General features: G+C 43.0%; 1 long non-coding RNA gene across 2 annotated transcripts; it reads left to right on the plus strand.

The window, feature by feature from the left end:
• LOC102160870 lies at positions 24,863 to 120,605 on the plus strand. 2 transcript variants are annotated; one of them, XR_002345105.1, is made up of 5 exons: positions 24,863 to 25,132; positions 117,699 to 117,803; positions 119,087 to 119,203; positions 119,494 to 119,719; positions 120,151 to 120,605. It is a non-coding gene; the product is annotated as an uncharacterized LOC102160870 (long non-coding RNA). The 2 variants fall into 2 exon arrangements; XR_002345104.1 differs by having other exon boundaries at positions 119,494 to 120,605.

The following is a 130,415-nucleotide window of genomic DNA, read 5'->3' on the forward strand; positions in this document are numbered from 1 at the left end:
CTCATAATAGGAGAAATATCAACCTCAGGTGAGTTGCTGAGTCAGCAGTTAAGATTTTTTTGCTGCCAAATGTGGTGGAGAAGGAACTCCCCCAGTACCCCCATGCCCACCTCAGGGATGCCTGACTGGGAGATAAACCCTGCATGCATGGTGGCTGCAGGGCTGGTCAGAGCAGCAGGATAAGTACAGGGGTTCCTGAACTGTGCAATTTTACCCTCTGTCCTCAGAGACACTTAGCAATGTCTGGTGAGTAGGTGAGCAGCAAGCAGAGGCCAGGGATGCTGCTAAACACACTGCAATGCACGGGCCAGCCTCCACCACCAAGAATGATCCAGCTCAGAATGTCAGCAGTGCCAAGGGTGAGAAATCTATATATACTGGCCTCCAGGGTTAGCCCATCCATCTTTTGACTAAAAAGGGAGGGTGGGTGGTCCTTTCCTCTAGCTTGGTCAAATTTAAGGTCCTTTTGTTGTCCACTGTTGGTGAGCGACATGGAGCCCTAGCCTCAGGAGTCAGGAATGGAGGGCCTCATTAGCTCCCCAAATTTCATTGGCTCAGAGTGCCCCTTATCCCCACACCCTCTCCTCTGTTGTGGAGAAGGATCTGTAAAGTTGCTGGATTTGGTGCTAGCAGGTGCAGTCTTGGTTTCACACTGTGATATTTGGGGTAGAAACGGACAAATTAGGCCAATTTGTAGTGAGGCTGCTGCATGGAGCACTCTTGATTCACCCCTCCAGGGTGAATTGATAAGTAGCTGAGGTTTGATGAAGACACCTCACACCTGCTCCAAGGCCTGGACCTTTCAGAGTTTACTCTTGAGAAGGGTTAGCCCCAGATACCCCTCTCCCCCAGACTCTCAGCTCGCTGCCAATCCTGCACTGGGAGATCTAGGGGTGTTTGAGGTGTGGCGTCCACTACAGACCAAACTTCAGGTCAAAGGGGCTCAGCGTGGGGCCAAAAGATCCATCAGTAGGTTAATGGCAGGTATGTCTTGGATGGAATCAAGGGATTTTCTGCATTTAGAAATTATTTGCAATAAGCTTGCATTTCTGTGATCAAAAACCTATTAAAGTGGGAGTTCCAATTGTGGCTCAGTGGAAATGAATCTGACTAGTATTCATGAGGATGCAGGTTCAATCCCTGGCCTCACTCAGTGGGTTAAGGATCCAGTGTTGCCATGAGCTGTGGTGTAGGTTGCAGACACAGCTCTGATCTGGTGTTGCTGTGGCTGTGGCATAGGCTAGCAGCTACAGCTCTGATTCGACCCCTAGCCTGGAAACTCCCATATGCCACGGGTGTAGCCCTAAAAAGACAAAAAAAGAAACCAACAAAAACCCCCCAAAAAACAACCCTATTAAAGTGGAAGCTCAGTGGGGACATGAAGCTTTGAAAAGGGTCTTGCCTTACTCTGAACCAACCTGTGTGCCTAAATGCACATGAAGTTGGGGGCTTGGTCAGCAGCAGTGACCTCCTAAAATGATTGCCCACTTACATAGACTGTGTGCTCCTGGCTTGGAGACTTGAGTTCTGTGACTCTTGGGTTCCTCATATGTGGTGGAAAAGGGCAGATACATTTCACAAATGTCCAAAATTACCTTTGGAGAATTGCACCACTGGGCATAGACACATGCTGGAGAAAGGATGGTGCTGATGTCTGCCCCTCACAGCTAAATCTCAAAAATTCAAAGCAAAGCAAATATATTTTTCTTCACTTCCAAAGATATTGGCCAGCACTTGGCCTTGGTCCAGAGTGCAAGACTTCAGTTTTTGACTGGAGTCCTTATATTACTTCGGACTTGGTCAAAGTGGGCACTTGGGTAGAGGACAGGGCTATGCAAGGTTACATACTCTCTTCCTTTGCAGCCACAACCCTCATGTTCTTTTCCAAGGTCTACTCTCTCCTACTTTTCCAGTAACGCAGCTGCTTCCTCATCTTCTATAACCTGGGATCTCCCAGCTGTCCTCAGTTTTTCATCTTCTCATAGCTGGTTCAAAGCCTGCCAGGGGTTATTTTTCAGATCAACTCCAAGTAACTTGCCCATGGGGATTAGTTCAGAGCCTGTGGGTCTCGAAGGGATTTATGTAAGGATCCAGCAGTCTTCTGGAACCTGCGGCCGCTGTAACTGGAACCAGATGTTTGCAGCAGGTGAGCCACAGGTGGGACATCTGGGTCTCATCATGTGTGAGTCAGGGTAGGTTACTCCACTTCTCTGCCTCCAACCTTCCTCTGTGACATGGAGGGAACAATGATAACGCCCCTCACAAGATTGTCATGAAGATTAGTGTGCGAATGCACTGAGCCCCTCACACCAGGAAGCACCCACGTGTATACCATTACTATAGCTTTCTGGCTTCGTTTTTCTCACCACCTCCTCCTTTAGTGGGAAGGCAGGGAGGGTCATGTGAGGGAGGGAGAAGATAGGAAAAAGGAGGCAGAGGGGGGTCCAAGTGCTAAGGGTTTTTGCCACTCATGCATGGGAGGTTCTTGGGTCAGAGCTTGGGGTTTTATACCAGGGTGCATGAGCAAGGGGCTGTGGCCAGGAACAGAGCATTTAGTGATCATAGGTCTGGACAGAGCCAGAAGACACCATGGTTCTGCTACCTCCTTGTAAAGGCTCAAGGCAATATTTTACTCCTTTTGGGTCCCTCAGAAATGGGGAGGTACCATTCAAAGGGGACAAAGTTTGTTATGGCAAATGAATAAGTTGTGGAGATCTGTACATTATGGTGCCCATAGTTAACAATACTGGGCTGTGTACATAAAATTGACTAAGAGAATGGATCCTAAGTGTGTTCTTACCATACACACAAATGGTGATGATAATAGTAGTAATAAATAAATGAACAAATAAATAGGAGGAAACTTTTGGGAGTGATAGATATATTTATGATGTAGATTGTGGTAATGTGTGTAAACCGATCTCCAAACTCATCAGGTTGCATACATTAATTATGTACAGCTTTCTGTATGTCGATCATACCTTCATAAAGTGGTTTTTTTAAAAAATAAAATAGCGAATGTAATCACCCAAAGCACTGAACACATTGTCTGTCATAGTAAATATGCAAATAAATGTAATTATGGGTTAACCTTAGCTCAGGAATGGGAATTGGTCGCACAGGTACTTGGCAGGTGGTGTCTCTGGCCATCTTGGCTCAGCACAAGGGCTGGCCCAAACAGGGAGACCAGCTCCAGGTGGCATGCTCCTGACAGTCAGAGAAGTGGGCTGCTTGCAGACACTTGTTTTGGTTACTCGCCCTTCCCTAGACTTTAAGTCCTATAGGAAGCTGAGTTTGCAGTTTTCTGAAGACACTTTGCAGTGTGCAGACCTGTTTTGCCTCTGTTCCCCATCCTTGTGTCTGGGGATAAAGGTGGGAAAACAGCATTCTATGAAAGCAATAATAATAAACATCAGGCATGCTCACCCTAAGGTGCCTCGGACTTCAAAGAAACAGCAAACTACACACCTCATCTTATACACAGCCCTGTTTAAGGACACAGCTATATACATAAAAGGAAGTTGTACTGAAATAAATCTCATTACTGAATTTTTGTTTGCGGAAGACATCCTGGTATAAAAGTCCCTAAGAAAATGTGTTTTTTAGAAGACCAAAAATGGAGAGGTAAATGCAAAGTATGTTTCATGGATAAAGACTTAAAAAAAATCACTGATGGTGAAATAAGCAGACTGTACAGCTAAGATTCTGGCTTCATCACCATCACTACCCTGAGGGGCCTGTTGGAAGGATTCCAGAGAGCTGGCTAGCTGGATGCAGCTTATAGCCTTGGGTGCTCTGATTGGGAGGATGCTGGGCATCCCTGGTGCTCTGGGTTCTGCAAGGCCTGAAGTGGGTGAGGAGGCATTTAGGTGGGATGTAAGCGAGGGCACAGTTTTTCCCAGAGCTGTCTTGGTGGCCTGTGGTAGAGGGGGAGCAGAAGGCCAGAGCAGGCCTGGGTGAACCCGAGGTGCTAAATGTCTTCAGCTGGGGTAGCAGTTGCCTTTTCCTGGTGCCCAGTTGTCTGCTCATCATTTTCTGCAGCTCCTCAAGGAAACAGCCATGTCCTCCTAGAACCTCCTCAGCCCTACCCCTTGTCTGGTCAAAGCTGTACACCCCCAGTCCTCCTGCCGACTTAGCTGTTCCCCTGAATGTCCCCTGTCACGCTGCATTGTCATTTTATGTCTCTCTGGCTATCCTTTCCCTCTAGACATAGTTTTCCTTTGGGACTGCTTGGCTGGCCAAGAGGTAGATGAATGGATCCTGGACCTGTTGAGTTGGAGTAGGAGAGCAGGGCAAACTTTTTTCTCTCCTTGTGTCCCCAGCCTCAGTGAGTGCAGAGCTTGGGATAAGTTGGGTGTGGGATTTGTAAGTCCTTCCAGATGAAAGTTCTTCAATGAGAGTAGATTCTGCCTGATATTATCTAATTACATAACATGGCCATTACTGTGTGGCAGAAGCATTTAGTCTTGTATAGTAAATGCTTGCAAATAGGTACACACAAAAATATTAAATTACCAAGGAACTTCCAAAATAACTGGATAGTTCCTAGTGAAAAACCTTTTTTGGGAGTTCCCACTGTGGCTCAGCAGTTAACAAACCGGACTAGCATCCATGAGGACATGGGTTTCATCCAGTGAACCCCTGGCCTCACTCTGTGGGTTAATGATCTGGCATTGCTGTGAGCTGTGGTGTAAATCACAGATGCAGCTTGGATCCTGTGTTGCTGTGGTTCTGGCATGGGTTGGCAGCTACAGCTCCGATTGGACCGCTAGCCTGAAAACCTCCATATGCCGCTGCTGCGGCCCTAAAAGAGACAAAAAGACCCCCCCCCCAAATCATTTTTTTGTCTTTAACTACAAAGTTGTTCTAATGGTGATTATGTAAAATTAGAGGGCAAAGCAAAGACACAGAGGAATTACTCCAAGAAAAGCAGTTCCAGACAAAGCAAAGACACACAGGAATTACTCCAAGAAAAGCAGTTCCAGAAAAAAAATCATAGCTGGTAAATCAAATTTGTATATAGACTTGAATCACCTGTGTTCTCACAGTTGTACCTCATGTGATCATGCAATACCTGGGAGTTATATCCAGATATACTAGCTACCCATTTTTTATGGGCTCTTGTGGGAGCAGGAATCTGAATCTTCTCTCTCTCTCTCTCTTTTTTTTTTTACTTTTTAGGGCTGCACATGTGGCATATGGAAGTTCCCAGGCTAGGAGCTGAATCAGAGCAGGCCACAGCCACAGCAATGCAGCATCTGAGCTGTGTCTGTGACCTACGCTACAGCTCATGGCAATGACAGATCCTTACCCACTGAGTGAGGCTAGGAATCAAACTGATGTCCTCATGGATACTAGTTGGCTTTGTTTCTGCTGAGCCACAATGGGAACTCCCCCGAGTCCTCTCTTGACAGAGGAGGACTGAGCCTGCTCAAGCCTCCTTGAACCAGACAGAGATCTGATGGTCAGTTCTGCAGCCAAGCTGCAGTCCAGTGGATGAGGGGAAGGAGTGCCTAGGGTGATGGGTAAAGAAAGGCTGTGCTCCATTCTGAAAGTCATTTCTTGATGCTGTGGGAAATGTAGGCAACATATCCAAATGTGTCTTTTATCTCCCACAAAATACTTAAAGTGATTTTTTTGTAGGTATATTGTATTTTGAGTGATGTAACTATAAGTACTTATTTAAAAGAGCCATTGCTGCCAATGTATCATTAAACATATTTATTAAATGTAGTAATTTGTCACCAAGACTTTAATCTGCAGAGATGGAAGTTAAGTGAAAAAAAAAAAAGGTATAGGGCTCTTTTATGATTGAACATCTGTTACAGACATACGTTTCCTAAGAAAACATTCTCTAAAATATGTTCTGGTCTGGACAATAAGAAAGAATTACTGTAATATTTGAATCAGTTGCTACTACATTTGCAATGCTTTCTAACGTATTTTCTGGAGGAGAATGAGACAATTTCAGTTGAAATAAGCAAATGGCATAGGAAAGCTTTTCCACTTCATCATCTTATGATTTCCTTTAAATGTTCTTCTTTCCACCTTTTAATCTTCACCTATTCCAAAAGGACCTTTTTGCCTTTTTTATCGGTCTTCTTTTTAGGGCTGTACCCTCGGCACAGGAAAGTTGCCAGGCTAGGGGTTGGATCAGGGCTGTAGCTGCTGGCCTACACCACAGCCATAGCAATGCCAGATCCAAGCCACGTCTGTGAAATACACTGCAGCTCACATCAATGCCAGATCCTTAGTCAGGCCAGGGATTGAACTTACGTCCTCATGGATACTAGTCGGGTTCATTAGTGCTGAGCCACAACAGGAACTCCCCTTTTTGCCTTTTTAATGAGATGATGTCTGGAAACCTAATGGCAATCCTCTTACACACATACTGACTTATCTGCAGCTCTGTCAATAGACCATAAGTGCAGGACACTTAGCCAGAACTGAGTAAATGCCCTGCATTCCACAACCATGTGAGAATTGCTTTTTCCATCTGTTTGCATCCTGCAAATGACTATTTTTGAAACTCTTGGACTAGTTCCTTTTCAGAACTCTCCAACTAATGGGTGGCATCCACCCATTGGCTTGTGCTGAAGCTGTCATCCTTACCAGCCTCTGAGAGCTAAAGGAACTTGCCTCAATTTACCTCCATGTTTTTTTCCCAAAGCACCTGGTATTTGACAAAGATATTTTGCAGCTGTGCTTTGAGAGGTATGCAGTGCTCAACTGCCCCCAAATGGCTCTGATGACCACAGGAACTCACCTCTGCAAATGAGACCTGGAGGTGTCCAAAAGTTACCACTGTTTCATTACCATGCTAGGATCTCTATCCCAAGGAAGGATTTTTACTCTGCTGGGGACAATTCTTCCATGTGGAAGGAAGCTTTGAATCCCGCACATGCCCCAGCTTATCCCAGCTTCCCCTGGAAATCCTCACTCCTTTTCTAGAGCCCTGGTGAGAAGTCTGCCTCCTGTCCCTTAAAATTCTCTTACTCCCTTCTCTTTGGGGAGAAGGTGCTTTTAGAGAACTACCTCTCCAGTCTCCATTCCTTGGTCAGTGAATAACGTTCCTGCTATGCCTTACCCAACTGGGTTTCGTTTGGTTGGCATTTACAACTTCCAAGCAAAGGACTCACTGAGGGGTCACTGACCTACTGGGGATCAGTAACAGACCTGAGCATTTTCATGAGCATTTTGCCTCTCTTATCAAACTCTGTTTTGTTCCACCTCTGTAACTGAGCAGGACCCTCTGGGGTCTTCCTGGGACAGGCCCTGCCCCCGTATCCTCTGCTCTAGTTCCTTCCTGAAGTATCTAGAAAACAGTGTCTGATGCACATTTCCTGAGTTTTACAAATATGAACCTCCCACCCCACCAAATGAAAGGTATTAATTCTCTGATGACCCTGAACACACAGTCCCAGGCATTCTGAAGCCCAAGGACTGATAATGTTAACCCTGTGACACTGGTGTTTTCTCACCATTAGCCAATCAGAGAATTGTGCATGAGCTGATCACTTACCTTGTGACCCTCTCCCTCACCTGGCTTTCAAAAGTGCTTTACAAAAACCCTTTGGGGAGTTTGGGGTATTTGGGGGCATAAGCCACCCGTCTCCTTGCTTGACCCCACAATAAACATTTTATTGCTCCAAACTCCGTTTTGGTGTGTTTGGCCTCACTGCAGTGAGCACACAAAGTTGCACTAATCTCTCTTGTGTAAATCTCTTATCTACCCACTGTCACTACCGTATTTCAGACCACCAGTTTCTTTTGCCCAGACTATTCAGTAGCCTCCTAACCAATACCCCCAATCTACTCTTGCCCCCATCCATCACACACATAAAATCCATTTTCCCTACAAGCATCCCAGTGATGTTTATACTCTCCATGTGAGCCTTACATTTAGTTGTCAATTGTACCCTGAGCCTCAGTGTCTCTGCATTTGCTACTCCATGTCCTGAAAGGCTCTGGCCTCCCTCAGCCATGACAATTTGTATATGGCTATTGAAAATTACTGAAGCTGGGAGATCAGTACATAGAGGTTTACTATATTATTCTTTGATATGTTTGAAATTTTTTTAAAAATTTGAGATAGATAAACAACAACAACAACAAAACAAAGAAACCACAAATACCCTGAACCTGATCTCCTTAGTTTCCCTGAACTCTCAGGTGGCTGAACCTCCCTGTTCAACATTTTCGCAGACCCTATGCTCATTTGAAGATGTTATAATAGTCATAATCTAAGTAATTATCTTGATTATTCATCATATGTTTCCATCTATGTACCATTTCTGTCTTCTTGACCTTTATATCCTTAACATTAGCACAGAATCTTCCACATTCCAAGCACTCAAATAAATATTTGATATGAGGAAATAAATGAACTGATAATTATTAAATAGAAATAACGTGCCTGAGGTTGCAAAGCTAGTATGCGTTTAGGGTTTGAATTCACATGTGACACCAAGGTCCAGGTTTTCTCTATTATATTATGTATAACACAGTATAATTATGAGGAATTAATACTAGAAAAATAGACATTAACTCTGACACTCAACCTGACCTAACCCTAACCTAAACATTCTCTGACTCTAACATTGACCCTCATTTTGATGCTGATCCTGACATGTACACTGAACCTGAACTTTGCCCTGATCCACATTTACCATAGTCATGAACTTCATCCTAATCCTGATTCTCACCTTTGACCCAGAGCTTCACATTGGCCCTGAACATGACACTGAAACTAAACCTGAACTTGACCCATGACCATGACCTTGACCCCCAAGACAGTGACCCCAGCCATAATCATGACGCTGTCCCTAACACCAGCACTGATCATTACTCTGACCCTCACACTTGACCCTACCCTCACCCTAACACTGACCTATACCCAACTTTGATCCTCATCTCACCCAACCCTAACCCTGACCCTAACCCTTAGACTTCTTATAAGCTGAATTTCATAGATCCTAATATTGACCCTCAACTTTCCCTTTATGCTAACCTAAGACTGGCTTGAGACTTGACCTTGACTCTGACCCTAAATATACCTGACCTTGACCCTATGCTGGCCTGAATAGTAGCCCTCAAAAGACATGTCCAATTACTCATGCCAGTATCAGTGAATGGACCTTATTTGCAAGTATGGCCTTTGCAGAATTAAGGACCTCAAGATGAGATGTATTAAACACTGTTTCATTGTGGATGGAGCAGGTACTAGTTTGTTAGGTGATACATATTGAAACACAGAAGAAGGGAAAAAAAGTCTTAGAGGAAGTCCCTGTGAAGATGGAGGCAGAGATTAGAGTTAAGGTCCATAAGCCAAGGAACTCTGGGGCTGCTAGAAGTTGGAAGAAGCAAAGAAGGATAATCCCCTAGAGCTTTTGGAGAGAGTGTGCCCTTGCCAGCACCTTGCTTTCTAATTTATGACCTCCACAACTGTGAGAGAATACATTTCTGTAGCTTTAAGCTAACTAGTTTATGTTCATCTGTCAAAAAGATCTAGGAAACTAATACACACTGACTGCCCATAACAATGAATCTTAAATTTACCGTGATCTAGCCCTCACCCTAACACTCATCCTTACCCTGAAAATGAACTTCATTCTGACCTCAGTCCTGATAAGAGCCAGAAACCAACTTTTACCTTGGCCCTCACTATGACCTTGATCTTCAGACTCACTTTGAGCTAGACCTTGACCAACTTCCTGACCCTGATAATCATATTGATGCTGAATAGCACCTTCCTCATAACTTTGACACTGACTTTGACTCTCACCCTGAACTTAACCTTGACACTACTCCTGCCATTTACTTCCACTATGACCTTGACCTTAACCATGAAGATCCTGATGACCCTAAACTTCACACTGAACATCTTCTAAGCTCTGATCCTTGTCCTGACCTGATATCGCCATGATCCTGAACCTGTCCTGACCATGAGTATGAGCTTTATGCTGATCCATTGCCTGATTCTTTCCCTGACTTTGTCTTTGATTTTTCACCCTGACACTGACCCTGAAGCTGATGTTGAAACTGACACTACTGTACCCTGAATCCAACCCTGACCTTGACTATCAGTCAGACTCTAAATTGTATCTTTTACCTAAGTCTTACTCTGACTTTTTGAATAGTACATGTTGAAACAGTGTATTTAATCGTGTCAGGTGAGTATTATTCTGTATCAACATAAACTTTAAAAACATTGTGTTTATATGTGCATGGCATGGGTGCCTCTTTGCTAAGTGATATATCACGATACATTATATTTAAGACCGGTGGGAAAGAGTGTTACTATGGATAGGAATATATTCCTACTGTGGATAGGAATATATGTGTGAAACATTTAATTTCCTCTTAGCTTTATTGAGGTATATTTGATATACAAAAAAACTGTACAGGTTAATGTATGTATTTGATATACAAAAAAACCTGTACAGGTTAATGTAATGTATGTATCTACTTTAGTTATATATACTGAATCTCTGTGTTTAAGGAAGCTAAGTGTATATTATTTTACGGGATTGAAAATTGTTTTTGGTTGTATGTTTGCATGTATACTCTTTTATTCCATGTATTCATGTACAATTTTTATTAGTGAAATATGTTGAAGCACTGTTTAACACAGCTAGGTACATTTGTTACTGTTTACAGTTATACATATATGAAACTGTGTACAGTGTGCACTATACCATTTAGTATTATATGTTGAAATCTTCTTCTTTTTTTTTTTTTTTTTTTTTTTTTTTTTGTCTTTTGCCATTTGTTGGGCCGCTCCTGCGGCATATGGAGGTTCCCAGGCTAGGGGTCTAATCGGAGCTGTGACACCAGCCTATGCCAGAGCCATAGCAACGCGGGATCCGAGCCGCATCTGCGACCTACACCACAGCTCACGGCAACGCCGGATCGTTAACCCACTAAGCAAGGGCAGGGATCGAACCCGCAATCTCATGGTTCCTAGTCGGATTCGTTGACCACTGTGCCACGACAGGAACTCCTGAAATCTTCTTTTTAAGAGAGCTATATAGGAAAGTGACATCAGCAAAATGGTGGAATAGGAGTTTTCTACTGACATCCTCCCAAAAAACATCAATTTGAACAATTACCCACTGGTAAGTGTAACTTTGTGAGAGTCCAGAAGTCCAGTGAAGTTCCATAACATCTTTGGAGCAAAAAGTCTGAGAATATATGTATTGAAGACAATAAGAACAGTTTCACGTTGCCTGCTTTAACCCTTCCCCAGGGTGTCACATCTCAGTGCCAAGAGAGAACCCCCCTCCAGCCTCTGATTTATCCCTTGAGAGAAGGAGAGTATAATGAGTCAGTGCCAAATCCTGCAGTTGTTCAGGACACTTTACCTGCTTTAACCCTTCCCCAGGGTGGGAGGTTTTCTTTATTACCCTATTCAGAATACTGAAGTGATCTGCCTGGTTGAGTGGCTGGGAGAGACTGGGAGAACAGCTGCCAGGGTTTGAAACTCATCAAAGGAATGTTGATTATATTAACTGCCTTGAAGTATCCATCAGGAAGCTTGACCATGGGCCTCTGTGGTTACCTCATCTATGGACCCCTAACTGGCCCATGAGCACTCTCCATGTACCTCACCCACATATACCCCAGGGGCTAGGTCCCAGTGTGACTCTGTGGATGGAAAGTACAAGGCTTTGCAGATGATTAGTCATCACAACAGAAGGCTGGCATGACTCTGAAAACATCCATATAAATGAAGTTCATAGAACAACAAATAGATTCAACTCAAATAGGTCTTCACCCAGGAATATTATAATCAAACTGTCAAAAATCAATGGCAAAGATGGAATTCCAACTGTGATGCAAGGGGATTGGTGGCATCTCTGCAGCACCAGGACACAGGTTCTATCTCTGGCCTAGCAGAATAGTTAAAAGGATCTAGTGTTACTGCAGCTGCAGTGTATATTGTAACTGTGGCTTGTATTTGATTCCTGGCCCAGGAACTCCATATGCCATGGGGCAGCCAAAACAAACAAATAAACAAAACACAATGGCAAGGATGATCTTAAAAGCATAAAGAGAAAAGAAACTCATACAAGCAAGGGAACCTTCATAAGAACACTAGCAAATTTATCAGCATACACCTTGCTGGCCAGGAGAAAGTAGGGTGATACATTCAAAGGGCTGATGGAAAACAACAGCAACAACAACAACAACAACAACAACAACAACAACAGCTTGCCAACGAAGAATACTACACCTGGCAAAACTATCCTTCACAAATAAAGGAAAGATAAATATTTCCCCAGGCATATAAGAGCTGTAGGGATTCATCACCACTAAACCTGCCTAATACCTAATAAGAAATGCTAAAATGTTAAAATAACCGTGGGCACCAAACTGAGAAAGATGATAATTAGAAAAAAATGCTAAAATGAGTTCTTCAAGCTAAATATTTTTAAATTGATGTATAGTTAATTGAAATTTGCCTTAATGAATAAAATGAAAACAGATAAAAGCACCAAAAACTGGTAAAATTAAGTATGAAGTCAAATTCAGAATACACTTATACTGTAATAGTGATGTATAAATTATTAACTCCAATGTAAAAGCTGAAATATAAAGTATTAATAATAACCATACTTGGAGTTCCCATTGTTGTTCAGTGGGTTAAGGATCCAACTAGCACACATGAAGATGAATGTTTGATCCATGGCCTTGCTCAGTGGATTAAGAATCTGGTTTTGTTGTAGTGGTGGTGTAGACTGGCAGCTGCAGCTCTGATTCGACCCTTAGCCTGGGAAATTCCATATGCCCCAGGTGTGGCCCTAAAAAAAAGGAAAAAAAATGTAAACATTGACATCAATAATCAAAATGGTGGGGGATAGTAAAGGTGATGAACTTTTGTTTGTGAACAAAATTAAGTTGTTAGTTTACAAAAGATTGTTGTAAGATGTTTATGCAAGCCTCAAGTTAACCAGAAAATAAAACCTATGGTAGATACACAAAAGAGAAAGAAAAAAGTTTATGACTGTGGGAAAAAAATCACAAATAAAAAAATAAGAGAGTAAGAGTAAGAGAAGACAAAGGATCTACAAAACATCTAGAAGAAATTAACAAAATGGTAAGAGTAAGTTTTTAGCTACTGATAATTGCTTTAAATGTAAATGGAACACATTTTCCAATAAAAGACATATAATAGTAATGGACTTTTATTTTTAAAGACCCGATTTATGTTGCTTACAGCTTCAAGAAAACATAGCTGAAAGTGAACAAAAGGAAAGATGTTCCATGCAAATGGAAACCAAAAGGAAGCATGGGGTAGCTTAATTTAGATCAGGCAAAATAGACTTTAAGTCAAGAACTATCATAGGAAACAAAGGTCATTATGTAATGATAAAGGGGTCAATACATCAAAAGGACATAACAATTGTAAATACATATGGATCCAATATCAGAGCACCTAAATATATAAAATATACAAAACAGATGTGAAGGGAGAAATAGATAGCAATGAGATAATATTAGGGAATATCTATGCCTCACTCTCACCAATGAATAGATCATTTAGACAGAAAGCCAATAAGGAAACATAGGACTTGAACTATACTGTAGATCAAATGGACCTAACAGACATACATAAAATCTTCCATCAAAAACTGTCAAAAAACACATTCTTTTCAACTACACAAATAATATTCTCCAGAAGATAGGCTCTAAAGCAAGTCATAAGAAATTTAGAAAGATTGAAATGTTACCAAGTATCTATTTAAACAACAATGGTATGAAACTAAAAATCAATAACAGAAGGAAAACAGGAAAATTTACAAATGTATGGAAGTTAAACAACATATTTCTGTACAGCCAATTAGTCAAAAAGAATAAAAAAAGAAATTAAAAAAATCTGGAAACAAATGAAAATGGAAACACAATATACTAAAACTTATGGGTTTCAGGGAAAATAACTCTGAGGAAGTTTATAATGATAAACATCTACATTATAATTAAAGAAAGATCTCAAATAAATGACCTGACATAATGGTTCAAGGATAGGAGAAGAAGAATAAACTAAGTCCAAAGTTAGCAGAAAAAGGCAATAAAAAAAATCATTGTGGGAGTGGGGCAAAGCAGAAAACACAAAGCTGGAATTATCTCCTAAAGTTAATCTGCCAAGGAGCTAAAACAGAGAAAACAATCCAGATGGGATTAAGATGGTGGAATAGAAGGACTAGGGCTCAACTTTTCTCCTAAAAACAACTAAATTCACAACTAAAGGCTGAGCAACCTTCAACCAAATGGACCAGAAACCTTCAAAAAGATATCCTATTCCAGAAGACAAAGAGGAAGACACATCAAGAGGTAGGAGGGGCAATTTTGCGATATAAGCAACCCCATACTTCCCAGGTGGGAAGACCCACAGACAGGAAAGTAACTGGTTCACAGAGACTCACCTACAGGAGTGAGCCCCATATCAAATCCCCATGCCTGGGGATCTGGCACTGGAAGAAAGAGCCCCCGGAGCATCTGGCGTTGAAGTCCAGTGGGGCTTGTGTGCAGGAGCTCCATGGGACTGGGGGAAATGGAGACCCCATTTGCACTGGGTCCCAGGGCAAAGCAAAGTCTCCACAGGACACTGGGTCAACCCTGACTGCAGTTCTTGGAGGACCTCCTGGGGAAACAGGGGTGAATGTACCTTGTTGTGAGGGAAGGACATTGAAAGCAATGCTCTTGGGAATATTCAGCAGTGTGCCTTTCTCTGGAGGTGGCCATTTTGGGAAAATCTGGCCACAACCATCAGCACTAAGAAACCCCAGGCCAAACAATAACCCAGGTGGGATCACAGCCCCACCCCTCAGTAAACAGGCTACCTAAAGACCCCCCAGGCACACAGAACTGCCTCTAATCCCATTCAGAGACAAAGCCCCACACACCAGAGGAATTAGAATTGGCTCCACCTACCAGGGGGCAGGCATCAGCCCCTCTGATCAGGAAGCCTACAGTAAGCCCCCATACCAACTTCAGCCATAAGGGGGGCAGACACCAGAAGTAAGAGAGGCTACAACTCTATTATCTGTAAAAAGGTCACCACACCAAAAACCTATAAAAGTGAAAAGACAGAGAACTATAACTCAGATGAGGCAGAAAGAAAAAACCCCAGAAAATCAGCTAAGTGATTGGGAGATTCTCAGCCTCCAGGAAAAAGACTTTAGACTGTTGATGCTGAAGATGATTCAAAACATTGGAAATAAACTGGAGGCAAAAATGGATAATTTTACAGGAAACACTGAGCAAAGAGATACAAGATATAAAACTTAAACAAGAAGAGATGCAAAATACAATAACTGAAATAAAAAATTCACTAGAAGCAGCTAACATCAGAATACAGGAGGCAGAAGAATCAATAAGCAAGGTGGAGGACAGATTAGTGGAAATTAGGATGTGGAACAGAAAAGAGAAAAAAGATTGAAAACAAATGAAGAGAGTCTCAGAGAACTCTGGGACAATGTGAAACACACCAACATCCATATTATAGGGGTGACAGAAGGAGAAGAGAGAGAGAAGGGGACAGAAAAAATATTCCAAAAGATAATAGCTGAAAACTTCCCTAACATGGGAAAGGAACCACTCACTCAAATCCAGGAAGCACAACCAGTACCATATAAACTAAACTCAAGGAGGAACACCCTGAGACACATATTAATCACACTGACCAAAATTAAAGACAAAGAGAAAATCTTGAAAGCAGCTAGGGAAAAGAAACAAATAACGTACAAGGGAATCCTGATAAGGTTATCAGCAGATTTTTCAACAGAAACTCTGCAGGCCAGAAGGGAGTGGCATGATATACTTCAAGTGATGAAAGGAAAAAACCTCCAACCAAGATTACTCTACCCAGCAAGGCTCTCATTCAGATTTGAAGGAGAAATCAAAAGCTTCCCAGATAATCAAAAGCTAAGAGAACTCAGCAACACTAAACCAGCTTTACAACAAATACTAAAGGAACTTCTCTAGGCAGAAAAGAAAAGCCCACAACCAGACACAATAATTCCACAAATGACAAGGCTCACCAGTAAAGGTATATATACAGTAAAGTTACAAAATCCTCCATGCACAATTATGCCACCAAATCAGGAATCACGAGAAGAGGTGGGTACAAATGCAGGACGCTGGAGATGCACTTGCAATTAAGAGACCAACAACTTAAAACAATCTCATATACATATAGACTCTCACAACAAAACTTCAGAATAAATGCAAACAAAAAGTCTACAGTAGATACACAAATAAGAAAAATCAACTCAAATACAACACTAAAGACAGTAATCCAACCAGAAGAGGAGAGAACATGAGAAAAAAGGAAGAAAAAAGAGCAACAAAAACAAATCCCAAAGCAATTAATAAAATGGCAACAAGAACATACATACCAATAATTACCTTAAATGTTAATGGACTAAATGCCCCAACCAAAAGACATAGATTGGCTGAATGGATACAAAAACAAGACCCATGTACATGCTGTCTTCGAGAGACCCACTTCACTTCTAGTAACACATACAAATTGAAAGTGAGAGGATGGAAGAAAATATTTCATGCAAACGGGGATCAAAATAAAGCTGGAGTAGCAATACTCATAACAGACGAAATAGACTTTAAACTGAAGAATATTTTAAGGGACAAAAAAGGTCATTACCTAATCATCAAAGGATCAATCCAAGAAGAAGATATAACAATTTTAAATATCTACGCACCCAACACAGGTTCACCACAATATATAAGGCAACTGCTAACAACCTTAAAAAGTCAAATCAATGATATCACAATCATAGTGGGGGACTTTAACACCCCACGTACAGCAATGGACAGGTCATCCAGACAGAAAATCAATAAGAAAACACAGGCCCTGAATGAAGCATTAAAACAGATGGACTTAATAGATATTTATAGGACATTCCATCCAAAAGCAACAGAATACACATTCTTCTCAAGTGCACATGGAACATTCTCTAAGATGTTGATTGATCACATCCTGGGCTACAAATCCAACCTCAGTAACTTGAAGAAAATTGAAATCATATCAAGCATCTTTTCCGACCGCAGCACTATACGATTGGGAATCAACAGCAACAACAAAAAAACTGCATAAAACACAAACATGTGGAGACTCAACAATATGCTTCTAAACAACCAATGGATCACTGAAGAAATCAAAGAGGAAATTAAAAAATACCTAGAAACAAATGACAACAAATATACAACCTATGGGATGCCATGAAAGCCATTCTAAGAGGAAAGTTTACAGCAATACAATCCCACCTCAGGAAATAAGAAAAAGCTCAGATAAACAAGGTAACTTTACATCTAAAGCAGCTTGAGAGAGAAGACCACACAAGACCTAAAGTTAGTAGAAGGAAAGAAATCGTAAAGATCAGAGCAGCAATCAATGAAATAGAAATGAAGAAAACCACAGAAAACATCAATGAAACGAAAAGCTGATTCTTTGAAAAGATCAACAAAATTGATAAACCCTTAGCCAGACTTAACAAGAAAAAAAGAGAGAAGACTCAAATCAATAAAATTAGAAATAAAAAAGAAGTAACAACGGATATCACAGAAATACAAAGGATCATAAGAGACCACTACATATGGAAAACCTAGAAGAAATGGACAAATTCTTAGAAAGATACAGTCTTCCATGAGTAAACCAAGATGAAATAGAAAAGATGAATGGACCAATCACAAGAACTGAAATTGAAACTGTGATGAAAAAACTTCCAACAAACAAAAGTCCAGGACCAGATGGCTTCACAGGCAAATTCTACCAAATATTTAGAGAAGAGCTAACACCTCTCCTTCTGAAACTATTCCAAAAAATTTCAGAGGAAGGGATACTCCCAAACTCATTCTATGAGTCCGCCATCACCCTGATACTAAAACCAGACAAAGATACCACAAAAAAGAAAACTACAGGCCAATATCACTGATGAACATAGATGCAGAAATCCTCAACAAAACACTAGCAAACAGCATCCAACAATACATTAAAAGGATTATACATCATGATAAAGTGGGATTTATCCCAGGGATGCAAGGGTTCTTCAATATCTGCAAATCCATCAGTGTGATACACCACAGTAACAAACTGAAGAATAAAAACCATAGGATCCTCTCAATAGATGCAGAAAAAGCCTTTGACAACATCCAACACCCATTTCTGATAAAAAAAAAAAAAAACAAACCCTTCAGAAAGTGGGCATAAGAGGGAACCTACCTCAACATAATAAAGACCATATATGACAAACCCACAGTGAACATCATTTCTAATGGTTAGAAGCTGAAAGAGTTCCCACCAAGATCAGGAACAAGACAAGGATGTCCACTCTCACCACTACTATTCAACATAGTTTTGGAACTCCTAGCAACAGCAATCAGAGAAGTAAAAGAGATGAAAGGAATACAAACTGGAAAGGAAGAAGTAAAACTATCCCTCTTTGCAGATGACATGATACTATACCTAGAGAATCCAAAGACTCTACCAGAAAACTGTTAGAGTTCATCGATGAATATGGCAAAGTCTCAGTATACAAAATTAACACCCAGAAATTGACTGCCTTGCACTATTTACAATAGCCAAGACATGGAAACAACCTAAATGTCCATCTACAGAGGAATGGATCAAGAAGATGTGGTACATATACACAATGGAATATTACTCAGGCATTAAAAAGAATGAAATAATGGCATTTTTAGCAACATGGATGGACCTAGAAACTATCATGCTAAGTGAAGTCAGCCATATAAATGAGACACCAACATCCAATGCTTTCACTGACATGTGGAATCTGAAAAAAAAAAAAAGGACAGACTGAACTTCTTTGCAGAAAAGATGCTGACTCACAGACATTGAAAAACTTATGGTCTCCAGAGGAGACAGTTTGGGGGGTGGGGGTATGTGCTTGGGCTGTGGGATGGAAATCCTGTGAAATCAGATTGTTATGATCAGTATACAACTACAGATGTGGTAAATTCATTTGAGTAATTAAAAAATAAATTAATTAATTAAAAAAAGAAATTGACTGCCTTTCTATATACTAACAATGAAAGACCAGAAAGAGAAATTAGGGAAGCAATCCCGTTTACCATCACATCCAAAAGAATAAAATACCTAGGAGTAAACCTACCTAAAGAGACAAGAGACCTGTACTCTGAAAACTATAAGACACTGATGAAAGAAATCAAAGGTGACACAAATAGATGGAAAGATATACCATGCTCCTGATTGGAAGAGTTAATATTATCAAAATGACTATACTACCTAAGGCAATCTACAGATTCAATGCAATCCCTATCAAATTACCAAGAACATTTTTCACAGAACTCAAACAAAATATTTGAAAGTTTGCTTGGAAGCACAAAAGACCCAGAATAGCCAAAGAAAAATGGAGCTGGAGGAATCAGGGTCCTTCACTTCATACTATACTACAAAGCAACAATCATCAAAACCGTATGGTACTGGCACAAAGACAGACATAGAGATCAGTGGAACAGGATAGAAAGCCCAGAATTAAACCCATGCACCTACAGCCAACTAATATATAACAAAGGAGGCAAGAATATACAATGGAGAAAAGACAGCTTGTTCAATAAATAGTTCTGGGAAAACTGAACAGCCACATGGAAAAGAATGAAATTAGAACACTCCCTAACACCATACACAAAAATAAACTCCAAATGGATTAAAGACCTAGATATAAGACCAGACACTATCAAACTCTTAGAGGAACACATAGGCCAAACACTCTCTGTCTTAAATCACAGCAACATCTTCCCAGATCCACCTCTTAGAGTAATGACAGTAAAAACAAAAATAAACAAATGGGACCTAATCAAACAAAAGTTTCTGCACAGCAAAGGAAACCCTAAACAACACAAAAAGACAACCCACAGAGTGGGAGAAAAATCTTTGCAAGTGAATCAACTGACAAGAGATTCATCTCCAAAATTTATAAACACCTCCTATATCTCAATACTAAAAAAACAAACAACCCCATCTAAAAGTGGGCAGAAGATCTAAACAGACAATTCTCCAAAGAAGATATACAGATGGCCAAAAAAACACATGAAAAGATGTTCAACATCCCTCATTATTAGAGAAATGCAAATCAAAACCACTAGGAGGTATCCCCTTACACTGGACAGAATGGCCATCATCCAAAAGTCTACAAAAAATAAGTGCTGGAGAGGGTGTGGAGAAAAAGGAACCCCATTACACTGTTGGTGGGATTGTATGTTGGTGCAACCACTCTGGAAAACAGTATGGATATTCCTCAGTAAACTAAAAATAGAACTACCACTGGATCCAGCAATCCCACTCCTGGGCATCTACCCAGGGAAAACCATGTTTCGAAAAGACACTTATACCTCAATATTCATTGCAGCATTATTTGCAATAGCCAAGACATGGAAACAACCTAAATGTCCATCGACAGAGGAATGAATCAAGATGTGGTACATATACACAATGGAATATTACTCAGCCATTAAAAGGAAAGAAATAAATGGCATTTGCAGCAACATGGATGGACCTAGAAGTTATCATGCAAAGTGAAGTCAGTCAGACAATGAGACACCAACATCAAATGCTTTCACTGACATGTGGAATCTGAAAAAAGGACAGACTGAACTTCTTTGCAGAACAGATACTGACTCACAGACTTTGAAAAACTTATGGTTTCCAAAGGAGACAGTTCAGGTTATGGGGGGATGCACTGGGGTTGTGTGATAGAAATTGTATAAAATTGGATTGTGATAATCATTGTATAACTATAAATGTTAAATTCATTGAGTAATAAAAAAGCAAAAAAAATCATTGTGGAAACAACAGAAATAAAGGCTAAAGAAGCAAAGGTCAAGGAAATAGCTAGATTTTTTTAAAAAACAAAATTGACTAAATTTTAGCTAAACTGAAAAAATAAAGATCAGAATCCAATATACAGAATGAGAAAGAAAAGAGGAGACATTACAACTAATACCATAGAAATACATAGGTTCTCAAGAAACTACTGTGAACCATTATACACCAACAAATTGCGTTACAAAAAAACCTGATAAATTCCTAGAAACATGAAATGTATCAAACTGAATCATGAGGAAATTGAAAATCTGAAGAGACCATTAACAAATAAGAAGATTTAAAAATCTCCCAAAAAAGGAAAGCCAGGACCATACAGCTTCGCTGGTAAATTCTAAAAAACATTTACAGAATTAATACCAACTCTTATCAAATAGTTCCAAAAATATTAAGAGAAGGAAATATTTTCAAATTCACATTATGATGCCAGCAAAACCAGACAAGTACACTTGCAAGAAAAGAAAATTATAGGCCAATATCAGTGATGCACATAGATGCAAAAATCCTCAACAAAAATACTAGCAAACTGAATTCAATAGTATATAAGAGGAATTGTGCACAACAACTAAGTGGGATATTCCATGGATCAAATAATGGTTCAATATATACAAATCAATACCTGTGATATATCACATTAATAGAGTAAAATAAAAATCATATCATCTCAAGAGAGGCAAAAAAGCATTTGACAAAATTCATAATAAAAGTCCTTAACAAATTTGGTATTAAAGGGATGTATTTCAACATAATAAAGGCCATATATGACAAACCCAGACTTAACATTCAATAGTGAAAAATTGAAAGTTGTTTCTCTAAGATCAAGAAAGGACAGGATGTTTACTCTTGCTGCTTTTATCAACACAGTACTGGTAGTTTTAGCCAGAGCAATTAGACAAGAAAAAGAAATAAAAATCATTCAAATTGGAAAGGAAAGAGTAAAATTGTCATTGTTATAGATTGCATAATCTTACATATAGAAACCCTAAAGACTCCAACAAAATATCATGGAAATAATAAACAAGTAAAGTTGCAGGGTACAAAATCAATGTAGAAAAATCCCTTTGTATACAATAACAACAAACTATCTGAAAGAGAAATTAAGGAAATAGTCCCATTTACAAAAGCATCAAAAATAATAAAATACTTAAGAATAAATATAATGAAGGAGGTAAGAGACATGTACACTGAAAGCTGTAAGATAGTGATTTACAAAATTAAAGAAAACACAAATAAATGGAAAAATATCATATGTTCATGGAATGGAAGAATTAATATTGTTAAAATGTCCATGCTACCCAAAGCAATCCATATATTCAATGCAATCTCTATCAAATGCAAATGACATTTGACATAAATAGAAAAAACAACACTAAAATTGAAATGGAAGAACAGAAGAACCAGAATAGACAAAGGAAACCTAAGAAAGATGAAGAAGTGATCACCTTCACTAATCATCAGAGGAAGAGAAATCAAAACCAAAATAAATATAACCTCGCATCTGTAGGATACCTTTTATTCTAAAGAAACATAAAATATAAAAAATGTTGGTGAAGATGTAGAGAAAGGGAATTCTTGTGCACCGTTGGTGGGAATGTAAATTGATACAACCATTGTGGAAAATAATACTGTGGTTTTTATTTCTTTCTCTCTTTTTTTGTCTTTTTATGGGTGCTCCCATGGCATATGGAGGTTCCCTGGCTAGGGATCAAATAAGAGCTCTAGCCGCTGGCCTACACCACAACAACAGCAACACAGGATCCAAGTTGCCTCTGCGACCTACTCACAGCCCATGGCAATGCCAGATCCTTAACCCACTGACGAAGGCCAGGGATTGAACCTGTGTCCTCATAGATGATGGATTCATTTCCACTGAGCCACAATGGGAACTACATAATTGTGGTTTTTCTAAAAAACTGAAAGCAGAACTGCCATGTGCCTCAAGCTTGAGGTTGGGGGAAATGAAGAGATATTGGTCAAAGGGCATAAACTTTAATTTATGAGATGTGTAAGATCTGTGGATATAATGCATAGTGACTTATAGTTAATAATATTGTATTATATACCCGAAATTTCCAAAGACAGTGAATCTTTAGCTTTCTAACCACACATAATGTTAACTATGTGAGGTGATATACATGTTAGTTAACTTGATTCCGTAATTATTTCACAATATATATGTATTTCAAATTATCTGCTGAATAGCATTGAGAACTATGTCTAGATACTCATGTTGCAACAGAAGAAAGGGTGGGGGAAAAACTGTAATTGCAATGTATACATCTAAGGATAACCTGACCCCCTTGCTGTACAGTGGGAAAATAAAAAAAAACCCACAAAAAAACCAAATTATCACATTGCATACATTAAATATACACAATTTTATATGTCAATAAAACCTCAATAAAGCTGGGGAAAAAATAGCCTTATAATGGTTACTGAGTATAGTGATATTTAAAGGGATAACTTTTTTTGGAAATTTGTATATGGTGCATGTGGAATTTTCTTTAGCTATATTTGTTGAGTTCTTGATATAAGATAGATTGGTGCATAAGCAACAGAGGATATCAGTGTGAAATTCAGTATTTAGCAGTGTGTATTGCCAGTATTATTTTGTTGACTGATATATATTGGAATTCTATTTAATAAAAGTAGGTTGTGTGGTACAATGTACAGTGATAAATTTGTGAAACTCTGTCCTGGAAGTGTATAATGGATTTACTAAAGTCTTTACTGATATGTACTAAAATTCTGTGTTTAAGAGAGCTAAATATGTGCATTAATGATTCTAGAAAACATAGAAGGAAAACCTCATGACAGTAGATTTAGCAATGATGTCTTGGATGTGACACCAAAAGCACAGGAGGCAAAATAAACAAAGAGATAAATTAAACTACATTAAAATTTAAAGCTTCTTCCTTAGTTTCTTCCTCCCCAGTTGTGTGAAGAAGGTAATGAAGTCCATATGCCTTACCAGTTTATCACTAGGAAGAAAAAATACCCATCAGAGAGGCAGCAATAAATGTGATTCATGAGGTTATCTATTACTGGAAATTCATCATTTGAGTTCAAAAGATGTTGATGGAAAGTAAGTATAAAATTTAGACCTTCCTATTTTTATTAAAGTATATTTATTTATATTACAAATTATATGATATATATTGTAATATATACTATATAGTATATAACTTATACTAGGTGGTATATTATATACTATATAATCACAGGAAATGGGACCTGTAAGGAGGAAATTCTGTGAGATTTTCATATGATGCCTTTCTAGCCTCTTATGAGCAAACTGCTAGTCAGTCCTTGCTTCTATCACCCCCACCAGCACACTGGGAAGCTGAGGGTATGAAGAGCCAAGTGACCCACCCAGAAGCACAGATGTGGCAGATGTGGGGCCCCAGATTGAGGTCTACACCTCCCACCCACCCAGGTTGACTGCCCACTCCCTGCAGGTTCCATGTCCCTTCTCTGAGGGGACCGGCTCACAGAGCCTCCTCTTAGGGAGATTCACTTTGCAAACCTTCGCTTCACTGGGATTCATGTTACAAATCCCTTCATTTGATGGGATATATCTTACAATCCTGTTTTGGGGTGATCCAGGAGGCTTATCCCCCTGAAGTGGGTTCAGCCCCATGTCACCAGGGCAGCTTTCCTGAGTCACACTCACTTGCTCATCCATTCCCAGCTCAGACCCTCAGTCTTCCTCTCATGAGGAGAAATTTTTCTTGAAATTGTCTTCCACTCGTGAACCAGTTAAATGATTAGAAAGCAAGCCAGAGCTGCAGCCCCTTGCCTATCCTGACCATCAGGACCCACACCTGTTCCTTGGATCTAGCCCACGCAGCAAGGCCTGTTTTCTTCAACTATGAGCCTGGGGTGGGCAAGGATTGGCTGACCTGGGCAGCGTGACCCTGTTGGCCAGCCCTTCCCAGGTGTGCTGGGTTGAGTTGTGTATACATAACCCCTCCAGCAGTGAGAGCACCTGCAGCTGTACCTGATGCCATACTTCCAGCCTTGTCTGTAGCCCCTGGGCTGGGCTGGTGGGAAGGAGTGAGGGGCCGCGGCCTTGTGGGTGGCCAGGTCTGAGTGGGCCTCTTTTGGACCTTCTGCCAGATTTGCTGCGTGAACTACGTGCTAAGGAAGAGGATGTGTCACCTGCACCTGCCACTGGAAGTTCTCCCCAGGCAGAGGTGAAGAAGCAAGAAAAATGGCATTGGGGTCTGGACAGGAGAAATAACTCAGGTAGGCAAATGAAAAGCTTCCAGAAGAGCCACCAGGCCAGAACCATCCCGCATGGGCTGCAGATATCAACTTGGCAGGTGCGCTGTCACTGGCGTGGCTCCAAGCCCTCTCCACCAGCCTTTAAAGTCTGCACATATTCAGGTGGTTTACCTGGGAGGGTGGATAAGGTTCAGGAGCAGCTGGCTTGGGGGTCAGCTAATATTTACTCAGAGACCCCTCCCCATAGTCCATCAGCTTCCAGTGAGGATGTTCCTTGCAGGGTCTACTGGCTGCGTAAAAGAAAATTCCCCACCTCTGACCAACCTCAGAATTGTTTATCAGTGTTGTGATTGCCCTCATCAGGTTTTCTATTTTTTCTTTTTTTTTTTTTTTTGGCTTTTTATGGCCACACCTGCAGCATATGAATCTTCCCAGACTAGGGGTCAAATTGGAGCTGCAGCTGCCGGCCTACTCCACAGCCACAGCAATTCCAGATCTGAGCTGGATCTACACCACAGCTCAGGGCAACACCGGATCCTTAACCCACTGAGCAAGGCCAGGGATCAAACCTGCATCCTCATAGATCCTAGCTGGGTTCGTTACCACTGAGTCATGACAGGAACTCCCTCACTGGGTTTTCATCTGTGGGTTCTTAATTAGCAGTGTGAATGGTGACATTAAATGTTATCAATCAATGTTGAAATACTTACCTCACATGTACAGGTGTGAGAACCTGGGGGACTGTGGGAAGCTGGCACCCTTAGGGAAGGGCTTCAGATTTGACCCCTTAGCATTCTGGCGTCCAGAGACTGCTTTAGGATTTCTGGGGGCCCAATGCTGACTGCAAGGGTTCTGTAATTTGACCTCTATATGCCTTGAGTAAATCCTACACTTCCAGGATCCTACAGAGCCGGGTCTTTTTGAGGGATCTGAGCCACGTCTGTAACCTACACCACAGCTCATGGCAATGCCAGATCCTTTTTTTTTTTTTTTGTCTTTTTGTCTTTTTGCTATTTCTTGGGCCGTTCCCATGGCATATGGAGGTTCCCAGGCTAGGGGTTGAATCGGAGCTGTAGCCACCGACCTACGCCAGAGCCACAGCAACGTGGGATCCGAGCCGCGTCTGCAACCTTCACCACAGCTCATGGCAACGCTGGATCCTTAATCCACTGAGCAAGGGCAGGGACCGAACCCTCAACCTCATGGTTCCTAGTCGGATTCGTTAACCACTGCACCACGGTGGGAACTCCCAGAGCCGGGTCTTTGTGGCTGTTCTGTGGCTTCTCTCATGAATGACCACAAGCTAGGTGACTTAAAAGGCCAGGAATCATCCTCCCCCAGTCCTGGAGACCAGACGTCTGAGATCAAAGTGTTTCAGGGCTGAGGTCTCTCCAGAGGCTCCAGGGGAGGGCTCTTCCTGCCTCTTCCAGGTTCAGGGTGTCCAGGCATCCCAGGCTTATGGCTGCATCCCTCCTATTTCTGCCTTGTCTTCATCACATGGCTTCTCCTCTGTGTCTGTGTCTCCTCTTTTGTCTCTTATCAGGACTCTGACATTGAATTTAGGGCCACTATAACCCAAGATGCCCTCATTTCAACTTCATTTGGAAAGATGCTTTTCCCAGGTATGGTGCTGTTCATGTGTTCTGGGGGACACATCTTTTGGAGCCACCATTCAACCCATTCTCTGTGTATAAAATAACCCTAATTTAAACAGATGATGAAGGTCCCATATAGATTGGTACAGACAGCAGCCATATGAATGGGTGTCTGGGGGGAATGAGGACCCTGGAAACACCTGGGAAGGATCAAGGCCTGGCTTCATCAGAAGATGCGCTCTTCTACCACAGGCTGTGAAAACAGCCACTCTACCCTGTCCATGGAGAGGGACCTAGTGCTAAGTCCAGGAGTGGTACCTTGCAAAGCTGGCCCCTCTGAGAGTTCATCATCAATAGCATCAGGCAGAGTTCCTGTCGTGGTTCAGTGGAAGTGAATCTGACTAGTATCCATGAGAATGCAGGTTTGATCCCTGGCCTTGCTCAGTGGTTAAAGATCCAGCATTGCCATGAGCTATGGTGTGTGGATCACAGATGTGGCTTGGATCTGGCATTGTTGTAGCTGTGGTGTAGGCTGGTGGCTACAACTCTGAATCAACCCCTAGCCTGGGAACCTCCATGTGCCAAGGGTGCAGTCCTAAAAAGACAAAGAAAAAAATATCATCAGGCAACCAATAACTATAGGCTTGGAGGAATAGATTTCTGGCAGGTGATAGCACTGTCTTTTTACACTCAGCAAGACTAGAATAGGAAGGTTTGAAGAAGAGTTTGGGAGATTGCTAAGCTTGGTTGTCTAGGAAATTTCTTCTCTGAATTGAAGGCAGAGCTTATTGAGCTGAACTCCACGGATTGTTTAAAGGTGCTGCCCCCGGGAGTTCCCATAGTGGCTCAGGAGTAATGAAACCAACTAGTTTCATCCATGAGGATGTGGGTACAATCCCTGGCCTTTCTCAGTGGGTTAAGGGATCTGGTTTTGCTGTGAACTGTGGTATCTAAATTGAGAACAAAATTAGGACTTTATTAGGGTTAGGGCCATTGTTGGACATAGCACAGGGCCTTAGGGGCAGAGTCAGTGCCTTAGTTGGATATAATCAGAGCCTTAGTTAAGCACATATAAGGGACTTATTTGGGGACAGTGCATGACCTTAGTTAGACACAGGATATGGCATTCGTTAGGGAAGGAACAGGGCTTTAGGTCTGGATAGTATAGGACCTTAGGTTGGAAGAGTGAATTGCCTCTGTTAGGGACACCATCCTATTCTTACGTAGGAACAAATTCAGAGAACTGACTTTAGATAGCTGAAGTCATAGGTGGAGACAACTCAGGCCTTTAGATAGGGTTAGTGCTGAGTCTTATTTAGAGAAGGAGTCAGGTCATTAATTTGAGACAGTTCAAAGCATGAGTTAGGGTTAGTGCAGAGCCTTAGGTAGGGACATGCCAGGGTCTTATTTGAAAACAGTGCAGGGACTTAGTTTAGGATAGGATCAAGGTTTTAGTTAGAGACAACTCAGGGTTTTAGTTAGGGACATTCCAGGGTCTTGGAAAGGGATAGCACAGGGCCATAGTTAGGGAAAGAATCAGGACATTAGTTGGAGAGAGCTCAGGGAGATAATGAGGGCCAATGTAGACCCTTAGGGACAGTGTAGAACCTTCATTAGGGACAGTGCCAGGGTCTTAGGGACAGTGTAGGGGCTTAGGACAAGTGTCAGGGCCTTAGTTGGAGACTGCTTAGGGACTTAGGAACAGAGTCAGATCCTTAGTTGGAAATAACTCAGGGCCTTAGATGGAGATAATCAGGACCTTCATTAGGACAGGTAAGGGTCTTAGTTAAGAACAAATAAGTGTCTTAGGACAGTGAAGGGACTGAGTTGGGCATAGGGTCAGGGTCTTAGTTAAAACAGCAAGAGCCATAGTTAGGGTCAAAACTGGTCATTAGTTAAGGACAGTGCATGGCCTTAGGAACAGGGCTATGTCTAAGTACTTTTCCTAGGGACAGATTTAGGGCCATGGTTGGACATAGCACAGTGCTTTAGTAAGGGACATTGTTGGGATATTATTTAAGGACACATAAGGGCCTTAGGGGCAGTGTAGGACTTTAGTTAGGCTCACTGTTAGGGCATTAATAGGAGACAGCTCAGAACATGAGTTAGGGTTAGTGTAGGGACAGACAGGGCCTTATTTAGGGACAATGCAGGGCCCAAGTTTGAGAATCAAGGCATCACTGAGAAAGCTCAGGATTTTAGTTAAAAAACATCCTGGGGCATTAGTTAGGGATAGGTCAGGGCACCCCATAATTTGGGAGTCAGGATGTTGTTGTAGAGAGCTCAGTGTAATAAGGGCAGTGTAAGGCCTTAGTTAGGAATAGAGCCAGGACCTTAATTATGGAGAGCACAGGATCTTATTTGGAGATAGAATAGGGACTTAGATAGGGATGGTGTAAGGCCCTAATTAGGGATAGCCCTGGGCATTAGTTAGGAACAAGGCATGGCCTTAAAAACAGTGCAGAGTCTACTTTGATAACAGCACTAAGACTTTTCTTAGAGATGGTGTCAGGCTGGTTGGACAATAGTACAGGATATTAGTTAGGGAGAGAGTCAGATCCTTAGTTGTAGATAACTCAGGGTCTTGCTTAAGGACACAAAGTGGCCTTACCTGGGGACAGTGCATACCCTTACAGACAGATTGTGGTATTGCTGGGGAAGGAACAGGGCTTTAGGTAACACCATTACACAGCATTAGTTTGGAAGACTGAAGGGCCTCAATATCCTTACTTAGGGACAAAATCAGGGCCTTTACTAGAGAAAGCTGGAGGTCTTACTTAGAGATAGCCTAGGGCTATAGTTTGGGAGAAGGCCAGGCTTTAGTTAGTAAATGAGTTAGGACCTTTATTGGAAATACCTTATTTTTTTTAATAGCAGCTCCATTACTTTATTACTTATTATAAGATATTGTATTGAAATCTATATTCTTATTTAATACTCACAAGGATAAGTTCTACACTATTTAATATTTAAGCTTTGTGAATGATGATGCCAAAACCTAAGTGGTTAAGTAACTTACCCTAAATGACACAGCTAGTAAATCAAAGATTTTAGATTTGAACCCAGATCTACTTGACACCATAGTCCAGGCTTTTAAAACTGTGGTGCTTCTTTGTAGTGGTGGAATGCAATGAGCATTAAGGACTTGATTTGCACTCCAGATAGTTTTTTTTTTTCCTCCCCGCTGTACAGCATGGGGATCAAGTTACTATTACATGTATACATTTTCCCCCCACCCTTCGTTCTGTTGCAATATGAGTATCTAGACATAGTTCTCAAGGCTACTCAGCAGGATCTCCTTGTAAATCTATTCTAAGTTGTATCTGATAACTCCAGGCTCCGGATCCTTCCCACTTCCTCCCTCTCCCGTTGGGCAGCCACAAGTCTCTTCTCCAAGTCCATGATTTTCTTTTCTGTGGAGATGTTCATTTGTGCTGGATATTAGATTCCAGTTATAAGTGATATCATATGGTATTTGTCTTTCTGACTCATTTCACTCAGTCTCTAGTTCCATCCCAGATAGCTTTGAAGTTAATATAGACAGAAGTAAAAAATATAGAACATACTCATAAAATACATTATAGCTATTAAAATTAGTGCATCAACATGAATACATTACAAAAAAATGTTGAGTGAAAAAGTTACAAAACAACATATACAGTACAACATTATTTATATAGACTCTCAAACATGCAAAATAAAATGAGAAATTACTTAGGGATGTATATGGACATTCCCATGAGTGGGAATAAGCTATATAGCAAATGAAGTTAAAATAATTACCTCTGAGGAGTGAGGGAAAAGACTAAAGTTGAAGAAAGTTCAAAGGGGCTTTATACATCTGTGTGATATTTTGGTTCTTTAGAGAGAAAGAATCCAAGGCAAAGATTACTAAAATGATAATAAGCCTTTTAAAAGGTGTGGATACATATATTTTCTACATTTTTAAAAGTTTTTTTCCATTATAGGTGATTTACTTGTTCTGTGAATTTCTACTGTATAGCAAAGTGACCCAGTCATATATATATATATATATATATATATATATATATATATATATATATATTCTTACATTATCCTCCATCATGTTCCATCACAAGTGATTACAGTTCCTTTGCTATACAGCAGGATCTCATTGCTTATATCCACTCCAAATGCTATAGTTTGCATCTATTGACTTCAAACGACCAGTCCATCCCATTCCCTCCCCCTCCCCTTTGGCAACCACAAGTCTGTTCCAAGTCTGTGAATTTCTTTTCTGTAGAAAGGTTCATTTGTGCCATATATTAGATTCCAAATGTAAGTGATATCGTATTTGTCTGTTTCTTTTTTTTTTATTTGTTCTTTTTTTTATTGCTCAATGAATTTACTACATTTATAGTTGAACAATGATCATCACAATCCAATTTTATAGGATTTCCATCCCACAACCCCAGCGCATGCCCTACCCCCTGAACTGTCTCCTTTGGAAAACATAAGTTTTTCAAAGTCTGTGAGTCAGCATCTGTTCTGCAAAGAAGTTCATTCTGTCCTTTTTTTAGATTCCACATGTCGGTGATAGCATTTGATGTTGGTGTCTCATTGTCTGAGTTCACTTAGCATGATAATTTCTAGGTCTATCCATGTTGCTAAAAATGTTGGGATTTCATTCCTTTCAATGGCTGAGTAATATTCCATTGTGTATATGTATCGCATCTTCTTGATCCACTCCTCTGTCAATGGACATTTAGGTTGTTTCCATGTCTTGGCTATTGCAAATAGTGCTGCAATGAACATTGGAGTTCATGTGTCTTTGTGAGTTGTGGTTTTCTCTGGGTAGATGCCCAGGAGTGGGACTGCTGGATCAAATGGCAGTTGTATTTTTAGTTTTCTGAGGAATCTCCATGCTGTTTTTGGAAATACCTTAGAGCATGAATTAGTGTTAGTCTAGGGACATAGGTTTGGGACATCCCATGGCCATATTTAGGGATATTGCAGGGCCTTAGGGATATAATCAAGGCCTTAGATAATGCTCCTTGTTTTAGTTAAGGACAGCCCAGGGCCACAGTTACAAGATGTGTCAGGGATTTAGTTGGAGAGAGCTCAGAGTGATAGTTAGGGACAGTGCCAGGGCCTTAATTAGGCACACAGAAGGGGCCTTAGTTAGAGATAGAATAGTTATTAAAGTAGGGACAGTGTCAGGGCCTCTTTTAGGGATAACCCAATGCTATTGATATCAGGGATATCTTATATTCCCTGATATTAGAAAAATAGGTCCTTGGATATAGACAGCACAGTTACCTAAGTTAGACACACTATCAGGGCTTTAGTTGGCAATCCGATAGGGATGAAAGTAGGGTCAGTGTCAGGGTATCTTTTAGGGATAGCCCAGGGCCTTATTTAAAGCAGATAGAGATTTAGGCAAATTGTCAGGCCTTAGTTGAAGATAGCTTAGGAACTAAAGTAGGAACAGTTTTAGGGCCTAATTAAGGGGTAGCCCATGGCCTTAGGGATAGTGCAGGGTTTTAATACTGGAGAGAATCATGGCCATAGTTAGAGAAAGGTCAGTGTTTTAGTTAGGGACATCCCAGTGACATAGTTAGGGAAAGAGAATGGCAATTGGATAAAGCTCAGAGTGACAGGGACAGCACAGGGCCTTAGTCATAGTATTGTGGCCTTAATTGGAGACAGCTTAGGTAATTATTTAGGGACACTGTCAGGGGCTCATTAAAGGAGACCCCAGGGCCTTAGTTAGGGAAAACACAGGGCCCAAGTTAGGAAGAGCATTTGGAATTTACTTAGAGGTAGAGTCAGGGCCTTATTTATGGACTCATAATGGTCCTAATGTGGGACATGTAAGGGCCTCAGGGACAGCATTAAGACTTAGGGACAGAGTCAGGGCCATAGTTGGAAAAAGCTCAAGGTTTTAGATGGAGATAATTAAGGCCTTAGTTAAGGATACATAAAGGTCTTGGTTTGGACAGTTTAGGCTTCAATTAGTAACAATGTAGCTCCTGAGCAAGGCACATTTTCAGGTACTTAGTTATAGACAGAAAAGGCCTTTATTAGGGATATAACTGGGCCTTAGTTAAAGACAGTGCATGACTTTAGGAAGAGTTCAGGGTCTAAGTTGAGGACGGCATTAGGACTTTTCTTAGGGACAGGATTAGGGCCATAGTTGGCCATAGTGAGGGTCTTAGGGGCAGAGTCAAAGACTTAGCTGGAGATAACTTAGGGCATTAATTTAGGTCACATATGGGTCTCAGTTAAGGATGCATAAGGTTCTTAATTGTGGAAAATGCCTTAGGAATAGTGCAGAGTCTAAGTTGAGGCCAGAGTTAGGACTTTTCCTAGGAGCAGAGTCAGAGCCATATTTGGCATAATGTGGGGCCTTAGCGCCAGTGTCAAGGCTTTAGCTGGGGATGATCAGGGTTAGGGACAGTGCATGGCCTTAATTAGGGACAGAGCATGGCATTAATTAGGGAATGAACAGGGCTTTAGGTAGGGACAGCACACAACCTTAGTTTAGAAGAGAGAAGGGCCTTGATTAGGGACAATATCAGGTCCTGAGGGACAGAGTCAGGGCCTTTACTAGAGATAGCCAAAGGTCTTAGTTGGAGAGAGGGCATTACTAAGGGACAGGCCTGGCCTAAGTTAGGGAAAGAGTAAAGGGCTTAAATGGAGACAGTTCAGTGTGTGAGTTATAGTCAGTGCAAGGCTTTAGGTAGGGACATCTCAGGTCCTTATTTAGGGCCAGTGTAGGGTGTTAGTTCAAGAGAGAACCAAGGCCTTAGGGAAAGCTCTGGATTTTAGTTAGGGACAGCCCAGTTACATCATTAGTGAGAATCAGGATGATATTTGGAGAGCTCAAAGTGATAGGGACAGTGTCACTAATTACATCTAAGTATTTCTAAATAAGACCCTGAACTGTCCCTAATAAAGGCATTAAGTTCTTGGGACTCACCAGGCTTCCATCTTCAAGACAACATGGGGCAGCATCCATGCTGACAGGAGCTGGGAGCTGGTTTCCTGACAACCAAGACAATGCCAGGAGGAAAAGGTGAAGAGAGGTGAGGAGAAGCTTCCTGTGTGCAACTGACTGCTGAGGGGGGGGGTCTGTTTTCAGACGAGAAACAAAGGGCTTGATGTGGAAAACTGGGCTTTATTCAGCTTTGTGTGCAGTGTAGACAGCATATGGTACATGGTATCCAGTTTTCCCAGCACTGTTTATTGTGGGGACTATCCTTCCCTGGATTGGAAGAGTAGATATCAAAATGACTATACTACCTAAGGCAATCTACAGATTCAATGCAATCCCTATCAAATTACCAAGGACACTTTTCACAGAACTCGAACAAAATATTTTAAAGTTTGTTTGGAAGCATAAAAGACCCAAAGTAGCCAAAGACATCCTGACAAAGAAAAATGGAACTGGAGGAATCAGGGTCCTGGACTTCAGACTATACTACAAAGAAACAATCATCAAAACCACATGGTACTGGCACAAAGACAGACGTAGAGATCAGTGGAACAGGATAGAAAGCCTAGAATTAAACCCATGCACCTACAGCCAACTCATCTATGACAAAGGAGGCAAGAATATACAATGGACAAAGGACAGCTTGTTCGATAAGTGGTGCTGGGAAAACTGGACAGCCACATGGAAAAGAATGAAATGAGAACACTCCCTCACACCATACACAAAAATAAACTCCAAATGGATTAAAGACCTAGATATAAGACCAGACACTATCAAACTCTTAGAGGAACACATAGGCCAAACACTCTCTGACTTAAATGACAGCAACATCTTCCCAGATCCACCTCTTAGAGTAATGACAGTAAAAACAAAAACAAACAAATGGGACCTAATCAAACAAAAGTTTCTGCACAGCAAAGGAAACCCTAAACAACACAAAAAGACAACCCACAGAATGGGAGACAATCTTTGCAAGTGAATCAACTGACAAGGGATTCATCTCCAAAATTGATAAACACCCTCTGCAGCTCCATACCAAAAAAACAAACAACCCCATCCAAAAGTGGGCAGAAGATCTAAACAGACAATTCTCCAAAGAAGACATACAGATGGCCAAAAAACACATGAAAAGATGTTCAACATCCCTCATTATTAGAGAAACGCAAATCAAAACCGCTCTGAGGTACAACCTTACACTGGACAGAATGGCCATCATCCAAAAGTCTGCAAACAATAACTGCTGGAGAGGGTGTGGAGAAAAAGGAACCCCATAACACTGTTGGTGGGGTTGTAAATTGGTGCAACCACTCTGGAAAACAGTATGGAGATTCCTCAGAAAACTAAAAATAGGATCCAGCAATCCCACTCCTGGGCATCTACCCAGAGAAAACCACGACTCACAAAGACACATGTACTGCGATGTTCATTGCAGCACTATTTGCAATAGCCAAGACCTGGAAACAACCTAAATGTCCATCAACAGAGGAGTGGATCAAGAAGAAGTGGTCCATATACACAATGGAATATTACTCAGCCATTGAAAGGAAGAAAATACTGGCAGTTTTAGCAAGATGGTTGGACCTAGGAATTATCATGCTAAGTGAAGTCAGCCATACAATGAGCCACCAACATCATATGCTTTCACTGACATGTGGAATCTGAAAAAAGGACAGACTGGTCTTCTTTGCAGAACAGATGTTGACTCACAGACTTTGAAAAACTTTTGGTCTCTGGAGGAGACAGTTTGGGGAGTGGGGGAATATGTTTGGGTTGTGGGATGGAAATCCTATGAAATTGGATTGTGATGATCCAATTTATCACAGATGTAATAAATTCATTGAGTAATAATAATAAAAAAACCCAATATTCTTCCAATTCAGGAGCATGTAATAGCTTTCCAATTTTTAAAATCCTCTTTTATGTCCTTTATTAATGTTTTGTAGTTCTTAACATGTAAGTCTCTCACATTCTTGGTCAGGTTTATTCCTAGGTATTTAATTTTTGGGGGTGTAATTTAAAAAAGTATGTTATTTATATTCCTTTTCTAACATTTCATTTTTAGTATACAGAAATGCGACTGATTTCTGAATGTTAATCTTGTATCCTGCTACTCTGTTGAATTAGTTGATCAGTTCAAGTAGTTTTTGTGTGGAATCCTTAGGGTTGGGTTTTCTATAGGGTAGTATCATGTCATCTGCATAGAGTGACAATTTTACCTCTTCTCTTCCAATTTGGATAACTTTTATTTCTTTTGTTTGTCTGATTTATATGTATAGAACTTCCAATACTATGTTGAATAACAGAGGTGAGAGTGGGCATCCTTGTTTTGTTCCGGATTTTAGTGGGAAGGCTATCAGCTTTTCTCTGTTGAGTATTATATTGGCTGTGGGTTTGTCATTAATGGCTTCTATCATGTTGAGATATGGTCCCTCTATACTCAACTTGAAAAGAGTTTTTATCATGAATGAATGTTGGATTTTGTCAAATGCTTTTTCTGTGTCTGTTGAGATGGCCATGTGGTTTTTGACTTTTCCTTTGTTAATGCAGCGTATGACATTGATTGATTTGCAAATGTTGAACTACCTTTGTGACCATCAGATGAATTCCGCTTGGTTGTTGTGTGTGATCTTTTTTTATTTGTTGTTGGACTCATTCCCAGGGGATTGAGGGCAACAGGTGGTGCTTGGTTTCAGTGTTGCTCAGCAGTGACCTCTGAAGTCACTGAGGCCGCAGGTGGTGCCTGTTCATGGACGCCTAGTATTGGTGGTTTGTGCCCACCTCTGGAGTCCTAAGTGGCTGCTCTTGGTTTGCACCCACCACCTGTAGCCCACACAAGTGGCACCCCGCTGCCTGAGAGCCCATGAATGCATAGAGAAAGATGTTCCTATGGCAGTCCCACCCCTCCCCCTCTCAACCTCCCCAACAATGGTGCCTTTCTTTTCCTGCAGGCCTAGTCCTCCTCCTGCACTCTCTTGGCTGTGGCAGTCCACTCCCTAGCCTGTGCTGCACTGCTCCCTAGACCCCTCAGGCTGCTTTCACACAGCCACCCCTAGTCCTCTCCCAAGAACTAACCTCCAAAGCCTGAGTCTCAATGCCCAGCCTCCATCCAGTGTCTTAGACTGTGGTGTCCCAGGTAGTGGTACAGATGATCTGTGTGGCTTTCTCTTTTCTTTTCCATCCTCAGTCCAGTTGTTAAGATTTTCTCTGAGGCTTTGAGGTTCCCTCTCTGTTCCAGATGATCTCCATATCAGTTAAGTGGCCTCCCAGGGTGCAGATTCCTTTCCTCTTTCACAGCTCCCTTTCAGGAGTGCTGGCCCTCTCCTCATTATTTTTCACTTTTCTCTTTTGTTCTACCCAGTCATGTGGAGGGTTTCTTGCCCTTTTTGGAGGTCTGAGGTCTTCTGCCAGCATTTGGTAGATGTTCTGTGCAAATTATTCTATGTGTAGATGGTTTTTTTTTTTTTTGGATGTGTTTTAGGGAGAAATTGAGTGGCACATCTTACTCCTCTGTCATATTGATCATCATATTCTCTTAAACTTTTCTTCTTTTTCTTTTTTTTTGTATTTCTGCAGTATAAGTTGAGATTTCTCCTTTGTAATTTCCTATTTTGTTTATTTGGGCTCTCCATTTTCTTCTTGGTGAAACTGGCCAGAGGTGTGTCAATTTTGTTTACCCTTACAAAGAATGAACTCTTGGGTTTATTTTTTCTATTGTTTTGTAATCTCTTATTTTATTACTTTCCTCTCTGATCTTTATGATTTCCTTCTGCTAATTTTAGGTTTTTTTTTTTTCTTATTTATCTAATTCTTTTAGGCAGTAGGTCAGAATGTTGATTTGAGATTTTTCTTATTTTTTCAAAAAGGCTTTTATCACTTTGAACTTCCTTCTTAAGAACTGCTTTTGAGGCATACCACAGATTTTGTATGCTTTTTTTTTCATTTTTATTTGTTTCAAGGTAGTTTTATGTTTGTTTTGATTTATTTGTTGACCTGCTGTTTTTTAATAGCACGTTGTTAGGTCTCCATGTACTGTTTTTTTCCTCATTTCTTTTCCTGTGGTTGATTTCTTGTTTCATGCCATTGTGGTCAGAGAAGATGCTTGAGATAATTTCTATATTCTTAAACTTATTGAGGTTAGTTTTGTGCCCTAGTATGTAGTCAGTCCTAGAGAATGTTCTAAGTGCATTTGAAAAGAACGTATATTCTGATTTTTTTTGGATGTAATGTCCTAAAAATATCAATTAGGTGTAACTGTTTTATTGTGTCATTTAGGATCTCTGTTGCCTTATTGATTTTATGTCTAGAGGATCCATCCTTTGATGTGAGGGTGGCATTAAAATCTAACCCTAACCCTAATCCTACTATTATTGTATTCTCATCAAATTCTCTTTTTCTGGGAATTTCCGTGGTGGCTCAGTGGAAATGAATGTGACTAGGATCCATGAGGATGCAGGTTTGATCCCTGGCCTCACTCAGTGGGTTAATGATCTGGTGTTGCTGTGAGTTGTGGTGTAGGTTGCAGATGTGGCTCAGATCTGGCATTGTTGTGGCTATGGAATAGGCCGGGGGCTACAGCTCTGATTCGACCCCTAGCCTGGAAATCTCCATATGCCATGGGTGTGGCCCTAAAAAGACAAAAAAATTTCTCTTTCTCTCTCTCTCTCTCTCTTTTTTTTTTTTTGTATTTGAGTACTCCTATATCAGGTGCATATATGTTAATGAGTATAATATCCTCTTCTTGAGTTGATCCTTTTAACATTAAATAGTGTCTTCCTTTATGGCCTTTGTTGTAAAGTATATTTTGTCTGATGTGATTATTGCAACTTCTGCTTTCCTGTCATTACCATTTCCATGAAATATCTTTTTCCATCCCCTCACTTTCAATCTCTGTGTGTCCCTTGCCCTAAGGTAGGTCTCTTAGGCAGCATATTGTTGACTCTTTTTTTAAAAAAAAATTCAGTTTGCTACTTCCTTTTGATTGGAGCATTCAGTCCATGACATTTAAGGTAATTATTATTATTTTTTTGGTCTTTTTTGTTTTTAGGGCCACACCCATGGCATATGGAGATTTCCAGGCTAGGGGTCAAATCAGAGCTGTAGCCACTGGCCTACATGACAACTACAGCAATGCCAGATCCTAGCCACATCTATGACCTTCTTTTTGTGGTTTGATGATTTATTTTATGCTTGTGTCCTTTTCTTTTTGGCTGTTCTGAATCTATTGTCTGTTTTCAATTTGTCATTGCCCTGTTTTTCAAGTATATTAGCCCTTTTTTTTAATGGAAAATTAGTTTTAATGGAACAGCAACTTTCTATTGCTGTATTTATTTAATATATATTTTTTTATTTTCCCACTGTATAGCAAGGGGGTCAGGTTACCCTTACATGCATACATTACAATTACATTTTTTCCCCCACCCTTTCTTCTGTTGCAACATGGGTATCTAGACATAGTTCTCAATGTTATTCAGCAGGATCTCCTTGTAAATCTATTCTAAGTTGTGTCTGATAAGCCCAAGCTCCCGATCCCTCCCACTCCCTCCCCCTCCCATCAGGCAGCCACAAGTCTTTTCTCCAAGTCCATGATTTTCTTTTCTGAGGAGATGTTCATTTGTGCTGGATATTAGATTCCAGTTATAAGTGATATCATATGGTATTTGTCTTTGTCTTTCTGGCTCATTTCACTCAGGATGAGATTCTCTAGTTCCATCCATGTTGCTGCAAATGGCATGATGTCATTCTTTTTTATGGCTGAGTAGTATTCCATTGTGTATATATACCACCTCTTTCGAATCCAATCATCTGTCGATGGACATTTGGGTTGTTTCCATGTCCTGGCTATTGTGAATTGTGCTGCAGTGAACATGCGGGTGCATGTGTCTCTTTTAAGTAGAGTTTTGTCCGGATAGATGCCCAAGAGTGGGATTGCAGGGTCATATGGAAGTTCTATGTATAGATTTCTAAGGTATCTCCAAACTGTTCTCCATAGTGGCTGTACCAGTTTACATTCCCACCAGCAGTGCAGGAGGGGTCCCTTTTCTCCACAGCCCCTCCAGCACTTGTTATTTGTCGATTTATTAATGATGGCCATTCTGACTGGTGTGAGGTGGTATCTCATGGTAGTTTTGATTTGCATTTCTCTTATAATCAGCGATGTTGAGCATTTTTTCATGTGTTTGCTGGCCATCTGCATATCTTCTTTGGAGAAATGTCTATTCAGGTCTTTTGCCCATTTTTCCATTGATTGATTGGCTTTTTTGCTGTTGGGTTGTATAAGTTGTTTATATATTCTAGAGATTAATCCCTTGTCAGTTGCATCATTTGAAACTGTTTTCTCCCATTCTGTAAGTTGTCTTTTGGGTTTCCTTTGCTGTGCAAAAGCTTTTCAGTTTGATGAGGTCCCATGGGTTTATTTTTGCTCTAATTTCTATTGCTTTGGGAGACTGACCTGAGAAAATATTCATGATGTTGATGTCAGAGAGTGTTTTGCCTATGTTCTCTTCTAGGAGTTTGATGGTGTCCTGTCGTATATTTAAGTCTTTGAGCCATTTGGAGTTTATTTTTGTGCATGGTGTGAGGGTGTGTTCTAGTTTCATTGCTTTGCATGCAGCTGTCCAGGTTTCCCAGCAATGCTTGCTGAATAGACTTTCTTTTTCCCATTTTATGTTCTTGCCTCCCTTGTCAAAGATTAACTGACCATAGGTGCCAGGGTTTATTTCCAGATTCTCTATTCTGTTCCATTGGTCTGTTTGTCTGTTTTGGTACCAATACCACACTGTTTTGATGACTGTGGCTTTGTAGTATTTCTTGAAGTCTGGGAGAGTTATGCCTACTGCTTGGTTTTTGTTTCTCAGGATTGCTTTGGCGATTCTGGGTCTTTTGTTGTTCCATATAAATGTTTGGATTGTTTGTTCTAGTTCTGTGAAAAATGTCATGGGTAATTTGATAGGGATTGCAATGAATCTGTAGATTGCTTTGGGTAGTATGGCCATTTTTACAATGTTGATTTTTCCAATCCAGGAACATGGAATATCTTTCCATTTCTTTACATCTTCTTTGATTTCTTTGATTACAGTTTTATAGTTCTCAGCATATAGGTCCTTTACCTCCTGGGTCAGGTGTATTCCGAGGTATTTGATTTTGTGAGGTACAATTTTAAAAGGTATCATTTTTTTGTATTCCTTTTCTAATATTTCATTGCTGGTATACAGAAATGCAACTGACTTCTGAATGTTAATCTTATATCCTGCTACTTTGCTGAATTTATTAATCAGTTCAAGTAGTTTTGGGGTTGAGTCCTTAGGGTTTTCTATGTATAGTATCATGTCATCTGCATACAGTGACAGTTTTATCTCTTCTCTTCCTATATGGATGCCTTTTATTTCTTTTGTTTGTCTAATTGCTGTGGCTACGACTTCCAAAACTATGTTGAAGAGCAGTGGTGAGAGTGGGCATCCCTGTCTTGTTCCAGATTTGAGTGAGAAGGCTTTCAGTTTTTCCCCATTGAGGATTATATTTGTTGTGGGTTTATCATAAATGGCTTTGATTATATTCAGGAATGTTCCCTCTATACCCACTTTGGCGAGAGTTTTTATCATGAATGGATGTTGGACTTTGTCAGATGCTTTTTCTGCGTCTATTGAGATGATCGTATGATTTTTGACTTTTTTTTTGTTAATGTGGTGTATGATGTTGGTTGATTTGCATATGTTGAACCATCCTTGTGAACCTGGGATGAACCCAACCTGGTCATGGTGTATAATTTTTTTGATATGTTGTTGGATTTGGTTGGCTAAGATTTTGTTGAGAATTTTTGCATCTATATTCATCAATAACATTGGGCGATAGTTTTCTTTTTTGGTGGTATCTCTGTCTGGTTTTGGAATGAGGGTGATGGTGGCCTCATAGAATGTTTTTGGGAGTATTCCTTCTTCAACCTTTTGAAAGAGTTTAAGGAGGATGGGCACCAATTCCTCTTTATATGTTTGATAAAATTCACCTGTGAAGCCATCTGGTCCTGGACTTTTATTTGTAGGGAGTGATTTTATGACCTCTTCAATTTCATTTCTAGTGATCAGTCTGTTCAGTTGGTCTGTTTCTGCTTGATTGAGTTTTGGCAGGCTGTAAGATTCTAGAAAATTGTCCATTTCTTCCAGATTGTCAAACTTGTTGCCATATAGTTGTTCATAGTATTCTCTTATGGTTTTTTGTATTTCTGCTGTATCTGTTGTGATTTCTCCTTTTTCATTTATGATTTTGGTTATTTGGGTTCTTTCTCTCCTCTTTTTAGTGAGTCTGGCCAGGGGTTTGTCAATTTTGTTGACCTTTTCAAAGAACCAGCTCTTGGTTTTATTAATTTTCTCTATTGTTTTTTGAGTCTCTATTTTATTGATTTCTTCTTTGATCTTTATAATTTCCTTCCTTCTGCTGACTTTAGGACTTTTTTGTTCTTCTTTTTCTAATTCGTTTAGGTGGAGGGTTAAGTTGTCAATTTGGGATCTTTCTTCTTTTTTGAGAAAGGCCTGTATTGCTATAAATTTCCCTCTGAGCACTATTTCACCGCATCCCCTAGATTTTGAGAGGTTGTGTCTTCATTATCATTTGTTTCAAGGTAGTTTTTAATTTCCTTCTTGATTTCCTCATTGACCCATTGGTTTTTTAGTAGCATGTTGTTTAGTCTCCATGTAGTAGGTTTTTTCTCTTTGCTTTTCCCATGGTTGATTTCTAATTTCATGGCATTGTGGTCAGAGAAGATACTTGAGATAATTTCTATGCTCCTAAATTTATTGAGATTCGCTTTGTGTCCCAATATGTGGTCGATTCTTGAGAATGTTCCATGAGCATTTGAGAAGAATGTGTATTCTGCTTTTTTTGGATGTAGTGTCCTGAAGATATCAATGAAGTCTACCTTTTCTATTGTTTCCTTTAGGATCTCTGTTGCTTTATTGGTTTTCTGTCTAGAGGATCTGTCCATTGATGTGAGGGGGGTATTAAGGTCTCCTACTATGATTGTATTCTCATCAATATCTCCCTTTCTGTCTGTTAATATTTGTTGTATGTATCTGGGTGCTCCTATATTTGGGGCATATATGTTGATGATAGTAACATCCTCTCCTTGGATGGATCCCTTAATCAATAAATAGTGTCCTTCTTTGTCTGTCTTTATGTCTTTTGTTTTTTTTTTTTTTTTTTTTTTTTTTTGGTGATTAGATTACATCTTTTAAGCTTTATTTTTTTTTTTTTTAATTTTATTTTCCCACTGTACAGCAAGGGGGTCAGGTTATCCTTACATGTATACATTACAATTACAGTTTTTCCCCCACCATTTCTTCTGTTGCAACATGAGTATCTAGACATAGTTCTCAATGCTATTCAGCGGGATCTCCTTGTAAATCTATTCTACGTTGTGACTGATAAGCCCAAGCTCCCGATCCCTCCCACTCCCTCCCCCTCCCATCAGGCAACCACAAGTCTCTTCTCCAAGTCCATGATTTTTCTTTTCTGAGGAGATGTTCATTTGTGCTGGATATTAGATTCCAGTTATAAGTGATGTCATATGGTATTTGTCTTTGTCTTTCTGGCTCATTTCACTCAGTATGAGATTCTCTAGTTCCATCCATGTTGCTGCAAATGGCATGATGTCATCCTTTTTTATGGCTGAGTAGTATTCCATCGTGTATATATACCACATCTTCCGAATCCAATCCTCTGTCGATGGACATTTGGATTGTTTCCATGTCCTGGCTATTGTGAATAGTGCTGCAATGAACATGCGGGTGCATGTGTCTCTTTTAAGTAGAGCTTTGTCCGGATAGATGCCCAAGAGTGGGATTGCGGGGTCATATGGAAGTTCTATGTATAGATTTCTAAGGTATCTCCAAACTGTTCTCCATAGTGGCTGTACCAGTTTACATTCCCACCAACAGTGCAGGAGGGTTCCCTTTTCTCCACAGCCCCTCCAGCACTTGTTATTTGTGGATTTATTAATGATGGCCATTCTGACTGGTGTGAGGTGGTATCTCATGGTAGTTTTGATTTGCATTTCTCTTATAATCAGCGATGTTGAGCATTTTTTCATGTGTTTGTTGGCCATCTGTATATCTTCCTTGGAGAAATGTCTATTCAGGTCTTTTGCCCATTTTTCCATTGATTGATTGGTTTTTTTGCTGTTGAGTTGTATAAGTTGCTTGTATATTCTAGAGATTAAGCCCTTGTCAGTTGCATCATTTGAAACTATTTTCTCCCATTCTGTAAGTTGTCTTTTTGTTTTCTTTTGGGTTTCCTTTGCTGTGCAAAAGCTTTTCAGTTTGATGAGGTCCCATGGGTTTATTTTTGCTCTAATTTCTATTGCTTTGGGAGACTGACCTGAGAAAATATTCATGATGTTGATGTCAGAGAGTGTTTTGCCTATGTTTTCTTCTAGGAGTTTGATGGTGTCCTGTCGTATATTTAAGTCTTTCAGCCATTTGGAGTTTATTTTTGTGCATGGTGTGAGGGTGTGTTCTAGTTTCATTGCTTTGCATACAGCTGTCCAGGTTTCCCAGCAATGCTTGCTGAATAGACTTTCCTTTTCCCATTTGATGTTCTTGCCTCCCTTGTCAAAGATTAATTGACCATAGGTGTCAGGGTTTATTTCCGGATTCTCTATTCTGTTCCATTGGTCTGTCTGTCTGTTTTGATACCAGTACCACACTGTTTTGATGACTGTGGCTTTGTAGTATTTCTTGAAGTCTGGGAGAGTGATGCCTCCTGCTTGGTTTTTGTTTCTCAGGATTGCTTTGGCGATTCTCGGTCTTTTGTGGTTCCATATAAATGTTTGGATTGTTTGTTCTAGTTCTGTGAACAATGTCATGGGTAATTTGATAGGGATTGCATTGAATCTGTAGATTGCTTTGGGTAGGATGGCCATTTTCACAATATTGATTTTTCCAATCCAGGAACATGGAATATCTTTCCATTTTTTTACATCTTCTTTGATTTCTTTGATTAAGGTTTTATAGTTCTCGGCATATAGGTCCTTTACCTCTTTGGTTAGGTGTATTCCGAGGTATTTGATTTTGTGAGGTACAATTTTAAAAGGTATCATATTTTTGTATTCCTTTTCTAATGTTTCATTGCTGGTATACAGAAATGCAACTGACTTCTGAATGTTAATCTTATATCCTGCCACTTTGCTGAATTTATTAATCAGTTCAAGGAGTTTTGGGGTTGAGTCCTTAGGGTTTTCTAGGTATAGAATCATGTCATCTGCATACAGTGACAGTTTGATCTCTTCTCTTCCTATATGGATGCCTTTGATTTCTTTTGTTTGTCTAATTGCTGTGGCTAAGACTTCCAAAACGATGTTGAAGAGCAGTGGTGAGAGTGGGCATCCCTGTCTTGTTCCAGATTTGAGTGAGAAGGCTTTCAGTTTTTCCCCATTGAGGATTATATTTGCTGTGGGTTTATCATAAATGGCTTTGATTATATTCAGGAATGTTCCCTCTATACCCACTTTGGCGAGGGTCTTGATCATGAATGGATGTTGAACTTTGTCAAATGCTTTTTCTGCATCTATTGAGATGATCATATGATTTTTGACTTTTTTTTTGTTAATGTGGTGTATGACGTTGATTGATTTGCGTATGTTGAACCATCCTTGTGAACCTGGGATGAACCCAACCTGGTCATGGTGTATAATTTTTTTGATATGTTGTTGGATTCGGTTGGCTAAGATTTTGTTGAGAATTTTTGCATCTATATTCATCAATGATATTGGGCGATAGTTTTCTTTTTTGGTGGTATCTCTGCCTGGTTTTGGAATGAGGGTGATGGTGGCCTCATAGAATGTCTTTGGGAGTTTTCCTTCTTCTTCAACCTTTTGAAAGAGTTTAAGGAGGATGGGCACCAATTCCTCTTTATATGTTTGATAAAATTCACCTGTGAAGCCATCTGGTCCTGGGCTTTTATTTGTAGGGAGTGATTTTATGACCTCTTCAATTTCATTTCTGGTGATTGGTCTGTTCAGTTGGTCTGTTTCTGCTTGATTCAGTTTTGGCAGGCTGTAAGATTCTAGAAAATTGTCCATTTCTTCCAGATTGTCAAACTTATTGCCATATAGTTGTTCATAGTATTCTCTTATGGTTTTTTGTATTTCTGCTGTATCCGTTGTGATTTCTCCTTTTTCATTTATAATTTTGGTGATTTGGGTTCTTTCTCTCCTCTTTTTAGTGAGTCTGGCCAGGGGTTTGTCAATTTTGTTGACCTTTTCAAAGAACCAGCTCTTGGTTTTATTAATTTTCTCTATTGTTTTTTGAGTCTCTATTTTATTGATTTCTTCTTTGATCTTTATAATTTCCTTCCTTCTGCTGACTTTAGGACTTTTTTGTTCTTCTTTTTCTAATTCGTTTAGGTGGAGGGTTAAGTTGTCAATTTGGGATCTTTCTTCTTTTTTGAGAAAGGCCTGGATTGCTATAAATTTCCCTCTGAGCACTGCTTTCGCAGCATCCCATAGATTTTGAGAGGTTGTGTCTTCATTATCATTTGTTTCAAGATAGTTTTTAATTTCCTTCTTGATTTCCTCATTGACCCATTGGTTTTTTAGTAGCATGTTGTTTAGTCTCCATGGAGTAGGTTTTTTCTCTTTCCTTTTCCCATGGTTGATTTCTAATTTCATGGCATTGTGGTCAGAGAAGATACTTGAGATAATTTCTATGCTCCTAAATTTATTGAGATTCGCTTTATGTCCCAATATGTGGTCGATTCTTGAGAATGTTCCATGAGCATTTGAGAAGAATGTGTATTCTGATTTTTTTGGATGTAGTGTCCTGAAGATATCAATTAAGTCTAACTTTTCTATTGTTTCCTTTAGGATCTCTGTTGCTTTATTGGTTTTCTGTCTAGAGGATCTGTCCATTGATGTGAGGGGGGTATTTAGGTCTCCTACTATGATTGTATTCTCATCAATATCTCCCTTTATGTCTGTTAATATTTGTTGTGTGTATCTGGGTGCTCCTGTATTTGGGGCATATATGTTGACGATAGTAACATCCTCTCCTTGGATGGATCCCTTAATCATTAAATAGTGTCCTTCTTTGTCTTTCTTTATGTCTTTTGTTTTAAAGTCTATTTTGTCTGATATGAGCGTTGCGACTCCTGCTTTTCTGTCATGTCTATTGGCGTGAAATATTTTTCCCCACCCTTTCACTTTCAATCTATATGTATCTTTTGTCCTAAGGTGAGTTTCTTGTAGGCAGCATATTGAAGGTTTTTGCCTTTTTATCCACTCAGCCACTCTGTGTCTTTTGATTGGGGCGTTCAGTCCATTGACATTTAAGGTGATAATTGATAGATGATTATTTATTGCCATTTGAACCTTGTGTTCCAGTTGATTCTATGGTTATCCATTCTTCCTTTCTTCCTTTCTTTTTTTTTGGGGGGGGGTTGGATGGTCTCCTGTTATTATCTGCTTGAGTGTATTTTTATTTCATTTTTTGCAAATGCAATATTTGGTTTTGGCTTGTGGTTGCCCTGTTTTTTAAGTATGCTAACCCCTTCCCATAATTGTGTGTTTTAGCCTGATGGTCCTGTAAGTTCAAACACTTCATTACTATTTACTTTCTAACATCCCTTGCCCACATTTTATGGTTTTGATGACTCTGTTTTATTTTTTTCTTTTTAATTTTATTTTGTTTGAAGCATGTTCATGATTAAATCTGTATGCTGGCTTATTTGAGTGACTGCTGTCTGATTGCGGTTTCCTCAGTCCTAGTTCTTCCTCTTCTTCTTCTTCTTTTTTTTTCTTTTCTTTTTTCTTCCCTTTCCTTCCTTTCGTTTTGGTTTAGAGAAGCCCTTTCAATATTTCATTTAACCTGTGTTTTGTGTTGCTGTATTCTTTAAGTTTTTGTTTGTTGGAAAAAATTTTTATTTCCCCTTCTATTTTAAATGATATTCTTGCTGGATAGAGTATTCTAGGTTGCATATTTTTTCCTTTGAGCACTTTAAATATCTCTTGCCATTCCCTCCTGGCCTGTAGTGTTTCTGTAGAGAAATCAGCTGATATTCTTATGGGGGTTCCCTTGTAGGTAAAATTCTGTTTTTCTCTTGCTGCCTTTAGGATCCTCTCTTTATCACTAACTTTTTCCATTTTTATTATGATGTGTCTTGGTGTGGGTCTGTTTGGGTTCAGTTTGTTTGGGGCCCTCTGTGCTTCTTGTATCTTGAACCCAGTATCCTTTAGATTTGGGAAGTTTCCATTGATAATTTCTTCAAATATATTTTCCATCCCCTTATCTTTTTCTACTCCTTCTGGAATTCCTATTATGCGTAGATTGGCCTGCTTTATATTATCCCATAGGTCTCTTATATTGGTTTCCAGTTTTTTGATTCGGTTTTCTGTCTGTTGACCGGATTGAGTTATTTCCATTATTCTATCTTCCATATCACTGATTCGTTCTTCTGCATTATTCATTCTGGTTTTTACTGCCCCTAGTTCAGTTTGCATCTCTGCAAATGAATGTTCTAGTTTTTCTTGGCTCCTCCTTATATTTTCTAGTTCCTTTCTGAGGGTATCTGCATTACTGTTCATATCTTCTCTTAATTCCTTCAGTATTTTCACTATTTCTCTTTTGAACTCCAGGTCTGTCAGACTGCCGAGATCTGTTTCATTGTTGACTGTTTTAGGTGAGTTCTCCTGTTGGTTTGACTGGGGGTGGTTTCTCAGCTTCTTCATCTTGCTTGTTGTTTTCTTTCTCCTGAGGGAGTTGTACTCTCCGTGATGGGGCAGTGTTTGCCTTGTCACTGCTGTGGAATATTTCCTGAGGGCTGGCGTTGTTGGTCAATCTTTTTTGAGGCAGTGTGGCTTTTCTGGAGTGTTGGTGGGGCTAACAGTGTTTCTTTGAAGCAAAGGAGGGCTTCCTGAGGGCAGACAGGACTGGGAGGTCCACACCACGATGGTAGCAGATTTCACTTGGTCATGCAGAGCTTGCTCTTGTGTTTTTAGGCTGTGGGGTTCTTGCAGGGGGTTGGCGGTGTTGGGCAGCTGTTCCTCAGGAGTGCAGCACCCCCTGGGGGCTGGAGTAGCTGTCTGGGTCACTGAGAACCTAAGAGGCTCTTCCCTAGGGCAGTCCAACTCAGAAGGACAGCCTGAGAATGTAGGCGGATCTTTTCACAGTCCAGCTGAGCTTATTGCAGCTTTTCTGGGCTGCAGGGGCTCTTCCAGGGGGCTGGTAGTGCTGAGCAGCTATTCCGAGGGGGTGGGGCACCCCCTTGGGGCTTGGGTGGGTAGCAGGGCCACTGGAAACCCAAGAGGCTCCTCCCCAGGGCAGCCCAACTCAGAAAGACCATCTGAGATCTTTTCCCGACTCGGACAGGCTTGTTGCAGCTTTTCTGGGCTGCAGGGGGTCCTGTCTGGAGCTGGCAGTCCTATGCAGCTGGTCCACTAGGTCTCAGCACCCCATGGGGGCTTGGGCGGGTAGCAGGGCCGTTGGAGACCCAAGAGGCTCCTCCCCGGGGCAGCCTGACTCAGAAAAACCATCTGAGATCTTTTCCCGACTCGGCCAGGCTTGTTGCAGCTTTTCTGGGCTGCAGGGAGTCCTGCCTGGAGCTGGCAGTCCTATGCAGCTGATCCACTATGGCATCCCCTTGGGGCTTGGGTGGGTAGCAGGGCCACTAGAAACCCAAGAGGCTCCTCCCCAGGGCAGCCCAACTCAGAAAGACCATCTGAGATCTTTTCCCGACTCGGCCAGGCTTGTTGCAGCTTTTCTGGGCTGCAGGGGGTCCTTCCTGGAGCTGGCAGTCCTATGCAGCTGATCCACTAGAGCACCCCCTGGGTAGCCCTTTTTTATATTTGCTTACTCTAGACTGACAGTCATATGGTCTCAAACACATTGTAAAACAAAAGTATAGATTTTTTTTTTTTACTATCCTTCCACACATTTTATGATTTTGAGGTCCTTGTTTATATCTTCATGTTTATCCTTTTGCTCTTCCTTGTGTTTATCACTATTTTCACAAATAGCTTTTTTTTTTTTAATTTTAGATCTGTATACTGGCTTATTCAAGTGCTTACTTTCCAATGTGACTTTCTCTATTCTATATCTTCTTACTTCTTTTGTATTTTGAGGAGACCATCCAATATATCTTTTTGGATAGCTTTAGTATTGCTGTATTCTTTTAGCTTTTTCTTGTCTGAGTAATTCTTTATTTATCCTTTATCCCTGGCAACCCATGGTGAGGTGAAGGTGGCAGACTGTGCCTGGTTGCAGGGCCCTTGGCAGCAACCCCCTAGGAAGCCTGGAGCCCTTGGCAGTGGCAGTGGTGGGATGTGTGCATTCCCAGGGAGGTGGGTGCAATGACAATGTTCAGTTATATGGTCCTATGAAGTAGCAACCTTGGGGTGATTGGGGAAGTATGCAGTGCCTGGTCATGGGACTCTCAGTGCTGGCAAGCTGTGCCCACCTCTGGAGTCAGAGGTGGCTGCAGGGGTTTGCACCTGCCCCCATAATCCATGCAAGAGGCACCCTGCTGTCTGAGAGCCCGTTGCATAGAGAAAGAAGTTCCTATGATGGTTCTGGCCCCCTTTCCTCTCACCCTCCCCAAAACAATGGTGGTTGCTTCTCTGGTGGTCTCAGGCCTCCTCTCACACTGCCTCAGGTGTGGAACACCATTCTCTAGCCCCCGCATTGCTGTTTTCATACAGCCAAACCTAGTCTTCTCCCTGGCATTGACTTTGGAAGCCTGAGCCTTGGCACCCAAGCCCTGCCCAAGTGTCTCAGACTATAGTGTGGTGGGCTATGCTACTGATCATCTGTGCAGCTCTCTACTTTTCCTTCCTCAGACTGGTTGCTGTGCTTTGAGGCTTCAAGGCTCCTCCTCCAGCCCAGCATTTTCCCCTGCCAGTCAGGGGGACCTCCCAGGTGCTGATTCTTTCTTCTTTCACAGCTGCTTCTTGGGAGTTTTGGTCCCATCCTGAATTCTTTTTTTCTCTTATCTCTTTTTTTCCCTTTTGTTATGCACAGTCATGTGGAGATTTTCTTGCCCTTTTTGGAAGTCTGAGGTCTTCTGCCAGTATTCAGTAGATGTTCTATGAGAATCATTCTACAGATTTTTTTTGGTTAACATTTGTAGAAGAAGGTTAGCTCCGCATCATACTCTACCATTTGATCCTGGATCCTCACCTACAGTTCTTATAGTTTTGCATTTTTAATTTTGCCTATAGACAATTTTGAATAAATTTTGGTGTAAGCTATAGTTCGTGTCTATATTCTATTGATTGCATATGGCTTCCAATTAATTATAACTATTTTTGATGAAGTCATGGGACATTTGGCTCCATTTCAGTTTGAATTTGGAAGTTTAGTGGATTCTGAAGTCTTGCCATCTTGGAGCATGGGCTCCACTAAACTGAGAGGTTGTAGCCTGCACTTCCCAGCTGGCCAGAAAGTGGCACCAAGCTTCCCTCTTTTACCCTTGAAGTGCATGTGTGTTCTTCTGGCAGACTTGGCTCATGGAGGAATATGGCTCCTCATGCTGCTGATAGAACTCAGCCTCTTCAGGATCTGCCATAGTTTCAGCTTTGGGAAGAAATTCAGCCAAATCCATTCAGGCAGGAAACACATCTTTATGAACTGCCAGGAGGCACTACCATCAGAGGAAAAGGAGAGGATATAAGCTTTCTGTGTTTGGCTTAGTGCCAAGGGGGAGGGGTCCGTTTTCAGAGGACCCAGCAGAGGAAGATCTTGATGTGAAAATTTTTGGATTTTAGTTTTCTGTGGTGCTGATGGTGTCCAACATTCTTTGGTGTGTGGTGTCCAGTTTTCTGGCATCTTTTAATGAAAGAACTGTCCTTTCCCCAGCTTGTGTTCTTGGGTCCTTTGTATGAATTAACTGATAGCATACAAATGGATTTATTTCTGTGCTCTCTATTCTGTTCCTCTGGTCTCTGTGTCTGTTCTTGTGCCAATGTTTGGCGACTATAACTTTGTAATGTAGTGTAAAGTCAGGGAGGAAGATGCCTCTAGCTGTGTTCTTCTTTTTCAGGATCACATAGGCTATTCAGTGTTCTTTATTGTTTTATACAAATGGTATGGTATGGTATGGTACCAGGTATGGTATGTTCTGTTTTTGTGAAAAATGCCTTGTGAATATTGGAGGGATTGCATTGAATGTACACACTGCCTCTGTTGCCAAATTAAGTTACATGGGCCCCTCCTTAGAGGTCCACATGGCTTAACTCTGTAACAAAATTTGGTGAGCCAGCTAGGAGGTGGCCTTGGCTCTGCTTTTCCATCTGGTAACTCAGCCAGGACTTTCTCATTGACTAGAATCAACAAAACTGGCTAAATAATGGGAGTTTTCTTCAGTCCCTGACCTTTGGGACAGTGAGGGTTCCTCAATTCAGTCTGAGATAAAAAATCAGCCAAGGGTTAGTTGATGTGATCCCCAGGTAAAGACCCTTCCCCTCACTCCAGCATATCTACAGCAAGGATGCTTACTATAGCTTGGGGTAGTGTCAAGAAGACACATTACATGGGGGTGCTAACCTCATTTAAGCCAGTGAAGCTAAAGTTGGTTATTGGGGGTGTCTGGTTAAAGGAAAGGATTCTGTCCCTCTGGTTGGACTGAGACCTCTCTTGAGAGGACTAGATCTAGTGGTTGGTATTCTGAATCAAGCTGATCCTCTAGTAGTGGGTGAGATAAAGGATTGACCATCCTATTGGACAAGTTCCTGGCAAGGGGATTGAATGTGACAGTAAGTCATCTAGAGAGCAATACATGGTAAGATAATCCATTGTTTCTCTGTGTGTTTCAAAACTGCTGGCCTGTTCTTGATATGAATGAAGCTTCAAACTCTTCTACTTTCTGTGGTCTTAGGGTTGGGGTTGAATTAGTGTTATGGTTTACATGTTAGGGGTTACAAGTCAGGGTTTGGGGTTACAGGTTAGGAGTTAGAGGATTTGGATTAGGGTTCAGGTTCTAGTTTCAGACTATCTGGGATCCAGATAGCTTTTGAATAAAATTACAGGTTTAGGTTCATGTAAGACTTAATGTATGGGATACAGATCAGGCATAGGTTAAGTTTAGGGCAAGAATAGTGGATATGGTTAGTGTAGAGGTTAAAATGAGAGTGAGTACAGGGACCTAGTTCAGGATAGTGCAGGGTTAGAGTTAGGGACGTCCCAGGGCCCTATTTAAGAAAAGATCAGGGATCTAGTTAGGGACTGTGTAAGGTCTTAGAGGCAGTGCAAGCCTCCACTTAGGAACACCAGGGGCTTTTTTAGGGACAGAGTAGGAATCTAGTTAGAGATAGTTTCAGGGTCTGGTTAGGGAGAATGCATGGCTCTAGTTAAGGAAGCGTATGGTCCTAGTTGGGGAGAGTTCAGGACAATAGCTTGGGATAAAACAGGGCACTAGTTTGGGACAGATCAGAGTTCTAATTAGGTACAAACGGAGGGCCTTAGTTAGAATCAGCACAGGGCTATAGTCAGGGACAGGGTAGAGCTTTAGTTAGGGATAGAAACAGACTTTACTTAAGGATAGCACATGGGACAGTGCAGGGCCCAGATAGGGACAGTACAGGGCCCAGATAGGGACATAGAAGGATTCTAGTTAGGAGGAGAGCAGGGCCTTAGTAACAAATGGTGCAGGCCATTATTAGTGACACAGCAGGGTTCTAGTTCGGGACAGAGCAGGACTCTAGCTAGAGACAGTGCAGGGTGCTAGTTAGGGACAGAGATAGGCTCTAAATAAGGAGACCACATAGTTTTAGTAAGAGAATACAAGTGGCACTAGTTAGGAACAGGACATGGTCCTAGTTGGGGACAGAGCAGGACTCTAGTTAGGGAAAGAGCATAGCCCCAGTTAGAGTGCAGGGCCCTAGTTAGGGAAAAAGCAGGGCTCATGTTAGAGATAGTGCAGGGCTCTAGTTGGGAACAGAGCAGGTCCTTAGTTAGGAACAGAGGAGTGTTCTAGTTATGGACAGAGCAGGGCTCTAGTTAGCGACAGAGTAGAGCCTTAGTTAGTAACAGAGCAGGGTTATGGTTAGGGACAGAGAAGTGCTCTAGTTAGGGAAAGTTCAGAGCTCTGGTTAGTGTGTAAGTTAGGTAGAACACTAGATTCTAAGTAGAGACAGCAAAGGGTATTAGTTAGAGACAGTGCTGGGCTCAGTTAGGGACAATGTAGTGTTCTATTAGAGAGAGCCTAGTGCCCTAGTGAGGGAGAGTGCAGAGTTCTATTTAGTGACAGATTAGGACTCTAGTTAGGGACAGGACAGGGCTCTTGTTAGGGACAGGGTAGGCCTGTAGTTAGAGACAGTACAGGGCTCTAGTTAGAGCTAGCACAGGTTTCTAATTATGGACAGAGCAAGGCCTTAATAAGGAACAGATTAGTATTCTTGTGAGGTACAGAAAAAGGCTCTCGGTAGAGAGTACAAGGTTCTGGTTAGTTACAGCATTGGATTATACTTAGGGACAGTGCAGGGCCCTAGTTAGAGACAGTGCTTTGCTCTAGTAGGGAGAACATATGGCTTTACTTGGGCACACCATAGGGATCTAGTTTGGAAGAGTACAGGGCTCTAGTTAGGCATAACCCAGGGCCCTGGTTATGGATAGTTCAGAGCTCTAGTTAGGAACAAGTTCAGGGCCTCAGTTAGAGTCAGCACGGGGCTCTTGTTAGTGATGGAGCATGGCTGTAATTAGGGACAGGGTAGGGCTTTAATTAGGGATAGCACAGGATTTTAGTTAGGGATTGCAGAGGTCCCTAGTTAGGGACAACAAAGGCATTATTTTTGGAAAGATCAGGGATCTAGTTAGGGACAGTGTAAGGTCTTTGTTAGAGGTAGCACAGGGCTCCAGTTATGGACAGCACAGAGCTTTATTTAGGGACAGTGCAGAGCTCTAGTTAGGGATACAGAAGGGTTCTAGTTAGAGACAGTTAAGGGGACTAGTTAGGGACAGCCTGGAGCCCTAGTTAGGAACAGAGCACTGCTTTAGTTAAAGATGGTGGAGGGCCCTGGTTTGAGAGAGATCAGGGTCCTAGTTAGGCACAAAGCAGTGCAAATTCAAGACAGTATATGGCTCTAGTTAGAGACATTTCAGGGCTCTCATTAGGGACAGAGCAAGGCCTTAGGAAGAGTTGTCTTCTATTTAGAGCAGGGGTCTAGGTAGAAACAGTGCAAGGCTCTAGTTATGTAAAGTTCTAGATACTAGTTAGGGTCAGTGTAAGGCTCTGTTTAGAGACTGTTGGGTTCTAGTTAGGTACACCTTAGGAACATAGTTAGGGATAGTGCAGGGCTCTAGTAAAGGGACAGGTTAGAGCTCTAGTTAGGGACAGTGCAGTGCCTCATAGTCAGGCAAGGCTTTAGTTAACCACAGAGAAAGCCTGTAGTTAAGGATAAAACAGGGCTTTTTTTTAGGAACAGTGTAGGGCTTTTGTTAAGGATAGCAATGGGCTTTAGTTAGGGATAGTGCAGGGCCCTAGTTTAGGGCAGGGCAGGGTGAGAGTTAGAAACAGATCAGGGCCCTATTTAGGGAAAGATCAGGGCTCTAGTTAGAGACAGTGCAGGATCCTAGTTAGGGACAGCACTGGGCTCTAAGTATAGGTAGCATAGAGTTTTAGTTAGAGAAGTCACATGACACTTTGTTAGGGATAGCACAGGGCCCTAGTTAGGGTCAGTGCAGGGCTGTAGTTAGGGCAGGGCACTACTCTAGTTAGGGACAGAGCATGGCCCTACTTAGAGATGGTGAGGGCCCTAGTTTGAGACTCATCAGGGCCCTATTTACAGACAAAGCAGGGCTCAGTTGGAGAGAATGCATAACCTAGTTAGGGACAGAGCAAAGGTCTAGTTAGAAACAGTGTATGACTCTAGTTGGGGACAGATAAGGGCTCTAGTTAGGGACAGATCAGGATTCTACTTAGGAGTAGTTCAGGGTTGTAGTTAGGGAGAGAGGAGGGCTCTTGTTAGGGACAGTGTCGGGGTCTAGTTGGAGCCAGTGCAGGGCTTTAGTTATGGGCAGAGCAGGCCTTAGTTTGGAATAGACGGGTGTTCTTTTGAGGGACAGAGGAGGGCTCCAGGGTAGAAAGAGTTCAAGGCTTTAGTTAGGTATAGCCCTGGATTCTAGTTAGGAGGACAGAGCAGAGGAAGGCTCTTTTTAGGGACAATGCAGAGCTGTAGTTAGAGAAAGTGCCTGGCTCTAGTTAGGGAGAATGGGTCCTGCACTATTTAGAAATATTCTAGGTCCTTAGGGAGAACACAAGGCCCTAGTTAGGAATAGCACAGGTCCCTAGTTTGGGACAGTGCAGCGCTCTAGTTAGCAACAAGTGCAGAGCATCAGTTAGAGTCAGCACAGGGCTGCCATTAGGGACAAAGTAGGGCTTTAATTAGAGATAGCGTAGGGGCTTTAGTTAGGGATAGCAAAAGGCCCTAATTAGGGAGAGTGCAGGGCCCTCATTCAGGAGAGTGCAGGATTAGAGTTAGTGACTGCATAGGGTCCTATTTAGGGAAAGATAGAGATATTGTTAGTGAGAGCACAGGGACTTAGAGGTAGCTCAGGGCTCCAGCTAGGAAGAGCATAGGGTTTTACTTAGGAATAGTGCAGGGCTCTAGTTAGGGATATAGCAGGTTTCCAGTGAGAGGTGGTGCAGGGTCTGAATTAGGGACACAGGGCCCTAGTTGGGACATGACAGGGCACTAGTTATGGACAGAGCAGGACTCTAGCTAGGATCAGAGCACTGCTTTAGTTACAGATGGTACAGAGACTTAGTTTGGGACAGACCAGGGCTTTAGTTAGAGCCCTTAATTAGGGACCAAGCAGGGCCTGAATTCAAGATAGTACATGGCTCTAGTTAGGGACATAGCTGGGCTCTAGTTAAGGAATGAATAAGACTCTACTTAGGGACAGGCCATGGCTCTATGAGGGTTCCTGTTAGGGACAGTGTACGGCTCTAGAGACAGGCAGGGCTATAGTTAAGGACAACCTAGAGCCCTAGTTAGGGAGAGTGCAGGACCCATGTCAGGGGCAGATCAGGGTTGTAATTAGGGATAGCACAGGGCTGAAGTTAGGGACAGCTAAAGAATTGTATTTAGGGACAGAACAGGGATCTAGTTAGAGTGCAGGGCTCTAGTTAGGAACAGCACTGGGCTCCAGGAAGGAACAGTGCTGGGTCTTAGTTAGAGTCCCTTAGTTAGGGACTGAGTGGGGCCTAGATAGGTTCAATGCAGGAGTGTAGTTAGGGACAGCACATCACCCTAATTGGGGACAATGCAGGATTTTAGTTAGGGACAGAGCAGGGCCCTAATTAGGGATAGGTCTAGGCTATAGTTAGGGTCAGTGCAGGGCTCTAGTTAGGGAAACTGTGGGGCCTTATTTAGAGACAGTGTAGGGCTCTATTTAGGAACCAAACAGGGCTCTAGATAGCGAAGGTGCTGGACAGTACGTGGTTATAATTAGTGACAGTTTAGCAATCTGGTTAGGATGGAGCAGGGCCCTAGTTAGGGGCAGAGCAGTGTATTAGTTAATGATAGAGCAGGAAGTTAGTTGGGGAGGTACAGGGCTCTAGTTAGAGAGAGTGCAGGGTTCCAGTCATGGACTGAGTAGGTTCTAGACAGAGAAAATGCAGGGGTGTAGTTAGGGATAGTGCCTGGCCCTAGTTAGGGAGAGTGCTGGGCTCTAGGTAAAGAGAGCACAGTTTTAGTTAAACAATGAACATAGCCCTATTAAGAGACAGTTCAGGACCCTAGTTAGGGACAAAGTAAGTCCTGAGTTTGAGACATGCATGGCTCTATTTAGGGACATTACTGAGTTCTAGTTAGGAACAGAGTAGGCCTCTACTTAGGGACAGGGCAAGGCTTGAGTTAGAGACAGCTGAAGTCTCTTTTAGGGACAGTGCAGGGCTCTAACTAGAGACATATCAGGGCTATAGTTAAGGACAGAGCATGGCACTAGTTAGAGACAGACCAAGGCTCTAGTTAGAAAGGGCTCAAAGCCTCTATCCAGTTAGGTACAACTCTGGATTTTAGTTGGTGACAGCCCAGGGCATTAGTTAAAGACAGTTCTGGGCTCTAATTAGGGATAGTACAGGTCTCTAGTTATAGACAGGGCAGGGATATAGCTAGAGACAGCACTGGGCTCCATTTAGGCACAGGGAAGGGTTTTAGAGACAATGTACAACTAGTTAGGGACTGAGAAGGGCTCTAGATAGGGATTGTGTGGGGGTGTAGTTAGGGACGTCACATCATCCTGATTAGGGACAGTGAAGGATTCTAGTTAGTAACATATCTGGGCTGTAGTTAGGGACAGTGCAGGGCTCTAGTTAGAAGCAGATGAGGACTCCAGTTAGGGCCAATGATGGGCTCCACTAAAGGTTAGCATAAGGCCTTTGTTAGGGACAGTGTAGGGTTTATTGAGGGACTGACTAGAGTTCTAGATAGGGACAGTGCATGGTTCTAGTGAGGGACAGCACCGGGGCCTAGTTAGGCCTAGCCCAGAGCCTGTATTAGGGACAATTGGGGTCTATTAGGGACTGTGCATGGCTCTATTTAGATGGAGTATGGCTCTAGTTAGGCAGATCACTGCCTAGGTACAGCACAGGGCTCTTGTTAGAGTCAGTGCAGAGCACGAGTTAGGGACACAGCAGGGCATTGGTTAGAGGCTTTGCAGGGCTCTAGTTAGAGACAATGCAGGTCTAATTAGTGACAGTATTGGGCTTCAGTTAGGGATAGCCCAGGGTATTAGTTAGGGACTGAGCAGATCTATAGACAGGGACAGTGCAGGGGTATAGTTAGGAGCATCACAGTGTCCTAGTTAGGGACAAAGTAGGGCTTAAGTTAGAGACATGCATGGCTCTAGTTAGGAACTTAGCTGGGCTCTAAGTCTTAGGGAGAGAGTGGGCCTCTACTTAGGGATAAGGACAAGCTCTCTTTAAAAGAAGATGAGGGTTTGGGTTAGGAACAATGCATGACACTGCTTAGAGACAGGACAGGATTGTAGTTAGGGACAGAGCAGACCCTTAGGAACAGAGCAGTGTTCCATATAGGGATGTATATAGGAAGTGTGGTTGGGGACCGAGCAGAGCCCTAATAAGGGACACTGCAGGGTTCTAGTTAGGGATAGTGCAGGGCTCTATTTATGGAGATCCTAGGACCCTAATTAGGGACTAATCAGTGCTCCAGTTAGCAACAGTAAAGGCCCCTATTTGGAGATGGGTGTGGGGCCCTAGTTAGTGTTAAATAGGAGCAGTGCAGGGATCTAGAGGGGATATTGTAGAGGTGTAGTAAGGGAAAGTTCAAGGTCCTAGTTAGGGACATCACTGGGCTTTAGGTAAAGAGAGAAAATAATTTTAGCTAGAGAATGCACAGCTCTCTAGTTAGGGACAACTCAGGGCCCTAGTTAGGGATAGATCAGGGCCCTAGAGAGCAGGACTCTAGTTAGGGATAGAGCCTATCTCTAGTTAGAGATGGTGCAAGGTTCTAGTCTGGGAAAGAACAGGGCCCTAGTTAGGTACAAATCTGGGCCTGATTTTGAGGCATCTCATGGCTCTAGTTAGGACGTAGTTGGACTCTATTTAAGGACAGAGTAGGACTCCTATTAGGGACAGTGCAGCTCAGGTTAGGGACAGATCTGGGCCTTAGCGACAGTGTAGGTCTCTAGTGAGGGACTGAGTAGGGCTATGGAGAGGGACATTGTAGGAGTGTAGATACGGACAGCACATCACCCTAAGGTGGACAGCACAGGATTATAGTTAGGGACAGTACAGGCATCTCTTGAGGGAGAGCACAGGGCCCTAATTTTGGACTCATCGGGGCTCTAGGGTGAGTGAAGAGCTCTAGTTATGGAGAGGAGGGCTCTAGTTAGAAATTGTTCAGGCCTCTAGTTAGTGACAGCATTGGCCCCCAGTTAGGGACAGCCCAGGGCATTACTTACATTGTAGGGCTCTAACTAGGGACTGAGCAGGTCTATAGACAGGGTCCCTGTAAAGGTGTAGTTAGGGACAGCTCTAGGCTCCAGGTGAAGATAACACAGAATTTTAATTGGACAATGCACATGGCTCTAGTTTGTGACAGTGCAGGGCCCTAGTTGGGAACAAAGCAGGGCCTGAGTTTGAGACACACATGGCTCTAGTTAGGAACTTATCTGAGCTCTAGTTAGGGACAGAGTAGGCCTCTTCTTAGAGACAGGGAAAGACTCTAGTTAGAGACAGATTGGGGCTCCTGTTAGGGAGAGTGGAGCACTTTAGAGACAGGACAGGGTTTTACTTAGGGACAGGGATCAAGTTAGAGACAGGTTAGGGCTCTAGTCAGGGACAGAGAAAGACTCTAGTTAGAGGTAGGGCCAGACTGTAGTTAGGGACAGAGTAGGTCCTTAGGCACAGAGCAGGATTCTAAGTAGAGATGAAGGCTCTAGTTAGAGTGCAAGGTTTCCAGTTAGGTATAATGCTGGACTCTAGTTAGGGACAGTGCAGGGCATTACTTAGAGACAGTGCTGGGCTCTTGTTGGGGACAGTGAAGGGCCCTAGGTAGATAGAGCGCAGAATCCTAATTAGTGGGAGTGCAAGGCCCTAGTAATGAAGACTGCAGAACCCTAGTTGGGGAGAGATCAGGATTATAGGTATGGACAGTGCAGGGATGTATTTAGGGGCGGAGGAGGGCTCTTGTTAGGGATAGTGCAAAACTCTAGTTAGAGAACTGCAGAGTCTCTAACAGAGCAGGGCCTTAGGAACAGATTATTGTTCTTGTGAGGGACAGAATAGAGCTCTAGGTAGAGAGAGTGCAAGGCTCTAATTAGCTACAGTACTGGATTCTAGTTAGGGAGAGTGATGGGCCCTAAATCAGGACACAGCAGGATTCCAGTTAGGGATAGGGCAGGTCCTTAGTTAGAGTCATTGCTAGACCCTAGTTAGACACAGCCTATGGCTCTGGGTAGGAAGATTGCCTGGAACTAGTTAGAGTTCAGGACCCTAGTTAGAGACAGATAAGTGTTGTAATTAGTGACAGATCAGAGCTGTAGTTAAGGATAGAGAAGGGATCTAGTTAGAGACAGTGCAGTGCTCTACTTAGAGACATGCTGGGTTCCAGTTAGGGTTTGGGGTTATAGGTTAGGAGTTAGGATTTGGGTTATGGGTCAGGTTCTGGTTTCAGACTTAGGAACCCAGATAGGTTTTGGATTAAGTTATGGGTTAAGGTTCATGTAAGACCTAATGTATGGGTTACAGATCAGGTATGGTATGGTTTAGGTTAAGGGTTAAGTTTAGGGTAAGAATTGTAGATATGGTTAGTGTGTGGGTTACAGTTCATGTATGGGTTAAAATGAGAGTGAGTGCAGAGCCCTAGTTCAGGACAGTGAAGGGTTAGAGTAAGGGACAGCCAGGGCCCTATTTAGGGAAATATTAGAAATCTACTTAGGGGCAGAATAGGGTCTTAGAGGCAGGGCAAACCTCCAGTTAGGGATAGCCCAGGGCTCTATTTAGGGACAGAGTAGGGCTCTAGTTAGAGACGGTGTCTGGCTCTCGTTAGGGTGAATGCATGGCTCTAGTTAGGGACAGCCTAGGACCCTAGGTAGGGAAAGCACAGGGCCCTAGGTTGGGATAGCACAGGGAACTAGTTAGGGACAGATCAGAGCCCTAATCAGATACAAATCTTAGGCCTAGTTAGAGTCAGCACAGGGCTTTAGTTAGTGATAGTGCGGGGCTTTATTTAGAGATGGCGATGGGCTTTAGTTAGGGATGGCACAGAGCCCCAGTTAGAGTGTGCAGGACCTTAGACTGGGACAGCACAGGGCCCCAGATAGGGACAGAGCACAACTCTAGTTAGGAATAGAGCACAGCTTTAGTAACAGGTGTTACAGGCCCCTGTTAGGGATACGACAGTTTCCTAGTTAGGAACAGTGCTCGGTCTAAGTAGAGAGACACAGAGTTTTAGTAAGAGAAAGCATATGGTGATAGTTAGGGACAGCACAGGGCCCTAGCTGGGGACAGAGCAGGATTACAGTTGGGGACAGAGCACAGCCCTTGTTAGAGCCAGTGCAGAGCCCTAGTTTGGGACAGCTCAGGGCCTTAGTTAGAGACAAAGCAGGGCTCTACGTGGAGACAGCACATATCCTTAGCTAGTGACAGACAAAGGCTCTAGTTAGGAAGAGTGCAGGGTTATATTTACTGAAAGAGGAGGGCTTTTGTTAGAGACAGGGCAGGGCTCTAGTTAGGGACAGAGTAGGGTTCTAGGTAGAGACAGTACAAGGCTCTAGTTAAGGTACAATTCTGGATTCCAGTAAGGGACAGTGCAAGGCCCTAGTTAGAGACAGTGAAGACAGTGCTGTGCTCTAGTTAGGAAGAGTGGAGGGATCTAGTTGGTTATAGCTCAGGGCCCTAGGTAGGGAGAACACAGGGCTCTATAGGGATAGCACAGTGTGCTAAAAAAGGGACTGATTAGAGCCCTCTTTAGGGGCAGTGCAGAGCCTCAGAGTCAGCACAGGCCTTAAGTTAGTGACAGGGCAGGGCTCTAGTTAGAGTCAGGGCAGGGCTGTAGTTAGGGACAAGACAGGGCTCATGTTAGAGACAAGGCAGGGCTCTAGTTAGGGACAGAGAAGGGCCCTAGGACTTGAGGAGCATTATAGTTAGGGACATATCAGGGCTCTAGATAGGGACAGAGGAAGGCTGTAGTTAGTTTCAGTGCTTTATTCTAGTAAGGGACACTGCAAGGCTCTGTTAGGGATAGCATACGGTCCTGGTTAACAAGAGCGCAGGGCTCCGGTGAGGAAGGGTGCAGGGTCCTAGTTAGGGACAGATCAGGACTCTATTTAGGAACAGAGGCAGGCTCTAGTTAGAGACAGTTTAAGGGTCTAGTTGTGAACAGAGCAGGGCCTTATTTAGGAACAGATAAGTGTTTTTGTGAGGGACAGAAGAGGGTTCTAGGTAGAGACAATGCAAGGCTTTAGATAGGTACAGCACTGGATTCTAGTTAGGGAAAGTGTAGGGTCCTAGTTAGCATGGCTCTAAGAGTAGGGAGAATGCATGGCTCTAATTAGGGACCACTTAGGGCTCTAAAGTAGGGAGAGTGCTGGGCTCTAGTTAGGGACAAGTGGAGGGCCTCAATTAGAGTCAGTACACAGGTTTATTTAGTGACAGAGCAGGACTATAGTTAGGGATACAGCTGGCCTCTAGTTAGGGACAGAGTAGGGCTTTATTTAGGGATAGTGCAGGGCCATAGTTAGCAACAGTGCAGGGTTAGAGTTAGGGAGAGCACAGTGCCCTATTTAGGAAAATATCAGGGATCTAGTTAGGGACAGTGGAGTGTCTTAGTTAGAGACAGCTTCAGTTAGGGATATAGCAGCATTCTAGTTAGAGACAGTGCAGGACCCTAGTTAGGGACAGTGAAGGTCCCTATGTAGGGACATCCCAAGTCCTAGTTAGGGAGAGTGCAGAGCCCTCGTTCAGGACAACTCAGGTTTAGAATTAGGAACAGCATGGGGCCCTGATTAGGGAAAGATCAGGGGTCTAGTTAGGAAGGGTGTGAGAGGCAGCACAAGAGCTCCAGTTGGGGACAGCACAGGGCCTTATTTAGAGTCAGTGCCAGATCCTAGTTAGGGACAGCCTATGGCCCTAGGTAGGGTGAGTACAGGGCACTAATTAGAGTGCTGGAATCTAGTTTGGGGCAGATCAGGGTTGTAGTTAGGGATAGAGCAGGGCTTTAGTTAGAGACAGTGCATGGCTCTTTTAGAGACAGCACTGGGCTCCCATTAGGGACCTCTTAGGGCATTAGAGTGTAGGGCTCAACTTAGGGGCAATGTAGGGACAGATTAAGCCTCTTCTTAGGAACAGGGCAAGGCTATAGTTAGGGACAGGGCAGGGCTCAAGCTAGAGAGGTCATGGCTCTAGTTAGTGAAAGACCAGGGCCTTAGTTAGGAACAGAGGTGTGTCCTAGTTAGGGACAGATCAGGGCTCTAGAGACAGGGCAGGGCTCTAATTAGGGACAGAGTAGGGCCTTAGTTAGGAACAAAGCAGGGTTCTAGTTAGAGACAGAGCAGGGGTCTAGTCAGAAAGAGTTCAAGGTTTCTATTTAGGTACAGTGCTAGGTTCTAGTTAGGGACAGGGCAGGGCTCTAGTTAGGCCCAGCCTAGAGCCTTAGGTAGGGAGAGTTCAGGGACCTAGTTAGAAAATGTTCAAGGCCCTAGTGAGGGAGACTGCAGGGCCCAAGTTGGGGAGAGATCAGGACTATCTAGAGACAGTGCAGTGTGGTACTTAGGGACAGAGCAGAGCTCTTGTTTGGAACAGTGCAGGGGTCTAGTCATAGACATGGCAGGGCTACAGTTAGGAACAGTGCAGGGGTCTAGTTATGGAAAGAGAAGGTCCTTAGGATCAGATTAGTGTTCTTGTGAGGGGCAGAAGAGGGCTGTATGTAGAGATAGTGCAATGCTCTAGTTAGTTACAGCACTGGATTCTAGTTAGGGAAAGTGCAGGGCCCTCATTCAAGACAGCGCAGGCTTAGAGTTAGGGACAGCACTGGGCCCTCCTTAGGGAAAGATCAGGGCTCCAGTTAGGGACAGCACAGGGATTTACTTAAGAAGAGTTCAGGGTTCTAGTTAGGGATATAGCAGGGTTCTAGTTATGGACAGGGCAAGACCTTAGTGTCAGAGCAGGACCCTAGTTAGGGAAAGCCTACAGCCCTAGGTAGGGAGAGTGCAGGGGCAGATCAGGGCTGGAATTAGAGACAGTGCTGGACTCCAGTTAGGGATATCACTGGGCCTTAGTTAGAGACAGTGTAGGGCACTAATTAGGGACTGATCAGGGCTCTAGATAGGCATGGTATGGGGGTGTAGTTAGGGATAGCACATCACCCTGACTGGGGACAGTGCAGGATTCTGTTAGGAACAGTTCAGGGCCCTAATTAGGGACAGATCAGGGCTCCAGTTAGGGACAGTGCAGAGTGTAGTTATGGGCAGAGGAAGGCTCTGTTTAGCGACCAAGAGGGACTCTATTTAGGGACAGCATTGGCCTCCAGTAAGGGACAGCACAGGGAATTATTTGAGAGAGTGTAGGGCTCTATTTAGTGACTGAGCAGGCTTTACATATAGACAGTGCCAGGGTTTAGTTAGGGACAGCCCAGGTACCTAATTAGTGAAGGTGCCATGTTCTGTCTACAAGAGACAAGACAAAGTTCTAGTTATATGGAGCAGGGCTCTAGTTAGGAACAGAGCAGAATGTTGCCTAGGTACAGCTCAGGGCCCTAGTTAGGAATAGTACCGGGCCATAGTTAGGGACAGGGTGGGGCAGAGAAGGGCGTTTGTTAGGGGCAGTGTAGGCTACAGTTAGGAACAGAGCAGGGATCTTGTCAGAGACAGTACAGGGCTCTACTTAGTGACAGTGCTCAGCTACAAGTAGAGACATCCCAGTGTATTAGTTAGAGATAGTGTAGGGCTCTATAGGGCCTGGGCAGGTCTATAGACAGGGACCTGTAGGGGTGTAGTTAGGAACAGCACAGGGCCCTAGTTAGGGACAAATCAGGGCCTGAGTTCAAGACAGTACATGGCTCTAGGTAGGGACGTATCTGGTCTCTAGCTAGGGCCAGAGTAGGCCTCTTCTTAGGGACAGGGCAGACCCTATTTAGAAACATATGAGAGCTTCTCTTAGGGACAGTGCAGGTCTCTAGTTAGAGGCAGGGCAGTCCTCTAATTAGGGAAAGAGTAGGATCTTAGTTAGAAACAAAGCAAGGTTCTGGATAGGGACAGAGCAGGGCCTCAGTTAAGAGCAGATTACTGTTCTAGTGAGAGACAGAACCAGGTTATAGATAGAGACAGTGCAAGGCTCTAGTTAGGTACAGAGCTGGATTCTAGTCAGGGATTGACCAGAACCTTACTTAGAGACAGTGCTGGGTGCTGGTTAGGGACATTGAAGGGCTCTAGTTAGGGGAAGCCTAGGGCCTAGGTAGGTATAGTGTAGGGCCCTATATAGGGCCAGATCAGAGTTAGAGCTAGGGATAACATAGGGCCTTATTTAGGGGAAGGTCATGATCTAGTTAGGGACAGTGAAGAATCTTAGTTTGAGACAGTGCAGGGCTCTAGTTTTAGACCATTCAGAACTTTACTTAGGGATAGTCCATGGTTATTGTGAGGGATAGAACAGGGCTCTAGTTAGGGCCAAGAAAAGAACCTCATTAGGGCCCAATCAGGGCTCCTGTTAGAGACATGGCAGGGATTTAGTTAGTGACAGAGCAGGGCTCTATTTGGGATACAGTGGGTTTTTAGAGACAGTGCAGGACCCTAGTTAGGGCCAGATCAGAGCTCTAGTTAGGGACAGTGCAGGGCCATAGTTAGAGACATCCCAGGGCTTTAGTTAGAGACATGTCAGGGCTATACCTAGGGATAGAGCACTGCTCTAATTAGGGACATTGCAGATCTCTTGAGAGACAGTGTAAGTTCTAGTTAGGGACAGCACATGGCACTAGTTAGGGAAAGATCAAGGCCTAGTTAGTGACAGAGCATGGCTCTAGTTAGAGATGCTGCAGGGCCTGAGTTAGCAAAGTACAGGGCTCTAGTTGGTCATAGAGCAAGGCCCTAGTAAGGGATCATGACAATGGCTTAGTTAGAAATAGTGAAGGGCCATTTTAGGGCCATAGCAGCACCCTAGTTAGGGACACTGAAGGGCCTCAGTTAGGGGCAGAGCAGGGCCCTAGTTAGGAATAGAACAGGTATCTAATTAGAGACAGTTCATGGCCCATTTAGTGATAGAGCAGAACCTCAGTTTGGGATAGAGAGGGGTCCTAGTTAGGGACAGATCACACTCTACTTAGGGACAGCAGGGCTTGATTAGAGTGCCTGGCTCTAGCTGGGAACAGAGTAAGGTCTAGTTAGGGACAGAGAAAGGTCTGGTTAGGGACAGAGAAGGGCTGTTGTTAGGGACAGTGCAGACTCAGTCTATAGACAGTGCAGGGCTCTAGTTATAGAAATGACGGCTCAAGATAAAGACAGTGTAGGGCTCTAGTTGGAGATAGAGTAGTGCCTAAGGGAGGGACAGATCATGGCACTAGTTAGAGACAGAGCAAGGCTCTAGTTAGGTACAGTGCTGGATTATAGTTAGAGACAGGGCAGGGCTCTAGTTGAGGACTGAGAAGAGTTTAGATGAAGACAGTGAAGGACTCTAGTTAGGGAGAGAGCAGGGTTAATTAGGGACAGAGCTAGATTATAGTCAGGGACTATCTGCTGCCTTACTTAGAGACAGTGCCAGGCTCTGGTTAGGGCCAAATGAGGGGTCTAGTTAGGGACAGGGCAGGTCTCTAATTAGGAACCTTAGTTAGGGACAGATAAGGGCCCTAGGTACATACAGTGCAAGACTCTATTTAGGTACAGTGATGGATTCTAGTTTAGCACAGAGCAAGGCTGTAGTTAGAGACAGGGCAGTGCTCTAGTTTAGGACTGAGCAGGGCTCTAGATAAGAAGTGCAAGGCTCAAGTTAGGTACATCACTGGATTCTAGTTAGAGACTGTGTAGGGCCCTAGTTAGAGACATTCTCTGGCTGTAATTAGGGAGAGTGCAGGACTCTATTTAGTTGCAGCCTCGGGACCTAAGCAGGGAGAGCACAGGGCCATAATTAGCTGAACCACAATGCTCTAGTTAGGTACTGATGAGGGCTCTTGTTAGGGACAGAGTAGAGTTCTTGATGGGGACAGTGTAGGGCTCTAGTTATAAACTCTTCAGTGCTCTACTCAGGGACAGAGCAGGGCCTTAGAGAGCAGTGTTCTAGTTAGGAACAGAGGAGGGCTGTGGTTAGAGAGATGGCAGGGCTTTAGTTAGGGAAAGAGCAGAGCTCTATTAAGGAACAGAGTAGGAATCAAATAGAGATATGGTTAGGGTTCAGGGTTAGGGAGTGGTTAGTGTTGGAGGTTTAGGGTTGTAGTTGTGGTTAGGGATTAGGGATAGAGGGTTAGGGTTAGGATTGGGGTTGGTTAGGGCTAGGGTTTGCATTAGGGTTTGGGAGTTAGGGTTAGGGTGAGGGTTAGGGATAGAGGGTTAGAGTTTAGGGCTAGGGCTGGGGTTATGGGTTAGGGATACGTGTTAGTAATAGGGTTTAAGGGTTAGGGTGAGGTTAGGGTAAGAGGATAAGGGTTAGGTTTAAGGCTAGGGATTAGGGGTTAAGGTAGGGCTTATGGTTTTTGTTATGGTTAGGGAGTTAGGGTGTAGGTGAGGTTTGGTTGGGTTAGGTTTATTGTTATAATGAGGGTTAGGGTTAGTGTTAGTGTTAGGGGTTAGTGGTTATAGTTTGAGGCTAGAGCTAGTGTTAGAGTTAGGAATTATGGGTTATGGTTAGGGTTAAATTAGAGAAAAGGGTTAAGGTGTTAGTGTTAGGGTTAAGGTTAGTATTAGGGTCAGGATTAGGGTTAGCATTAGAATAAGTGTTGGGATTGGGGTGAGGATTAGAATGTAAGCGTTTAGTGTTAGCACTAGAGTTAGAGAGATAGAGTTAGGGATTAGGTTTATAGTTGGGGGGTTAGGTTTAGGGTTAATGTTTAGGGTTAGGGTAGCAGTTAGTTAGGGGTTATGGTTAGGGTTAGAGTTAGAGGGTTAAGGTAAGTGTTTAGGGTTTAGGGTTCGTAGTAGGGATAGGGCTTAGGGATTAGGTTTAGTTTTAGTTTTAGGGATATGTCGAGGTCTAGGGCTAGAGCTAGGGGTCCGAGTCAGGGTTCGGGGTTAGGGTTAGTGTTAGAGTTAGGAAGGGTTAGGGATAGGGCTAGAGCTAGGGCTATGTTTGGGGCTAGTGCTAGGTTGATTCTTAAGCCTAGGGATGAGGGTTAGGTTTAGGGTTAGGGCTTGGTCTAGGGTTAGGGTTAGGTTTTGAGTGTGTTTTAAGTTGTTTAAGAGCATTGTAAGCCTATAGTTGCAAGCTGAAATTTTAGCAACTGAGCAGTACTATAAGAATTTTTCTGCAAGAGGCCTATGGGGAAAAATGACTAGATTGCCATTCAGTGGAAACAAATGTTTTCATACAAAATCATCCTTTTCAAGCTTGGATAACAAGTTTTGACTGTGTTTCAAGCCAGTTAATCTGATTGCAAACATCTAGTGCCCCCAGATCTATTAGAACCCAAGCTTCCCTAGCAGCCTAGTTCCATAAGAGGCCTAGGTAAAAAAGGCAAGAGTTGCTTTCCAGGCAAACCAACATTGGGACTGGTGTTCGCTCACTGGGGTGGCATACACTTTGCAAGTAGGAAGCTGGAAGCCTCTTGTTTTGTGTCATTTGTGAGACTGCTATCATGCCAGTATCACGCTATCTCTCTATGGCCTGAATTTCCATTTTAGTGAAGAGAGCCCCCTTTCATACCAAATCAGCCTTTTGTAACATGGAGAACACATTATGATGGTGTTCCAAGCCATTTAATCTAGTTGAAAGCATCTAATGCCCAAAGAGCTCTTAGAAGACAAGAGGCCCTATAATCCTAGTTCTATAAGAAGCCTATGTGAAAAAAAGACAAGGGTTGCTATGCAGGGAAAACCACCCATGGGGCTGGTGTTCTTTCATTGGGTGGCATACACTTTGACAGTAGGAAGATAGAAATCTTTTGTGTGTCATTTTTGAGATTGCCAGCATGCAGGTGTTGCCCTGCTTCACTATGTGCTGCTGTTGCCATTTAGTAAAGGGCAAATTTTCATACCAGATCAGCCTTTTCCAGCATGGAGAAAATGTTTTTATTTGTGTTCAAGCTAGTTAAGACCATTGTAGGCATCGAGTGCACGTAGAGCTCTTAGTAGTTGAGCAGCACTATATGGCTAGATTTTCCAGAGGACTATGTGGAAAAAAGGCAAGAGTTTCTATCTGGGACAGAACACCCTTGGGGCTAGTGTTCTTTCATGAGTGGCATATACTTTACAAGAAATACATGCAGTGCCATACACTTTGTTACCAACACATGCAGGTAGAGCCCTAGCTCGATAGGTTTTGCTGATCCCCTATAGTGAAGAGGGCCCCTTTCCATACCAAATCAGCCTTTTCCAGCATGGAGAACATGTTTTGAGTGTTTCTAGCTGTTGAAGTCCACTGCAAGCATCTAGTGCCCACAGAGCTCTTAGACGCTGAGCAGACCTAAGAGCCTTGTTCTACAAGAGGCCTATGTGGAAAAAAGGTAAGGGTTGCTTTCTGGGCACACCACCATTGGGGCTGGTGCACTCTAAATGGGGGGCATACACTTTGCAAATAGGATTCCAGAAACCTCTTGTTTTGTGTCATTTGCAAGCTTGCTATCCTGCAGTATCGCCAAGTCTTGCTAGGAGCTGAATTGTCCCTTTGGTGAAGAGAGCGCCTTTTCCTAGCAAATCAGCCTTTTCCAGCATGGAGAGTACAAGTTGAGAGTGTGTCAAGCTAATTAAACTCATTGAAAACATCTAGTGCCCACAGGGCTCTTAAAAGTCAAGTGGCCCTAAAGGCTAGTTCTACCAGAGGCCTATGTGGGAAAAAGGCAAGGGTTGCTATATGGGGAAAACCACCACTGGGGCTTATGTTCTTTCACTGAGTAGCATACACTTTTCAGATAGGAAGCTACAACCTCTTGTTTTTTGTCATTTGGATTGGTATCATCCAGTTATTGCCTGAGTTCACTAGGTGTTGCATATCCACTATAGGGAAGAGAGAGGGTCTTTTCATAGCAAATCAGCCTTTTCCTGCATGGATAATATATTTTGAGAATGATTCTGTGTAGTTAATCTCATTGGAAACATCTAGTGATGACAGAACTCCTAGTAGCTGACTGGCCCTATAAACCTATTTCAATAAGAAGCTGATGTGGAAAAAAGGTAAGGGTTGTTTTCTGCAGCAAACCACCTTTGGGGCTGGTGTTCTCTCACTGGGTGGATTACACTTTGGAAGTAGGAAGCTGGAAGCCTCTTATTTTTTGACATTTGTAAGACTGCTATAATGGAGTTATTGCCCTGGTTCTTTAGGTGGTATATTTCCCCTTTAGTGAAGAGAGCAACTTTTCATAACAAATCAGCCTTTCCAGTATGGAGTTCAGCTTTCAATTGTATTTCTATAAAATGAAGACTACTGCAAGCTCAATAGTCCTAGTTATAAAAGATGTTTATGGGCAAAAAAAGGCAAGGGTTGCTTTTCAATGTAAACCACTATTACAGCTGGTGTTCTTTAACTGAGTGGAATACACCTTGCAAGTAAGAATCTAGAAGCCCTTGTTTTGTGTAATTTGTGAGATTGCTATCATGCAGGGATCACCCTACTATTCTGTATATCCCCTTTAATGAAGACAGCAATTTTCGTAGCAAATCAGCCTTTTTCCAGCATGGAGAACACATTTTGAGCCTGTTTCTAGCTTCTGATGTCTACTGAAGTATGTAGTGCTCTACAGAGCATTTTGTAGCAAGTGGCCTATTGACAATAAAGGCAGGGGTTGCTTTCCAGTGGAAACTACCATTATGGCTGGTTTTTGCAAGGAGGAAGCTAGAAACCTCTTCTTTTGTATCATGTGTGACAACGCTACAATGTGGGTATCACCCTACCCTGCTGGATGGTACATTACCATTGTAGTGAAGAGAGCACCATTTCATAGCAAATCAGTCTTTTCCAGCATGGAGAACACATTTTGAACGTTTCTACTTGTCGATGTCTACTGAAGCACCTCCTGCACACAGAGCAATTGGTAGCCGAGAACATGGAGAACATGTTTGGACTGTATTTCAAGCAATTAATCCAATTGAAAACTTCTAGTGGTAAGAGCTCTTAGAAGCCAGTGGCCGTTACAACCTAGTTCTATAAGAGGCCTATGTGGAAAAAGGCAAGTGTTGGCTTTCAGGGACAAACCACCATTGGGACTGGTATTTTTTCACTGGGTGGCATACACTTTGCAAGTAAGAATCTTAGAATCCTCTTGTTTTGTGTCATTTGTGAGATTGCTATCATGCAGGTATCACCCTGGACAGCTGGGTGCTACATTTCCCCTGTAGTGAAGAGAGCACCTTTTCAGAGAAAATCAGCCTTTTCTGGCATGGAGAACACATTTTGAGTGTGTTTATTCCTTTTGATGTCTGCCGAAGCACCTTCCACACACAGAGAATTTTGTATCCAAGTGCCTCTATAGGCTCAGTTATATATAAAAGAGGTCTATGTGCAAAAAAGGCAAGGGTTGCTTTCCAGAGGAAACCACTGTTGTGGCTGGTGTTTTTTCACTGAATGGAATACACTTTGCAAGGAGGAATCTATAAGTCTCTTGTGTCATTTTTGAGGTTGCTATCATGCAGGTGTTGCCCTGTCTTGCTAGGCACTGCTATACCCCTTTAGTGAAGAGAGGAACTTTTCATAGCAAATTAGCCTTTTCCAGCATGTAAAAACACATTTTGAGAGTATTTCCAGCTAACTAAGCTCATTGCAAACATCTAGTGCCAACAGAGCTCTTAGAAGCCAAGTGGCCCTATAAGGCTATTTCTAATGAAAGCATAAGTGGATAAAAGGCAAGGGTTTCTTTCTGAGGCATACCACCCTGGGAGCTAGTATTCTTTCACTGAGGGGCCTACAGTGTGCAAGCAGGAAGCTAGAAGCCTCTTGTTTTGTGTAATTTGTAAAATTGCAACCATGCTGGTGTTGCCCTAGCCTCATATATGGTGCATTTCCCCTATAGTGGAGAGAGCAGCTTTTTATACCAAATCAGCCCCTACCAGCATGGAGAACACTTTTTGAGTGTGTTTATATCTATTTAAGTCCTCTAAAGCACCTCATGCACACAGAGCATTTTGCAGCTAAGCCTCTCAATAGGACAAGTTGTAACAGAAACCTATGCGGCTAAATGGCAAGGGTTGCTTTCCAGTGCAAAATATGGTTGGGATAGGTGTTCTTTCACTGAGTGGAATACACTTTGAAAGTAAGAAGCTAGAAGCCTCTTGTTTTGTGTCATTTTTGAGATTGCTATCATGCCAGTCTTGTACTGCTTTGCTAAGTGCTCAGTTCCCCTTTAGTGAACAGAGCACATAATCATACCAAGTCTGCCTTTTCCAGCATGGACAACAGGTTTTGAATGTGTCTCAAGCCAGTTAGTCCCAATGTAGGCATCTAGTGCACAGAGAGGTCTTAGCAGCTGAGTGGCCCCCATAAGTCTAGTTCAACCAGAGGCGAAGTTGCTCTCTTCACTATAGGGATAACCTACCACCTAGCTAGTGAGGATAAAACCTGCATGATAGAAATCTCAAAAACGACACAAAAAAAGAGACTTCTAACTTTCTGCTTGCAAAGGGTATGCCATCAAGTGACAGAACACCAGCCCCAATGGTGTTTTGCCCAGAAAGCAACAATTGCCTTTTTCCACATTGGCCTCATAGAAATAGGCTTATAGAGCCGATCAGCTACAAAGAGTTCTGTTGTCACTGGATGTTTTCAATGGGCTTAACTAGACAGAATCATTCTCAAAATATATTCTCTATGCTGGAAAATGCTGATTTGCTAAGAGAAGTGATGTTTTCACTAAAGGGGATATAGAGGGCATAGAGAGACAGGGCAACACCACAATGTATCGATGACATCAGTGCGAGAACACCAGCCCCAATGGTGTTTTGCCCAGAAAGCAACCTTTGCTTTTATCCACATAAACATCTTCTTCAACTAGGATGCTAGGGTCATTTGGCTTGTAAAAATTATGTGGTCTCTAGATGTTTTCGATGGGCGTAACTATACAAAATCATTCTCACAATGTATTCTCAATGCTGGAAAAGGCTGAATTTCTATGAAAAGGCACTCTCTTTACTATGAGGCAAATGCAACACTTACTTAACTAGGGCCATACCCTCATGATATCAATCTCACAAATGACACAAATTAAGAGGCTTCTAATTCCCTACCAGCAAAGCATATGCCACTCCATAAAAGAACACCAGCCCCAGTAGTGGTTTGCTCCATATAGCAACCCTTGCCTTTTTGGAAGGAATGGAATGAAAGACACTTTGCAAGCAGGAAGCCAGAAGCCTCTTGTTTCATTTGTGAGACTGCTATCATGCAGGTACCAGCTTGCTAGGTGGTACATATCCCCTGTAGTGAAGAGAGCACCTTTTCTAAGCAAATCAGCCTTTTCCAGCATGGATAATACATTTTGAGTCTGTGTCAAGCTAGTTACGCCCATTGATATAATCTAGTGCCCAGAGCACTTTTTTTATTTATTTGTTTTTTAATTCATTTTTTATTGTTATTTCCCCCAATACACTTTTTTTCCCCACTGTACAGCATGGGGACCCAGTCACACATACATGTATACATAATTTTTTCTCCCATTGTCGTGTTGCATTGTAAGTATCTAGACATAGCTCTCAGTGCTACACAGCAGGATCTCATTGCTAATCCACTCCAAAACCAATAGTTTGCATCTGTTAACCTCAAGCTCCCAATCGATCCCACTCCCTCCCTCTCCCCCCAGGCAACCACAAGTCTATTCTCCAAGCCCATGAGTTTCTTTTCTGTGTAAAGTTTCCTTTGTGCTGTATATTAGATTCCAGATATAAGTGATATCATATGGTATTTGTCTTTCTCTTTCTGACTTACTTCACTCAGGATAAGAGTCTCTAGTTCCATTCATGTTGCTGCAAATGGCATTATTTTGCTCTTTTTTAGGGCTGAGTAATATTCCATTGTGTATATATACCACATCTTCCTAATCCAATCATCTGTTGATGGACATGTGGGTTGTTTCCATGTCCTGGCTACTGTGAATAGAGCTGCAATGAACATGCAGGTGTATGTGTCTTTTTTAAGGAAAGTTTTGTCTGGATATATGCCCAAGAGTGGGATTGCTGGGTCATATGGTAGTTCTATGTGTAGTTTTCTAAGGTACCTCCATACTGTTCTCCATAGTGGTTGTACGAGCTTACATTCCCAGCAACAGTGCAGGAGGGTTCCCTTTTCTCCACACCCCCTCCAGCATTTGTTATTTGTGGACTTATTAATGATGGCCATTCTGACTGGTATGAGGTGGTATCTCATGGTAGTTTTGATTTGCATTTCTGTAATAATCAGTGAAGTTGAGCATTTTCTCATGTGCTTGTTGGCCATCTGAATATCTTCCTTGGAGAATGGTTTATTCAGGGTCTTTTGCCCATTTTTCCATTGGGTGGTTGGATTTTCGCTGTTGAGCCCTTGTCTGTTGCATCATTTGACACTGTTTTCTCCCATTCTGTAAGTTGTCTTTTTGTTTTCTTTTTGGATTCCTTTGCTGAGCAAAAGCTTGTCAGTTTGATTAGGTCCCATGGGTTTATTTTTGCTCTTATTTCTGTTGCTTTGGGAGACTGACCTGAGAAAATATTCATAAAGTAGATGTCAGAGAATTTTTTGCCTATGTTCTCTTCCAGGAGTTTTATGGTGTCTTGTCTTATGTTTAAGTCTTTCAGCTATTTTGAGCTTATTTTTGTACATGGTGTGAGGGTGTGTTCTAGTTTCATTGATTTGCATGCAGCTGTCCAGGTTTCCCAGAAATTCTTGCTGAATAGACTGTCTTTTTCCTTTTGTCAAAGATTAGTTGACCATAGGTGTCAGGGTTTATTTCTGGGTTCTCTATTCTGTTCCATTGGTCTGTCTGTCTGTTTTGGCACCAGTACCACACTGTCTTGATGACCGTGGCTTTGTAATATTGCTTGAGGTCTGGGAGGGTGATCCCTCCTGCTTGGTTTTTGTTTCTCAGGATAGCTTTGGCGATTCTGGGTTTTTTGTGGTTCCATATAAATTTTTGGAGTGTTTATTCTAGTTGTGTAAAAAATATCATGGGTAATTTGATAGAGATTGCATTGAATTTGTAGATTGCTTTGGGTAGTATGGCCATTTTTACAATATTAATTTTTCCAATCCAGGAACATGGAATATCTTTCCATGTCTTTACATCTTCTTTAATTTCCTTGATTAATGTTTTGTAGTTCTCAGCGTACAAGTCCTTTACCTCCTTTGTCAGGTGTTTGATTTTTTTTTTTGGGTGCAATTTAAAAAAGGTATTGTGTTTTTGTATTCCTTTTCTAATATTTCATTGTTAGTGTACAGAAATGTGACCTATTCTGAATGTTAATCTTATATTCTGCTACTTTGCTGAATTGGTGATCAGTTCAAGTAGTTTTGGGGTTGAGTCCTTAGGGTTTTCTATATATAATATCATGTCATCTGCATACAGTGACAGTTTTATATCTTCTCTTCCTATTTGGATGCCTTTTATTTCTTTTGTCTGCTTGCTGTGGCTAGGACTTCCAATACTATGTTGAATAGCAGTGGTGGGAGTGGGCATCCCTGTCTTGTTCCAGATTTGAGTGAGAAGGCTTTCAGCTTTTCTCCATTGAGTATCATATTTGCTGTGGGTTTGTCATAAATGGCTTTGATTATGCTTAGAAATGTTTCCTCTATACCCACTTTGGTGAGAGTTTTTATCATGAATGGATGTTGGATTTTGTCAAATGCTTTTTCTGCATCTATTGAGATGATCATATGGTTTTTGATTTTTCCTTTGTTAATGTGGTGTATGATGTTGATTGATTTGCATATGATGAACCATCCTTGTGAACCTGGGAGGAGTCCAACCTGGTCATGGTGTATGATCTTTTTGATATGTTGTTGGATTTGGTTGGCTAAAATTTTGTTGAGAATTTTTGCGTCTCAATTCATCAAAGATAATTGGCCAATAGTTTTCTTTTTTGGTGGTATCTTTGTCTGGTTTTGGAATTAGCGTGATGGTGGCATCACAGAATGTCTTTGGGAGTATTCCTTCTTCTTCAACCTTTTGAAAAAGTTTAAGGAGGATGGGCATAAATTCCTCTTTGTATGTTTGGTAGAATTCGCCTATGAAGCCATCTGGTCCTTGACTTTTATTTGTAGGGAGTGTTTTTATGACATATTCAATTTCATTTCTAGTGATCGGTCTGTTCAGTTGGTCTATTTCTTCTGATTAACTTTTGTCAGGTTGTAAGACTCTAGAAAATTGTCCATTTCTTCTAGGTTTTCAAATTTGTTGGCATATAATTGTTCATAGTATTCTCTCATGGTTTTTTGTATTTCTGCAATACCCGTAGTGATTTCTCCTTTTTCATTTTTATTTTGTTTATTTGGGTTCTTTCTCTCCTCTTCTTGGTGACTCTAGCCAGAGGTTTGTCAATTTTGTTTACCTTTTCAAAGAACCAGCTCTTGGTTTGATTGATTTTGTCTATTGTTTTTTGAATCTCTATTTTATTGATCTTCTCTCTGATCTTTGATTTGCTTCTGATGACTTTAGGGTTTTTTTTTATTCTTCTTTTTCTAATTCATTTAGGTGGTGGGTTAAGTTGTCGGTTTGAGATTTTTCTTCTTTTTTGAGAGTACTGTTTTTGCAGCATCCCACAGATTTTGAGTGGTTGTGTCTTCATTATCGTTTGTCTCAAGGTGTTTTTAAATTTCCTTCTTGATTTCCTCATTGACCCATTGGTTTTTTAGTAGCATGTTGTTTAGTCTCCATGTAGTAATTTTTTTTCTCATTTCTTTTCCTGTGGTTGATTTCTAGTTTCATGCCATTGTAGTCAGAGAAGATACTTGAAATAATTTCTATGCTCCTAAATTTGTTGAGGTTAGCTTTGTGCCCCCAAATGTGGTCAATTCTTGAGAATGTTCCATGTGCACTTGAGAAGAATGTGTCTTCTGATTTTTTGGATGTAATGTCCTGAAAATGTCAATTAGGCCTACCTTTTGTATTGTTTCCTTTAGGTTCTCTGTTGCTTTATTGATTTTCTGTCTAGAGCATCTGTCCATTGTAGTGAGCGGCGTGTTAATGTCTCCTACTATGATTGTATTCCCATCAATTTCTCCTTTTATGTCTGTTAGTATTTGCTGTAGGTATCTGGGTCCTCCTATATTAGGGGCATATATATTGATGATTGTAATATCCTCTTCTCGAATGTATCCTTAAATCATTAAATAGTGTCCTTCTTTGTCTGTCTTTATGGCCTTCATTTAAAAATCTTATGTTGTCAAATATAAGTATTGCAACTCCTGCTTTCCTGTCTGGTCCATTGGCATGAAATATCTTTTCCCATCCCCTCACTTTCAATCTAAATGTGTCCTTAATTCTAAGGTGAGTTTCTTGTAGGCAGCAGATTGAAGGTTTTTGTTTTTTTATCCATTCTGCCACTCTGTGTCTTTTGATTAGAGCATTCAGTCCATTGACATTAAGGTAATAAGTGATAGATGTTTATTTGTTGCCATTTTAAACCTTGTTTTCCAGTTGATTCTATATTTCTCCATTCTTCCTTTCTTTTTTTGGTTGGATGGTTTCCATTTATTTTATGCTTGAGTACTTTTCATTTTTGTGAATGTAATGTTTGGTTTTGATTTGTGGTTGCCCTGTTTTTAAAGTGTATAACCTGTTCTATAACTGTGTGCTTTAGCCTCATAGTCATGTAGGCTCAAAACTTCATTAAAATAATAAAAAAGAACCTATTTATTTCCTTACTTCCCTTGCCCACATTGTATGATTTTGATGTCTTTTTTTTTTTTTTTTTACATCTTCATGATTAGATCTGTATGCTGGCTTATTTAAGTGACTGCTTTCTCATTGAGGTTTCCTCCATCCTAGTTCTTCCTCTTTTTTTTTTTTTTAAATTTAGAGAAGCCCTTTCAGTAATTCTTTTAGAATGGGTTTCATATTGCTGTACTCTTTTAGCTTTTGTTCATTGGAGAAATTCTTTATTTCCCCTTCTATTTTAAATGATATTCTTGCTGGATAGAGTATTCTAGGTTGAAGTTTTTTCCTTTCAGTGCTTTAAATATATCTTGCCCTTCCCTCTGGCCTGTAGAGTTTCTGTAGAGAAATCAGCTGATAGCCTTATTTGGGTTCCCTTATAATTGACACTTTGCTTTTCTCTTGCAGCCTTTAGAATCCTCTCTTTATCATTAACTTTTGCCATTTTTACCATAATATGTCTTGGCATGGGCCTAGTTGGGTTCAACTTGTTTGGGGCCCTCTGTGCTTCCTGTATCTTGATATCAGTATCCTTTAGATTTGGAGAGTTTTTATCTATGATTTCTTCAAATATATTTTCAATTCCCTTTTCTTCTTCTTCTTCTCCTTCTGGAATTCCTATTATGCATAGATTGGCCTGCTTTATATTATCCCATAGGTCTCTTATATTGCTTTCATGTTTTTCATTTGGTTTTCCGTCTGCTGTCCTGTTTGGGTGATTTTCATTATTCTTTCTTCCACATCACTAATTCATTCCTCTGCATTATTCATTCTGGTCTTTATCACCTTGTATCTCTGCAAATGATTTTTCTAGTTTTTCTTGGCTCCTCCTTATATTTTCTAGTTCCTTTCTGAGGGAATCCGCATTACTATTCATATCTTCTCTTAATTCCGTCAGTATTTTCAGTATCTCCCTTTTGAACTCAGTGCCTGTTGGACTGCAGAGGTCTGTTTCATCATTGACTGCTTTAGGTGAATTCTCCTGTTCCTTTAACTGGGAATGGTTTCTGAGCTTCTTAATCTTGCTTGTGATTTTTCTGTGAATTTTGGGAAGCTCAACTGCAGTTTGGCACAGTCCGGGGTGTGCCGTGGCAGTGGGGCACTTCCCACGGGCGGACGAGTATGGCTGGAGTGTGCTGTGGTGGCAGGGCACTTCCCGTGGTTGGGCAGGGCTGGGCGGGGCTGGTTTGGTTGCCCCACAGTGGCAGGGTGCTTCCCTAGGGCAGCCAGGGCTGACCAGGGTACACCATGGTGTTGGTGCTGGCTGGGGCACACAGCAGTGGTGGGGCACTTCTGGAGGACAGGCGCAGCTGGCCCTGGTATGCCACAGGGATGGGGCACTTCCCACGGGCAGGTGGTGCTGGCCGGGTCATGCTGTGGTGGTGGGGTGCCTCCCACGTGTGGGACTGGCTTGGGCATGCCACAGTGGTGGTTGCCTTCCTGGTGGGTGGTGGGGCTCATCCACCATGGATGGCAGGTGGTTTCTGCCCACGGGGTGGAGGGGATGCTCTGAGAATGCTCTACTCTCTGCTAGCTGGTAGGCAACCATGCACACTGGGGTGCAAGGAGTTTTCTATGGCAGCCCCCCTCCTCCTCTCTCCTACTCAAGCATCTCGGTCTGTGGTGTCTGTGCCAGTGGTTCAGAAGATCTGTGCATCTCTCACTCTGCTTTTTGCTCTCAGACCTGCTGCTGTGCTTCTCTTGGCGTCTTGGAGATCCCTCCGACTCAGCTGATCTTTCCATTGGTTAGGTGGCTTCCCAGGGTGTAGGTTCCCTTTCTCCTTCACAGCGCCCTCTTGGGAATGCTATTCCTGTCCTGATTCCCCTTCTCTTACATCTTTTCAGTTGTTTTACCCAGTTATGTCAAGAGATTCTTGCCATTTTTGGAGGTTTAAGTTCTGCCAGCATTCAGATGATGTTCTGTGTGAGTCATTTTATGTGTAGATATGTTCTTTTGTTGTGTTTGTGGGAGAGGGCAAGCATGTCCCCCTACTCTTCCACCATCTTGCCTGGATCTTTGCTGCTTCCCATTTAGTGAAGATAGGGCCTTTTCATAGCAAATTAGCCTTTTCCAGCAAGGAGAATACCTTTTGAGTATGTTTCCAGATAGTTAAGTTCATTGCAAACATCAGGTGCCAATAGAGCTCCTAGAAGCCAAGTGGCTCTATAAGGCTAGTTCTAACAAAAGCCTATGTAGATAAAAGGCAAGGGTTTCCCTCTGGGGCAAACCACTCCTGGGGCTAGTGTTCTTTGACTGAGTGGCCTACCCTGTGCAAGAAGGATGCTAGAAGCCTCTCGTTTTGTGTAATTTGTCAAATTGCTATCATGCAGGTATAACCTTAGTCTTCTATATTGTACATTACCTCTATAGTTAGGAGAGAAGCTTTTCATACCAAGTCAGCCTTTAGAGGCATGGAGAACATGTTTTGAGTTTGTTTCCAGTTATCAAAGTTCACTGCAGTCACCTCATGCACACAGAGCATTTGGCAGTTGAGCATCTTAATTGGACTAGTTCTAACAGAAACCTATGTGGATAAAAGGCAAGGGTTGCTTTCTGGTGCAACACATGGTTGGGGTAGTTGTTCTTTCACTGAGTGGAATACACTTTTCAAGTAAGATGCTCTAAGCCTCTTGTTTTGTGTCATTTTTGTGATTGTTATCATGTGGGTGTTACCCTGCCTCACTATGTGCTGCACTTTCACTTTAGTGTAGAGAGAGCATTTTCATACCTAGTCTGCCTTTTACAGCATGGATAACACATTTTGAGTGTGTTTCAAACTACTTAATCCCAATGTATACATCTAGTGCTCCAAGAGCTCTTAGCAGCTGAGTGACCCTGTAAGTTTAGTTCAACCAGAGGTGTATGTGGGAAAAGAACAAGGATTGCTCTATGGGAAAAACCACCATTTGTGCTTGTGTTCTTTTTCAGAGTGGCATACACTCTGCAAGTAGGAACCTATAAGTCTCTTAATTTGTGTCATTTTTGAGACTGATGTCATTTGTGTTTCATCCTAGCTCAGTAGGTGTTGCATTTCCCTTATTGTGAAAAGAGTGCTTTTTCATAGCAAACCAGCCTTTTCCAGCATGGAGGATACGTTTTGAGAATGATTCTGTCTAGTTATGCCCATCGAAAACATCTAGTGCCCACACAGCTCTTACAAGCCAAGTGACACTCACATCCTATTTCTAGGAGGCCTATGTGGAAAAAAGGCAAGTGTTGCTTTCTGGGCAAACTACTCTGGGGCTGGTGTTCTCTCATTGGGTGTCATACACTTTGCAAGTAGGAAGCTAGAGGCCTCTGTCTTTATGTCATTCATGAGATTATTATCGTGCAGTTATTGCCCTAGCTTGCTAGTGGTACACTTCCCCTATAGTGAAGGGAGTACCTTTTCATAAAAATCAGCCTGTTCCAGCACAGAGGACATGTTTTGCATGTGTTTCTATTTATTGACGACCACTGCAAGCACATTGTGCACACAGAGCATCTTGCAACTAAGTGGCCAAATAGCCCTAGTTATAAAAGAGGCCTATGGGAAAAAAAGGGAAGTGTTGCTTTCCAGTGGAAACAACCTTTGGAGCTGGTGTTCTTTCACTGAGTGGCATAAAACTTGCAAGTAGGAAGCTAGAAGCCTCTACTTTTGTGTCATTTGTGAGAATGCTATCATGTGGGTATTGCCCTAGGGATCTGGGTGTTAAATGTCCCTTGTATTGAAGAGAACACATTTTCATAGTAAATCAGCCTTTTCTGGCATGGAGAACACGTTCTGAGTGTGCTTCTACCTGTCCACTGAAGCACCTCCTGCACACAGCATTTTGTAGCCAAGTTACTCTGTAGGCCCAGTTATGTATAGCAGAATCCTATAGGCGAAAAAGGCAAGGATGGTTCTCCAGTGGAAAGCACCATTGCAGCTGGTATTCTTTCACTGAATGGAATATACTTTGCAAGTAGGAAGTTAGAAGCCTCTTGCATTGTGTCATTTGTGAGAAGGCTATCATGCTGATGTTGCTCTGCCTTGCTATGTGCTGCAGGTTCACTTTAGTGAAGAGAGCACGTATTCATTCCAAATCTTCCTTTTCCATCATGTATAACACATTGTGAGTGTGTTTCAAGCTAGTTAATTCCAATGTAGGCATCTAGGGCACAGCTCTTAGCAGCCAAGTGGCCCTATAAGTCTAGTTTAACCAGAGGTCTATGTGGGAAAAAGGCAAGGGTTACTATACAAGGCAAGTCCCCATTGGGGCTTGTGTTCTCTCATGGAGTGGCACACACTTTGCAGGTAGAATCTTACAAACCTCTTATTTTGTGTCATTTTTAAGATCAATATCATGTGGGTATCGCCCTAGCTCACTAGATTTTGCATTTCCCCTATGGTGAAGAGAGTGCTTTTTCATAGCAAATCAGCCTTTTCTAGCATGAAGAATACATTTTGAGTGTGTTTCAAGCTAGTTAAGTCCATTGAAAACAACCAGTGCCCACAGTGCTCTTAGAAGTCACATGGCCCTCTGAGGCTATTTCTACCAGAGGAATACGTGGGTAAAAAGCAAGGGTTGCCATAAGGGGCAAAACACCATTGGTGCTGGTGTTCTTTCACTGAGTGGCATACACTTTGCAAGTGGGAAGGTAGAAGCTTCTTCTTTTGTGTCATTTTTAAGAATCCTATCATGCGGGTATTTCCCTAGACAGCTGGGTGATACACTTCCCCTGTAGTAAAAACAGGACCTTTTTATAGCAAATCAATCTTTTCCATCATGCAGAACACATTTTGAGTGTGTTTCTATCTTTTGATGTCTATTGAAACACCTCCTTCACACAGAGTATCTCACAACTTAGAGGCTCATCAGGCCTACTTATAACATATGCTTCTGGGCAAAACAGGCAAGCCTACTTTCCAGTGGAAACCACCATTGGGATGGTGTTCTTCCATTAACTGGCACACACTTTGCAAGTAGGAAGGTTGAATCCTCTTGTTTTGTGTTGTTTGTGAGATTTCAATCATGTGGGTATCACCATAGCTTGCTAGGTAGTGCATTTCCACTATAGTGAAAAGTTCACCTTTTCTTTCCAGCATGGAGAACACGTTTTGAGGGTGTTTTTATAGGTATTGAAGTCCACTGCAATTACCTGGTGCACACAGAGCATTTTCCACCTGAGAAGCTCAATAGCCTTTTTTATAACAGGATCATGTGCAAAAAAGGGAGGGGTTGCTTTCCAGTGGAAAGTACCATTAGGGCTGGTGTTCTTTCACTGAGTTGAATACACTGTGCAAATAGGAAGGTAGAACCCTCTTGTTTGGTGTCATTTGTGAGATTTCTATCATGCCTGGGTCACCCTTTCTTGCTATTCCCTACATTTCCCCTTTAGTGAAAGGACTGAATTTTCTTACTAAAACAGACCTTTACAGCCTAAGTTGGGAAAAGATAAGGGTTGCTATACAGGGCGGATCTTCATTGGGGCTCGTGTTCTGCCACTGGGTGGCATACATTTTGCAAGTAGAAACTTAGAATCCTCTTAATTTGTGTAATTTATCATGCAGGTATCACCCTAGCTCACTAGGTGTTGCATTTTGCCTATAGTGAAAAGAGTGCCTTTTCATAGCAAATCAACATTTTTCCAGCATGGAGAATACATTTTGAGAATGATTCTGTCTAGTTAAGCCCATTGAAAACATCTAGTGATGACAGAGCTCTTAGTAGCTGATTGGCCCTAGAAGCCTAGTTTCACAAGAGGCCTATGTGGGGAAAAAAAATCAATGGCTGCTTTCTGGGGCAAGCCACCACTGGGGCTGGTGTTATCTCACTGGGTGGCATACACTTTGCAAGTAGGAAGCTATAGGCCTCTTGTTTTGTGTCATTTGTGAGATTGCTATCATGGCCTGAGTCATCCTTTCTTGCTATGCCCTATATTTCCCCTTTATGGAAAATATAGACTTACCCAAACAGACATTTATAGCACACAGAACAGGTTTTAAGTATGTATCATGCTTTTAACAAGCCTTTTGCAAGCATGTTGTGCACACAGAGACTAAGCACCTGAGCACCCTATAAGCCTAGTGCCACCAGAAGCCTACCTGGGAAAAAATGCAAGGATTGCTATCTGGGGCAAAACCACAATTGGGGCTGGTGTTCTTTCACTGAGTTGCATACACTATGCAAGTAGGAAGCTAGAAGCATCTGTTTGTGAGATTGCTATCATGTGGGAAGTGCCCTGGCTCGTTAGGTGGTACCTTAACCCTTTATTGAAGAGAGACCCTTTTCATACAAAATCAGCATTTTCCAGCCTGGAGAACATGTTTTGAGTGTTTTTAGCTATTGAAATCCACTGCAAGCATCTCGTGCACACAGAGCATTTTGTGGCTGAGCATTTCAACAGGGCTACTTCTAATAGAAAACTGGAAGAAAGGCAATGGATTACTTTCCTGTGCAAACCACCATTGAGGCTGGTGGTCTTTCATGGAGAGGAATCCACTTTGCAAGTAGCAAGCTAGAAGCCTCTGGTTTTGTGTCATTTGTGAGATTGCTATCATGGGGGTTTTGCCCTGCTTTGCTATGTGCAGAAGTTCACCTTTAGTGAATATGCCACATTTTCATACCAAGTCAGCCTTTTCTAGCATGTAGAACATGTTTTTATCATATTTCAGGACAGTTAATTTAATTGCAAGCATCTAGTGCTCACAGAGCTCTTAGAAGCCAAATGGCCCTAGTAAACTATTTCAACCAGAGGCCTATGTGGAAAAAGGCAAGGGTTCTTATACAGGGCAAACCACCATTGGGGCTGGTGTTCTTTCACTGAGTGGCATACACTTTGCAAGTAGGATGCTAGAAGCATCTAAATTTGTGTCATCTGTGGATTGATATATTGCCAGTATTGCCTTAGCATTCTAGATGTTGTATTTCTGCTATAGGGAATAGTGTCCCTTTTCATAGCAATTCAGCCTTTTTGAGCATGGAGGTCATGTTTTGAGTGTTTCTATCTATTTTAGACCACCATAAGTGCATTGTACACACAGAGCATTTTGCAGCTGAGTAGCTTAATAGGACTAGTTACAAAAGAGGCCTCTGGGCAAAAAAGGCAAGTGTTTTCTAGTGGAAATGGCCATTGGGGCTTGTGTTCTTTCACTGAGGGCAAAAACTTGCAAGTAAGAAGCTAGAAACCTCTTCTTTTGTGTCATTTGTGAGATTGCTATCATGCGGGCGTGGCTCTGTCTCTCTATGCCCTATATATTCCCTTTAGTGAAGAAGCACTTTTCATAACAAATTAGCCTTTTCCAGAATGGAGAATGTGTTTTGACTGTGTTTCAAGCTAGTTAATCCAACTGCAAACATCTAGTGCCCACAGAGCTCTTAGAAGCCAGCGTCCCTAGAAGCCTAGTTTTACAAGAGGCCCATGTGGAAAAAAGGCAAGGGTTGCTTTCAATGGCAAACCACCATTTGGGCTAGTGTTTTCTCACTGGGTAGCATATGCTTTGCAAGTAGGAAGCTATAAGCCTCTTGTTTTGTGTCATTTGTGAGATTGCTATCCTGTGGTGTTGCCAAGCCTTGCTAGGAGCTGCATTGCCCTTAAGTGAAGGGAATGACTTTTCCTAGCAAATCAGCCTTTTCCAGCATGGAGAATATGATTTGAGTGTGTGTCAAGCTACTTGAGCCCACTGAAAACTAGATGTGCCTGCAGGACTCTTAGAAGCTAAGTGGCCCTAAAGGCCAATTCTACCAGAGGCCTATGTGGGAAAAAGGAAAGGGTTGATATATGGGGAAAACCACCACTGGGGCTTGTGTTCTTTCACTGAGTGGCTTATATTATACTTGGATAGTAGGAAGCTAGAAAGCTCTTCTATGTATCATATATATATTTTTGTCTTTTTGCCATTTCTTGGGCTACTCCCACAGCATATAGAGGTTCCCAGGTTAAGGGTTGAATCAGAGCTGTAGCCACCGGCCTATGCCACAGCCACAGCAATGTGGGGATCTGAGCCACATCTGCAACCTACACCACAGCTCACAGCAATGCCGGATCCCTAACCCACTGAGCAAGGTCAGGGATTGAACCCGCAACCTCATGGTTCCTAGTGGGATTCATTAACTGAACGAATTCGTTAGCCACGATGGGAACTCCTCTTCTTTGTATCATTTGTGAGAATGCTATCATGTGGGCATTGCCTTAGACAGCTGGGTGATACATTTCCCCTGTGGTGAAGAGAGCACCTTTTCATAGCAAATCAAACTTTTATGGCATGGAGAACTTTTGAGTGTGTTTCTAGCTTTTGATGTCTACTGAAGCACCTCCTGCACACAGAACATTTTAATGTTCTGTTTCTTAATTTGTGTCAATTGTGAGATGGATATAATTCTGATATCACTTTAGCTCACTAGGTGTTGCATTTCCACTATAATGAACAGAATGCCTTTTCATAGCAAACCAGCATTTTCCAACATGGAGAATACACTTTGAGAATGATGCAATCCAGTTAAGCCTATTGACAACATCTAGTGGCAAAAGAGCTCTTAGTAGGTGATCAGCACTATAAGCCTGGTTCTAGAAGAGGCCTAAGTGGAAAAAAGGCAAGGGTTGCTTTCTGTGGCAAACCATCATTGGGGCTCATATTCTTTCACTGAGTGGAATACACTTTGCACAGAGGAAGCTAGTAGCCTCTTGTTTTGTGTCATTTGTGAGAATGCTATCATGTGTTTGTCACCCTGTGTCACTAGGCACTGCAGTTCACCTTTAGTGAAGAGAGGGCCTTTTCCTAGCAAATCAGCCTTTTACATCATGGAGAACACACTTTGAGCATGTTTCCAGCTGGTTGAGCCCATTGCAAACATCTAGTGCCCACAGAACTCTTAAAAGCCAAGTGGCCCTCAGAGTTCCCATTGTGGCTCCATGGTTAACAAATCCAACTGGGAACCATGAGGTTGTGGGTTCAATCCCCCTGGCCTTGCTCAGTGGGTTAGGGATCTGGCATCGCCGTGAGCTGTGGTGTAGGTTGCAGATGTGGCTAGGATCCCACGTTGCTATGGCTCTGGTGTAGGCCAGCAGCTACAGCTCTGATTAGACCCCTAGCCTGGGAACCTCCATAAGCCACAGGAAGCAGCCCTAAAAATGGCAAAAAGACAAAAAAACCCACAAAAAAATCAAGTGGCCCTCTAAGGCTAGTACTAATGGAATCTTATGTGGAAATAAGGAAAACATTGCTTTCTGAGGCAAACCACCCCTGGAGCTAGTGTTCTTTCACTAAGTAGCCTAGAGGGTCCAGGTAGAAATCCAGAAGCCTCTGGTTTTGTGTAATTTGTGAATTTGCTAATGGGGGTAATGCCCTAGCCTCCTATGTGGTGTAATCTCTAAAGTGAAGAGAGCAGCTTTACATACCAAATCAGTCTTTTCCAGCATGAAGAACACGTTTTGAGTGTGTTTCTAGCTATTGACGTCCACTCTAAGTACCTCATGCAAACTGAGCATTTTGTAGATGAGCATCTCAATAGGACTAGTTCTAACAGAAACCTATGTGGATAAAAAGCAAGTGTTGCTTTCTGGCACAAAACACAGTTTGGGTAGGTGTTCGTTCACTGAATGGAACACACTTTACAAGTAGGAAGCTATAAACCTCTGGTTTTGTGCTGTTTTTGAGTTGCTATCATGCATGTGCTGCCATGCTTAACTAGGTTCTGCAATTCCCCTTTAGTGAAGAGAGCACGTATTCATACTAAGTCTGCCTTTTCCAGCATGGACAACACATTTTGAGTGTGTTTCATGCTATTTAATCCCAATTTAGTCATCTAATGCACACAGAGCTCTTAGCAGCTGAGCAGCCCTATAATTCTAGTTCAACCAGAGTCCTATGTGGGAAAAAGGCAATGGTCACTATACAGGGCAAACCACAATTAGGGCTGGTGTTCTCTCACAGAGTGGCACACACTTTGCAAGTAGGAACTTAGAAGCCCATTAATTTGTGTCATTTGTAAGACTGATATCATGTGGGTATCAACATAGATCACTAGGTGTTGCACTTCACCTATAGTGAAGAGAGTGCCTTTTCATAGCACATCAGCCTTTTTTCAGTTGGATAACGTGTTTTGAGTGTTTTCTAAGCTAGTTAATACCTATGCAAGCATCTTTGAGACCTTTTGGCAGCTGAATGGCGCTATAAGCCTTTTTATACCTGAGGTCTGTGTGCAAAAAAGACACATTTTACTTTCCTCTAGAAACCACCATGGGGGTTTGTGTTCTTTCACTGAATGACATACACTTTGCAAGTAGGAAGCTAGAAGCCTCTTGTTTTGTGCCTTTCATGTGGGTATTGCCCTAGCTCACTATGAGCTGCATCATGTGGGTATTGCCCTAGCTCACTATGAGCTGCATTTCCACTATATTGAAGACAGTGCGTTTTCATAGCAAGTCAGTCTTTTCCAGCATGGAGAACATGTTTTGAGTGTGTTTCTAGCTTTAGAGACTACTTCAAACATCTAGTGCACATAGAGCACTTTCCAGCTAAGCAGTTCTGTAGGCCTAGTACTATAGTGGCCTATGTTGAAAAAAGGCAAGTGTTACTTTCCTATGGAAAGTAGGAAACTAGAAGCTTCTTTTTTTGTGCCATTTGTGAGATTGCAATCATTCTGGAACCCACCTAGCTACCTCTGCACTGCATTTCCAGTAGAGTGAAGAGAGCGACTTTTCTCACCAAATCAACTTTTTGAGCATGACAAATATATTTTGAGTGTTTTAAAGAGCTAGTAGCCCCTTTTTTGTGTGTGTGTCATTTATGAGACTGCTATCATGCTGGTATTGCCCTAGCTTGCTAGGTTTTGCATTTCTCTATAGAGAAGAGAGAACCTTTACTACAAAAGAAGCCTTTGCTAGTATGTAGAACACATTTTGATTGTGTTTCTAGCTACTGAAGACCATTACAAGCACCTGGTGCACACTGAGCATTTTGCAGCTAGGAGGCCCAATAGTCCTAGTTCTCAGAGAAGCCTATGTGAAAAAAGGCAAGGGTTGCTTTCTAGTGCTAACCAGCATTGGGGATGGTATTCCTTTACTGAGTGGCATTTACTTTGCAAGTGGGAAACTAGAAACCTCTTGTTTTGTGTCATTTGTGAGATTGCTACCATGTGAGTATAGACCTCACTCGCTAGGTGGTGCATTTCCCACTGTCAAGAGAGCAACTTTTCATACCAAAGCATCCTTTCCCAGCATGGAGAGCATATTTTCAGTGTGTTTCTAGCTACTGAAGACCACTGCAAGCATCTTGTGGACACAGAGCATTTTGCAGCTAAGCAGCTGAATAGGCCTAGTTCTGGAGAGGCCTAAGTTGAAAAAATGGCAGGGGTTGCTTTCTGGTGCAAACCACCACTATTGCTGGTGTTCTTTCACTGAGTGGCATACACTCTACAAATATGGGGTTAGAAGCCTCTTGTTTCACGTCATTTGTGAGATTGCTGTCATGCTGGTATTGGCCTAGTTGGCTATGGGCTGCATTTCCACTATAGTGAAGAAAATGCCTTTTCTTACGCAATCAACCTTTTCACCATGGAGAACACATTTTGAGTATTTTCCAAGCTAGTTAAGCCCACAGCAAGCATCTAGTGATCAGAGCTCTTGGAAGCTGAATGTCACTACAAGAATTGTTATCTTTGAGGCCTATGTGCAAAAAACACAAGAGTTGTTTTCCTGTGGAAACCACCACTGGGGCTGGTGTTCTTCACTGAGAGGCATAAACTTTGCAGTTAGTAAGCTAGAAGCCTCTTGTTTGTGTCTTCTGTGAGATAGTTATCATGCAGGTATCAGACTGCCTGGCTATGCACTACATTTCCATTAGTGTTGAGAGCACTTTTTTTTTTTTTTAAACCAAATCAGGGAGTTCCCACCATGGTGCAGCAGAAACAAATCTGACTAGGAACCATGAGGAGGTGGGTTTGATCCCTGGCCTTGCTCAGTGGGTTAAGGATCTAGTGTTGCTGTGAGCTGTGGTGTATGTCGCAGATGTGGCTCGGATCCCGAGTTGCTGTGGCTGTGGCATAAGCCAGTGACCACAGCTCCAATTGGACCCCTAGCCATGTGCCACAGGTGTAACCCTGAAAAGACCAAAAAAAAAAAAAAGCCAAAAAACCCCACTAAACCAAATCAGCCTTTTCCAGCATGGAAAACATATTTTGAGTATTTTCCAAGCTAGTTAATACCACTGTAACATCTGCTGCTCAGAGAGCTCTTGGCAGCTGAGCTTCTCTTTTAGCCTATTTATACCTGAGGCATATTTGAAAAAAAGGCATGTGTTTCTTTTCTGTGCAAATCACCTTTGGAGATGGTTGTTTCACTGACTGGTATAAACTCTACATGTAATAAACTAGAAGCCTCTTGTTTTGTGTTATTTGTGAGATTGCTACCCTGTGGGTATTGGCCCTGCTAGGTATGTGCTGCATAACCTCTATAGCGGAGAGAGCCCCTTTACATACCAAATCAGCCTTTGCAAACATGGAATACAAGTTTAGAGTGTGTTCCAAACTAGTTAAGCCTACTGCACGCATTGAGTGCACACAGAGCACTTGGCCACTGAATGGCTCCATAAGCCTAGTTATTGCACAAGCTTATATGGGAAAATAGGCAAGGATTGCTTTCCTGTGGAAACCACTATTGTGACTGGTGTCCTTTCACTGAATGGCATATAGTTTGCAAGTAGGATGGAAGCCTCTTTTTTTGTCTCATTTTTGAGATTGCTATCATGTGGGTATCAGCTTAGCTAGCTATCCACTGCAGTGAAGAGAGTGCCTTTTCATATGATATAAGGCTTTTCCAGCCTGGAGTACATGTTTTGAGTTTGTTCCAAGCTAGTTAAGCCCACTGCAAGCATCTAGTGCACACAGAGCCCTTGCCAGCTGAGCAACTCTATAAGCCTTATATCTGAGGCCTATGTGGGAAAAAGGCAAGTGTTGCTCTCCTGCAGAAAGCACCATTGTTGCTGAGGTATTTTCATTTAATTGCATACGCTTTTTAAGTAGGAAGCTAGAAGTCTCTTGATTTGTGTCATTTGTGAAATTGCTATTGTTTGTGCATTGACCTAGCTAACTATGCACTATTGTGAAGAGAGCACCTATTCATACCAAAGCAGCCTTTTCCAGCATAGATAACACATTTTGAAGTATGTTTCAAGTTATTTGGGCCCTATGCAATAATCTGTCGCACAGAGATAGATTTTGGTAGCTGAACTGGTCTTTTACCCTTGTTATACGTGAAGGCCTAGTTTGAAAAAAGGCAAGGGTTGCTTTCCTGTGGAAACTACAATTGGGGCTGGTGTTCTTTCATTGAGTGGCAAATACTTCACAAGTAGGAAGTTGAAACCTCTTTTTTAGTGTCATTTGTGAGATTGTTATCATGCCTGCCAGTATTGGCCTATGCCCTGCATTTACGCTATAGTGAAGAGAGCACCTTTTCTTACCATATTAGCCTTTTCCATCATGGAGGGTATGTTTGAGTGTTTTTCATGCTAGTTAAGGCCACTGCAAGCATCTAGTGCATACAGAGCTTTTGGCAGCCGAGCAGCTCTATGAGCCTATTTTTTGTGAAGGCCTAATTGGAAAAAAGCCAAGGGTTGCTTTCCTATGGAAACCACCTTTGGGCCTGGTGTTCTTTCAGTGAGTGTCATACACTTTGCAATTAGGAAAGTTAGAAGCCTCTTGTTTGGGGTCATTTGTAAGTTGCTATTATGTGGTATCAGCCTAGCTAGCTATGCGCTGCATTTCCACTGTAGTGAAGAGAGGCTTTTCATACCAAATCAGCCTCTTCCAGCCTGGAGAACACTTTTTGAGTCTGTCATAAGCTAGTTGAGCCCTCTGCAAGAATCTAGCACACTGAGAACTTTTGGCAGCTGACCTGATCACCTACCCTAAGGGCCATGAAGTGGTAAAGCTGGTGTGGGGCACCCATGAGGCAGCATCTCCTTTCATGGAAGTGCCCAGGAATCCTTGGCACTTGGGAACATGAGGAGATAAATGCCAGATGACCTCATGTCAGGTGAGAGCAGCTGCTGGATGAAGCCCAGGCTGCATTCCATAGTCCTTCCACCCTTGGTTAAAGGTGAGAATTTTGAAACTTTTGGACTATTCTAGTAATGCTCCAGGGCCAGGGGCCATCTGAGGCCATTTTCCCTGACCTGCAGACCCCAATTTCCTGTGCTCGTGCCCATTGGGCTTTGGACTGAATAGTTGCAAGCCCGTGGGCTGAAGCTCAACTACAGGTGCTGGGCAGGTCACCAGGATACACCTACTGCATCAGGAAGGGAGGAGGACAAGGGGGCAAGGGTGAGGCTTCTTCCACTTGCTGTCCCAGGGGCCAGAGCACAAGACAGCTGCAAGGACACAGCTCCTCTCAGGAGGCCTAAGCCTCCACCAAGGGTCCACCCCTCTGTGATCAGCTCTGTCAGCTAAGTGGCTGGAATCAGAGCCTAGAGCGACACCTACCCTCCCCAACTGTCCTTGTGGGGCCAGAGCAGATGTGACACCCCTGTCACTCAGCAGCTGCTCTGTACACCAGAGGGGGCTCAAGAAGAAACCACTCGCCTTGGCCAGAGCTTGGGATGCAGGAGCGGGCCCAGGCCACACCCAAGACCCTGCTATCCTGGGGGGCTCCATGCTACCCACTCAGAGTAGTGGGACTGAGGCTCCAGGCTGGCCTCCAGGTCACCTACCTCCCTAATATCTGGTGGTCCACTGGGAGGATCACATGAAGTGGATGGATAAACCCCTTAGTGAGGCATGAAAGCGTACAGACACTAGGACCCTCTGCCCATGGGAGGTGAGGGGAAGGCCGCCTGGGCCCCTCCCTGGTGTGTGGGGCATATTGGCTCAAGCCTCTCAGTCAGTCTCTATTCTGAATCAGAGGAGGCCCCACAAGGTTCGGGGGAGACCCGACCAGCCCCTTAGAGGTGGAACAAGGCCCTGCTGACATTCCAGCCTAGGGTCCTGCCCCCCTCTGCCCCAAAGTCACGTTATAGACGTCCTTTACTCATTTGTCATTCAGCATTGTTTTCTGGTCAGGCCAGACTCTCAACTCTGGACACAGCAGCGAACAGATAAGTTCTGCTGCATGGAGCTCAGGTGTTGCAGGAAACAGACAACAGGCTAATGAACGGGCCACCTCAGGGCACATGGAATGGTGACCTGTGCCTGGGGTGACCACGGAAGGAGGAATGCAAGGAAGGGGCTATGGCTTCAGACTTCTGAAGGCCCAGAGGGCCTGGAGATTACAGGGAAGGGAGGGCCAGGTGGAGAGAGCAACAGCTGCAAAGGTGGGGCTGCTGAGGCCTCAGAGTGCTGGGGACGTGGTTCTGAGACACGGGCCTGGAGTTGGGGTGTGCTATGTGTTGGGGTGTGGGGCATGGGCTCTGAGAGCTGGGGCTGGGGGCAGGGTGAGCTATGTGTAGAGAAAGGGTCTGAGGGAAGAGCTGTGTCTGAGCTCAGAGGTAGGTGCCCATGAGTGGCCTGGTGGTGTCCTTGGTGCTTGCCTTTCTCTGGGGGAGAAGCGCAGCTTCTGACCAGAGGAGAGGCTGGATGTGACTTGACTTTAAAGGACCAAAGTGGTAGGAAGTCTGGTTAGGGGCTGCTGCTGCAGGTTGTAGCCTGTAGTCTAATGGTGACTGTGATGCGGCCAGGATGTCACAGAATGGTTTCTGCGACCAAACCAGTAGGATTGGCTGGTAGATTGGACATGGGTGTGGAAGAATCAGGAGCTCCAGGCTCTGGGATCAGTGGGGCTTGAGGGGCTTGGGAGAAGTCAGAAGTAACTTTTGGGTGTGCTAATTTAGAGATGAAGTAACAAGTGGAGATGTGGATCTGTGAGTCTGCAGTCCAGAGCTGGGCTGGAGGTGTAAGTGATGAGCCTTTGGGGTTCATCTGGGTATGATGGCCCTTCATCAGGAGTCTGAGGAGAGACCCAAGGTCTGGGGCCTCCCATTGCTGAGGGAGTGGGATGAGAAAGGAGCCTGGAGTGGGCGGAAAGAGTAGGAGGCAGCTAGGCAATGACCTTGCTTAGCCCAGTTCAGGGTGTTCTGAGGATTCTAGAGCTAATATATTCAGGATGTAATTTTAAGGGACTGAGAATGTGGCCAGGTCTGATGACCCAGGGAGGACACTAGGACATGTTGACGGTGTGGGCAGCTTGTCCACTCTCAGTCCAACACCTTTTCTTTCTGCTGGGCCTGAACACAGGGGAGCAGTTGTGGGCTCCAGCATAGCGCTGCCCACCTTGTGGGCCTCTGTCTGCAGCACATGGCCTTGGCTTCCCTAGGCTCTGCATGTGCCAGTCAGGCAGCTTTGCAGAGAGGCAGCTAGAAGGTTCTAGGGGATGGCCCCATGTGAGCCTCCCCCCCATCCACTCAGGTCTTGCATGTCTTAGGGACAGATCACCTCACTACTGCATCCTCCTGGGACCTGGCACTGCAGCCCCTGATGAGTCATGGGTTGGATGTCTCTCTGGAGGCCGTGTTCAGAATGGAATATTTCAGGTTGTGGAACTGCTGGTACTTGTGCTCATTTGTTGAAAACTTTGGCTTATGTTTGGGGATTCTCCTCTTGGGAACCCGGGGATTCTCCTCTTGGGCACCCAGGAATCCTCCTCTTGGGAACCCAGGCATCCATGAATAGCCTTCCTGGCTCTTGCTCATGGGCTCATGGCTGCTGGTTCCCAAACCTCTGGCTTCCCAGGGCCCTGCCTTCCATGCCATCTCAGCCCCTTCCCCTCTGACACTCCTGGCTTGCCTTTACCCAGAACTTCACCTCATGTCCAAGACTAAGATCCCACCCCTTTCTTTGTTTCTTATTTTTTTGACCATGCCCCCGGCATGTAGAAATTCCTGGGCTAGAGATCGAACTCATGCACAGCAGTGACAAGCCCAGGTCCTTCACCCTTGACACTGCAGGGGATGTCCTTGCCCCTTTCTTAGGTCACTCCCACAGGCCCCAGGCCCCACCTCAGTGACTGCCTCCCCTCCCAGCCTCCAGAGTTGGCACTCACCCACCCCCTACAGAGGCCCCAACCTCTGTCTCTACATTCCCAGAAGTCTTTCTAAACTCTATACTCCCAACATCCCCCCTTCTTGGAAAACAATTCATGGAGCAAGGGCCTGACTTCCTGTTTGTGCACAGAGACCTTATCTTTATCTAGCTTCCTGGGGGTCTCCTGCCAACACTAGGGTGGGGGTGTCCTTCTCCAGGCTGCACTGAGGTCTCCACCCAAGGACCCTTCCCCGGCTTCACTCCTGGGTCTTTACCTTCTCTCTCTTCTGGCTTCCAGCTTCAGTGCAGAAACCCCAGCCCCGCTGACTTCTCTTGCCACTGCCCTTTTGTGGCCAAAAATCTGATTTCCTCACCCCTGCTAGTGCCAGCTTGGCAGTGAGGCCTCCCAGACCACAGCCTGGTGGTATCCGTGAGAAAGAAAGAATCCAGCCCTAGACGCTGCTTGCTACTTCCGCCTGCACTGACCAACCACCTGGGTTGGAGATCTCCAAGGACCACAGACTGCTCACACACATGGGGCCACTGATTCTGCCAGTAGCTGGCTTGGATGGCTATCCCCATCCATTTGGATTTCCATGTAAATTTTAGAATCGTTTTATCAAGTCCAGCCCCCTCCTTCGATAGTTTAATTTGGGAAAATTTTACGTCTTTGGAAGATTGAGTCTTCTAACCCATGAACTTGGTACATTTCCTTCCTTAAACTTTCCTTCAATGTCACTCAGTTGTCTGCATAAACTTTTCCACCTCTTTCATTAAAGTAATTCCTAGATATTTAATTTTTTTAGATTTTATAAAATGACTAAAAAGAATTCATTTTTCTGTTCATTCTCACATGTGGAAAAATGAGTGACTTACTCAATTAGCTATCTTGTAAACTTTCTTCTTTTTTTTTTTTCCCCACTGTACAGCAAGGGGGTCAGGTTATCCTTACATGTATACATTACAATTACATTTTTTCCCCCACCCTTTCTTCTGTTGCAACATGAGTATCTAGACATAGTTCTCAATGCTATTCAGCAGCATCTCCTTGTAAATCTATTCTAAGTTGTGTCTGATAAGCCCAAGCTCCTGATCCCTCCCACTCCCTCCCCCTCCCATCAGGCAGCCACAAGTCTCTTCTCCAAGTCCATGATTTTCTTTTCTGAGGAGATGTTCATTTGTGCTGGATATTAGATTCCAGTTATAAGTGATATCATATGGTATTTGTCTTTGTCTTTCTGGCTCATTTCACTCAGGATGAGATTCTCTAGTTCCATCCATGTTGCTGCAAATGGCATTATGTCATTCTTTTTTTATGGCTGAGTAGTATTCCATTGTGTATATATACCACCTCTTCCGAATCCAATCATCTGTCGATGGACATTTGGGTTGTTTCCATGTCCTGGCTATTGTGAATAGTGCTGCAGTGAACATGCGGGTGCATGTGTCTCTTTTAAGTAGAGTTTTGTCCGGATAGATGCCCAAGAGTGGGATTGCGGGGTCATATGGAAGTTCTATGTATAGATTTCTAAGGTATCTCCAAACTGTTCTCCATAGTGGCTGTACCAGTTTCCATTCCCACCAACAGTGCAGGAGGGTTCCCTTTTCTCCACACCCCCTCCAGCACTTGTTATTTGTGGATTTATGAATGATGGCCATTCTGACTGGTGTGAGGTGGTATCTCATGGTAGTTTTGATTTGCATTTCTCTTATAATCAGCGATGTTGAGCATTTTTTCATGCGTTTGTTGGCCATCTGTATATCTTCTTTGGAGAAATGTCTATTCAGGTCTTTTGCCCATTTTTCCATTGATTGATTGGCTTTTTTGCTGTTGGGTTGTATAAGTTGTTTATATATTCTAGAGATTAAGCCCTTGTCAGTTGTATCATTTGAAACTATTTTCTCCCATTCTGTAAGTTGTCTTTTTGGTTTCTTTTGGGTTTCCTTTGCTGTGCAAAAGCTTTTCAGTTTGATGAGGTCCCATGGGTTTATTTTTGCTCTAATTTCTATTGCTTTGGGAGACTGACCTGAGAAAATATTCATGAGGTTGATGTCAGAGAGTGTTTTGCCTATGTTCTCTTCTAGGAGTTTGATGGTGTCCTGTCGTATATTTAAGTCTTTCAGCCATTTGGAGTTTATTTTTGTGCATGGTGTGAGGGTGTGTTCTAGTTTCATTGCTTTGCATGCAGCTGTCCAGGTTTCCCAGCAATGCTTGCTGAATAGACTTTCTTTTTCCCATTTTCTGTTCTTGCCTCCCTTGTCAAAGATGAATTGACCATAGGTGTTAGGGTTTATTTCCAGATTCTCTATTCTGTTCCATTGGTCTGTCTGTCTGTTTTGGTACCAGTACCACACTGTTTTGATGACTGTGCCTATTATATTATTGGATTATTTTCATATTATTAGGATAAAATGGAAGAAATGTGATTATCACAACAAATGCAAAAATTCATGAGACAAAATTCAAGATTTATTTATGCCTTGTCTAAGATCTGTATGAACATACAAGGGACCTCAAATGTCCACAGAAAAATCTTGGGAAAAAATTAGGACTTACAATGTTTGATTTCAGTACTCATTTTACAGCTGCAGTAAGCAATGACAGTATGGGACTGGTATAGAGACAAGCAGATGAACAGAGCAGATGGAAGGCCCCAAAATAAACCCACACAGAGGCATTCAGCTGAGTCCAGTCAGAGTGAAAATCATTTAACCAGGAAAGGGAGAACTTGAGCCAATCGTGTCAGATGTCCACCTGGAAAAAACAAATACCCTGACATCTCCCTCCCACCACACACAAAAAAAAATTAGAGATGGTCCTCGACCTAAATGTGGAGGCTGAAACTACAAAATACGTGGGAAAATATTTTTGCAACTTCAGGGAAGGCAGTTGTCTCAAAGAGGATATGAAAAGGAAAATATTGGCTTTTTTCTGTTGGTGTTGGCTTTGATCACCTGGCTGCTGTTGTGTTTTTCATGTTTCTCCACTGTCAGGTTATGCTTTCTCCCCATTCTATATTTTACTCCTTGGAAGGAAGATACTATGTATGGTTCACACTTAAGGGTGAGGGGTTATGCTCTCCCTCCTTTAAAGCAGAGTATTCACATAAAGTATTTGGCATTCTTCTGCATGGGAGATTTGCCTCTTCTCCCCATTTGATTTATTTATTATTTATTGATTGATTCATTCATTTTTTATCAGTATGGCTCAGGAATATTTATTTTACACTTTGGGTTATAATCCAGTATTGCTTTGTTTATTTTGTTGCTCAAATTGTTCTAGCCTTGGCCTTCGGGAACTCTGTGAGTTTGCCCCTGTGTACCTTTGGCATACTTTCATCAATTTTTTATTGTTATTTTTTATCACTTGTTCACTTTCTGACACTACAATATGCTCCCATCTCATCTAGTAATCTTTTCTACTCCATTTTTAGAATCAGCCATTTCTCTAAGGAGCATTAGAAACCTAGATGTGGACACTAGATATGCACATTGCTACTGAAGTGCCTTTGCTTCTAGGCCCTCTCAGCTGACTCTAACCTTCATACATATCCATGGATATGCCGGTGCGAACATCTGTGTATATATTAAGCTAAAGATGAGATTGTCCTTATGTCTCCATTTCTAACCCATCACTGTATGAATCATTATAGTCGCCTCCATTGCTGATCTGCAAATGTTCACTTCCACAGTGAGAACCCTGGCTTGAGGAGCATTTTGAAAACAAAAATTTAACTTCCCTAATAGGACTATTCAGGGTACCTATTTCATCCTGGCTGAGTTTTAGCAGTTTGTGATTTTCTAGAAATTGGTCCATCTCTTTTAAGTTGTTGAATTTTTGAGTTTAAAATTGTTTACAGTATTTCCCTGGTATCCTTATAATGGCTATATGATCTGTTGTGATGTCTCCTTTTAAAATTCCTGATATTTATTTGTTCCTTTAAAAATCTTTGCCAATTTTGCTAGAGGTTTAATGATTTTTCAAAGAACCATTTTGTGTCATTAATTTTCTGTATTGCTTTCCAGTTTTAAATGTCATTGATTTATGCTTTTATCTTTCTAATTTTCTTCCTTTTGTGTACGTTGGCTATATTTAACTTTTCTAGATTTTTGAGATTGGAATTAAGATTATTGACTGAGATTTTTACTGTTACATAAGCATTTAGGAGACTCATGGCCCTCGCAGCCCAGCTCATCCACCCAGATGCACCTGAAAAAATATATATAGTCTACTTTTACTCATTTCATTGTTCCTCTATCTTTTCAGAAAGCCCTATCTTGCTATTATCATGTACTTTTTCTTTGGAGGGTTGTTTTAGCTATGACTTAAGGGTAGATCTGCCAAAAACAAATTATTTTATTTTTTTACCTTTTTAAAAATTACTTAATGAATTTTTAGTACACTGATAGTTGTACAATCACTACAACCAAATTTTATAGCATTTCCATCCCAAACCCTCAGTGAAACCCCTCATACTCCAGCCTGTATCCTTTGGAAAATATAGGTTTTTCAAAGTCTGTGAGTCAGTATTTGTTCTGCAAAGAAGTTCCGTCTGTCCTTTTTTCAGATTCCACATGTAAGTGAAAGCATTGTCTGATTGACTTCACTTAGCATGATAATTTCTAGGTCCACCATGTTGCTACAAATACTGTTATTTCTTTCCTTTCAATGGCTGAGTAATATTCCATTGTGTATATGTACCACTTCTTCTTGATCCACTCCTCTGTCAATGGACATTTAGGTTGTTTCCATGTCTTGGCTATTGCAAATAGTGCTGCAATGAACATTGGAGTACATGTGTCTTTGCGAGTCATGGTTGTCTCTGGATAGATGTCCAGGAGTGGGATTGCTGGATCCAATGGTAGTTCTATGTTTAGTTTTCTGAGGAATCTCCATACTGCTTTCCACAGTGGTTGCACCAATTTACAACCCCACCAACAGTGTCATAGGGTTCCTTTTTCTCCACACCCTCTCCAGCAGTTATTGTTTGCAGACTTTTGGATGATGGCCATTCTGTCCAGTGTAAGGTGGTACATTATCTTGGTTTTGATTTGCATCTCTCTAATAATGAGTGATGTTGAACATCTTTTCATGTGTTTTTTGGCCATCTGTATGTCTTCTTTGGAGAACTGTCTGTTTAGATCTTCTGCCCACTTTTGGATGGGGTTGTTTGTTTTTTTGGTATGGAGCTGCAGAGGGTGTTTATCAATTTTGAAGATGAATCCCTTGTCAGTTGATTCACTTGCAAAGATTGTCTCCCATTCTGTGGGTTGTCTTTTTGTGTTGTTTAGGGTTTCCTTTGCTGTGTAGAAACTTTTCAGTTTGATTAGGTCCCATTTGTTTATTTTTGTTTTTACTGTCATTACTCTAAGAGGTGGATCTGGGAAGATGTTGCTGTCATTTAAGTCAGAGAGTGTTTGGCCTATGTGTTCCTCTAAGAGTTTGATAGTGTCTGGTCTTATATCTAGGTCTTTAATCCATTTTGGGTTTATTTTTGTGTATGGTGTGAGGGAGTGTTCTAATTTCATTCTTTTCCGTGTGGCTGTCCAGTTTTCCCAGCACCACTTATTGAACAAGCTGTCCTTTGTCCATTGTATATTCTTGCCTCCTTTGTCATAGATGAGTTGGCTGTAGGTGCATGGGTTTAATTCTGGGCTTTCTATCCTGATCCACTGATCTATATTTCTGTCTTTGTGCCAGTACCATGTGGTTTTGATGATTGTTGCTTTGTAGTATAGTCTGAAGTAAGGGAGCCTGATTCTTCCAGCTCCATTTTTCTTTTTCAGGATGTCTTTGGCTATTCTGGGTCTTTTATGCTTCCAAACAAACTTTAAAATATTTTGTTCAAGTTCTGTGAAAAGTGTCCTTGGTAATTTGATAGGGATTGCATTAAATCTGTAGATTGCCTTGGGTTGTATAGTCATTTTGATATCTACTCTTCCAATCCAGGAGTATGTTATGTTTTTCCATCTATTTGTGTCATCTTTGAGTTCTTTTGTCATTGTCTTATAGTTTTCAGAGCACAGGTCTTTTGTCTCTTTAGGTAGGTTTACTCCTAGGTATTTTATCCTTTTGGATGTGATGGTAAATGGGATTGCTTCCCTAATTTCTCTTTCTGATCTTTCATTGTTAGTATATGGAAATGTCATCGATTTCTGTGTATTGATTTTGTATCCTGCAACTTTGCCAAATTCGTGGATGAGCTCTAACAGTTTTCTGGTAGAGTCTTTAGGATTCTCTAGGTATAGTATCATGTCATATGCAAATAGGGATAGTTTTACTTCTTACTGTCCAATTTGGATTCCTGTTATTTCTTTTACTTCTCTGATTGCCATGGCTAGGACTTCCAGAACTATGTTGAAGAGTAGTGGCGAGAGCGGACATCCTTGTCTCGTTCCTGATGTCAGCAGGAATTCTTTCAGCTTTTCACCATTGAGAATGATGTTCGCTGTGGGTTTGTCATATATGGCCTTTATCATGTTGAGGTAGGTTCCCGTTATGCCCACTTTCTGAAGGGTTTTTATCAAAAATGGGTGTTGGATTTTGTCAATGGGTTTTTCTGCATCTATTAAGAGGATCATATGGTTTTGATTCTTCAGTTTGTTACTGTGGTATATCACACTGATGGATTTGCAGATATCGAAGAACCTTGCATCCCTGGGATAAATCCCACTTGGTCATGATGTACAATCCTTTTAATGTATTGTTGGATGCGGTTTGCTAGTATTTTGTTGAGGATTTTTGCATCGATGTTCATCAGTGAAATTGGCCTGTAGTTTTCTTTTTTTTTTTGTGGAATCTTTGTCTGGTTTTGGTACCAGGGTGATGGTGGCCTCATAGAATGAGTTTGGGAGTATCCCTTCCTCTGCAATTTTTTGAAATAGTTTCTGAAGTATCGGTGTTAGCTCTTCTCTAAATGTTTGATAGAATTCACCTGTGAAGCCATCTGGTCCTGGACTTGTGTTTGTTGGAAGTTTTTTAATCACAGATTCAATTTCAGTTCTTGTGATTGGTCCATTCATCCTTTCTCTTTCATCTTGGTTTAGTCTTGGAAGATTGTCCTTTTCTAAGAATTTGTCCATTTCTTCTAGGTTTTCCGTTTTATTGGCGTATGGTTGCATACAGTAGTCTCTTATGATCCATTGTATTTCTGTGATGTCTGTTGTTACTTCTCCTTTTTCATTTCTAATTTTATTGATTTGAGTCCTCTCTCTTTTTTTCTTGATAAGTCTGGCTAGGGGTTTATCAGTTTTGTTGATCTTTTCAAAGAATCAGCTTTTCGTTTCATTGATGTTTTCTATGGTTTTCTTCATTTCTATTTCATTGATTTCTGCTCTGATCTTTATGATTTCTTTCCTTCTACTAACTTTAGGTCTTGTCTGGTCTTCTCTCTTGAGCTTCTTTAGATGTAAAGTTACCTTGTTTATTTGAGCTTTTTCTTGTTTCCTGAGGACGGATTGTATTGCTATAAACTATCCTCTTAGAATGGCTTTTGCTGCATCCCATAGGTTTTGGAGTGTTGTATCTTTGTTGTCATTTGCTTCCAGGTATTTTTTAATTTCCTCTTTGATTTCTTCAGTGATCCATTGGTTGTTTAGTAGCATGTTATTGATTCTCCACATGTTTGTGTTTTTTGCAATTTTTTTCTTGTGGTTGGAAAAGATTCTTGATATGATTTCAATTTTCTTAAAGTTACCGAGGTTGGATTTGTAGCCCAGGATGTGATCAGTCTTAGAGAATGTTCCATGTGCACTTGAGAAGAATGTGTATTCTGTTGCTTTTGGATGGAATGTCTTAGAAATATCTATGATGTCCATCTTGTCTAATGCCTCATTCAGGGCATGTGTTTCCTTATTGATTTTCTGTGTGGATGATCTGTCCATTGCTATAAGTGGGGTGTTAAAAAAGTCCCCCACTGTAATTGTGTTATTGTCAATTTGTCCTTTTAAGGTTGTTAGCTGTTGCCTTATATATTGTGGTGAACCTATGTTGGGTGAGTAGATATTTAAAATTGTTATATTCTCTTCTTGGATTGATCCTTTGATCATTATGTAATGACCTTTTTTGTCCCTTAAAATAGTCTTTATTTTAAAGTCTATGCTGTCTGATATGAGTATTTCTACTTCAGCTTTCTTTTGCATCCTGTTTTCATGGAATATTTTTTTCCATCCTCTCACTTTGAGTTTGTATGTGTCCCTAGAAGTGAAGAGGGTCTCTTGAAGACAGCATATATATGGATCTTGTTTTTGTATCTATTCAGCCAGTCTGTATCTTTTGGTTGGGGCATTTAATCCATTTGCATTTAAGGTAATTATTGATATGTATGTTCTTGTTGCCATTTTATTAATTGCTTCAGATTTGTTTTTGTTGCTCTTTTTTCTTTCCTTTTTCTCTTGTTGTATCCTGTTGTGGTTTGAGGACTACTTTTAGTGTTGTATTTGAGTTCATTTTTCTTATTTGTTTGTGTATCATGTGTAGATTTTTTTGTTTGCATTTATTCTGAAGTTTTGATATGAGTCTATATTTATATATGAGATTAAGTTGTTGGTCTCTTAATTGCAAGTGCATCTCCAGTGTCCTGGATTTGTACCATCCTCTTCTCATGATTTCTGATTTTGGGGGCATAGTTGTGCATGGATGATTTTGTACCTTTACTGTATATACATCTTTACTGGTGAACCTTGTCATTTGTGGAATTTTTGTTTCCTGTTGCTGCCTTTTCTTTTCTGCCTAAAGAAGTTCCTTTAGTATTTGTTGTAAATCTGGTTTAGTGTTGCTGAATTCTCTTTGCTTTTGCTTATCTGTGAAGCTTTTGATTTCTCCTTCAAATCTGAATGAGAGCCTTGCTGGGTAGAGAAATCTTGGTTGGAGGTTTTTTCCATTCATCACGTGAGATATATCATGTGACTCTTTCTGGCCTGCAGAGTTTCTGCTGAAAAATCTGCCAATAACCTTATTAGGCTTCCCTTATGTTATTTGTTTCTTTTCCCTAGCTGCTTTCAAGATTTTCTCTGTCTTTAATTTTGCTCAGTGTGATTAATACGTGTCTTGGTGTGTTCCTCCTTGGGTTTATTTTATATGGTTCTCATTGTGCTTCCTGGATTTGAGTGAGTGGTTCCTTTCCCATGTTAGGGAAGTTTTCAGCTATTTGAATATTTTTTCTGTTCCTTTCTCTGTCTCTTCTCCTTTTGGCACTCCTATAATACAGATGTTGGTGCATTTAACGTTGTCCCAGAGTTCTCTGAGACTCTCTTCATTTCTTTTCAATCTTTTTTCTCTTTTCTGTTCCACATAAGTGATTTCCACCTATCTGTCTTCCACCTCACTTATTCATTCTTCTGCCTCCTGTATTCTGTTGTTAGTTGCTTCTAGTGCATTTTTTAATTCCGTTATTGTATTTGCATGTCTTCTTGCTTAAGTTTTATATCTTGTATGTCTTTGCTCAATGTTTCCTGTAAATTATCCTTCTTTGCCTCTAATTTATTCCAATGTGTTGCATCATCTTCAGCATCAACATTCTAAAGTCTTTTTCCTGGAAGCTGAGAATCTCCTGATCACTTAGCTGTTTTTCTGTTTTTTTTTTCTTTCTTCCTTTTCTGAGTTGTAGTTCTCTGTGTTCTCATTTTTATAGTCTTTTGGTGTGGTGAACTTTTTGCATACCACAGTTGTAGTTTCTCTTTCTTTTGTTGTCTGCCCCCCTTGTGGCTGAAATTGGTGGTTTGCTGTAGGCTTCCTGATGGTAGGCACTGGTGCCTGCCCACTGGTAGGTGGGACTGATTCCTATCCCTTTGGTGTGTGGGGGTTTGTCTCTGGGTTAAATTAGAGGTGTCTGTGTGCCTGGGGGGTCTTTAGGCAGCCTGTTTATTGATGGGTGGGGAGGTAATCTCACCTGGATTATTGTTTGGCCTGAGTTTTCTCAGCACTGATGGGTGGGGCCAGATTTTCCCAAATGGCCACCTACAGAGAAATGCATGCTGATGAATATTCCCAAGAGCTTTGCCTCCAATGTCCTTTCCCCACAATGTGCCACAGTCACCCTGGATATCCTCCAAGAACGGTAGTCAGATTCCTGTGGAAATTTAGCTTTGCTCTGGGACCCAGTGCATATGAAAGTCTCTGCGTGCCTTTCAAGAATGGGGTCTTTGTTTCCCTGAGTCCTATGGAGCTCCTGTGCACAAGCCCCACTGTCCTTCAATGCCAGATGCTCTGGGGGCTCTTTCTTCCAGTTCCAGATCCCCAGGCATGGGGATTTTATGTGGGGCCCAGAACTCACCCTTGTAGGTGAGTCTCTGTGATACAGTTACTTTCCTGTCATTGGGGCTTTCCACCCAGGAGGTATGAGGTTTCTTATATCACATAATCATCCCTCCTACCTCTTGATGTGGCCTCCTCTTTGTCTTCTGTAGTAGGATATCTTTTTGAAAGTTTCCAGTCCATTTGGTTGAAGGTTGCTCAGCATTTGGTTGTAATTTTTTTGTTTTTATTAGAGAAGTTCAAAAACAAATTATTTTAGTTTTCCTTCATTTGAGGTTGACCTTAATATCTCCTTAATTTCTGAAGGATAGTTTCAGAGATATAGGACTCAGGCTTGACACATCTTTTGGCTCTTATTACTATTCTTCCACTCCCTACTGGCCTCTGTTCAGATGAGAAATTTGCTTTCATTCAAATTGGTGTTTTTTGGTACATAAATGCAACATCTTTCTCTGACTGCTTCTGGGATTTTTTTTCCTTGTCTTTAGTTTTCAAAAGTTTAACGATGGTGTGTTTTGGTGTGAATTCTTTGAGTTTATCCTGTTTGGGGTTTACTTAGCTTCTTGAATCTGTAAGTTTATGTATTCCATTAAATTTAGGAGGTTTTAAAACATTATTTCTTCAAATTCTTTCTCACTCTCATACTTTCTTATGGCTCCTCCCCATATCTCTAATTATATAACTATTAAATCTTTATTTTTCCAGAGCTCTCTGAGGCTCTATTCATTTTTCCTATTTTTCTCTGTTGTTTACACTGAGTAAGTTCTATTTATTAGCCTTCAGGATCACTGATGCTATCATATGCCATGTCCACTATAAGAGAGGGTCAATTAAGTAAGTTTCTAAAATGAATTTCTCTTACTTATTTTTAGTTTTATAATTTACATTTGGTTTTTAAAAAAGTTTAACAAGTTTATTGAGATACAATTCATACAACAAAAACGCATCCTTTAATTTTTTTTTTTTAGTATATTCAGTGGTTTTTAGTGTATTCAGAATTATGCCACAGTTACCATTTGATAATTTCAGGAAGTTTTCATGACACACCAAAGGAAATCCTGTCCCCATCAGTAATCATTTTCCATTTGCTCCTCTTTCTAGCCCCTTGCCACCACAAATCCACTTTCTATCCTATGGGTTTGCCTATTCTGGACACGTCATGTAAATGGAATTGCATATGTGGTCTTTTGTGCTGGACTCCTTTCACTCAGCATAATGTTTTCAAGGTTCATCCCACTGTGGTTATTTGTCAGTACTTCATGCCTGGTAATGGCTGAATAATATTTCATGGTATGGATGTACCAAATTTTCTTTATCTATTCACCAACTGATGTATATTTAGTTTCTTTCTTTTTCTCTTATGAATAATGCTACTAGGAACATTTTGTACAGGTTTTAATATGAACAAAATAACATTTTTTAAAATTGAAATGTTGATTTATAATATATTAGTTTCAGGTGTACAGCAGAAGTGGAACCACTGATAGCCTCCTGGAACCAGTGGGACACTGAGGGCATTTCCAGAGCTTTGTCTTTCTGTGTTCAGAGCAGCCAATGGCCTTGGTGTCCCTGAGCATTACCAGACATGAGCAAGGGGTCCAGTCTGTTGATTTTCTCCCATACTGGTAACTGCTGATGGGTTAGCTTCACTCAGACTCCACAGTCATGTGATTCAGTATTTTTGCAGATTATAATCCATTATAAATTAGTAGAAGATAATGGCCATAATTCCCTGTGCTGTACATTATATTCTTGTTGCTTATTTTGGACATAAATTTTAATTTCTCTTTGATATACAGAATTTCTAGGTTACAGAGCATCTCTTTGTTTAACCTTTGGAAGAACTGCCAGACTGTTTTCCAGACTGGTTGCATTATTTTTCAATCCTACCAGAAAAATATGAGTGTTTCAATTTCTCCACATCTTAACCATTGTTTCACTTTTATAACTTCTATTTCTTTCCTGAAAATTATTTTCATTTGTTTAAAAAGAATTTACGAACACCTTTATTGAGGAAGTGTTTTTATGATGGCTGTTTTAAAGTCCTTGTCAGATAATTTCAAATCTAATTCTTGGTATTGGCAATAGCTGATTGTCTTTATCATCTAAGTGTAGTTTCCCTGGTTCTTCACATGGTGAGTGATTTTCAGTTGTAGCTTGGGTATACTGGTTATGCTGTCAGGAGACTCTAGATTCTTTTTAAATCTTCCATTTAGGCAGGTGGTCACTTGTTTAAGTTCAGAGTGTAGGTTCTTGTTTTCTTTGTGACTTCAGTTCCAATGATAATTTATATCTCAGAGCCCTAGCAAAGCTGTCCTGGCCTGTCTTGTTCTTCTGTATTATGGGGCCCCCACTCCATCCCTGCTGGTCCCCAGGGACCATGATGGGGAGCTGAAGCTGCTGACCTGAGTGGAGAGAAGGGCTTGGATGCTGCTGTGGCTGTGGGCAGATGAGACCACCTGCCTGACTGTGGAGTCTGAGTGAAGCTAACCCATCAGCAGTTACCAGTATGGGAGAAAATCAACAGACTGGACCCCTTGCTCATGTCTGGTAATGCTCAGGGACACCAAGGCCATTGGCTGCTCTGAACACAGAAAGACAAAGCTCTGGAAATGCCCTCAGTGTCCCATTGGTTCCAGGAGGCTATCGGTGGCTCCACTTCTGTGTATTTGGCTCCAGACCGTGATCTGTGCCTTTGCCCCAGCTGAGTGGCTGGAGCTGGCTGAGGCCCTGGGGCTGTGGGGCCATGAGGGCAGCTCTCTGGGCCTTGGGACTTGGCATCCTTCTCCTCACTGTCCTTCACCTTATGCCCCAATGGCAAGTTTCTCCTTCTTTTGTCCATGGAACCTCTGCAGGCAGTGGCTCCATAGATGCTGGGGTGTGGGGATCCCCTGTTGTGAGCATCTGTCTGCCTGGGTCTCACTCAGCAAAAAAGGGGATGGCACATCCTAGGGCAGGAGGGCACATGGACTCCAAGGTCCAAACCCTGGAGATGCTTGTCCTTACACTAGGTGAACAGGTTCAATTCCAAGAGGAGCTCAGATCCTTAAGCCCTACTGCTTGGAGTCCAGTGCAGGACTGGGTCAGAGCAGAGATGGATTGAGAGGCACAGCTAGCGTCTTTTCCCAATGATCCAGATTGACAGATGGTGCTTATGGGTCCTGCAAGGTGGCTGTCTCCTCTCCTTCCCCAGGGCAGAACAAGGGGTGGGTAGGGGAGTGGGAAAGCTGGAAGCATCTGGCCACAGCATGAGCATGGAGCTCGTTCCTGGGCCATGGAGAAGAGCCACGGCCCCAGAGATGCCACCCAGAGTGGGTCCACAAGACAAGAGGCTAAGCCATGGGCCAGAAGCTGTAGAGAGGGGATCCTGCCAGAGGGAACAGCATGGAGAGAATACTGGGGGATGTGAGTGAATTCTGGGGGACTGCATGTTGTGGTGTGGGAGCTGTTTTGAGTGAGTTGTGTGAATGTTGAGTGTGGGCAGGTATGTGTGTGAGAGAAAGTATGAGCAACTGCGTCAATATATGTGTGAGACTATGTCAGGGTTTGGGGTGGAGGGCAGGCAAGAATAGGCCTAGAAGCTGATGGAAGAAAAATATTACCTGGCAGCCAGATCTAGCATCCAGCAAGGAGGTGACTGTGAGCTGGACAGAAAGGGTGTATCGGGTGGGAGTGGGAATGTGGGCAGCGATGCTGGTGGGTGTGAAGGGCAGAGGGATGGGTTTGGAAGAAGACAGTGATGTGGGCTAGAGTTAAAAAGGCAGACACTGTGCTTGTTTATATCCAGAAGAAAGGAGTGAGGAATGAGGGGCTTTGGAGTAGGGGTGGTATTGATGGATGAAAGCCCTGGGAAGGAATTGAGAGGAATTTGCCTTCCTCTGTACTGGGGCATGGTCTTCTCTCTCCTCCCTACGAGGCCAGGACAGGCCCTGAAGGTGGCAGTGGGTTGCCTTTAGGTAGGACGACTCAGCCCACCCACATACATGTTTTATTTCCCCTGCATAAGCCTAGGAGGGGGTGGTGAGGATGTGGGGGCTGTGATATGGTGGGGATGTCTGGGGCTATGTGGGCAATTCCAGGGTGCAGAGGCCTAGAAGGGATGTGGTTAGGGGGATATGTCCTTGGTCATGCTGGGATGGGAAAGTTGGGGGAAGCTGAGACCCATGGGGACCCAGGAACTGAGCCCAAGAAGAGGGAGCTAGACAGGTGGTGGGCAGCCAGTCAGGTGGGGAGGGGTAAGTGAGGAAGATGAGGGGTCCTTAGGGGGGATGAGTGGGCCACAGAGTCTTTGGTAGATGCTGGGAAATGACCTTTGTTTGCAGATCAGGATGGGGTGGTGGGAGGAGCCTCCCATTTCCAGGCAGAGGAGAACAAGGGGACCCCCTGCCTGGGGGTGAGTTTACCCATGGTGTGGGGGCTTCAGTGGCCAAAGGGTTAGGGGAAGTCACACTGGTTTATGGGGATGAGGATGTGGGACTGCAGAGGGCCCACAGGGACCCCTACCCCTTCACATTTCTGGACTTTTCTGCTAGGGGGGTGCTTGGCTTTGTGCTGAGGCCTTGGAGCAAGGCCTTGGAGGTGGCACTAGGGTAACACAGGCATCCTCACCACATACTCAATATTGTTACCAACCCCCAACTAGCCTGTCTGTCTGCAGCTGGACCTAGCGATGTGTGGCTGGCCTATAGGGACAGTCTATATGATGTGGTGGTGTTGGTCTGGCATGAAGGGGAGTGAGGACACATTTGAACCAGGCATGGATGCTGAAGGAGGCATTCGTGGTCTACAGGCAGCTGGGTTGCAGCTGGGCTGTGGGTGCCCCCAAGTATGTCCCACTGCCTGGAGAGGTGGTGCAGCCCTGGCTCCACAATGTATCCTGCAGAGTCTTCCCTCTGGGGGTGAAGCCTGGGGGTGTGGATGTAGGGCGAGTGCCGCCACGAGTGGGTGGTGGTCACTGTGTGTTCTAATAAGTCATGGGGCAGGGGTGTGGGGAGGAGTGGGGAGTCCAGGGACTCTCTGGTAAGGGCTCCCTGATCCATCCAACCCCCATAGGAAGGGCCAGTTCTCATCTCTCTTCATTCCTCCTGTATTAGGAGTCCTCTGTTTTTCATTCAACAAATGCTTATTTACAAGGCTCTGCCCTGGGTACTGGAGATGCAGCTTTGCATGAACATCACAAAATCCTGCTACGGGGTCTATACTGTCCAGGGAGAGACTGAGAGTGAATAAATCAGCAGGTAGAAGAGTGGTGCCAGGGGTGGAAGGGCAGGCAGAGGGATGGGGGCCCACTTGTTCCCAGCAGTCATGGAAAATTTTTTCCCCGGAGGTCTGGAGGGTCTTCAGCTGTGCCTGTGCATTTTATAAGCCTGAGAGCCTGTGAGGCCCCCTTGTGACATTCTGCCTCTGAGCTGACCCACAGCATGGTTTGTGTGGCCCAAGTGAGAATGCGGGCGCCTGTTTGAAAGATTACCAGAGATGCTTCAGAGAGCACTGAAGAGGGCAGGGCCTCAGTGCTGATCCCCACTGAGGAGTCAGATGTCCCCAGCAGGCACCGCACCCTAGTGGGGACATCTAGCTCCAAGTGGTCATGTGGCTAGCAGAGTCTGCACTTTATGCAATGCTGTGTGTGCTTTACAGATGACACTTTCTGGGAGGTATGGCTGGTGAAGGGCTGAAGCCGTTGTGTGGGACTCGCTGAAATCAGGAACATGAACAGGGTGTATTGCCTCTGCAGCCTGTACCAGGAAGAGGCCATGGTGTTCTCCCTGGAGCTGGGGTCTGGCCCTGTGCTCTGGCCCTGTGCTCCAGGTCCCCCACCAAGAAGAGGGTATCACCAGGAAGTACATGATTTGCAGGTGCACCAAGCAGACCATTCACAGCTGCAGACTGAACAACAACCTTCGCAAAGGCTGCAACTTCCAGCAAGATATTCAGGTGGTCTGCTCAGGGGACCATCCCTCCATGTTCCAGGGGACAGAAGGGAGCCAGAGAGTGGCTGCAGCAGGGGACAACCCCACCCGGGGTCCCTCACAGGCCCAGTCCTGCGTGACACATTGGGAGGAGCTGGATCTCTCCTGGATATCTGTGCAGCTCCCTGTGGCAGAGGGGCTCAGAGCAGGCTAGAGAAGGGAAGGGATGGGAGAGGGGAAGACTGCCCCTTGGTGACCTGGTATTATCTAGCTCATACTCCTTTTGAACCAATCCTAGAGGTGAGAACACAGGATGAGGTGGGGGGTGGGAACTCACAGGTGTCTCAAGAGCTCTAGGTAGGCAGAACCCAGCAGTGCAGAGCTAGGTTTCTGTCTCCAACAGAGATGTCCACCCAGAGCCGCCAGGAAGGCTGGATCCTGGATGTCTGCAGCATCTGCTCTGTTCTAGCTGCCCTTATAGCATCTCTAATGTGAGTCAGGGTTGGGTGGTAATTCTCTCCTCCCAGCCCCATCTCTAGTCTGTGAGAGTAAAGTGGGCCTCTTAGATCCTGGCTGTGATCTGGGATTTGGGGCAGATAAACTGTCCACTCTCCTTGGTGCCCTCAAGGGGGCAGTGCTCTGTGGCCTAAGGGGTGCCTTGACCTGGCCTCTGAAATTTGGAGGTCCTTGATGTTGTTCACTGGGCAGGCAGAAATTGCAAGACACATGTGAGTACCTGCAGCAGGTGACCCCAACCTCTGACCAGGGACTCTTGCTCTATTCTTGGTGCAGACTGGATGTGCTTCCTGCCCAGCACTTGGCAGACCCACTGCTGGACGCAGATGATCTCCTCTGGCTGGAGCCTCCCAGGGTCCACAGGTGATGGTTCCAGGCTGAGCTGTTACCTGATAACCCCTGACCCTACTGAGAATTTGTCTCCTCCTCCAGGACACACAGAGGCCTGGCTGGCAGGTGGTGAACACCCCTACACTGGGCGCCTAGAAGTGAGGAGCAGTCTGACCTGGGGCACTGCCTGCGATGCTGACCTGGACCTGGCCACGGCCCACGTGGTATGCCAGGAACTGCAGTGCGGCATGGCCGTGTCCACACCCTGGAATGACCACTATGGCCGGAGGTCTTCTGTTGTGCCTGCAACCAGTCCCTTCTGTTCCACTGTCCTCAGGGGCCTGGGCACCAATGTAGGCATGGCCAGGATGCTGGGCTCAGGTGCTTGGGTGAGGCCAGGAGTGTGGGCTTTGAGGCTTGGCCCTGCCTCCTTCCTGCCAGCTTTTCTCTGTGACTCCCACCTGGAGCTGAGCTGAACACCCTGTCTGGGCACGGAGACCCTCCTGACCCAGGGCAATGTGTCCTTGTAACTGCTGGTGCCCGTGGGAGCATTGGGGGATGCCAGCAACCTGTGTTCTGGTGAGTGAAGGCCCAGAAACTACCTTCCCCCACACCCCTTATCACTTTGTCCTGGCAGGGGTTGGGGGTGGGCCATGGCTGTCCTCACTTGGTTTGTCTCCAGGGAGGCTGGGCTCAGTGCTGGGTCATTGTGCCGGGTGTGTCAAGTGCTCAACCTGTAGGGCACCGTGTGATAACAGCTGGGACCTGCAGGATGCCCAGCTGGTCTGCTGGCAGCTGGGCTGTGGCCACATGGCTCAGCACCCTGGGGCTTGGTCACTTCAGGGTGTGGTCTAGGCTCATCTGGATGGATTAGCTGGGCTGTGAGGGCCATGAGTCTGCACTGTGGCAGCGCTCGTTGGGGGTAGGCGGGCTGGGCTCTGCATGACTGTGGGCACAAGGAGGACACTGGTGTCTTCTGCTCACGTGGGTGCTGTGAATTGAGTCCCCTCCCGGGGCTACTGGCTTTCAAATTGTGCTGTGCTTGTACATGAAAAACTAGCTATGCGCTCCCCTCAGACTCCACTGTTGCTCTCTGCCTGATTTGGAAACCCCACAACTCCCAGCTTCAGTGCCCTGTAGCTACATCGACTAAGTACCTCCTTCTTTGCTCTGGGGGTGGGAGGAGGCCCTGTGGTGGGATGGGGTGTGTTGCTCCTGGGTGTCTGAGCAGCACTGCTTGGTGTCTTTCTCCCCTGCTCACAAGTTCCCCTCACATTTGTGCTTGAGCTTTCCCTGACTTGAGTTTGTAATTATTATCTGCGTTTTAGTGTGCTGGACAATTTTTCTCAGAGCATTTTTGAGGCAGTGTATGTTTTTTTTTTTTTTTTTTTTTCAGCTCACACATATCTGAGGCTCTTTTGGTGGATCTTGTCTGGGTATGATTATTCTTAGTGACAGAGTTTTGTGATCTCCTGGGGGCATCTGGTTGGTCCTGCCTCCTCCAGCCCCCTCCAGGCAGCCCTCCAGGGTAGGCGGTACATCCCAGTGGGGCCTCTTCTCAGTGATTTTGATTCCTATTTTTGCTTTAGGAAAGTTGCCTTCAACTCTATGTGAGTCATCATGTTTCTTTTTAGTTACAGTCTCATCCATTATGTTGGCTCTTCCCCACGCTTTTTATTCAATTTTTTGGAGGCAGCGGGGGGGGGGGGGCAGGCCCTGCTCCTTTCTCAGGCTTTCTAGGGAAGTTTCTCTAGGTGCTGTCTTTATCATGGATTGTCTTTTCTGTCACTTCTGGTCTTCCTGTCCTCGGTATACATTTCCTCTTATATTTTGTTTCCTTGAAGTTCTTCCTTCCTCTGTACTGTGGCTCGTCAGGCAACTGCAGGACTCTGCTGCTGGGCAGTGGCAGGAGTGCGAGGGCTCTGTTTCTGTTACGATTCACCCTGGTGACAGAGTTTCAAAGGTGAGAGCAAAGCAATGCACTCTTGAGGCCCAGGTGTGGAATTGGCACTGGTCACCCTTAGCCCATTAATTTGGTTGGCTGAGGTTCTAAGGCAAGCCCACATTCAGGGGTGGGAAATTGATTCATTGCATGGGGTATGGATACAGGCAGGAGGTCTTAGTGGCCACTTTTGTAAGCTACCACAGACGTATTTCCTTCCATTGTTTTTTTCTAAGCTTATTTTTATTAGTTATAATCTTGTAAGATGCAATTCATATCCATATTCTGTGATTTATTTCCACATGTGCATTTTTGTTGTATTACAGGCTCCTGTAACATAATTTTAAAGGGTGTCTGATACTCCACCATGTGGTGATACATTAAATTGTTGTTGGACTTGCACCGCCCAAGACAAATACTTGGGCACTGACCAGCCAGGACCAATGCTATCTACAAACTGAGAGATCTGGGGTAATTCTCGTTTGTTTCTTAATTTAATTTTTTGAATTTTTATTATCACTTTTAAGTTAATCATCTTGTACAAAATGATTATTCTGTATTTTGAGCAATTTCCAAGGATAGATTTCTGGGCAATCAGCTGATCCCTGCTGACTAAGACGTTACAACTAGGGGTTAAATCTGGTCACCTGTGGTCAACTGCTCTCATCTTTTTCCATCTTTAAATTGATGGGACTGTGGGATCCATGTGAGGTGGATGCCAGGACTCACTGGGTTAGATGCCCTTGGGTGGCATCCGTCTTTGTGCTGGAAGCTCCTCTTGGCTTCCTCCTTCAGAGATTTCCTTGGCCTGAGTATGCTTGTCTTCCAGGGTCAGTGGCTCTGAGGCTTTGAGGTGGCACTGGCCACTGTGCTGGGTAGCTGGACATGTTCTACAATGGGGCTTGGGGAGCTGTGTGCAGTAGTGCCCTGAAAGACACGTCCTTATCCATCATCCGCAAGCAGCTGGGCTGGCTGGACAACAGACCTGTCCACACTATCTTGGGCATCTCCTGGGTGGACAATATCCAGTGCCACAGGCTTCGAAACTTCACACTGTGGCAGTGCCCCTCAGCCCCATGGCACCTGCATACCTGTGTCCATGGATAGTCTGGATACCTGTGCAGGTGAGCCCTGGAGGTGTCTGGGGGGCCTGGAGGCAGATTCTATTCTGACAAGTCATTTGCGAAGGCTGCCACCAACCTATGGCTTGGAGCTGTGCGGTCACTTGGGCTCCACAAGCTTCATTCTGAAGTTTTTCAGGGCATTTACCCTGGGTGGGTCACTGTTTAATCAATAGGATTGTCAGAGAAAACACAAGACCTTCAACTGCTCATCCACCAACAGTTGCCCAGGTACCCCTCTCACTTCCTCCCTGTCCATGCCCCATCCTGGTCCTGATGCGCGGTGACCATAGTCTCCTTTGTGGAGGAGGGCGAGCTGCGCATGCGTGGTGGGGAAGACGGCTTCTCCAGCTGTGTGGAGCCCTGGCACATCGACTCCAGGGGCACCGTGTGCGACAACTCCTGCGACCTGGTGGATGTAGAGGTTGTGTGCTGCCAGCTACGCTGTGGCCAGGCTGTGGGTGCCCTGTGGGGGCCGCCTTCAGGCCAGGCTCTGAGCCCATGTGGCTGGAGGAGGTGGGGTGCCGGAGAAGTGAGGCGTCCCTGTAGGGATGCCCCGTGGAGCCATAGGGAGACGGAGACTGCGGGCACAATCACGCAGGAGGGAGCCTGCAGCTCCCCCATCCCCTCCGTGGGTGGGGGGCGGTAGTAGGTGGGAGGGTGCTTGGGGCTGGGGAAGGGGTGCCAGGAGGGATCCTTTGCAGTACCCCTCCATCCTGGATGCCCCAGAACCCAGCCCTGAGGCTGCCCTGCACTTGTCCCTCTGGATGCTAGAGCACAGGCTGCCTCCATGACTTCCATCTCAAGCTGAGAGTCTGGATGAAGGTCTAGGCTGCCTTTCCACACCCCTTGCAATGAATCTATTTCTCCTGGGGGACCACAGTCCTGTTTTCGGCATCAGGTAGGTGTGTGTTCCTTCAGGCTCTGCTCAGAGCTTGCTGCCTGCCTCACCCAGAGGTGCCTAAGAGTCTCCTGTGGACACCATGCCTCAGTCAGCCCTCATCTTGGCTGATGGGTGGAGGTCAGGAGGACCAGGGCCATGGTGCCAGAGACGCCCTTCCCTGAGGGTCCCCCTGTGCAAAGCTGGGTGGAGAACCTAGGGAGGGACAGCAAGCCCAGGCTCTGCCAGCCAATTTTCTGGGCCTTTCCCTTGCTGACTGGGCAGTTGGGCTCTGGTGCACTGTAGCCTCTTAGATACTGACTGTGAGTCCAAAGCAGTCAGGACTCTAAGAGTTGCCTTTCTGGACACTCCTGACTTTAACCCTGTGCCCTCCGGGCAGCACAAGGCCCATCTCTCCCCTGGGTGCCCCTCCTCCTCCTTAGAGGCTCAGGTGGTTCAGGTCCAAGGTCACAATACGCAGGCAGTGCAGGCATGTAGGGAGGACCCCACTTCTCACTGTTCTTACAGGCCCTCCTCTGGCCCTTCTACCTGCCCTCAAGGCCGGGACTCTGCCTATGACTTTCTGCCTGGTCTTCAGCACCCTCCTGGTTGTCATCTCACTGGTCCTGGGGGCACAGTGGCTCCAGGGCCCAAGACCTTGCAGGGGTAGGTGGGCATGTTGGTCAAGGTTAATATCAGGCCCTGGGAATGGGGAAGCTCTGGAGGGGAGGGGAGGTGCTCTGAGACCCAGACCAATGCAGGTCCCCAGCTGTCCTGTGTGCTGGGTCCCACTCAGAATTCCACCCTTTCCCCTTGTGGTGACTTCCTAAAAGTGGACCCATGGGTTGTTGGTAACAGGGTACCTGGGCCCTTCTCTGCTTCTGAGAGGCTGGGTGAGAAGAGCTGTAGTCCTGGGGCTGCCTGGGTGGGAGAACAAGGCTCCAAGGGTGTCCTGACCCCTCTGTCGAATGTGTATCTGGGGAACTCTCCCACCTGGTGGGGTTCCAGAGGGTCCTGGTGTGCATGAGACACCCCACAGATGGGCTTAAACTGTGGGGAATGTCTCTGCTTAAAAGGTTTTGGTGTGGCCTTTGCAGGTTCTGGAATGTTGGGGAATCTGCCCTTGGAAGGTGTTTATGAGGACACTGGAGCTGTCCCCATGGGGGTGGAGGAGGAGGTGCCCAGAGTGTCCAGGGCCCTGGTGCTGGAGGAGGAGTATGATGACACAGGGGAGCCTGAGCAAGGCCCTGAAGAGGGGGAAGCAGAGGAGGGGGCCCCCTTGACCTCCACAGGTGTGCACCTCTGCACCTTGGCATCCATGGCAGTTTTCCTGCTGTACTGCTCCTGTGCCCAGAGTTTTTCTCTGGCCAGCCCCTACATCTAAAGATCCTGAAAGCTTCCTGTCTGTATGTCCTTAACACTCATTTCCATCACAGGCTTGGTGTTCAGAGTTTAGGGAGATCCTAGATTTTTATTTGGGTTTCCTTTTGTGGTTGTGCCTTGTCCCTCCCAGTGCCACATCCAGTGGCTGTAGGGGCTTAAGCAGACAGGTGGACAGAGACCTATAGGCAGCGGCACATTCTCACTCCATCCAGTCCTCAACCAAGTGTCTGGCCTCATGGTGTAGCAAGAAGCCAGGGACCAGAATTCCTGGGGACTCTTAGGAATTGCTGAGAGCCCCCACTGCATGCCTCTCTCTTTAAACACAGGTGGGGCGCCTCACAGCTCAGGCTGGGAAGGAAGACCACGGCAGCCTCTGCCCATGGACGTGGTGACCATGAGCCAACCATGGGGGACCTCAGCAAGACCAGAAGGTGGGGGAGAGCTCAGTGTGCTGAGGGCTTTCATTTTCCTCATTTCTTAAAGAGATTTAGTAACTCACTCATCGTAATTCATCTCAGAAACATTCCTCAGATGCCCACCATGGCCCAGGTTCTGTTTTTGGCCCCCTCTCTGCCTCGCCCTGGTCTGAGGTGGGCTCTGAGTGTTTTCAACTGTCTTCACCCTCGGCCTCTTGCCTGCACGGTTCTCCTGGGGGATGTGTTGGGGGTCCCCAGTGAACCAGCTCCTGGCCACCTCTCCTTTCATCTGCAGAAAGTGTTGAACCTGACTCAGGTATTGTGCTAGGAGCCCCAACACTTCCAGTTGTCTTGCTCTGATGCCCCCACCAAGCCCTTTGCGACCACACCCTCCTTGACCACCTCTCTGGGAAGTCAATTTCCCTGCATCCTCTCCCCTGTGTGGATCAGGTATCGGTCTGCAAATGATCAGACCCACCATATCCAAATCTTTCTGGACTCCCATTCTGCTATTCCAGCATCCTGGGAATGACCAGCTTTAATTATGCTGTGATTCCCTCCTCTGTAGGGTCTGTCCAGTGATCCCACTACTTACCACCTATCCCTCAGGGTTTACCCTCAGGGTCTGGCCAGCCTGCTGCAGCCATCACTGGTGCTGGGCTCTTGGAGTCTCTCTGAACATGGCTTCCCATCACTCATCCCTTCCCCCGCGCCCCACACCCTAGACTGTAAGAGAGATGCTGCTGTGGGCTCAAGCACTACTGGTACTGGAGACGGTGAAGGGTCTCTCTTGGACAGGAGGCCTCGATGCAGGAAATGTGGAGGGAGGTGTGCAGAGAGGCTGGACAGGGCCTCTGGAGTGAAGTGGAGTGAGGACCAGTTTTCAGGTGCTGGAGCAGCTCCTGGCAGAGCCTTGGGGGACAAATGGGCTCCCCTCTTCCTCTGCCCCTGCATGCTTTCTCCTGGCCCTGCACCCAGCAGGTGCAGAGCAGGGCTGGGGACAGAGCTCACAGGGCTTGGCAGGAAGAAAGTGGGTACCTAGACCTTGCTCCCAGATGCATCTCACCCTGCTCTTGCTCCCAACAATGAGGGTCCCTCCAGACGGGGGAAGTCAGTGGCGAGGGGGTCCTACGGTCCACATCTACTGTCCACCCGCACCTGCGTTCTCTGCCAGCACTCAGAGGAGAAGGACAGAGGCCGCCCTGCGGGAGCACCCAGTTCCCAGTTGGGATGGTCAGACCAGGTGTTACCAGCACCCTGATGTCTGGCTCGCTGACGCCAGCTCCCCTTCTCCACAGCCTCAGGCTGGGCTGGGCTCCTCAACTCTGGGAGGAACGTGGAGAGCCTGTGATGGAGGGCACACCAGAACCACCAGCAGGCAGGCCGCTGCGGTGTGCGGTCGAGCGGAGCTCCAGGTAGGTCCTGTCTCAGGTAGAGAGAGCTCCCTGCAACCTCCACTCACCCATACCCAGGCCCCACCCTGCACTGCCCCTCCCCTCTGCTCAGGCAGCTCCCTTGCTCCTGCCTACCCCTGCTCAGGCTGCTTTGAGGAGGGTGGAAGCCAGCTGGATGCTGCAATGCAGGAGGCGGGGGACCATAGAACTGGCCAGGGAGTGCACGGCCCTGCCAGCTCCAGGGGCGGTCCCGTGCTGCCTGGGCTTCCAAGCAGCCAGGACAGAGGCTGCAACCTACCCAACCTCCACAGAGAGCGAGGTCAGCCCTAGGAACAAAGCCAGAGCCTGCCTTCATTTTCCCTGCTGAGCTGCTCCCCAGAGCCACCCAGACTGCAAAGCCTCTGCCGCCTTCTGGATTGTGCCCATCCTAATGCCACCGCCAGAACAGTCAGCACCTCCAGCCAGGCTGTACTGCTCCCCACCGCTCTGCTCCAGGAGTGAGGCCAAGTCTGGCAGGCAGCGCACTCCCTTGGACAGGTGCGTTCACAGGCCTCCAAGCTACCTACATCTCTGTCAACAATTTTTAACTTGTCTCAGCAATGTTTTGCTGTTTTCAGTGCCCGGGTTTTGCCCATATTTTGTTAAATTATCCCTAAATATTTCATACATTTAAGAAAATTTAAATTTCCAACTTAACACTACTCTATAGAATATAATGGATTTTGGTTACATCCTGTAACCTTGCTGTCAACATTTCTAGTTGTTTTGTAAAATTCCTTGTTTTCTATGTAGACAACCAAGTTGTCATTGGGGAATAAAGTTTTACCCCCCCTCCACACCAACCTATATGATTTTCATTTTTCTTCTCATAACGCACCTGGCATGTCCTTTAGTACATGCTTGTTCATACTTTTAAGAGAAAAATCACTTAATACTTCACAATTGTTAACTGTGGGGTTTCTTTGCAGGTGCCCTTTATCAGGTTGAGGAAATTCACTTCTATTTCTCAATTGGTGAGAACTCATGTGACTTGGTATAGAATTTTGTCAGATACTTCTATATCTACTAAGATGCTCATATGATTTTGCTCTATATCAAATACATAAAAATGATATAAATTGGTTTTTGAATGTGAAAACAATCCTGGGATAAATTCTAATTTGTCATAATGTACTTTCCTTTTGCTAAACTGTTTAAAATGATTTCCTAGAATTTTGTTAAAGATTTTTCCATCTGTATTCAGAGGGATGTTGGTGTGCAGTTTTTGTTTCTTGTAATGTCACTGTCTGGTTTTCCTATTGGGTTAACACTGTTTTCACAGACTAAGGCAGGAAGTGTGTGCTCCTCTTTGATTTTTCTGGATGCATTTGTGCAGTATTTGTATAACAACTCCCTTAAATTTTTGGTAAAATTCACCAATCCATCTGGGCCTGGAGTCATCTTTTTTTTATATTTTTAAAAAAAATTTTATTACTCAAATGAATTTATCACATCTGTAGTTGTATAATGATCATAACAATCTGATTTCACAGGATTTCCATCCCACAGCCCAGGCACATCCCTCCACCCCCCAAACTGTCTCCTCCGGAGACCATGAGTTTTTCAAAGTCTGTGAGTCAGCATCTGTTCTGCAAAGAAGACCAGTCTGTCCTTTTTTTCAGATTCCACATGTCAGTGAAAGCATTGGATGTTGGTGTCTCATTGTCTGATTGACTTCACTTAGCATGATAATTTCTAGGTCCATCCATGTTGCAAAAAATGCTGGTATTTCATTTTTTTAATGGCTGAGTAATATTCCATTGTGTATATGTACCACTTCTTCTTGATCCACTCCTCTGTTGATGGACATTTAGCCTGTTTCCATGTCTTGGCTATTGTAAATAGTGCTGCAATGAACATCGGAGTACATGTGTCTTTGTGAGTCGTGGTTTTCTCTGGGTAGATGCCCAGGAGTGGGATTGCTGGATCCAATGGTATCTCTATGTTTAGTTTTCTGAGGAATCTCCATACTGCTTTCCACAGTGGTTGCACCAATTGACAATCCCACCAACAGTGTACTAGGGTTCCTTTTTCTCCACACCCTCTCTAGAACTTATTGTTTGTAGACTTTTGGATGATGGCCATTCTGGCTGGTGTAAGGTGGTACCTCAGAGTGGTTTTGATTTGCATCTCTCTAATAATGAGTGATGTTGAACACCTTTTCATGTGTTTCTTGGCCATTTGTATGTCTTCTTTGGAGAATTGTCTGTTTAGATCTTCTGCCCAATTTTTTGATAGGCTTGTTTGTTTTTTTGGTATGGAGCTGCAGAAGGTGTTTATCAATTTTGGAGATGAATCCCTTGTCAGTTGATTCATTTGCAAAGATGTTCTCCCATTCTGTGGGTTGTCTTTTTGTTTTGTTTAGGGTTTCCTTTGCTGTGCAGAAACTTTTAAGTTTGATTAGGTCCCATTTGTTTATTTTTGTTTTTACTGTCATTACTCTAAGAGGTGGGCCTGAGAAGATGTTGCTGTCGTTTATGTCAGAGAGTGTTTGGCCTATGTGTTCCTCTAAGAGTTTGATAGTGTCTGGTCTTATATCTAGGTCTTTAATCCATTTGGAGTTTATTTTTGTGTATGGTGTGAGGGAGTGTTCTAATTTCATTCTTTTCCGTGTGGCTGTCCAGTTTTCCCAGCACCACTTATTGAACAAGCTGTCCTTTGTCCATTGTATATTCTTGCCTCCTTTGTCATAGATGAGTTGGCTGTAGGTGCACAGGTTTAATTCTGGGCTTTCTATCCTGATCCACTGATCTCTATGTCTGTCTTTGTGCCAGTACCATGTGGTTTTGATGATTGTTGCTTTGTAGTATAGTCTGAAGTCCAGGAGCCTGATTCCTCCAGCTCCATATTTCTTTTTTTTTCTATTTTTATTTTATTTTATTTTATTTTCCCACTGTGCAGCAAGGAGATCAAGTTATCCTTACATGTATACATTACAATTACATTTTCCCCCACCCTTTGTTCTCTTGCATCATAAGTATCTAGATAAAGTTCTCAATGCTACTCAGCAGGATCTCCTTGTAAGTCTATTCGAAGTTGTGTCTGATAAGCCCAAGCTCCTGATCCCTCCCACACCCTCCCTCTCCCATCAGGCAGCCACAAGTCTTTTTTCCAAGTCCATGATTTTCTTTTCTGAGGAGATGTTCATTTGTGTTGGATATTAGATTCCTTTTCAGGATGTCTTTGGCTATTCTGGGTCTTTTATGCTTCCAAACAAACTTTAAAATATTTTGTTCAAATTCTGTGAAAAATGTCCTTGGTAGTTTGATAGGGATTGCACTGAATCTGTAGATTGCCTTAGGTAGTATAGTCATTTTGATAATATTAACTCTTCCAATCCAGGAGCATGGTATATCTTTCCGTCTATTTGTGTCATCTTTGAGTTCTTTCATCAGTGTCTTATAGTTTTCAGAGTACAGGTCTTTTGTTTCTTTAGGTAGGTTTACTCCTAGGTATTTTATCCTTTTAGATGTGATGGTAAACGGGATTGCTTCCCTAATTTCCTTTTCTGATCTTTCATTGTTAGTATATGGAAATGTCATCGATTTCTGTGTATTGATTTTGTATCCTGTGACTTTGCCAAATTCGTGGATGAGCTCTAACAGTTTTCTGGTAGAGTCTTTAGGATTCTCTAGGTATAGTATCATGTCATATGCAAATAGGGATAGTTTTACTTCTTACTGTCCAATTTGGATTCCTGTTATTTCTTTTACTTCTCTGATTGCCGTAGCTAGGACTTCCAGAACTATGTTGAAGAGTAGTGGCGAGAGCGGACATCCTTGTCTCGTTCCTGATGTCAGCAGGAATTCTTTCAGCTTTTCACCATTGAGAATGATGTTCGCTGTGGGTTTGTCATATATGGCCTTTATCATGTTGAGGTAGGTTCCTGTTATGCCCACTTTCTGAAGGGTTTTTATCAAAAATGGGTGTTGGATTTTGTCAATGGGTTTTTCTGCATCTATTAAGAGGATCATATGGTTTTGATTCTTCAGTTTGTTACTGTGGTATATCACACTGATGGATTTGCAGATATCGAAGAACCTTGCATCCCTGGGATAAATCCCACTTGGTCATGATGTACAATCCTTTTAATGTATTGTTGGATGCGGTTTGCTAGTATTTTGTTGAGGATTTTTGCATCGATGTTCATCAGTGAAATTGGCCTGTAGTTTTCTTTTTTTTTTGTGGAATCTTTGTCTGGTTTTGGTACCAGGGTGATGGTGGCCTCATAGAATGAGTTTGGGAGTATCCCTTCCTCTGCAATTTTTTGAAATAGTTTCTGAAGTATCGGTGTTAGCTCTTCTGTAAATGTTTGATAGAATTCACCTGTGAAGCCATCTGGTCCTGGACTTGTGTTTGTTGGAAGTTTTTTAATCACAGATTCAATTTCAGTTCTTGTGATTGGTGCATTCATCCTTTCTCTTTCATCTTGGTTTAGTCTTGGAAGATTGTCCTTTTCTAAGAATTTGTCCATTTCTTCTAGGTTTTCCGTTTTATTGGCATATGGTTGCATACAGTAGTCTCTTATGATCCATTGTATTTCTGTGATGTCTGTTGTTACTTCTCCTTTTTCATTTCTAATTTTATTGATTTGAGTCCTCTCTCTTTTTTTCTTGATAAGTCTGGCTAGGGGTTTATCAGTTTTGTTGATCTTTTCAAAGAATCAGCTTTTCGTTTCATTGATGTTTTCTATGGTTTTCTTCATTTCTATTTCATTGATTTCTGCTCTGATCTTTATGATTTCTTTCCTTATACTAACTTTAGGTCTTGTCTGGTCTTCTCTCTTGAGCTGCTTTAGATGTAAAGTTACCTTGTTTATTTGAGCTTTTTCTTGTTTCCTGAGGTGGGCTTGTATTGCTATAAACTATCCTCTTAGAATGGCTTTTGCTGCATCCCATAGGTTTTGGAATGTCGTATCCTAATTGTCATTTCCCTTCTAGGTATTTTTTAATTTCCTCTTTGATTTCTTCAGTGATCCATTGGTTGTTCAGAAGTATGTTGTTTAGTCTCCACGTTTGTTATTTTTGCAGATTTTTTCTTGTTGTTGATTTCAAGTTGTATAGCGTTGTGTTCGGAAAAGATGCTTGATACCATTTCAGTTTTCTTAAAGTTACCGAGGTTGGATTTGTAGCCCAAGATATGATCAATCTTAGAGAATGTTCCATGTGCACTTGAGAAGAATGTGTATTCTGTTGCTTTTGGATGGAATGTCCTATAAATATCTATTAAGTCCATCTGGTTTAATGCTTCATTCAGGGCCTGTGTTTCCTTATTGATTTTCTGTCTGGTTGATCTGTCCACTGCTGTAAGTGGGGTGTTAAAAAAGTCCCCCACTATTATTGTGTTATTGTCAATTTCTCCTTTTAAGGTTGTTAGCAGTTGCCTTATATATTGTGTTGGGTGCATAGATATTTAAAATTGTTATATCCTCTTCTTGGATTGATCCTTTGATCATTATGTAATGACCTTCTTTGTCCCTGAAAATATTCTTCATTTTAAAGTCTATGCTGTCTGATATGAGTATTGCTACTCCATCTTTCTTTTGATCCCTGTTTGCATGAAATATTTTCTTCCATCGTATCACTTTCAATTTGAATGTCTCCCTAGAAGTGAAGTGGGTCTCTCGAAGACAGCACATATATGGGTCTTGCTTTTGTATCCATTCAGCAAGTCTATGTCTCTTGGTTGGGGCATTTAGTCCATTCACATTTAAGGTAATTATTGATATGTATGTTCTTTTTGCCATTTTATTCATTACTTTGGATTTGTTTTTGCTGCTCTTTTTTCTTTCCTTCTTCTCTTGTTCTTTTCTGCCTAGAGAAGTTCCTTTAGTATTCATTGTGAGGCTGGTTTAGTGTTGCTGAATTCTCTCAGCTTTTGCTTATCTGTGAAGCTTTTGATTTCTCCTTCAAATCTGAACGAGAGCCTTGCTGGGTAGAGTAATCTTGGTTGGAGGTTTTTTCCTTTCATCACATGAAGTATATCATGCTACTCCCTTCTGGCCTACAGAGTTTCTGTTGAAAAATCTGCTGATAGCCTTATCGGGGTTCCCTTGTATGTTAGTTGTTTCTTTTCCCTAGCTGCTTTCAAGATGTTCTCTTTGTCTTTAATTTTGGTCAGTTTGATTAGTGTGTGTCTCAGGGTGTTCCTCCTTGGGTTTATTTTATGTGGTACTCGTTGTGCTTCCTGGATTTGAGTGAGTGATTCCTTCCCCATGTTAGGGAAGTTTTCAGCTATTATCTCTTGGAATATTTTTTATGTCTCCTTCTCTCTCTCTTCTCCTTCTGGCACCCTATAATACGGATGTTGGAGCGTTTAACATTGTCCCAGAGTTCTCTGAGACTCTCTTCATTTCTTTTAAATCTGTTTTCTCTTTTCGGTTCTGCATCTGTAATTTCCACTAATCTGTCCTTCACCTTGCTTATTCTTTCTTCTGCCTCCTGTATTCTGCTGTTAGCTGCTTCTAGTGCATTTTTTATTTCAGTTATTGTATTTTGCATCTCTTGTTTAAGTTTTATATCTTGTATCTCTTTGCTCAGTGTTTCCTGTAAAATTATCCATCTTTGCCTCTAATTTATTTCCAATGTCTTGCATCATCTTCAGCATCAACAGTCTAAAATCTTTTTCCTGGAGGTTAGGAATCTCTTCTTCACTTAGCTGTTTTTCTGGGTTTTTTTTTCTTTCTCCCTCATCTGAGTTATAGTTCTCTGTCTTTTCATTTTTGTAGGTTTTTGGTGTGGTGACCTTCTTACAGATAATAGAGTTGTAGCCTCTCTTACTTCTGATGTCTGCCCCCCTGTGGCTCAAGTCAGTATGAGGGGCTTGCTGTAGGCTTCCTGATGGGAGGGGCTGATGCCTGCCCCCTGGTAGGTGGAGCTGATTCTAATCCCTATGGTGGGTGGGGCTTAGTCTCTGGATGGGATTAGAGGCCGCTGTGTGCCTGAGGGTTCTTTAGGTAGCCTGTTTACTGAGGGGTGAGGCTGTGATCCCACCTGGATTGTTGTTTGCCCTGGGGCTTCTCAGCCTGACTGAGGGGTGGGGCCAAATTTTCCCAAAATGGCCACCTCCAGAGAAAGGCACTGCTGCTGAATATTCCCAAGAGCTTTTCTTTCAATGTCCTTCCCTCATAACAAGCCACGTTCACCCCTGTTTTCCCAGGATGTCCTCCAAGAACTGCAGTCAGGTTTGACCCAGATTCCCTTGGAGACTTTGCTTTGCCCTGGGACTCAGTGCACGTGAAAATCTGTGTGCACCTTTCAAGAATGGGGTCTCCGTTTCCCCCAGTCCCGTGGAGCTCCTGCACACAAGCCCCACTAGCCTTCAATGCCAGATGCTCCAGGGCTCTTTCTCCCAGTGCCAGATCCCCACACGTGAGAGTTTGATGTGTGGCTCAGAACTCTCACTCCTGTAGGTCAGTCTCTGACCCAGTTAGTTTCCATTCTGTGGAGCTTCCCACCCAGGAGGTATGGGGTTGTTTATATCATGAAATCGCCCCTCCTACCTCTTGATGTGTCCTCCTCTTTTTCTTCTGGAGTAGGATATCTTTTTTAAGGTTCCCTGTCCATTTGGGTGAAGAGTGCTCAGTCTTTTGTTGTGAACTTTGTTGTTTTTAGGAGAGAAGTTGAGCTCCAGTCCTTCTATTCCCATCTTAATCCCGTCTCCATCCTATGTTTATTATTCTGCAAGAAGATTAACTAGAAATTTGTTTATTTATTTTTGTTATTGGACTACTCAAGTTATCTTTTTTTTTTTTTTTACTGAGTGTGTCCTATTCATCAAAGTTGTCAAGTTCTTTGGCATGAAGTTCATAATAACTTCCTTTTCAAACCTTTACTCTGTAGAATTTGCAAGAAGAATGTCTCCTCTCTCATCCTTGGTAACTTGTCTCCTCTCTCTTATTCTTTGATATATCTAGATAGAGGTTTATCAATTGCATTAATCTTTTCAAAGAATCAGATTCTGATTTCATTGATTTACTCAATTGCTTTTTGTTTTCTATGCCATTGATTTCTTTTATTATTGCCTCATTTCTGCTTGGTTTAGGTTTAAATTTATTCCTTTTCTGATTCCTTAAGGTGGAAACTTAAATGGTTGTACCTTCTATTCTTTTCTAATAGAAGCATTTAATGTTACAGATTTTCTTATATGCATTTTTATTGCACACCACAACTTCTGACTTTGCGTTTTCATTTAGTTCTATTTTATAATTGTAAATTTTTACTTAGAAGTGTGTTGTCTAATTTCCAATAATTTTTCTTGGGATGGATTTTCCAGATGTACTTCTGTTTATTGATTTCTAGTTTAACTCTTTTGTAGTCAGAAAAAACTACTTGGTTTGCATTCATTTTGAATTTGAGGGTTATGGCCTATAATATAGTTTGTCTTCATGAATGTGCCATGTTTTGATGGAAAAAAATGTGTACCATTGTTGAATGGAATGTATTTGTTCACTAGAAGAAAGAAGCTTCTGCTTTTATTTGCTTTTTATGTGTGGGGGTTCATAGACAAAGTCCATATTGAGGTTGTTCTAATATACCCTCCCACTGATCTTAAGAAATTTGTTCTAAGCTGACATTTTCATGTCTTCAAGGCTAATTTTAAGTTTGCACAGAGATTGAAGAATTCCTTGCCCTTCCTTTTCTTTTTCATCATGTTATGAAATGTCTTGCTGACATCTCCTCATGTTATTAAAGGAAGGCTTGAGCTTAAATGGGATAGTGTATCTACTAGAGACCTTGACTCTTAAGAGTCAGACCTGTGTCCCAATCCTTATTTGGCTCCTTAATATGTCTGTGATTATGGCCACATGGTCTTTCTACTTTGGGAGGCTTTTGTGAAAATCATCCTGGATAACAGCAGTGAAGCACCTGTGCATGGCACTTCTGTTGTCATGCGACTTGTGGGAGTAATGGGAAATGCTCATATGGTTTCATTTTTGGAATTTCTCTGATCAATCTAGACTCCTTTAGGCATTTACTCAGAGAGACCAAGCACTGTCTTCTTTGAACTTCCTACTAGAGTGGTTACAGCATGGATGCTTCTGGGGAAGGTTACCTATTTTTATTCCCAAAACCTGTACAATGAATTTGTTTATTGGATAGTTCTTCTCAGTGATGGAGGAAAGGAAGCAACATGCGGACAGCAAGCACCTAGGGATGTGAGGCCGCAGAAAGGGACAAAAAACCTGTACTCTGAAAACTATAAGGCACTTATGAAAGAAATCAATGATGACACAAACAGATGGAACGATAAACCATGATCTTAAATTGGAAGCATCAATACTGTCAAAATGACCATGCTACTCAAGGCAATATAAAGATTCAATGCAATCTCTATCAAATTATCAATGGCTTTTTTTTTTTTTTTTTTTTACAAAACTAGAAAAAACTATTTTAAAGTTTATTTGGAAGCATGAATGAACCTGAAGAGCCAAAGCAATCCAGAGAAAGAAAAATGGAGTTGGAGAAATCAGGCTCCTTGTCTTCAAGCTATAATGTTGCAGGATTTACAGACAGGGAGACAGGACACTGAGGCCTTTTTGCCAGGAAGCAGCGTTTATTCATCCTGGCATTGGCTTAGCAAATTCACATCCAAAGGCTGAGACCTGAACACAGTGGGGCACTGTCTTATATACTCTGTTATTTTTTTCTTTTACACTTACAAAGTGTAAGTGTCCCCCTTATAAGGGAACATACATTCTGTAATTTCTGAGGGAACAGTTACAGATACTCTTGTGCTCATGGTTCAAGTTATGTTACCTTGTTACAGAATTGCAAATGTGTGTACAGGTGCTGATGTTACATGTTGCCTTCCCTTTGTTCTGGGAGGGCCCTTCCCCCTCCCCACTACAATACTGCAAAGAAAGCTACAGTTATCAAAACAGTATGATACTGGAATGAATGCAGAAATATAGATCAATGGAACAGGATAGAAAGCTCAGAAATAAGCCCAAGCATCTATGGTCAATTAATCTATGAAAAAGGAGGAAAGAATATACAATGGAGAAAATACAGTCTCTTCAATAAATGATGCTGGAAAAACTTGATGGCTACATGCAAAAGAATGGAATTAGAACATTCTCTAACACATACACAAAAATAAATTGAAAATGGATTAAAAACCAGAATTTAAGACTGAGTACTATAAAAGTCTGAGAAAAACATAGGCTGAGAAAAACATAGGCTGAACATTATCTCAGATAAGCCAGAGCAATATCTTCTCAGATCCACCTCCTAGAGTAGTGACAATAAAAGCAAACGAATGGGACTAATTAAACTTAAAAGTTTTTGCACAGCAAGGAAACCCTAAACCAAACTTAAAGACAACCCACAGAATGAAGGAAAACATTTGCAAATGAAGCAATTGACGAGATTGAAATATCTTTGGATTATATATCCCCAAAATATATAAACACCTCCTACAGCTCAATATACATATATATAAAAACAAACCCAAAAACCACATCAAAAAATGGGCAGGAAATGTAAACAGACAATTCTCCAAAGAAGACATACAGATGGGAAAAAAAAAAAAACCCCATAAAAATATGTTCAACATCACTAATTATTAGAGAAATACAAATCAGATGGTCTGCAAACAGGGAGTTCCCATCGTGGCTCAGTGGTTAACGAATCCGACTAGGAACCATAAGGTTGCGGGTTAGATCCCTGGCCTTGCTCAGTGGGTTAAGGATCTGGTGTTGTCGTGAGCTGTGGTGTAGGTTGCAGACGCGGCTCGGATCCCGTGTTGCTGTGGCTCTGGTGTAGGCTGGGGCTACAGCTCCGATTGGACCCCTAGCCTGGGAACCTCCATATGCAGCAGGAGCAGCCCAAGAAATAGCAAAAAGACAAAAAAAAAAAAAAAAAGTCTGCAAACATTAAATCCTGGCTGGAGTGGGTGTGGAGGAAAGGGAATCCAGTCCTTTCCTAGCCCACAAACATGTCTCCTTGAGTCTTTCAGCTCCCTGAGACTGTTTCTATTCTGCAAATAAATTCATTGTAACTTTTTTGTTAGATTCCGCATGTAAATGATAGCACATGATGTTTGTGTCTGTCTGACTAACTTCACTTAGCATGATAATTTCTGGGTCTACCCATGTTGCTGTAGTTGCCATTAATTCATTCCTCTTTATGGCTGATTCAATCCTGGACCATCTCACTAGGTTGAAGATCTAGTGTTACAGCACCTGTGGCTT

This window comes from Sus scrofa, chromosome 6, assembly GCF_000003025.6.
Source record: "Sus scrofa isolate TJ Tabasco breed Duroc chromosome 6, Sscrofa11.1, whole genome shotgun sequence".
NCBI classification, from domain to species: domain Eukaryota; kingdom Metazoa; phylum Chordata; class Mammalia; order Artiodactyla; family Suidae; genus Sus; species Sus scrofa.